Raw genomic sequence first — 144,179 nt, 5'->3', positions numbered from 1 at the left:
CACATAGAACCAGCACTTTTTTTTTGCTGGTCCTGAGTACTAGCACCTCAGCAGCCCCAGCCATAGGATTATGTGGGGTGGAGTGGGGTGAGGAAGCTGGCTGAGTACCAGCTCCTCTTTTTTACACAAAAGGCACTGCATAGAACGATCAGCAGATGGTACCAGGTTTTCAATGGCGACTGACTTCTGGATTCGCACCAGTGTCTTTCACAATTAAAAAATTTATAGTCTACTACCAACCCACGCAACCATGTTTGCTTTTAGGTGGGATTGTACTTTTGTGGTTGGAAACTGCAGACTTAAGGCTGAGCAGAGACAGAGACAGAAGGAATTATGTTCCTCCTGCTGCATTCCCGTGTGTGGCCTGTTGTTAGCTTGGCCAGCTCAGTAGGCAGAGTGCAGTTTCTCTCACAGCCTAATTTAGGTGGGGTCACTTTGGTGCCTACTTCCCAAGCAGGAAAGGAGCCAGGTAGCACTGGCAAGGCTGACACTGCTGGGCAAGATACAGTGCAGGCCAGGCAGGGTTGTCTGTGCCTCCAGGAGAGGAGTGACCTCAGAAGGGCAACATACACATGGAACATTGTGCTTAAGTCCTAGTAGTATGCACCAGCAGCCAGCCACGCCTCTGACTACAGTGCTTTGTCGGCTCCTCCCCATGGTGTCCTTCTCAGGCTACAGATGGAGCCCACTGGACACGCTGTGGATGCAGCCAATGCCTGAAGGCTCATCTACATTACCGCAGAAGATTGACCCACTCAGGGTTGATCTTCCAGGGTCTGATTTCACATGTCTAGTCTGGATGCACGAAATCGAGCTCTCGGGGGTCAGAGTTGACCCCTGTGCTCATGAGATGTGAGGCGTGAGGGAGGTCAAAGCGAAAAACTCTGCCATCGACCTTACCCTGTATAGATAAGTTAGCTGAGTTGAGATACATCAAGTTTTAGCTACATAATTGGCACAGCTAGAATTGCGTATCTGTGGTCGACTTTCTTGATCTAGTATAGACATAGCCTGAGAGTGCTGGTAAGGGCCCATTGAGATTGGGTCGTCCATCAGCTGCTGCCACTATAACAGATCCTCTAGGGATTTCTGTCCCAGTCTGAGACCTATCTGGCTCATGTGGAGCCAGTGTAGCAGAGAAGGGTATTGTTTCTGAAGAGTCCCTTGAGCCCTAGATCAGTACATTTCTTAGGAGACCTAGAAGAGGCTCATGTGGGAAAAGGGAGACAAATGCTCCTCTTTGAGGACAGGCAGATCAGCAGCTACTTGAGAGTCTGTTAAGGATTTGGGATATGAAAGACTTTTTATTTAAAAACAAAACAAAAAAGATAACCTTTGAACTCTCTTGTTTATTTTAAATTAAATAATCATTGGTGCTTGATTTATGTGTACTTTGGATAACCCTATGAAGGCTCTTTGTTCCAAATCCATATTTCAGACTTGAAGTCAGCTACTGTATTTGGCACAGTCAGATTTAATTGTGTTAACAAATGTAAGCCTAGATGTATAAATTACGAATCTGGCACATTCCTGGCATTCAAAAAATATTGACATTTTTATAATCATTTAGGGCCTGATCCTGCAAAGAATTTAGTGCAATTGGAAAGGAGGTAAGGGTATCGAATCCAGTTCAAACCAGCAATCGAGTTGTGCAAAAGTAATATATGTATGCTCTGGGCAGGAGAATTGTAACAGCTCATCATGCTGCTGGATTCATCCATCTGCTTGTGCTCAGGAGGTTGCAACATTTTCTCTCAGTTGGGGTGCTCCTTCATATAATACAGGCCACTGCCAACTCAGAAATGCATTATATGTGTGGCTACCTTTGAACCTATTATGAAGTTGACACTCCTTCAGAAAACAACAGTTTACTCCCTAAGAAAGTGTTTGGGCACAAGCTCATGACATCTGTGATCTGACTACTGATTTGTAGTCGGGGTCATGGAGTTGGTTGTAGCCTACAAAGCTCAAAAACAGTGTCATGCCGTGTGTCAAATCCCAGCCCTTTCGTGTAGGCTATGAATCAATATGAATAGACATCTGGTGAAGGTTGAGATGCGTAAGATTAGGAAATGAGGAGTTGTGGGAACTTTGTAGGGTTGAGAGCTTTTCTGGGATTTGAGAAATAAAAATTTTATATATATTATTGATAATGGGCTATTTTATTAGTGATGGGTTGGCCCCTGGTCTGCTGTTGGTATTCTTGTAGCTCCCCTGGAAGGTGATTTTATTGATCTCTCAGGACACCTAGAGCCTGTAGACATGGACAACTTTTTGTATATGTAGGTGCTCAAGTCAAATAGTAGGAGTGCGCACGTACTTAGCATTACTAATTACTATTATTGATTAACATTTGTGTATATCCCCACACTGGCTCTGTGCCTCTGGAGAATCCCCACTCCAGAGTGAGAAAATATTTTCATTTGTGTAGCATCTTTCATCATAAAAGTTCCCAAAGCACTTTACAAACTATACGATACTCTGACCCTTGCCATAGAAACGTACCCATGGCCACCTTAAGGATAGAAGGAGGCAATGAATCAGTATTCTGGTCACTGGAGAGACATGTCAAAAACATAATATCTGCTATGAGGAGCATACAAGCTAAAGGCCAGATCCTGGTTCCATTACGGTGAATGAGAAAACACTTACTGATTTCAGTGGTGTGGGATTGGACTTTAAATGAGATATAGCATGACAGGACGTAGGAAAAATTACATCCCAATTGTTCTTTTATGTTCTTTTTTTTTTAAAAAGGTGTGGGTAATATCTGGAGTGAAGACTGTCTTGAGAAGGGATCTGACGAAGGAGAGCAAGGTGGTGTCTTCAAGGTCAGGAAAGACATTTTCCTACATGTTCTTTCAATCCTGAGGCAGAATTTTGTCTTTCTGAACTGCATAGCTGAAGGGCATTAGCTAGAAGTCAGTACATCAACACTGGAGTTCCTTCTGTCATCATAATCATGAGTTCAGAGCCTGGCAGCATTAGCTAGACATCCTAGAATTCCAAGCCAGGCCATATAATATGTGTGAGGTCTTTTCGCTGAGATTTCTTTGACAGGCACTAATGATAATGTGGCATTTTAAGTAAAAATACTGTTTTACCCTTTTGTCCTTGGCTAGAGTTTTACTCTTCTGTCTCTGCCCATATTATTGTATGCAGAATACTGATTTGTTGCCTCCTTCTATCCTTAAGGTGGCCACGGGTACATTTCTGTGGCAAGGGTCAGGGTATCCTATAGTTTGTAAAGTGCTTTAAATGTTATGATGAAAGATGCTACACAAATGTAAATATTTTCTCACTCTGGAGTGGAGATTCTCCAGAGGCACAGAGCCAGTGTTTGAATCCTAAAAAATGAAGTATTTGAATGCAGTTTTGTCTCTTCAAAAATGTGCCAAAAAGGTGTATACTTCTTAATTGCTTACATGTAGCCACAACTGCAGCAAAGGAGACCATAATGAGGCCAAGGAGAAGATTAACAGACTGGCCAGGCTTTTGGCTCAGAACAGCAGCTTCTGTGGGCACTGGCACAGCAGGGGCAGTGAGGCGAAACACTATATCGCCAGAACACACGTGCTCAGACAGCTCTTGCAGCAGGAGCAGAGCCAGGTTCTGGCCTCGAACAGCTGGCACGACAGCAGCTCCAAAAGCTACAGCTTGATCTACTCTAGCAGGTCCTGAGCAGGAGTCCACCAGCTCTACATGTATGTGCCAAGATGTACCTGGCCAGCTCTCCCCATCCCACCACTCTGCTATCTTAAGACAACCAATGGGTGAAGTCCTGCCTGGCCCCCAGGGAAGTCACTTGATGGCCCTGGAGATGCGCTGGAGTGCCATATCGTACAAATAACCATACTGTCAATCCAACCCAGTATCCTGTCTTTTGACAGTGGCCGATGCCATGTGTCTCAAAGGAATGAACAGAATAGATAATCATCAAGTGATCATCCCATCACCCATTTCCAACTTCTGACAAACAGAGGCTAGGGACACCATTTCTACCCATCCTGGCTAATAGCCATTGATGGACCTATCCTTCATGAATTTATCCAACTCTTTTTTGAATCCAGTTAAAAGTTTTCATCTTCACAACATTGTCTGGCAAGGCGCTCCACATGTATGAAGAAATACTTTCTTTTCTTGTTTTGCACTTGCTACCTATGAATTTCATTTGTTGACCCTAGTTCTTATATTATTGGAACAAGTAAACAACTTTACCTTATTTACTTTCTCAACACCAGTCACAATTTTATAGACCTCTGTCATATCCACTGTAGCGAGGTGCTATGGCCTCCCCTGGACTCAGAGGCGGAGGAGGCCGCTCAGAGACCCTGGTGGGCAGGCCCAGAGCTGGAATATCTGGGCCCCGCCCCACAGAGGGCGGTGCCTAGAGCCAGAAGGACCGGGGCGGGGCTCAAGGCCCATTACAGGCCGGGCCTCCAAGCAGGGTGGAGCACCCTGTCCAGGCTCCTGGGCCCCAGGAGCGGGGGACCTGCTGCTGACCAGCCTGCTGGCAAGAGTCGACCTCCAGCTACCCAGACCAACCTGGGCAGCCGCAGATACGCCTGACGTTGGGCTACTACCCTGACTTCTCTGACCTACCGGGACCCTCATGTTGGTGGAGGGCCCCCTCCCCTGAGGCCCTGCCAGGACCAGAGAGGCTGCCCGAGGCTAGTTACCCTGGGGCTCCAGAAGAATCAGGTCCTGGAGTCCCGCCTGACCCCCCAGTGCTGAGGCCTCTGACTCTCTCAAGCCTGCGGTCCTGCCACCGGTGGACTATCCCAATGACATAGAGATGTCCGACTGGCTGGAGCCACCGAGGGTGGACTACCCAGACAAAACCTACCAGCCGGGACCGGCAGACCAAGCCAGCTGGGACCCAGCACCAATGCAGGTGGAGGTAGGAAGTGGCCAGGGGAATGCTCCCCCTGAGCCTATGGTGTTGTGTTGCAGTCTGGATCCCCACTGCCAAGCTCAGGTATGAGCAACCAGTAGGGCCCCGGGCTGGGTCACAGTGGAGTGGGAGGGCCTGCGACCCCCTCCCCCGGTCCCTGTCGAGGTCACCCCTCACCTCTCCAAAGCCACTCCTGTTTAGGGGATAGTAATGTGACTGCTGCCCTGCACTGAACAGAGGGCTGGGCTCCCCAAACTCTGTATTTGACTGCTGGCCTGCCCAGAACTGAGGGCTGGGCTCCTCAACCTGTTCACTCACCTGCAGCCCCTCCCTGAAGCAAGGGCTGGGCTTCCAAACAGCTTGTGTGACTGCTGCCCTGCCCTGAATTGAGGGCAGGGCTTCCTGACTGTCTGTTTGACCTCTTCCCTGCCTGCTCCCAAATTGCTTGCTTGCCTCCAGCTGGCCCTTGAAGGGGACAAGGCCCCAGGGTCAGCCAGACACAGAGGGCGAGACATATTGGCCCGCAGTGCCTAGAGGGGGCACCGCCACGGGCCAAAGTCATTATATCCACCCTTAGTCTCCTCTTCTCTAAGCTGAAAAGTCCCATTCATTTTAATCTCTCCGCATATGACAGTAGTTTGTTTCCCCTTTCTGAATTATTTCCAGTGCCAATATATCTTTTTTGAGATGAGGACACCACATCTGCACACAGTATTCAAGATGTGGGTGTCCTATGGATTTATCAAAAGTCACTAAGATATTCTCTGTCTTATTCTTTATCCCTCTTTTAATGATTCCTAACATTGTTTGCTTTTTTACAGCTGCTGCACAGTGAGTGGATATTTTCAGAGAACTATCCACAGGGGCTCCAAGATTTCTCTCTTGAGTGGTAATAGTTTAGTTAGTCTCTATATCTTGCCGTTCTAACCAAGGAGCATGCTCTGCTGGGCTGGGACTGAGTGGTCACTCCCTGGTTCCTAAAGCTTCTAGGCAGGGGCAACTGCTTGCTCATTGCCAGACATGGCCTGGTTCCCTTGGAAGAGGAGAGATGGAGGCTGAGGGAAGGGATGGCCATGCTTCATTACCACTGCCACTGAGCGGAGGCTGGCAGTGGTTCAGTCCTTCCCACAAAGGCAATACTGGAAAGGTATTCTGGCTCTCTGCAGAAGTGCTGGAATGGCCTGTCAGCAAACCTGAGCATGGCACACAATGTGCTGCACAGGTGTGAGATGACTTTGTAGGACCTTTTCTCAGGTTACACAGACACTAGGCATTTGGGAGAGAAGACTGACAAATACTAAAAGGTGTGTACACTGTACTAGATTGTGCTAGTGAGCATGTTCAAGTAGGAGGGAGATTCCTAGAATTCTGTTTTCAATGCATCTTTAAATCAAGATCTTTATCAGCGAAACATTGTTTCCACATGTGAATATAATCATTTTATTAATTTTAATCTTGTCTTCATTTTAAAAACCCATACTTGCCATAGTTATAATTACCCTTTTGTAACTTTTTTCTGAACTTGCTTTAGAGGTGGATGGATGGAATTATGTTTGATATACGGATTCATGAAGATTTTTTAAAGTCAGTGTTAATGTTAAAATTTCATTTTTAGCCTGAAGTAACCAAATTTTGCTTTGTTTATATATGATGTGTTTTACAAGTGCAATCATGTGCATTCATTATATGAATGATATAATGATTGAATATAATGATGAATTTGAAATATATCACATCACCAGAACATTTGAATCACATTATTTCTTGTAACTTGCCACACTTTTATATTACACTGTACACAAAAAATGTGTTTAAATGAAATTATTTTCCTTGGTACTATATGACGAAAGTTTGGAAAACTTAATTTCTGTTATGTAATAATTGCCTTTATACTTAAATGGCAAAATATAGTAGCAGAACTTTTGAAAAAAACAACACCACGTCAGACCTAAGTTACACAGGTGTTAATCTGGAGTAATGCCAGATGTCAGAGCTACGCTGGTATATATGACACAAGAATTATCTCTTTAGAAGTTGAGGAAGGTACCAGAAGGATGGAAAGCGAAGTTTCCTTTTCCAAAGTTTCTGTCATACTGATCTCCCCTTTCTATTTCCAGTGTGCCTTGAGCCTTTTCTAATAATGAAAGGGTAGTTCATTCTCCATGTCTGTTTAGTTCTTGGTTTCTCTACTGAGACTTCCAAGGGGCCGATAACGTCAGTTGTGGTGATAGGTGAATTGCATTCCTAGAACAGCTCAGAAGACTTTGCTTTTCACTAGCTCAGAAGAATGAAGTGGAATTTGTGTATGTGAATTCAATATATTCTATGAATATTTAGGTGCTCCTTCTTCATTTCAACCACAATATAAATCAACATAGAAAACAATGTAGGTTTTGGCATTCATGTCATGTTAGTTTTGAGTGGTGAATGCATACCGGGTTAGGGAATTACAAAAGCTGCTTGTGTGGTATAGTGGAGTTTTTTCCAGTGTATCTACAAGAATGTTTGAGCTGTCTATGTCCTAAATTCTGTATCATGCTCCTTGGCATAGACGAATGGGATTTCCCACTGAGCACTAGGATTAAACTATTAATTTAATACTGAGTAAGGCTAAAAACAACAGCAAAGAGATGCACGGCCTCACTCTTAAAATGGTGCTTCCATGGAATCCATCTTGTTCATAATTCAAACTACTGTAATATTTTCTAATGCTTGCAGGATACAATATACACAATCTAGTTAAATGTATTTCCAGAATTGAAGTAAATCAAAATATTTTTTTTTTCTTCATTCATTGACACTCTTTACGTGAGTAAAATTTTCACTTCAGTGATTTTACTCTGGATGAAATTCAGGGACTTTTGTAAAAGTTCCAGCAAGTTTTTGTGACCAGAATTCAAACCTTTGTAATTATTAAGGAATACTGAATAGCGGTCTCAAAAGATAGGAAACTGGAACATTGAAATTGCCCTACTGTAACACATCAATAATCCTTTTAATCTACTATCCTGCCTGTGATTATGGTCACTATAAGAGCTGCAGAAGAATTTATGAGGAAATTCTGGAGTTTAAACTACATCATAATTTACTTGAACCACTTTAATTCGGTAACCTTGGGAAATAGGCTATGATGGATTATGGAATTTTCTGGACTATGGGTGTTCACGATAATAAAAGGTAAACAAAAATCTAAAGCTTCTTTATGTATGAACCATTATGGAGTACTGTGCATATATAACATGTCATAAGATAAATCCTTAATGTACTGTCTTTAAACTGTTATTTTGTTTATGGTATCATGCATAGTTAATTAAGCAGAAAGGTACAGAGCTCTGTTGTTTCTGATGTTTGCAAGTTAAATTTGTGCTAGATGATAGCGTGTATGTATATATACTTTTGATTTGTTGCACTGTATTTAAACTTATCTTGTTTTTATTATCATTATGGTGCTCCAGCCATGTGGGTGTCTGAAGCACTGGAGTTCCCAGATTAAAGAGGTTCAAGTGTATGCTCACAAAGGAAATTTCTTCCTAATCCTATTAGTTAGTGGCTGGTTTAAACACAGAGGAATGAGGTCCTTATTTTTTTAACCCATCTCATTTAGCCTAACTCTTTTTTGAATATAAGCAAGTCGCTCAGGTTAGATGTATACTTAACATTAGATATGTGTTCTTGTGCTGTGAGAGAGGGTGAGCGGGAGACTTATGTTTACCTTCTCTATATCATTTATATATACACCTCCCTTTCCATACAGAAATCTTTTCCAATCATGTCTGTTAGTCATTCTTGGGCCCCTTCTATTTCTACTGCTCTGAAACAAAGGGTATATCTAAACCAGATTTTCCCTGAGAGACTCAGTGAGATTGCTCTGATTGTTATGTATAGCCCCGACCTGCAATCTCATTTCAGAGTGCTTATAATTACCTAGGAGAGGATGCACTTCTGACAATGATGTAACAAATGCAGTAAGGGACATGCAATCACTGCAGAGATGTTGCACAGGAGTGGTGAGGAAGGAATACTCCTCTTGCCACAGATCAGTAGGGACCTCCAGTACGGACAGGTTCTTGATTCCTTCTGTGAATATTTGTGATACTGTTTCTCAAACCAGTGAGAAAAACATGAAACATCCCACAAGGCCAAGCATCACAGCTGACATCCTTTAGTGCCCCACAAATTCTATTGAAAATGAACATAAATTGCTGTTTTATAGAGTTATTTAGTTTTGACCCTTTTGATATAAATTTGTTACATTTGAGGCAGTGGTTTTGCCCCTGTTTTTCTCATTTGTGCAGGGTGTTGCTTTATAGGATGCAAAGTGAAAACCCAGATGTTGAGAGCTTGAAGACAGCAAAATGTTGGTTTGGCTCAGATGGTGGTGGCCACATGAAAGCACTGAATTTTTCCCTGTTTCATGTGGGTTTTTACTAGCTGGGCATAAATGTAACCGGATGAGGCTAAGTGACAGATCCAAACTTACAATAGTGGGTAAAAAAAGAGTGAACTATGCAGATGAATTGAGTTGAGCATATTTTCTGATCTGTGGTGACCTCCAAGCACAAATGGGCATGTAGAGGATCTCAGTGGGTGCAGTATTTTGACAGCCAGCATCAATGCCAGTGATCATTGCCAGCATTATGGACATTATTCCAGGAAGTGCTTCCCCAGCATAATTTCCAGAGATGAAACCACATTGCTGGCTAATATTAATTGGCAGACGTTATAACATTAGTCCCACAGATATGCTCTTTTAAAGGAGGTACTTCCTAGCTTACCATCTAGTAAGCCAGTCTATCAAAAACTGGTGGTAGGGAGTAGGTGACCTAGGAGAAGATAAATATGTGAATTGGGATACGTTTTATAGCCAATTGTTTGTGATAAATATATCAGTGACAAGCACAGTTCTACAGCTTCTCAAGATTTCTTTTCACTTGCCAATGAGACTTTGGGAAAGAAATGTGAAAGCTTCATAGTAAAGAGATGAATGAATTTCTGCTACATAATGAGTGTTAATAAACCTGAGTTTACTTTAAATCATCAGGGATTTGGAAATATACTTTTCTGTAATTTTAGTAATTTGTATGCAAGACTAAAGCCGCGTCTACACGTGCACGCTACTTCGAAGTAGCGGCGCCAACTTTGAAATAGCGCCCGTCACGGCTACACGTGTTGGGTGCTATTTCAAAGTTAACTTCGACATTAGGCGGCGAGACGTCGAAGTCTCTAACCTCATGAGGGGATGGGAATAGCGCCCTACTTCGACGTTTAACGTCGAAGTAGGGAATGTGTAGACGATCCGCGTCCCGCAACGTCGAAATAGCGGGGTCCTCCATGGCGGCCATCAGCTGAGGGGTTGAGAGACGCTCTCTCTCTCCAGCCCCTGCGGGGCTCTATGGTCACCGTGTGCAGCAGCCCTTAGCCCAGGGCTTCTGGCTGCTGCTGCTGCAGCTGGGGATCCATGCTGCATGCACAGGGTCTGCAACTAGTTGTCGGCTCTGTGTATCTTGTGCTGTTTAGTGCAAGTGTGTCTGGGAGGGGCCCTTTAAGGGAGCAGCTTGCTGTTGAGTCCGCCCTGTGACCCTGTCTGCAGCTGTTCCTGGCACCCTTATTTCGATGTGTGCTACTTTGGCGTGTAGATGTTCCCTCGCAGCGCCTATTTCGATGCGGTGCTGCCCAACGTCGACGTTCAACGTCGACGTTGCCAGCCCTGGAGGACGTGTCGACACTATTCATCAAAATAACTTATTTCGATGTCGCTATAAGCTATTTCGATGTAGCGTGCACGTGTAGACGTAGCCTAAGAGACAAAATTATTGGAAACTTTCCTGGAAAGAGATCTGACAAGCACCTTAGAAATCCTCAAATAATAATTACATAAGGCTTTGTATTTCTACATTGCAACATGTGGCTGTCATTGTCCTTATTGCGAATGGGTGGAGGAACATTGCACGCTAAGAACTTCATCTATGTAAGCTGTGCTTCTGCATTATAGATGGGTGAGGCTATAGTCAGCCTCACTGTGGTAGAGTCTGAATATCTCTGTTTCCAAATACAAATGCCACAGCCATATTGACACTGAGTTTCAGTGACAGCTTTGGGTGTTTGGCTCAACAACACTACACTGCAACACAGAACTGTTTGGCTTTGGTTCTGTAAAAGGACAGCTTTGGTAAGAGTTTAAGGCTACATATAATTGTGAGTTGTTTGTCTCTTAAGAGTGTAGAGTTCTCACACTGTGGTTTTTGGATGGATCACTGCTGGTCTGCAGAGCATTTATTTATTGTATTTGCTACAGAATTAGAGACTTTCCAGGTGGAGATGGTTTGGTCTGAGCCTGCTGCTGTTGCTACGGAGTAGCTCTCCAGATTCCAGAGGCTGGTCCCTGAGGGATGACAGAAGTCTCAGCTTCTAAGTGATTGGTGGTAGGGCCAGATTGGCAGAACATTGAACTCTGGGGTTTATGAGAAGGAATGCTGAACTGAAATATGAAATGAGATTTTTGGAGGGTCTTGAAAAAGAAAGTGGGCACAGGTAGATGATCGGGATCAGAATTTGTTCACAGATTTTAATTTTAAGAAATAAAAACTATAGATTTTTTCATTCAGTCTGGAGTAGAACTATAGTAAATTGGGATTTCTTCAGTGGCCTTCAAAAACACCTACCATCCTTATCAGGCTATTCATTGTCCTGGGGACTGGGTCCTTGTAACAAAGGAGCAGAAGGATGGGTGCTCCAGATAAAATTTGCAGGTCAGAGACTTTTTGGTGGCAGTAGGTATCCAATACTGGATCTTAGAAGACCTGGGTTTGTGATATAAGGAAATGAATTAGTGAAGAAAACTGGACTGAAGAGCTCAACAATTTAAATAAAAAGGAGGCTTGGAATTTGTCAGTCTAGGATTTGCCACCCAAGCAAGTGGGGAAACTTGTAGGGAATGTTTTCAGACCTGATTGGATGATTAACCAAAAATGATTATAGGAGTAAGCAGAAAGACTACAAGGAATGGAAGAAGGGACAGAGCAACAAAGAAATCTGTGTCATGGAGATAAAAAGTGTAGGGATAAAGTGAGAATTGTGAGAAGTCAAGCTGAGTAACACTTTGCAAAGGAAATTAAAAACAAACAATAAAAGGATCATTAGCCATAAAAATAAAGGAAACAAGAAGAGAAATTGGACTACTATGCAGCAAGGATGGGGTAGAGATTAAGGATAATCTAGGTTGGGCCCCAAAATTAAATTAAACATGAGAGAAAACAAGACAGCTAATGGGAATGAGTATGCAGAAATTACTACCTTTGAGGTGGCACATCAAATAGCAGGTCCAAAGATTGTTAATAATCAATAAATAAACTTTGGTCAAAAATCCAACTTTTCTCCTCAAATTTTCTTTTAAAACCCACAAATGAGTTGATGGAATAGTCACTCTCTTCATTATTTTGTCCAATAATTAGAACTAATATCTGACATGCCAATTTTGGTTCACTGATTTCTGGGTCCACCCTTACATTGTTTACAAAGCATGACCTTAACAGAGTCCTTGAGTTATGTCAGTAGGCCTTTTGGTTTGGATTAACTCAGTCTTTCAGCACTGTTTTTCATCAGCATTGGTTCTTACAGGTTACTGTGACGTCTTCTGAAATTTCATTCACTTTGTCACAGGTTAACTCAGAGTTAGGGTAAATTTGTAGCTCCAATTATAGATGCAGATTTTAAGGCCAGAAGGGACTATCATGATCATCTAGTCTCACCTTCTGCACCACAGACCTCAACCTCAGTCATGTAATAGACCCAAAACCCTTCCCAGACCACATAACCCTCTTCTAGACACAGTCCTCCAGCTGTACCACACCCCGTGTTCCTCTCTTTTCAGGGCAAGTGTTACAGTCCTTTAGTCCAGCCACTTCCTTGGTGGCAAGTGGAGGGTGGAGAGGCCCCAGGCATGCCTACTATTCAGGGTCCCTATCATTTGGTGAATCACTTCTGACTCCTCTGTATCTTCCTGGGCCACTTCCCCACAGCCCCAACACCCTCTGTGCCTTGTCTCAGGAGCTGCCAGGGGATCCCTGCAGCCTGATAGCAGCTGCCTTTAGCTCCCTAGTTCTCAGCCTGTAGCACTAATTTGTCCAGGGTGCTTGCAGCTCTCAGTCTGTGAGGCAGCAAATCCTCCTCAAGCTGCAGGGAGTAACTGCAATTGTTCTGCTCTGCAGTCCTTATATGGGCCAATCTGACCCTGATTGTTTGCTTATCACAGCCTTTTCTTATTGACTACCTCCTGTGCAGCCTCCCTCTGGCTCTATTAACCCTTTCAAGCCCAGTGTGGGGGCGGTATCCCATCACACTTACATATAATTCAGGTCAAACTAACAGGCCTAAAGTCTCGTGGGTCAATTTTGTCTAATTTCTTATAAGTACTACAAAGCAGTTCTTTATTCCTTCATCCCCAAAGATTATAGATTCATTAAAAATCTTTGCTGATGGGTTTGCAATTTCATGTGCTACTTTCTTTAATATTCTTGGATGAAGTTATCCAGGACTCCTGGGTTTGTCCCATTAAGTAGTTTTGAGTTTGACTTCTACCATGAGTGTAGTAGTTTCTACTTCCATGTTCTCATTTCCATTAGCCACCCTGCTACTACCACTAAGCTTCTCATTATCCTTGTTAAAAACTGAGGCAAACTATTTGTTTAGGTGTTAGGCCATGCCTACATTGTCTCTAATCTCCAATACCATCCTCATTTTTAGCAGGCCCGCTTCTTCTCTCCTTGTTTTCTTTTTATTGATATGACTGTAGAACCATTTTACCATTGGTTTTAATTTCTCCCGCAAAGTCCAATTCCACTTGGATTTTTTCAGTTCACGCTTCCCTCTACACTTTCTGGCCAGTAAGAAGTAGTTACAGTAAGCATTGTTTCAGGCTGGGGACTGACCGGCTCAGCAGCAGTACGATGGGAAGGGACTGAGCGATTATGGTGGATGAAAGGCTGGATATGAGTAAACAGTGTGCCCTTGTAGCCAAGAAGGCTAACGGCATACTAGGGTGCATTAGGAGGAGCATTTCGAGCAGATCTAGAGAAGTAGTTATTCCTTTTTATTTGGCACTGGTGAGGCCACATCTGGAATATTGTGTCCAGTTTTGGGCCCCCCAGTATAAAAAGGATGTGGATTTGCTGGAGCAGGTTTGGCGAAGGGCAACAAAAATGATTAAGGGTCTGGAACACAAGACCTATGAGGATAGGCTGAGGGATTTGGGCTTGTTTAGTTTACAGAAGAGAAGACTTAGAGGTGAGTTAATAGCAGCCTTCAGCTTCCTGAAGGGGAGCTCTAAAAAGGAGGGTGAGAAACTGTTCTCAGTGGTGTCAGATGGCAGAACAAGGAGTAATGGTCTGAAGTTGAAGAGGGAGAGGTGTAGGTTAGATATTAGGAAAAACTACTTCACCAGGTGGGTGGTGAAACATTGGAATGTGTTGCCTAGAGAGGTGGTGGATTCTCCATCCCCTGAGGTTTTTAAGTCCTGGCTGGACAAGGTCCTGGCTGGGATGACTTAGTGGGGGTTGATCCTGCTTGAAGCAGGGGGCTGGACTAGATGACCTCCTGAGGTCCCTTCCAGCACTGTGATTCTGTGATTCTGTGTTCTTTGCTGACCCATCTCATCTTCCATTCCTGGTAGCTTTGCAGCTTTGTCTTACTAACCTGTTTAGGATGCTTGCTCAGCCAACCGTGTCTACAACACTTCCCTACTAATTTGCCGCCTTGCTTGGGATGCAGGCTTCAGATAGTTTCTGCAACACTGACTTAAATTAATTCTAACCCTCCTCTACATTCAGATCTCCGAGCTCTTCAGTCTAGTCCGCTTCCCTAATTTCCTTTATTTTTCAAAGTTTGCACTTTAAAAATCAATAACCCTAGCTGCAAATCTGTTTGGTCATGGTTCCCAAAACCAAAGGGGAAGAAGGGGCTTTCAAAGTCCAGGGGTCCTTTCAAAAGACCCCTGTCTACACAAGCAGCGTGTGTTTTGAAAGTGGCAATTTGAAACGTGTGCAGCCACCATTATACTAATGAGGAACTGCATATTCATGCCAGTACCACATTAGCATCTGCTGAAGTGTCTCATTAGCATCCCCCTTTCAAAAAGTGGGGGCTAGTGTAGCCGTGGCCTTTTTTTTGTCCTTCCATTTAGTTTAATTGAATTAGTTCATCACTCAGACCAAGGCTGTCCCATACACACAGCTCTTCTATGAAGTCCTTGCTGTTCACCAATACCAAACTGTCAAGTGCACTTTCATCATAATACTGTTTAATTATCACAACAGGTCTCCAGGTACAGAAAAAAAATATACAATCTGGTACTTGGATGTGGATCCTCACTGAGTCCTTGACCAATTTTTTAGTTAGTGTTTTTCTCATTCAGCTCCCATTGAAGTCAGTGGGATTTTGCTGAAGTGAAGTTAGGAAGGAAGGCCCTTGGATTTGGCCACATATGTGCTGTAGTATTTAAGCATAATGGAGTAAGTTAAGATCATGCTTAGAACTCCTCATGGATACAAACATTATCCAAACCACATCTGTGATAATTAACTTGTATCTGACCCACGATCCACACTCCACCTTTCTTGTGTTTTGCATTTGCATTCGCATCCTAGCTCACTGTTGGAGCCTGGACAGGCAGACGAATTTGGACTCACATCTGGTCTGTACAGAGAAGGTAAGCAATACAATCACATGCGTGGATATCAGCAGATTTGCTGGGCTCTATTCATGTTGTTTGCGCAACATAGTAATGTCCTTTGATCTGAGGTTTTAACGGAGCAATTGATATAGACTATCTGGCATATAAAGTAACACTGTAGGTACATCTTGTCCCACATACTGGGGAAGTTGGGACTACTCAGGGTCAGGTTTAACTTTTCAATAGCCTTGTTTGTTTTCCATCAGATTACTACATAAATGTGAAATATGTTAGCAACTGCTGCCCAGGGCACAGTCCATAGCAAATCAGTGCCAATATAATGCTGCACATTGCCTAGCAGAAGGTTGGGCAAGGTGTCTCTAGTCTCTTCCCCTCTTAAGATTCTGTGCATCACATCTGGCCCCAGCAAGTAGTGCAATCTGCTTTCACCATACTACTGCTTAAACTAACAGTTATCTTTGGCAGAGATTATAACTGTTCAGACTCTTTTATATGTCTGGGGTTCTTATTGTGGTTAGAGCTTCGAGTATACCCCCGTCTGAATGATCTCAGAAGAAGACATTTAGATGAAATTATTTTTTCCAGTATTAAACAGATGGTCTTGGTAGTTATTAACATTTTTTTACAAGCATTTAGGTCTTTTGTAATGTCCCTGAAGCAGAGCTGCTATTGTTAATATTGTTGATGTCTCCGTTGTAAAAATAGCATATAAAAAGTGTAATACCTTGGCTCTTTGAAATGGTATCAAGCCCAAGCTTGGTTCATTTCACTTTTTGTTTCTCCATTAGATGGTTCTAGGTTTTTTAAATGCAATTTGGGATTAATTTCAGAGTCATTTGTTGCTGCTACATTTGCCGCTTAACAAAACCGATTCAGTTTTTAAAATTAATTTTATTTTTAAAGGGAATTGAGATTTTTTAAAATAAAAATCATTCTGAAATTACCAACTTATTTATGCTCAAAGTACATCCTTACTGTATGGCAGTTAGGGCAATGCAATATCACCATTAACTGTAATAGGACTTCATGTATTCAGAATGTCTAAAGATGATGCCAATAAGGTATATGGATATGATTTACTAGTAATGATACCACAGTGACTTGGCATCCAGGGGAGCACAGCTCTTATTTTCTCCAGGGAAGATCTTGGTTCAATGTGATACATAGATTTTAGAGTGAGTTGGGATGTGGGCAATTATGAAGTCTGTAAAACAAGCAAGCAAATTAAAAGCAACAAATGGCAACTCAAAAAAATTTTAAAAATGCATTCATGCAGATAAGTCACCTTGTTGTCTGCATCAGTTGTCCCAATATACTTTGCATTGCTACAAAGCTCAGACTAAACAAATTTTCTCTGCAACATTTCAGAAAAGAAACAAAGAAGGTAGAACAGAAAAAAAAAATAGAGACTGTCATTTTAGTACTATTGCTTGCTGAATAGTTGATTATTTGCTATTTGATCCTCTACTAAAAGGAGAGGTAAATTGACTCCTGGCCAAAAACTACTCATATTCAAGAATGTGTCATCTAATTATAGTTATACAGCTCAGACAGTCCATTGTCATAGTAATACAATATGCACATAATTTAAATCAAGCCAAATAAATAAAGGGCTCAATCTGACTCCCACTGAAGTATGTGGGAATCTTATTTTAATAGGAGTCAGATCAGGTCATAAAAGAAAAGAGCTAGTCTTATTAAAGCCTCTGAACTGAAGGCTGTAAGTGAGAGTAGATGTAGTGTTCTGTGGGTAGCTGAGGCCCTAAGTCTCTGTCCTGGTAATATGTAGTTGTGAAAAGTGACCAGATAGGTGCAGTCAATTTGGTTGAAGTACAATCATTATCATTATTAATTAGCATTAATATTAGATATATAACAAAAAGATGATTTTGATCCCCGAGAGGTTCTGATCCTAATAATGAAGATGTACGGCTGTGATTCACCAATGTTATTAATAGATATTGATGAACTTTTGTGGATCAGGCTGATATTCCAGCTCTGTTCGTGGAGTGATATTTAGCTGAATATTTTTACTATTTATGTGATTTAGTCAACTATAAAATGTTATGGAGAATCTATCAAATTAGACACAAAAGGCATGAAGTTAATTTCTATGATGTATAGAAGACTTACAAATAGAAATATTTTGCATAATAATGTTTTTTCTGTTCTACTTTTGAAGTTTCAGAAAACCAGCTTATAAAAGCTAAAGGAATCAGTTCAGATTTTTAAAAGGCCAATTTGTCAGAAACCGTGACATGGATGCTCAAACCTTGTGGTTGGAGACATGGCAGTCATCCATTATGATCAGAGCAAGGGGCTCAGAACCAAACTCTGGAGTCCAGGCAAAAGCAGGTTTGTAACACAGCCAGAATAAGGCCAAGGCTGCAGCCAGACTAGGAAAGGGGCAGGAGAAAGGGGGAGGCTGGAGCAGAGCAAGAACAAGCTCAGGCTTGTGGAATCTGTTACTATTAACTGGGCAAGGGACAGTTCCAAACAATGAAATGATAGTGAGCTAAATGAGCTCTGCTTCTCCTGTGGGACTTACATACCTGCCCTGAGACTCCGAGACTAGCTCCTGGCTTGTGGACACTGAATCCTAGCACAGAAATGAGTCTTCAAAGTCCATGGCTTAATCTGGCTCTAATACAGGAGGTTTTATCACTTGAACACTGCATGGATACAGAATTTGTATCCACATCTGCTCCTCAATTCACAAACATGGGCCACAGATATCCACCAATAGAAAGTAGACATCCACAGATTTTCAGGGTGCCACTCCTCACAAGTTCAAATACAGCTGAACCTCAGAATTATGAACATCCAAGTTATGAACTGACTGGTCAACCACACACCTTATTTGGAATGAGAAATGCTCAATCAGGCAGCAGCAAAGGCAAAAAAATATAGCACTGTACAGTGCTGTGTTTAAATGTAAAGTACTACAAATAACAGGAGAGGTTTAAACATTTTTGACAAAATAAAGAAGCTGTTTCTGGTCTTGTTTAAATTAAATTAAGATGGTTAACCACACTTTTGTCTGCATAGTAAAGTTTCAAAGCTGTAAACTTTCAAAAGAATATCCATAATATTTTTTGTTCAGAATTACAAATATTTCAGAGTTATGAAGAATTTCTATTCCCAAGGTGTCCCTAATTCTGGGGTTCTTCTAAGGTCAATGTTCAGCTGTAAACTTTGAAAAAGTATTTATAATTTTTTTTTGGTTCAGAATTACAAACATTTCAGAGTTATGAGAACCTCCATTCCCAAGGTGTCCCTGATTCTGAAGTTCTACAGTATGCTTATTCATATTTGTGTTGCTCAATGTTATGCCAGGGGTCAAAGTTTTCTCAGCAGTGAGCTAAAAAAAATAAGGATAATTCATGCATATCTTAATTTGCTCACACTTGTTTGTGCTATTGCCTGATTAAACATGTTGCTAACTACTGATCTTTATGAGCATTTGAACAATTAAGTGCAATGGTGTGACAGAGTTCAGGGTGCGCTGTGGGGTTCTTAGTGAACAAAGGATAAATTGTAGCTAGCTCAGCTCCTCCTTCCCCTTGCACAGGTGTTCATATGTAGAACTGTAAGGAAGACTGCTTGGGAAACGTGGAAGAATACCTCTGGGATAGTTGGCTGTGAGGCCCATGGTTATGTGACTCTTTTGAATTCCAGGTTGTGGAGTTCAAGTTATTTGTCAGGTTATTATGACTAATTTAACTTCTATTATAGGCATCACCCTGGAAGAAAACGCCTTGCTGAGTGTAACTGAATTGCTGATGAGTAATTAAAGTATTTAAACAAAATTCTTGTTGAGATTAAAAGGTAATCCCAGTGTTAAAGAAATGAGACTCAAATGGTGCAACAGCTCTGTGACGGCCTTCTGGCCAGAGCAACCATCCTAAAAGAGCAAAAAATATGGGTGGGTGTTCAGTTAATGAAGGCATGTGTGGGACGTACACTTGTTTGTAGTATGTGTTAAAAACCAAACCAAAGAGTTCACTTTTTTTTTCTGGAAAGAAATACTTTATTAAACAAAAGGTTCCTTGTTGTACTGATTATTTAATGGATATTTTAAAATACCCTTGCAGATTACTTTGTGTGGGAGAAACAGACAGCCAATTGAAGGTTAGAATTTCCAAGTGTAAAAATTCTTCTCTGGTCCAAATATTTTGATAAGAAAAGGCATTTTATTTCACATTACACTGTAGCAGGGAATGCTATTTTATGCTTGAAAATGTTGAAGGGAATACTAGAGGAAAGCTTTGTGGGTATGTTAATTAAAAACATGGCCTCCTTGTTGGTACATCAGCTACTGCAATAATGACATAACATGACGACTGTAATGTAGACGTGCTCTAAGAATATCTCCCTCTCCCCGCCCACCCCCCAATACTTGTTTCATTTTATTGTTTCTTGTGACGTCATGATGTTATGAGTTCAGTCTATCATACTCCACCATTTCTCTCTAGGAAAAATAGGGCATTGAAAGCTTAGTTTTTATTTAATTGAAAGAAACACCCCCTTTTCATGTCTCTTACATGCTTTATCGTGGTGGAAAATTGTGTACAAATCTATTTATTTTATTTTCAGATAAACTTTAAGTTATAGGAAAGGAACAAAGCCCATTGTGACAGTTGAAATTAGGTCAATATGATAAGCAAACACAAGGGAGAATATGCTTGAGGGATAATGCATCAGGAACAGGCTCTACACATCCTATTCCAGGGCCTGCAGGAGAAGAATTGACTCCTTTTCCACTGGTAGGACAACAATTGTTTATCATCCCTGCAGGGATACTTAAGAACATAAGAATAGACATACAGGGTCAGACCATAGGTCCATCAACCCCAGTATCCTGTCTTCTGACAGTGGCCAATGAAAGGTGCCCAAGAGGGAATGAATAGAACAGGCAATCATCAAGTGATCAATTCCCTGTCACCCATTTCCAGCCTCTTGCAAACTGAGGCTAGGGACACCATCCTTGCCCATCCTGGCTAATAGCCATTGATGGACCTATTCCCCATGAATTTATCTAGTTCTTTTTTAAACCCTACTACAGTCTTGGTCTTCACAACATTCTCCAGCAAGGTTAACTGTTCATCGTGTGAAAACATATTTCTTGTTGTTTGTTTTAAACCTGCTGCCTATTTATTTCATTTGGTGACCCCTAGTTCTTGTCTTGTGAGAAGGAGTAAATAATAATTCCTTATTTATTTTCTCCACACCAGTCATGATTTTACATACCTCTATCATATCTCTCTCCCTTAATCATCTTTTTTCCAAGCTAAAAATTCCCAGTCTTATTAATCTCTCCTCATATGGCAGACATTCCATACCCTTAATCATTTTTGTTGCCCTTTTCTGAACCTTTTCCAATTCCAATATATCTTTTTTGAGATGGGGCGACCACATCTGTACACACTATTCCAGACGTGGACATACCACAGATTTATATAAAGGTAATATGACATTTTCTGTCTTATTATCTATTCCTTTCTTAATGATTCTCAACATTTTGTTAGCTTTTTTGACTGCTGCTTCACACTGAGTGGATGTCTTCAGAGAACTGACTCCAAGATCTCTTTCTTGAGAGGTGAAAAGTAAGTCAGACCCCATCAAAGACAAAGACAGCTGTGGAAAAGAGAAGGCTCTTTGTGCTCTCCATGTAAGGGGTCAGATGTGTAGGGAAAGAAAACAGTGTGTAAACTTGGTGAATCATGGAATCATAGAATCATGGAAAACGCAAAGGCTGGAAAAGACCCTAGTGGGTCACCTGGTCCATGCCCTTGCACTGAGACACATTTAAAGAAATTTAGACCATCTCCAACAGGTGTTTGTCTAACCTCCAATAAATGTGATTCCACAGTCTCCTTAGATAATTATTCCAGTGCTTAACTATTCTTATAGTTGATTCCTTAGAAAACCAGGAACATATGGTCTCTTTGAAATTAATATCAGGTGGGAACACAGCTGGCTGAAAAGGTGTATTCAGAGTAGTTATCAATGGTTCACTTCCAAGATTTGAGGTTGTATCAAATGGAATGTCACAAGAGTCTGTCTTGGGTACTTTTCAAGATTTTCATTAACAACTTGAATGATGGGGGTAATCATGCTTATAAGCATTTTAGATAGCACCAAGTTGTGAGGGATTACTGCTAGTGCTTTTGATGATAGGATTAAAATTCAAAATTACCTCAATAAAAGGAAGTAGTGCTCTGACATCAATAAGATGAGATTCAGTAAAGACAAGTGCAAAGTTCTACATATTGGAAGGGAAGTTCAGATGTATGGAGAGAACCTAAGGAAAAACTGGTCAGCAGTAGTACAGCAAAAGATTTGGGAATTATACAAACTGAGTATGAATAAACAATATGACTTACAGCAAAATAGGCAAATGTCATTCTGGGATGTATTAGCAGCAGGGTTCTTTGTAAGCCATGGGAGGTAATTGTCCTCTTCTGCTGGGCACTGGTGAGGCCTCAGCTGGCATATTGTGTCCAGTTTTGTATACCACACTTAAAGAAAGATGCAGAGAAATTGGATTGATTCCAAAAGAGAGCAATAAAAAAGCTAAAAGGTTTAGCAAGCCTGACTCATGTAGAACAGCTGAAAAATGGGCATGGGTAGTCTTGAGAAAAGAAGACAGAGGAGGGACCAGGTAACAGTCTTCAAATATTTTGAAGGCTGTTATAAATTTGACAAAGATCATTTGTTCTCCATGTTCCCCATGTCCACTGAAGGTTGGAAAATAAATAATTGGCTTAATCTGCAAGAAGGGAGATTTTGGGTGGACATCAGGAAAAAGCTTTCTAACTATAAAGATAGGCAAGTGCTGGAAAAGGCTTGCAAGGAAGCTTGTGAAATTACCATCACTAGAGGTTTTTGAGAAAGTCAACAAACACTTGTCAGGAATCATCTAGACCATGGGTCAGCAACCAAAATTGCAAGAAGAGCCATTGTTTTCAATTCGGTAGAAAACTCAATACTCCAAGAGCTGCAGTGCATGTGAATATGAGGCAGTCCTTAATAAATAATATCAAACCATACATTTTGTAACCCTTATTTTAAGAACAGTGCACACACAATGATACTGTAATGCAATACTTACTTACTGCAGGACATTCACCCACGTTTTACAAATTCTATTTCCTCACACTTTACATGTGTGCTTGTGCCACTTCTTCCCTGACTTTCAGTCCTGAACCTTCTCTTTCTGCAGGATGCCAGGAGAAATTATCCAACATTTTGAGATCACATATCATTTGCTGTTTAGGTGACTTGTTCACCTTGGGGCTTTTCGGTGTCCACCATTTATCGAAAATCAAGAGGGGTTTTTGTCTATTTGTTTGCTGTGTTTTGATTTTTTTATTACAATTATAGTGTTGGAAGCCACAATGAAGTTCTCAAAGAGCTGCATGTGGCTCCAAAGTCACAGGTTGCAGGCCTCTGTTATAGACATAGGGAGTCATGCTCAGCATAGGGTGTTGGACTAAATTACCTCTTGAGATCCTTCCAGACCTACATTTCTATTATTCTATCATCATTCTGATGATTCTATCAGCCACTAGTGATTTATCAGTGGCCAAATATATCTGAGCATATAAATTACATGAAGTTCTTCTACTGAGTCTGTAATCAAATTTCTATGGCTAAGCTGGCCTAAGAAAATAAAACTCATTGACAGTGAGATGTATATTTGAGAAGCACGAGGCAAAGGACATACTCAAAAGAAGAAGAGAGGCACATTCCAGGGCATGAGGCATAAATGGTGCTGCCATGTGTTACAAAAAAGTGAAAAACTAGAAATGAAAATAGAGACAGGATAATGTTTCTGCAGTGTCTTTCTTTTCTATTATGTATGGTGTGAGGTAGAATGAATACTCAAGGAAATGGGACAATATTTGAAATGCTATGTAATTGAAAATACACACATTTTCCTTTTAGGAACAGATTCTGGTACTCTTAATCTTGTTGACCAGCACCCCATTTAGTAATCTGTCCCATCTAAATCAATGAGACTATTTGAAGAGTAAGATGCTGTTCTGTATGAGTAGAGTATGGGAATGTGGCCCATAATGAGCACAACTGTAGAAGCAATTCAGTGGGACTTGGCTCAAATAATGGCTGTGTGGTGGATTTAGCACAATCTCCATATGAGGTATTTTACCTGTGCTTGGAACTATGAATGTTAGATTTATTTATTATAAAATGTCACTTCCTTAGGCAGGATGTGAATGTTTGGGTGGGGAAGTCAATGGCTTTCTCCTGTTTATGTTATCACTTTTTTCTTTTAGTAACACAGTTGGTTGCAAGCCTAATTCTATTAAGTCACCTGGCTATGGGCCTGTTGAAAGCATAGCTGTTTGGTGCACTCCCATTAAATCATCATACAGTATTTTCATTTACTGTGCTAATTATGTGGCACTGGGATAGATAGAAACTCTCCAGCATTAAACAATTTCGAACATATAACTAAAATATTCTTTAGTATCCTGACACAAGTACTATGTATGTTATGGTAGCACCTCAAGACCCCTTTCAGGACTGGGATCCTGTTATTTTTGAGGCTGTACAAGTTTCTCTGAAGTTTACAGTCTAAGAATATTTACAATCAAATCATGAGGAGGTTCTTGCTTTGTCCCTTATTAACTGAAAAATGCTGGAAAGATGGCTCTGGGAAGTGAAATACCCTGTTACTTGCAGAACAGTGCATTCTTCAACTACGCCTGAAGGGCTGCAGATAGTACACATGCCAGGGTTATTCTGAGATTGTCACCCTTGTTGGCAAGCAGTGCATTGCTACACAAGACTGAGTGATCATGCTGGAGAGGTGCAGCATGGAATTTACATGAACAGGAAAGGAAATAGGATCCGAGTGCTACAACTGTGGATGAGAAAGAGCTTATGCTTCAGAGGTGTGAGGATACTTGAAACAGTTTTTCCCAATAATGCATGAACATCCAAAGTATATATGGCACAAAGGTACAGTTTTGGACAGGAGATCTCAGATCTTAATTTCTTTGAAAATACAGAATAGATATTGAATTATCTAAAATTCTCGGGCTAGATGGAAGTGAGAGTGGAATAGGAGCAGTTGGACTTGCCAGATTCCATTCACAGTTATCTGTCTGCAGATCCTGAAGCAAATCCAGTGATTCCACCTGAGTTACAAAGGATTCAGCCTGAGTACAGAGATCAGATTTTGAAATGTTTAGACATTTGATTTTTTTTTAAGAAGCTATTCGAGCAAGATAGATACAGACGTTAATGGCAAAAGATGAAAACAGCATTAACACACCTGATCTTATGGTCAGTTCTGACATGGTGCCATGCTAGCCCCAGGTAATAGAGGGAATGCCTAGCATTGCACTGCAATGACTCCTCCAGATTATGACAGAAACATTGATGAAGCCAGAGAAGCTGATAGCCTTGCTGGGCACCCCTGGCCAAGGTGAGGGGTAGCCTGGCTCTGTGCTCCAGGAAGGGGTGGGACCTCAGCTGGACGGGTTAGGGTTGGAAGCGGCCAGCCCTCAGTGTTGCCCAGAGCACGCTATGCTGGCCCGTCACCCACTCAGTCCTGAGATCTGCCTGGAGTGCATCAAGTGTTGATCTGGTGGTGATTGAAAAGACCTGGGGGACTGGTTACTGCCGCTGTGTCAGTAGCCCTTTTAAGTCACTGAGCCTTGGGACACCTGTTCCTTTTGCCTCCAGCTGTCCAGAGACTTAGATAGAGCCCTGTCAATGAGACTTTGGGGTTCAAAGACCTGGGCCATGTTTTCATTGTTGCAAAAAGTGTTCAAAAAGTAAGGAAAAAGGCAAAAATTTTTAAATGAACCCCTCCAACTCTTGGATATCTTAAATAATTTGCATTGAGCTGTGATGCTTGGAGTTCCCAGATATGAAAAAAAGCTCTGTGTGACTTAAAAACTTGTCTCTCTCACCAACAAAAGTTGGTTCAATAACAAATATTACCTCACTCACCTTGTTTCTCTAATATTCTGGGATGAACCTGGCTACAACTGCATTGCATATGTCAAACTTGACAGATGCCAGCCCTAATTTGAAAGCTTCCTACAACTGAAATATGTTGTATGAAACAGCATGCAGAACAATGCTGATGTTGTCCTAAAATATGTTACTTGCAGCTAAAGAAAGAACATTGCTTTCATCTGGCTTGTGGACATACATGGCAGTAACAGCAAAAATGATGAAAAGTTTAAAAGTTACACCAAAGAATCATTTTTGTGACAGTCAGAACTAATTGGCACTTTCATACAATTAGTACCAGGTGTTGTGAGTTTTTTTTTTTTTTTGGGGGGAGGCAAATTTTACAGTGTTAGGGCATTGGGGTTTGTCTGTGCATTTGTTTGGCTTTGTAGTATGACATTTTCTAGTAACTACATGGGATGAATTCCTGAAATTAAGTCATCTCCAGCACGTTCTGGTCACCCAAGTATCTCTAATATGGTTGCTCTTGTTTTCTTTTTTTTTTTTTTAAAAAACATTGTAAAACTTGAAAATCTCTAAAGCTTGGGTGTTGAAAAGCAAAACAAAACAAGTAAGCTATTCTGCAGACTTGTCTGGTGTTAGCTTGTCAGTGTTTGTAGCCTTATGGGAAATTTGCCTCATTCTACTCTTTAAATATTTATCCTTAGAAAACGTAGGCGGAGGAGAACCTCTCTACTTGTAACTATTCCCACAGTCTGCCAGTCTGCAGTTCCACAGCTGGAATGGATGGAATTTTGATAACACTGTGTTGTTCAAAAATGCAAAAATCACTCAGACTGTGCAGAGACGGCTTTAGCAGAACATTGCATGGTGCTTCATATTACCGGAGAGTGAATGATAAAATAATTAAAAACACCATCGCTCCAGACAAGTCAGATTACTATGAAAATAGCACATTCCATTTATCAGGACAGCGCAGAATGCTTTTGAAAGAGATCTGGTTAAGATGAGTTTGTGTCTGGCTTTTTCATTTCTCTTTTTTTAAAATGTCTGCACTAACCACAAGATTCTAAAATTTCCCAGTGTAGGTTTTAATCGACTTCACGGACTTGATGTGTGGGAGGGGATACTTTGTGCGCCACTCCATAAAGCACCTTTGGGTTCCAGGTGAGTACTCTGATTCAAGTGCTGTCTGTTTCTTTTCCATCTCTCATGCAAATAGCAGCAGATTTGCAATCTGCAAACCAACTAGTAGACTACAGGAACTAGGTGCTAACCTAACCCATGAAGCCATTATGAATAGTTATGTGCAGGGAGAAAATATATTCACTGAGGGCAAGATTCTGTCGCCCTATCTTCACTAGTATTTACTCAATCAGTAATTTCATTGGTTTACTGGAGCTAGATTCTGCCATCCTTACCATTACGGGTGCATTTCTCCACCACTAGTCTGTGGAAGCTTTCTGTAGTTAAAAAGGAAAATAAATCTAGTTGCTGAGTATTACAGGTACAACCTCTGGTGCGGGAGATCCAGAAGTAAACGTAACTTAAAATTTCTTCCAGGTACTGTTGTATTACATCCCCCTGGGAAGAGGTTCGGGGATAGGGGTATGATAACACAGTACTTGTAGGACATTTAAGTGTGGGGTGGAGTGCAGGGGGCCCATGACAGGAGCTGTGGAGAGCGGGGTTCAGGAGTCAGGGTTTGAGGGTGAGGACATGCTCAGGGCAGGACATTGGGATGTGCATGTGGGGTGCAGGAGTCTCCTTCTGCTTGGGAAGTGGAGAGGGCTGGGATGTGGATGACCCACACTGTGTATTTCTCTCACTCCTTCATAGTGACAAAGGAGCAGTATGAATCTCAGGGACAGGGGACATCATGCTTCTGTGAGATTTAAGCTAAAGAATGGCATTCTCTTTGACAGCTACATTGGTCAGACACTGAATTGGTCAGTTTTGAGGCTTACCCTCCAATATACAACTAGAAGCTGTCTCTATACTATAGAGTTCTGTTGACAGATGTCACTGTCGACAGACATTTCCTGACAGAACTTCTGTCTACAGAAAACATCAACACATAATACAAACTCCCTCTGTCAACGCCCTCTGTCCATAAAGCAGCCAGACTGCCCAGCCCTCTGGCGACAGAACAGACAACTGGAAGCTCTGCAAACAGGGCAGCCCGGTGAACTGGAAGCCCTCTCCGTTGACAGAGGGATCCCTGGAGCATCTCCAGTACTTTTTGTTGACAGAATCTGTTGACAGAGGTGCTGTGCCTCATATGGTCAAGACAGAACTCTGCTGTGAAAACTGCTGTGTTCTGTTGACAGATTCTCAACAGAATGCATTTGTAGTGCGGACAATCCCTAATTGTTGTCAACAGAAGGCCTCTTTTGTCTGTAGTGTAGACCCAGCTAGAGTACATTGCCATACCAACCAATTTTCCAGCCACCATCCAACCTTCTATTTCTGGGCACAGCAATGGACACAGATAAGATCATCTTGGACAGTAGTAAGACTTCTGTGCCCATAGTGCTGGACCTCTCTAAAGCCTTTCACATGCCCTAGTATTAGTATGGCTCCAGCCATTCCTCTCCAGAAGAGCTCAGAGGATGGTAATGAGTAACCATTCCTCCTCTCTCAAAGCCCCCAGTAACAGGGATCTGTACTATCTTTGCTTCTTTTCAATATCTCCATGACATATATTGGGAGAGGTAATAAGATGCAATGGATTTAGTAGCCAACGATATGCTGATAACACCCAGCTATTTATTGCATTCTCAACTGATACAACCATTGCTGCTACATAAGGAAAGAAAACTGTCTGCATGATTGACAGCTGGCTTCAGCTGAACCCAGCCAAGACTGAAGTGATACTGGTCAGAAAGGGGAAGTGCTTCGAAGAGCTGGCCACGATGTTGTCTCTACCTTTCATGGAAGGCATACAGCACTCATTCATTAAAATGGTGTGAGGTCTTTGAGTCCTTGCTAAGATGGATAGACAGGTAACATCTCTGTCTAAAATTGGCTTGGTAGGAAATGTCATCCCTTCCTCCAAGCTGAGGAACTGACTATAGCAATCCATGCATTTTTCACCTCCAGACAGTATTACTGCAACTCACTGTCGCTGAAGTTGTTCAGGAAGATCATGCACAGGCTACAGGTAGAATATAATGGAGCTGTCCATCTTTTCTATAGCTCAGGCTGCAACAAGCACATCATATCTGCACTCAGGCCCCAGTCACCTTCCACCTTTTTATGCCCTTGGTCCTAATTTTCCAAATGGTGGTTGGATCAAACCCAAGCTGCACCAAACACTGTAGCTATGTCTACCCGTGTACAAAAAATTGAAATAAGTGGTCCTTTTTTGAAAGAGCATGAGGAGCATCTACACGTGTAAACCCGTCTTTCGAAAGAAAATCGAAAGAACAGGGTGCAGACTTTGACATCTGAACCCCGATCCTGTATCAGGAAGATCACTTCCTTTTCAAATACTAAATCAAAAGAGTACATGTGTAGACGCTCCACAGTCCGCTTTTTCGAAATACAGGTCCGCCATGGTGCTGGTCAGCTGAAGCACGGGGCCGCTCCAGCCGGCAGCAGCAGGGCTCTATGGTCCCTGCGTTCGGCTGCCTTAAAGTCGCACGCATGCAGGAAACCCGTGGCAGGAAGCTGAGACCGTGCTAGAAGCAGCCTCCCCACGTGCTCCAGCCACACGCTCCAGCGCCTCAGCATGGCCAGCATCGAGCCCCCTGTGAGCCCCATGCCCCTGCCCCCAAGCCCCTGTAGGGCTCCCAGGGGGAGGAAAAAAAATGGCCCCCTCCTGGATGGAGTGGGAGCTGCGGGACCTCCTTGGCCTCTGGAAGGTTGAGGAAGTCCTGCACCACATGGGGGTTAAGTGGCGCAATGCCACTGCCTTCACCCACCTGGTGCAGGGCCTCCAGACCAGGGGCCACCCAGAGCATACCTCAGAGCAGGTACACTCCAAGGTCAAGGAGCTGTGGTAGAGCTATGCCGGGACCAGGCCGGCCGCTCCGGGGCAGCTCCACTAACATGCCCCTACTACTGGGGCCTCTGGGGCATCCTGGGGCCCCAGGAGAGCTCCCCATCCCTGGCATTCCTGGACACATCTGGCGAGCAGCTGGAGGAGGAGGAGGAGGAGGAGGAGGAGCAGCCCGGACCAGGGACCCAGGAGGGTGAGGGGACCACTGAGTGGTCGAGTGGTGAGGGGGACCTCACCATCATCATCCCCTCCTGCTCCTCCAGCTGGGTGACTGGAAGCCGGACATCCCCGGATGTCGCTGAGGGACCCTCTGGTATGTACAGGGATGGGCGCACACCTGCTGCACAGGGTGGGGGCAACGCAATGGCTAGTCGCCCGCACACAGGACCGGTGGTCCTGGGCTGCACACAGGCAACCCCCCACATGGGATGCAGCACCCCGCGGTGGCCCACAGAAGATGCCCAGCACCCGCTTTTGGTGGACAGTGCTGCAAGCAGCACAGGGGCGGCAGCAGGTCAGTGCTGGACAGCACCTGGGACCTGCACACTGCAGGCCAGGAAGGGCCACCTGCATGAGAGACCCCTGGACGCACCCCCCGGGTGGGGAGCCCAGCCTGTGGGGGGGCAGGTTGGTGCCCCTTGGGGGGGTTAGTGTCCTTTGGAGGGGCGGGGGCCCCATGGGGTGGGCTCATGCGGGTGGCCCACAACCTGGTCCCCTCTCTTCAGGGCACATTACTGACGTGCTCTCCTCTCTGCACAGCTGCACCATCCGTGGGCCGAGAGAGCCCTAAGCCACCCCTCGTCCCCGAGAGCACCCCCGCAGCTCTCGGAGGTGCCGGAAGCTACCCCAGGCACGTACCATCGGGGCCGTGGCCAGAGGGCCTCCCCACTGGGCCAAGGAAGACCCAGCCAGCCAGCGCCAGACCGATGTGGCCGAGCAGCACCTGAGGCTCACCCAGGCTGACATGGAGTGGCAGAGGGCAGCCTGGGACAGGCTGCTGACCACCCTAGAGGATATTGGCCACACCCTCTGGGACCATATGGCCACCTTTGCCCACCTCCTTGCCCCCCCACCCCCCTCCGCCCCCACTGAGCCCACCCCCTCCGCCTCCACCAGGCCCACTTGCCAGCAATATCTGCCAGTGCTACCTGCACCATCTCCTCCCTGCTGGGGATCCCGCACCTGGGGAGGCAGGGGCACCAGGGGCTGATGGGGCTTGCAGCCCACCACCCCTGTCCTGGAATGAGCGCCCCACCCGCCTCCAAGTTAGGTTTCCCCCCACCGTCCCCCTCCAGATTAGGTTTCCTCTGCCATCCTCAAGGTTAGGTTCCCACCCCCTGTACATAGTTAACAATGAAAATAGTATAGATAAATGTTTCTTTTATTGTTCATCACTCTGTGCTGTGCTCCTCAGGGGGATAGTGGTGGTGTATGTGCCAGTACGGGTGCGGTGCTGGTGGGGGTGGGGCTGGTGGGGACAGTGGCAGGGGTGGATGTGCGTGGGATGTGGGTGTGCATGTGGGTCAGAGGTGGCTATCGGCAAAGGCCTGCCTGAGGGCCTCCCAGATGTGGTGGCTGTCCTGGCGGATGGGGGCGGTGCCCAGCTGCTCATAGCCGGTGCTGGCCAGAGGGCCCCCCCCCGCCCAGGGACATAGGCATCTTCCCTTTCCCTCCACAACATTGTGGAGGACACAACAGGCACCCACCACCTGGGGCACATTGAGGGCTCTGACCTCCAGCTGCGTGTGGAGGCACCTCCACTGTCTCTTAGGCACTGGAAGGCCCACTCCACGATGTTGTGGGCATGGTTGAGGCACTCATTGAATGCCTCCCAGGTGGGGTCGAGGTGTCCTGTGTATGGCCTCATGAGCCTCGGCTGCAGGGGGTAAGCTGCATCTGCCACTATGCAGAGCGGAATGGTGACATCCTCCACCACGGGATCTCCCTCTGGGGCTTGAAGGTGTTGGCCCCCATGTGCCAGCAGAGGCCAGAGTTCCGGAAGACCCAGGTATCGGGGGTGCAGCCGACCCAGACCACATAGATGGTCGTGAACTGGTCCCTCGCATCCACCAGGGCCTGGAGCACCACTGAATGGTGGCCCTTCCTGTTCACGTACTGGCTGGCGCTGTGTGGCGGGGTGCGGATGGGGAGGTGTGTGCCATCCACAGCGCTCATGCAGCTTGGAAGGCCCAGGTCTTAGAAGCTGGTGATGGTGTTGTCCAGAGCCCCCAGGCGGGCGACCCTATGGAGCAGCATCGCATTGATGGCTCTGACGACCTGTAAGGGGGTAGGGGGACACGTGCTCTAGTGGGGGTGTGGCGGCCATCTCCTCCCGCCTCAGGCCCATTCTGCCCCCCTCCCATCCAGCCCCTGCCCCATCTGGCTCCTTGCAGCGGAGGGTTCCCCTTGTCCCCCCCAGTCCCACCTTACCTCCATAAGTACAGCCCCAACGGTGGCCTTGCCCACTCCGAACTGTTGTCCCATGGAGCGGTAGGAGTCCGGGGTGGCCAGCTTCCAGATGGCGATTGCGACCCGTTTCTCCAGGGTGAGGGCTGGCCGCAAGCAGGTGTCCCAGTGCCGGCGTGCAGGGACGAGCCAGTGGCAGATCTCCTCGAAGGTCTGCCTTGATATGCGGAAGTTCTGCAGCCACCTTTCCTCGCCCCAATCCCCTTGCACCACGTGCTCCCACCAGTCGTTGCTGCAGGGGTGAGTCCAGAGGCATCAGGACACATGGGAGGGGCACCTGGCGGTGCCCTGGGTGGAGGAGCCCCCACGGCCCAGGGGGATCACCCAGCCACCCAATGAGATCGGGCGCAGCTGCGGTGATGGTGTGCAGCACTGTCAGCAGGGTGTCGATAATGAGGGCGTCCTCCTGCAGGAGCTGTCGCTGGGCCTCCATCGTGGGCATGAGTGGACTCTGCTGGGCTGGGAGAGGCTGGGCAGCACTTGGCTCATGCGGAGGGGAAGGTGGAGGGAGGGGCGATTTAAAGGAGGCATCTGGCTGCAGCCCTGGAAGGGCTTGTCGGCCGTGGGACCCCATCCGCGGCGTTTCCTGCCTCCCTCCTTTTGAAAGAGGGCTTGGAGCCGTGTGGACGCTCTCTTCCGAAAGACCTGCGGCGGCACTTCGAAAGAGTGGATCAAAATGCCAATCCAAAAGATGGGGGCGGGTGCTCTCTTTCGACGGCCGCTATTTCAACTGCCAAACTTCGATTTTCGCCCTTTTGAAACAGCGCTCACGTGTAGACCCAGCTTGTGTGTTGCTCTTTGAAACACCACAAAAGGTGCACTTCTTTGGGACAATACAGATGACAAAGCCCTTGCCTATGTATTCTTTGTTGAAGGGTTTTGGTATGGGACAGTCTTCCGGAGCTGATCAGCTGAACTGAGTGTCTTTAAGATGTGTTATAAAGCCTTTCCACGATAGTAAATACTTACAATTCAAATAATCTTTTTATTTCCAGCCGCTCCCTGTGCCTCTCCTAAAGCACCCAAACAACAAATCAAACCTACTTTAAGTAGAATTCTGACCCTACAAAGGGACAAATAGTTGTAACTCCACTAAGGAGTTTGCTAGTGATTTTACATGGAAGGCACTCTGATGGGAGACAGTATAAAACTGTAAGATAAATGGACAAAATGCCTTGACTTAGAAAGTCTTCAAGATTTTCATTTCTTGTATGCATTTTTCTTTCAATAGTTTGTGTTTTCAAATGTCTTAATGAAAATTGTCGTGGGTGTTTTTTGTCAGAAATATATGGAATTATACCTGCTTAGCTCTAAATGTTTTAAAACTTTACCTTGCACAAAATTATTAACTGTTAACTGGGTTTTGGGTTGTAATCTAAAGCTATCCCTGAATCAAAACGCCAGATCAAAATACCCACAAAGTTTTGGAGGTTCAAAATCCCCAGCCTGAAAAACGTCATGATAGGGCCATGTGCGGTCTAGAATATAGCTAGAATGTGAACTGATTGAGCAAAAAATTTCTGCAAGAGAAAAACACTACATGCTTTATATTTATATGAGTATCTTTTCCTCCAAGAGTGTCATCTGAAGAGAAATTATTTATAATTACAAGAATTTTACCCTGAAGAATCCCAGTTAAGATAAAGGGGTTTCATAGGTATAATTTTGAAGGTCAAATTCTACATTTTAGTGGATTTGCACAGGTGAATCTGAGGTGTCTGGAGTGGCTTAAGAGTAAAGACAGAGTTTGGCCTGCAGAATTTTATTACGTTTTATGAGTCACAAGTCAGAAAGTCTGTGGCTTGACTTTTAGATGCTGATCTGTATTTGAAGGGCTAGCTGATAAACCAGAAAAAAAAAGGCCCACCTTTTTGCATGAGCCATACATTTTGTTCTAAGCTAAACACACACATGTAAAGCATATGTTAAAACTGACCAGAATCAGAGTAACAGATTTTCTGGAGAGATGAAATGTGAGATCACTGTGCACGGGGGAAAAAATGACTCCTTTCAAGAAAGACGAATTTGTTTAATCTCCAGTACAAATTCTCCCTCAGACTGTTCGGTTCCATGCTCTTATTTATTTCATTGCCTTAAATGCAAAGATCCCAAACCTGACTTAATTCATTCCATGTTATTCTGCTCATGTGTAGAAACATTTTGTATAATGTAATTCAGTTTAATAACAATTCGCTTTTCCCCAAATGTACTAATGTCTGTAGTAAAATGTATAAAAGGAGACTTGGCTCAATGTATAGGTTTGCCCAACACCACAAGAACATTATACAAATCAATGTGTGTGCCATAGCGAGGAAATGTATAATGATGCACTGGATTTCCTGCAAACCTCCCACAAAGAACTTGTGGCTAGTTGACTCTAAGTATTCTAGAATATGAAAACCAGGATTCCCGATCTAGGGGTAAAGAAGGTCAGCTTCCTCCCTGGCATATCTTCATGGAAGTTAATGAAGTTACACCAGGACAGATGTGACTGAAGAAGTTCTTTGCAAGTTGGTGCTTTTATACAAACAGAAAGAAAGCTGTCTGCAGAGTTCATTCTAAAAATAAACAGGACTCACTGAAACAGATTGGTCTTCTCAGTGCCCTATACACTGGAGGGGCATGCTAGAGTGTAGGGCTGTGGACCCATCTCCTTCCAGGAGATTTGTTTCCAAGCAGGAGTAAGAGCCAAGTGGACCCTTGCGCACTAAAACTTGTATTGTGATGATCTCAGGTGAATGGTACATAGGGAAATTTCTCATGCAGCTCCCCTGCACCTTGTGCACTTATGCAAGTGTCCATCGGATTTACAAAACTAGGCTTATGATGTACATGTAGGGTGACTGTCCAGCCCATTTTTCCCAAGACAGTCCCTTATTTAAACTGTCTCACAAGCATCCTGACATTTTTAAGAAAATGGGCAAACTGTCCTGTATTTTGTGGGGCTCCTGTTCCCTGGCACCTGGTGTCTCATTGGGCGGCTGCCCCATTCTCGGGCACCCCACAGAGGCCAGTCCCCACTGCTAGTGAGCTCTGCCACAGGGAGAACTCTTCATTCCCTAGTACCGCTTGCCGCACCACCGCCCGCTGGAAGGTTGTGGAGCCCCCATCTTCCACTCCCCGTCATCAGGAGGCTGCAGAACCCCCATCCCTGGTGCCTCACTGCGGAACAGCTGCCCCCATCACTGAGGAGCCCTGACATGGAACTGCAGCCCCCGATCCCTGGAGGCCAGTGTCTTGTATTTGCCATAGCACAATGTGGTCACCCCATGTAAATGTCATACCTCAGGTATGCTTTATGCAAGGTGACTCATGTAGCATATCAGTGGGAAGGTTATGACTTACAAAATACGATTATCCCATGTGTTTGCCTGTATGATTTTTAGATGAAGTTAGGCGTATTGACCTATGCTTCCATAATTTTCATATTTGCTGCTTTTGGGCTACACCCTTTGCGACACTTCCATTACAATAATGAAAGAGGCCACAGTGCTGACAGCTCATTGTCAAGAGACCATGAACTGTCAAAGAGCTTAACCTTCCTGAGGATGTGTGGGTCAACCTACAAAGAATGGCTACAGAGACACGTGACCAGGTCACTTGATACTAGAATCCATCTCCATTTCTGTAATTTTCCATGACAAGGTGGGAGGGGGTCAAACTTGAAACAAAGGACTCCTGTCTTAAGGGTGGGGAGTGAGGTAATCCTGGTCATCAGTTCTCCCTGGCAACCTCACCCAAGATGACGGCTGGAAACAACTAAGACTGAACTGGCGGAAGGAACTGAGCCCAGGCTGGAAGGCTGTCTGGCCTGTGAAGATTTTTAGATCCATATTTAGGGCGAGAGCTTACAGGTCACTAGTTCTTTGTGTATTAAGCTTAGCTTGCATATTTATTTTGCTCAGTTACTTACTTTGTTCTTCTACGTTTTACATCCTATTTTTTACACTTACTAAATCTCTCTTGTTTAGTATAATAAACCCTGTGTTAGTAATCACTACCTGGGAGAGTAAGGAACCAGTGCATATCTCTCTTCACATTGAGAAAGAGGTTAAATTTCATGAGCTTATACCTCTGTATAACATAAGATGGTTTGATCTGGGGGTTCAGCTTCCAGAGGTTCTGTGTACCTGAGTGCTGGGGAAGGTCCCACATTATGCTGATTTCAGTCTTTGTCTCCTGTCTTGGGGATGTGTGCCCCTGTCCCTGCTTCTGAGCTGAAGGAGGCTGGAAAGCTAAGCCCAACAAGACAGCATTAGAGAGTACCCAGGCTATTGGGGGAAGTGGGCTCAGCAGTGTCTCAGCACACTAGGGGACTGTCCAAGGTGGTGACCTATCATAGTGGTATAGTTAGAGGTGGATCAAACTCTGGTCCATAGTGGAACCAGGACTTGCTGCTATTTTTAATATTTTTGTTCTTACAGCTATATTTTAGAAGTTTGTAAATACTTCCCTGAGATCAGAAATCTTGTGTTTCCAAGATATGGTCAAAGGTTAAATATTCAAAAGCACCCAAGTCCCAATACAGAAATGATTTAGACTTAAGTGCTCCAGTTTGTAAGCACTTTGACAATAATACGTAGGCTCCTAAGTCACTTACGCATTTTTGCAAACATTTTCCCTTCTTTGCATTTTCCTGTGGACTCTTTCCACAACAGAGTGCTCATGTTATAACCACAGCCCAGTTTTAGAAAGCTCAGTCTGTTTCACTGAAATCAGGTCTCTTGTTGCCTCAGATTCTAGTCCTTCTGGTTCTGGCCAACATAGAGAAATGGACCTAGATCCTTTGAACCCATATCTCACTTGTGTGTTCTGAAATTAGAATAATTTACTGCAAGGGAGTGGGGCAGGGTTTCTCTGTGACAATCTCTTTTTCTTTTTGAATTCAGCATTCTATAAACAACAACTAAACTACCTGTTTTACAATACTTTGAAGCTCTGATTTGGGTTAGATCACTAGCTCTGAGGTTCATTTCTGTTTCTAGACTTCCAAGTTTGAGGTCCAGCTAGACCCACAACTTTAAAGCTCTGTCAGTACAGTAAACCCTTGATTTACATGGAGGTTGTGTCCTGGGCAACCTCTGCATCCATCAAATTTTGTGTAAATTGGGGTGGGGGGGGAGGAGGAGATCCCTGGAATTTCCCTAGCTGGGTGAAGCCAGCTCCAGCTGCAGGCAAGTGGGAGTTGGGTTAGGGACAGGACAGGGTGCCTCCTGCTTCAGCCGCTGGCCATGAGGCGCAGCCATGGCGCCCTTGCCACCCCCGAGTTGCAGCATGGCTTGGCCCCAGGGCTGCTGTGGTGGTGGCAGCTCCATCTGTGGTGCAGCTTAGCCCTGGGCAGCTCCAGCCATGCCTGCCTCTCTCCACCCCTGGTGTTGCAGTGCCGGGCAGCCACAAGGCAGGAACTGCCTCCTAAGGAGCCCCTGAGCTGGCCAGCAGCTGACAGAATGGCAGACTGGAAACTCTGCAAACAGGGCTGCCCAGAGAACCAGAAGCCCTGTCTGTTGACAGAGGGGCCCCAGAGCATATACATGGCTTTTTTGTCAACAGAAAACTGTTGAGAAAGGTGTTATACCTGAATGTGGAGAGGTATAACAGACCGTTGACAAAGCACATTTTGCATGTAGATGCTCCATGGTTTTTTCCCAAAGAACACCCAGTTTTGCTGGAAAAAACCTCTCTTGGGGTGCGTGTACACTAGCCGGCTACTTCGAAGTAGCTGGCACAACGTCAAAATAGTACGCGTCGTGTCTACACGTTGTGAGCTATTTCAAGGTTGAAATCGACGTTGGGCGGCGAGACATCGAAATTGCTATTCCTATCCAAAAATGGGAATAGTGCCCTACTTCGATGTTCAACGTTGAAGTAGGGCATGTGTAGGTGATCCGCGTCCCACTATGTCGAAATAGCATCAGCTGAGGGGTTGAGAGATGCTCTGTCCAGCCCCTGTGGGGCTCTGTGGTCAGTGCATGCAGCAGCCCTTAGCCCAGGGCTTCTGGCTGCTGCTGCTGCTGCAGCTGGGGGTCCATGCTGCATGCTCGGGGTCTGCAGCCGGTTTTCAGCTCTGTGGTTCTCGTGCTGTGCCGGCCGAGTGTGTCTGGGAGGGGCCCTTTAAGGGAGCAGCTTGGGGCTTTGCTGGCCCCTTATTTCGATGGGGAGTGCTTGTGTGTGTGGATGCTCCGCATTTCCTCCTGGGGCAGCTCCTTTTGACATTCTCCATAGCTACTTCGATGTTGAACATCGATGGCACCAGCCCTGGAGGATGTGTAGACGATATGCATCGAAGTAGCCTATTTTGATGTTCTTATGTCGAAATAGGCTACTTTGACGTAGTGTGCTAGTGTAGACATAGCCTTGTAGACGTAGTGAGAGTGTTAGCATGAGCCTCACTAACCCAAGTCAGTCAAGCCAAGCTAAGAAGCTGCTTCCATAGGCGTATAGACCACAGCCTGATCTGCTTTGAGGATTAGATGTAGATTAGCTATGTTCATGTGTGCTTAGCTATATGGACTACTTACAAGTTAAAAATAAGCGCAGCGTCTGGAGAACAGGGTCTCTTGCGAGACTTCAAGGGAATGAATTTTCTGGCAGCATTCTGTCACTTTTATTTCAGCTGACAGCAGTCATGACAATGAAAAATTAAAGAAAATTGTTGACAACACTTTCAAGCATAAAATGAAAAAAATGGTCAGGTTTTGAGAAAATTTCAAGGCCCATGCAGATGCCTCATTCAGCCCTTGAAGAATATTTAAAAATAAATAATTTAGGGCCCTTATTACTGAGTTTAAATCAACTCAGAACATATCCATATTCAGAGCAGCTGGTAAAAGCCTAAACATTCCTTTCTATGGTGCTATCATGCTTAATTCTTTAAGCATGTTATAGATAAACTATGATTTCTTAGCAAATATGAATATAACTGTGGGTGGTAAATGGTTGATATGTTTTCAGTTTATTTGAAATATTTGACAATTTTTGTTTGTATTGGGCCTTACCTCCTTCATAAGTGGGTGAAATGAATGAACTTTGGTTCTTTGACTCATATATCCTGTCTTCATGATAGTAAAATATACTGAGAGAAAATAAAGAGAAATTAAGACTCAGCTTGGGGCAAATAAAACTCTGAGGGGCCTTCAAGCAAAACAGTCCTGTTCAAAAACCAATATGAATATTTCAGTTTGTGTTCTGACTAGACCCAAAGATGAGGCAGAAGTTAGAACAGTTTCAATTAATTAAAAAAAAGGGAGAAGTCCTGTGGTACCTTATAGACTAACAGATTTATGGGAGTATAAGCTTTTGTGGCCAAGGACTCACTTCCTCAGACAACATGTATCAGATGAATCATGGAATCATAGAACACTAGCACTGGAAGGGACCTGGAGAGGTCATTGAGTCCAGTCCTCTGCCCTTACGGCAGGACCAAGCACCATATAAGCCATCCCGGATAGATGTCTGTCTAACCTGCTCTTAAATATCTCCAGTGATGGAGATTCCACAACCTCCCCAGGTAGTTTATTCCAGTGTTTAATCACCCTCACAGTTAGGAAGACTTTTCTAATGCCCAACCTAAATCTCCCTTGCTGCAGTTTAATCCCATTTTTCCTTGTCCTATCCTCAGAGCCCAAGGACAACAATATTTCTCTCTCCTCTTTCTCACCCTCTTTGAGGTACTTGAAAACTGCTGTCAAGTCCCCCTCTAAGTGTTCTCTTTTCTAAACTAAACAAGCCCAGTTATTTGTCTTCCCTCATAGCTTATGTTCTCTAGACCTTTAATCATTCTTGTTGCTCTTTTCTGGATCATCTCCAATTTCTCCACTTCTTTGTTGAAATTTGGTGCCCAGAACTGGACACAATACTCCAAGTGAGGCCTAATGAGCGCTGAGTAGGGCGGAAGAATGACTTCCTGTGTCTTGCTGTCAACATTCATGTTAATGTATCCCAGAATCATGTTCACTTTTTTTTTGTAACAGCATCGCACTGTTGACTCATATTTAGCTTGTGGTCCACTGTGACCCCTAAATCCCTTTCTGCAGTACTCCTTCCTAGACAGTCGCTTCCCATTCTGTATGTATGAAGCTGATTGTTCCTTCCTAAGTGGAGTACTTTGCATTTGTCCTTATTAAACTTCATCCTGTTTACGTCAGCCCATTTCTCCAGTTTATCCAGATCATTTTGAATTCTGACCCTATCCTGCAAAGCAGTTGCAACCACTTCTTGCTTGGTATCAGCTGCAAAACTGAACTGGGTCCTTGCCCATGAAATCTTATGTTCCAATAAATCTGTTAGTCTATAAGGTACCACAGGACTTCTTGTTGTTTTTGCAGATAGAGACTAACACGGCTACCCCTCTGATACATTTCAATTAATTGAAAGGTTTTAGGAGGAAGTGTCTGGCATATGACTAGGAAGGAAGGGTGAGGGAAAGTAGGGGAGATGAAATTGCTCAGGGGATTATTAATTAGCTGAGTTTGTGAAGGTCTTAGGCTCAATTTAATGTCATTTCTTTGCTTGTCTAGCCATGTCTGTGTAAGCAGGATCAGAAGGAATGCTGGCTAGCTGGGATGGGATAGAATCCCTGGGTGGTAGGTGTATCCATGTAAATATAGTTTGTTCCCACTTTGATAAATGTGTTCAATATTCATCTGTTGGAGTGGTGGTTTGCTCTTTGTAATCAATATGGTTGTTATAGGATCAGAAATTACGTTACTACTAAACACAGGAATTATGAAATATGATCTCCAATTCTTGCAAGTTTTGTGGGAAATATAGAAAAGACAGGCTATTTAAACCATTTTGAAAGGAGAGAGAAACTGTCAGTTAAAGAACCTTGCATGGACAACGGTTCCCCTGCCAAACCACTGTGGAAATGAATGGGAGAGTAGGGTTTTTATTCATCAGACTATATGCCTGCTAGGTGTGAGTAATAAGATTGGCTTAAGATTGTGTCTCCCTATTATTTCTGTGATAGAGCTAAATTAGGTCTCCTGAGGAGTCTCTCTGTTATTATTTTAAATTTATGCAAATGCCTGCTGATTTTTTTTGTGGCTGGATTGCAGTTTGGGCTGATATCTGAAATCACTGGGTTTTGTCTAAAGCCAAGACCCACAAGCTGGTGGAAGCAGTGAGCAGTTAGCCAGTGGGAACAGCAGCAGCATGTAGCTGTGGGCAGCAGCAGAGCAGCGGTTTTGTGATGAGCAGCCGGCAGGGTGGCAGTGGAAAGCAGTGAGCAGACAGATGGTGAGTGACCAGCAGAGTAAGTAAGATGCTTCTTTACCTCCCCTACTCAGGTTGGGAGGTGAACTGTATAGACGCACCTCTGAACTCTGGGTCTGCCCTGGCCAAGGGCAGCAACTGTGAAAGGGGTGCAGAGAAAGGTTGAACATGTGAAGGGCATATTTAGGTTGCTGGACTTAAGAACCTGAGAGGTAAAAGAGATTGCCCAGCCCTCTTGGGGTGGGACTTCTACTCATGGTTTTGTTTATGAACACTGTTTGTGGTGTTTCCCCAGATTAATACCAAATTACTTCTCTTCCTTTTTTTTAAAAGTTTTTTTCTACATGCAGACTCTGTGCTTGCAAAGAGGAGTCATTGCCTCTTAGAGGCCCCCAGGGGTGGTGTGTGAATTTGGCAGGTTATTGGGGAGGGGGCTCAAGCCAGCTCTGTGTTGGATGGATGGAGAGGACCCCTTAAATATTGAACCTGTCCATGGCTATTGCTGGCTGTCCTGGGCAGAAGGATTATATTTGGGTGTTACTTGCTAGTTTTGAACACTGCACCTGATCAGCTCTGCACTGTTGGGAATGTTCTAGGCACTAGTGAGCAGAACCCTGTTGATTTTGGGAAGAATCATCAGAAAGATGAAAAGGAGCAAATTGGAGACAAGTGAGACCGCTTTCCTTCCTTTCGCAGAACCACAGTTTCCAGCACTTCCCTAGTTGTCTGTAGATCAAAGGACTAGTTGATGTCACCCATTAGTGTCTTCCAAATTTCTGATATCATCTCTCCCTTTCCTTCTAGTTCAGTTTAATGTGTTAAGACACTGAATAATGGTGGGGGAACAGTGGAGATTTGGGGGTAGGAGGAAGGGATAATGAGGCAATGAACACAGCTCCTGGGATGACAAGGAGACCAGGGGACTCTGAAATTTGGAGAAGGGTAAATCAGGGCACACAACACCCTGTCAGAGGAAATATCAGGGCAATATGGGGTGGTGGAAGGGGCACATCTAGAGACCAGCATGAGAAAAGAAGCAATAGGGTGTACACAGAGCCCTTGGCATGGGGTTGGGGATTACAGGTTGGGCCAGAGAGTCAGAAAAACTCTGTAGCCCAGTGGTTAAGATGCTTATGTTGGTGGGGAGAGACCCATGTTCCAGGCCTTGCTATAATGACTCAGTACTCTATACAAACTGGAACAACTTAAACAGAAGAGATTCCCACACCAAATTACTCTATAGCCTAGTGGTAGAGGCACTCATCTGGGAGACCCAAAATCAAAACCTTTCTCCAAATCTGGCAGGAGACTTGAACCCAGGTGTTCCATGTCACAGGGGCTGTATGGGTGGCAACACCTCCTTCGATTTTGTGACTGGCAAGTAAGACCTCTTGTACATTAAGGCCTGCTACCCCAGTACCCACAAGTAATAGTATCTTGCAGTGCTTCACTGTACATACAAACAAAAAAACAAACAAACCCAAAACGTAATGAGAATCTTTGAAACTGAGCTAACTATGGAGACAATGAAATCACAAGACCAAAACGACACTTTCCCAACTTGGTTTTAAAGCATATTTTCCAGTTTTAATGGGAGAGAATTCCACAAGCATCAAGAGAAGCAGACAGGCTCCTTCATGCCAAAGTGAAGGCCCTGTGTTTTCAGGATCTCCGCGTTCATCCGGGGGGATTTGGAATAAGTCTTCTGGAGATGTCAGCAAGACCACAAATAGCTTGAGAAGTATTAAACAAAATTTTAAAATAATAGACTACAGGCAGCCTGTGGGAGGACCCCCAGTGCAAGAGGAATATGTGTTTGGCTCATGCCAGAAGTCTTGCAGCTGCATTTTTAGTATAAGCTGAGGCCTGGGATGTGATTTGATTTTAGTTGGAGGGCTTGTAAAATGGAGTGATAGCAGTGGTAGTATTTCATTAAATGATGGCTAAGTTTGGCTGAATCTGTATCAGAAACCATTTCTTTTCAGTGTTTTAATGGTCTATGCCTAACATATATTTAAGTGGAATATAATAAATAAGCTCAGATTTTTTGTAACTTCCTCAGAGAACTGATCTGAAACTGAGGCAAACTCATATATGGAAATGAATCTAAATAACAGAACAGTACAATCTGCAATACTAGGGACCATTTAAAAGTTAAAGTATGAAACAGACAATTTAGATATTAAATTGCATTTAAAATATCAAATTAGATTAATATATTTAACACAAACTGTCATACACAATTCCTGCTTCTAGCAACAACTCATAGTTGCAATTTCAAGTCTGTCAGTTCAGTGCCCCTGTATTCATAGCCCTATGTCCCAAAAGAATAATTCTTAAATCTACAAATTGTTTTGTGTAGCCGTTTTTCCCCCTTAAAGAATATCCAGTTACTGGATGCTGTGCTAAGACTACCTGGGGAAATAGTAAAAGGAAACACAGCTGAGAGCCACTGTGGTTTGACTCCTCTCCAGATACTTTGAAAATATTTTGGCAAAAACAAGATTTTAAGTAAAACTGTTTCCTTTGGTAATATACCCAGAATTGCAGGTTTTACATTTTTGTACTCTCTAGGTTGGGCCAAAAAAACTCAAAACAAAACAAAAACAAACATAAATGCATCTTGTGTGAAAATGCCGTTCATTGGGGGATGGGGTGTTGAGAAGTGTGAGTGGGTGGCGGGAGGGGGTAAGAAACAGAGGACATAGAAAAATTATTTGAAAAAGGAGAAACATATTAACAATTTTATTTTCTTCTCAGAGGAAAAATATCATCTACTCTCTCCTGCTTATAAAAAAAATCTCTGATGTGGTAGAGTAGTTGGAGTTGAGTGGCAGGAAGCAAAATGGTTATTTGCTCATCAAGAGATGACTCTGATAAAAGGAGGGAAATGAATTGTCGTGATTCATTTTCTGCCATCCTGTGCTAAGTAGTGCCAGTGGCAAATAACTTAAGTTGTTAGTGTTCATTAGACCTTACTTTTAAACTACGTAACAGTCCCTATTACTCCCCCTCCTCCACCCCTTAAGTGTTTTCTGGGAGAACTAGGAGTTATGATAAAATACTTTGTAAAAATTGGTTCATTTGGACTTTCCAAGGCATGTAAGGAAATTAGGGCACAGATTAAGTTAAATTTAGTCTAAAATTAGTATGTAATTAGTATGTAAAATTAGTAATTTCTTTGCTTTTCAGGAGACTAGCCATGTCTTCATGAATTGGCTGTTTGTTGTCATTGCTGGGAACCAGTTCTGCTACATGGACAAAATTCATCTTTTTCATCATCCTTTTTTCCATGTTGTTATAGCCATTCTGGTCCCTGGATATTAAAGAGACAAGGTGGGGAAAGTAATATATTTTACTGGACCAACATCTGTTGAAGCTCTTCTGAAGCAGACCTCTGAAAGCTTGTCTTTCTCAACAGCAGAAGTTGGTCCAATGAGTGCTGTTGCCTCACCCACCATGTCTCTCTGCATCCTTTATATTATTGCTGCCATATTCTCTTCCTCTCCTTATCTCACTACAAACACACATATTTAGTTCTGTAGTAGTGGCTTCCAAAGGTTTGGACATGGAATCAAAACACCACTTGATCCTATTGGGCATGCAAAGTTGGGATGGACACCTTGCAATGAGAATTTTGGTGCCTCATGTTTAAAAGTGAAGCTGGAAATATAACAAAAAGGTTATTTTATGAGGTTTTGGCACCCCAGAGTCTGCAAGTATACTAAACAAAAGCCAGAAGAGAAAACTTGTCAACACTACATTTCAGAACCCCACAGAAGTGAGTCTGTGCTCATGAAAGCTCATGCTCACAACTTTTTTGTTAGTCTATAAGGTGCCACAGGACTCTTCGTTGCTGTTACAGATCCAGACTAACACGGCTACCCCTCTGATGCTTGACAGAATTCCTGTGGCTTTAGCTGTACAAAGGCACAAAATATGCCAGTAGTGACTCTAGAGCTGTGTCTACACGTGCACGCTACTTCGAAGTAGCGGCACTAACTTCAAAATTGCTCCCATCGCGGCTACACGCGTCGGGCGCTATTTCGAAGTTAATTTTGACGTTAGGCAGCGAGACGTCGAAGTCGCTAACCTCATGAGGGGATCGGAATAGCGCCCTACTTCGACGTTCAACGTCAAAGTAGGGACCGTGTAGACGATCCGCATCCCGCAACGTCGAAATTGCCGGGTCCTCCATGGCGGCCATCAGCTGGGGGGTTGAGAGACGTTCTCTCCAGCCCCTCAGCTCACTGGTGGCTGCGTGGAGCGGCCCCTTAAAGGTCCCCTCCCCCTCCCTTCCTCAGCAGTAAGCTGAGGGAACGTGCAGGCTGCAGCCTGCACACGCAGCCAGCCTGCACCACCCTCAGCCCCACACAGCTGCGATGGCTGGCCGGCAGCCCCCCCAGCGCCCCCAGGGGACCCCCCCAAGGGGAGCCAGGGCAGCCAGGCTGGCAAGCGGCAGCGGGGCCCCTCCGGGACGGAGGCCGAGCTGCGGGACCTGCTGGGGCTCTGGAGTGAGGAGAAGGTGCTCCAGGTAATGGGGAGCAAGAGGCTGAACGCGGATGCGTTCGCTTGGCTGGCCGACGGCCTGGCTGCCCGGGGTCACCCTGCCCGCACTCCTGACCACGTCAGGAGTAAGGTCAAGGAGCTGCGGCAGGGTTACTCCCGGGCCCGGGATGCGGCCAGCCGATCTGGGGCCGCCCCCATCACTTGCCCCTTTTACAGGGAGCTCAGGGACATCCTGGGCTCCCGGCACACCTCCTCCCCTCCGGCCACCCTTGACACCTCGGCCAACGAGCCCCAGCAGGCCCTGCAGACGGAGTCCGCCCCAGAGGCAAGCCCCGCACCCCGGGGGCTCCCCCCGGAGGCCACCCCCGGGAGATCGCGGCAGGAGGAGGAGGAGGGGGGCTCCTCCTCCTCAGAATCCGGCCTGCAGATCCTCCTCCTGCCATCCCGGAGCAGCAGCAGGGCCTCCGCCCCCCCGGGGATCTCCGGACCGTGGGAGCGGACCGACAGGTAGGTACCCCCCTCTGGTGGACACCCCTGGGCTTGAGGGGCGGGGGTAAGAGATATGTGTCCAGGGCCCCCCACATGCTCACATGGCCATGGCCCCAAGGACACCAGGGCCATGGCCCTCACAGCACTGCATTCATCAGCCCCTTCCCCCTGCCATCCCGCATGACAGTGCCATGCCCCATCCCCGGGCCAGGGGGGAGCGGAACCTCGAGGGGCCCCTGGGAGGAGGGGGTGGGACACCCCGCAGCAGCAGCATGTGATGGAGTGGGGGGAGTGCCAAAGGGAGACTCAGGCTACATATGAGCAACAAGAGCCGAATAGCTCCCAGGGGCAAAGGAGGATCCTGGGGCTACAGCTGGCAGGTGACACCTCTGCCCTGAACAAACAGGAGGGAGGAGCCGAGCTGGCTTGGACTTGGGGGGCGAGGGCGGGGCCCACAGGTAGAGGCTAGGGGAAGGGAGAGCTGGAAGGCAGCCAGCCTGAGGAGGGGTAAAGCTGTATCCCAGAGGGGCACCCCTTGGGGTCTTCTCCCCAGGATGGGTTGGAAGGACTGTCCCTTCCGACAGCTGGTGCTGTCACTCCTGGCAGAAACTGGGCATCTGTGGCCTAAGAAACCTCTCCTGCTCTCAGACCCTGCAGGGTGAAGTGAGAGTCGCTCCCACCAGGGGACGGGGTGCAGGGCAGGGGGACCCCTGAACCCCATCCATCACAGCAGCATCTCCCGGGGACGGGGATGAGGAACCTGCAGCACAGGGCTGGGGGGACAAAGGCCACAGCTCAGGGCCCACACTAACGCCTGTCTCCATTCTTCTTCCCCCCCTCCTCTCCTGTGTCCCGCACCTGCACCATCAGAAGGACCGGAAGAGAGCGCCAGCGAGGTGACAGTCGTCCCAGAGAGCCCTCCGGGACCATCGCTCCAGGGCAGCCCCTCAGCCGAGGACCGACCAGCCCCACGGCGGGCTAGACGGCGGACCCCTTGCCACCAACCGCCGACGGCGACGGACCCCCAGCTGCTGGCCATCCACCGTCGGCAGCTGGAGGTCGCGGAGCAGCACCTCCAGCTGCAGGAGCGGGCGCTGGCCTGGCGCCAGGAGGCATGGGGGGCCTACATGGACACATTTAACCGCTTAGTGGACTACCTGGCCCCCCCATGCCGCGCCGGCCGCAACATCGCCCGCCCTGCCTGCTCCTGCAGCCCCAACACCAGCTGCTCCGCCCATCGCCGTCCTGTCTGCCGTCGCCCCGCCACCCACCGGCGAGGGCCGGAGCGCCGAGGGACCCCTGGAGCCACCTGACACTCGCCGGCCTCCGTACCTTCCGGTCCAGCCCGCTCCCACCCAGCCATGGACCAGGCTGCGACCGCGGCGGGGCTCCCGGCCGCCAACGCCCGGTGCCGGGCTATAGGGGCGAGGGGCCTGGGACGTGGCCCCCCCCCTTGTATATAGTTGGACCCTGTGGTTTTCGGCCCCCAGTTTGCCCCGTCCCCCCCATATAAATAGTTCTCCCCTTTATCCTCCATGGTTTTCTTTTTATTATTGCGGACAGTTGTTTCTTTGTATTGTTTTATTTTTGTACATATCGCTTTTGTTCAACGCTTGTACATAGTTTTTGGTTGGTGGTTCAAATATTTATTTACAGTCATAAAAAAAAAAGGTTCGGAAAGAAAAAAAAAAATTTACGTTCAGCCACAAGTGCGTGCTGTCATTTGTCCAGGACAGGTGGGAGGCGGGTGCGGTGGGGTGCTCCATGGTGTAGGCATTGGGGCAGGAATGTGGGGGAGGAAGAGGCGGGCAGTAGGGGGCCTGGGCAGAGTTCACCCCGCGGCCTGTTCATCAAAGTGGGCCCACAGGGCCTCCCGGACCCGGGTCCCCTCAGGGTCCACCTGCCAACTGGGGGCAGCAGGTGGCTGGACGTGTGCCCTGGCGGCCTCCGCAGCCCAGCCCTGGAAAAAGGTCTCCCCCTTGCTCTCGACCAAATTGTGCAGGGCGCAGCAGGCACCCACAATCTGGGGGACGTTGTTGAGGCCTGCATCCAGGCGGGTCAGGAGACATCTCCAGCGTCCCTTCAGGCGGCCAAATGAGCGCTCCACCACCTGGCGCGCGTGGTTCAGGCGCTCGTTGAAGCTCTCCTGGCTAGCGGAGAGATGGCCCGTGTAGGGGTGCATGAGCCACGGCCGGAGGGGGTAGGCCGCATCTGCGATGATGCAGAAGGGCATGGTGGTGTCCTCCAGAGGGATCTCCTGCTGGGGGATGTAGGTCCCCGCCTCCAGCCGGCCGCACAGGCCCGAGTTCCGGAAAACCCGGGCGTTGTGGGTGCTGCCAGGCCAGCCCACATAAATGTCCTGGAAACATCCCCGGCTGTCCACCAAGGCCTGGAGGACGACAGAATGGTAGCCCTTTCGATTCAGGTATCGTCCTCCACTGTGATGTGGGGCGCGGATGGGGATGTGAGTCCCATCCAGAGCCCCGAAGCAGTTGGGGAAGCCCAGGGTGGCAAAGGCGGCGATGGTGGCATCTGGGTCCCCCAGCCTCACGAGCCTGTACAGGAGCATGGCGTTGATGGCACGCACAACCTGCAGAGAAAGCACATGGGACAGCACCAATGAGGGGTGAGCAGGGTGTGCGTGGCCCTGCCCTGCCCTGCCGTGGCCCCCCTGCCCTGCCCTGCCCTCCCCCTGTGGGTTCGCTTACCTCCATGAAGACAGCCCCGACGGTGGCCTTGCCGACACCAAACTGCTGGCTCACGGATTGATAGCTGTCTGGAGTGGCCAGCTTCCAGACAGCGATGCCGACCTGTTTCTGCACTGTGAGGGCACGCCGCATGGTGGTGTCCTGGTGCCTGAGTGCGGGGGTGAGCCACTGGCACAGCTCCAGAAATGTCTGCCGGCTCATCCTGAAGTTCCTGAGCCAGCGGTCGTCGTCCCACTCCCCAAGCACCAGCCGCTCCCACCAGTCGGTGCTGGTGGGGTAGCTCCACAGCCGCCAGCGTGTGAGGCGGGGGGGGCGGGGTGCTGCAGGGGTAGGGGTTGAGCCCTGCTGCCCTGGGGGCATCTCCTCCTCTGGGGCAAGGAGATGCTCAGCTGCCTCCCGCATGGCACGGAGCAGGGCAAGCCCTGCTCCTGCCGGGAGGGCTGGGTGGACCTCTAGCTGCTGCTGCTGCTGCTGCTGCTGCTGCTGCTGCTGGGGGTCCATGCCTGCGTCGCCCGGGGTCTGTGTGCCTATGGCTCCTCAGACCGTGTGCTGTGCAGGCTGCGTGTGTCTGGGAGGGGCCCTTTAAGGGAGCGGCTAGCTGTTGCCCCGGAAGCGCTAGTCCGCCCTGTGACCCTGTCTGCAGCTGTGCCTGGCATCCCTATTTCGATGTGTGCTACTTGGGCATGTAGACGTTCCCTCGCTGCACCTATTTCGATGTTGGGCTGCGCAACGTCGAAGTTGAACATCGACATTGCTGGCCCTGGAGGACGTGTAGACGCTATTCATCGAAATAGCCTATTTCGATGTCGCCACATCGAAATAGGCTACTTCAATGTAGGCTTCCTGTGTAGACGTAGCCTAGGGGTGCTTTGTAGCAAGGGCTCTTTATTTTTTCAAACTGGTTTGATCTTCACTGACAGCCAGAAAGTTGCTATCAAAAAGCAACATTTATGGCAGCCCATTGGGATGCTCTAGAAACCAACCAGGTGAGTTTAAAGCAAAAAGTCTCCTGAATGTGTGTTCATTAAATCCTAATGCAGGAGTCAGCAACCTTCCTGAGGTGGAATGACGAAATTTGTTGTTTTGACCTCTATGTACAGTCTGAGTGCTGGTGATACTTTTTAATGTTATTAATAGTCCTACTTACAAGAGCTTCATTAGTAAATTAAGATGCAGCACTTTACTGCTTAGATGGTGGTTGGTAGCATTAGCTAATCATTTCTTAATCCACAGGCAGCATGGCTTTGAGTAAGCTCACGGCACCATGGGGGCAGAGAGGCTCCTGCCTCATGTGCCGATGAAAATTGGCTTGTGTGTTGAGGGGTTGCTGAGTCCTGTGCTAATGTCTTCATGAGAGCTCTCAAGACCAGAACTGGATGCTAGTAGAAATGTTTGTGTTTATTATGTATGCAGATTCATGAATATGCATGTTCAATCTGACTTACAGTCCTCAGCCCCCACCCCATTGGTGTTCACTTTCCTGAAGCACTGATGGTGGCTGTGAATCAGGATACTATCACTGCATGTTCTCACTCGGCCATTGTTTCCAATCAAAAGTCTCTCCCTGTTCACTGAAAGGTTTGCAGAGGCTATGTCTCCACTTGCCCCAACTTCGAAGGGAGCAAGGTAATCAGGGCCACGGGAGATTACTAAAGACGTGCTGAGGTGAATACACAGCACTTCATTGGGCTAATTTTCCACTGCGGCAACTTAGAAGTGGCAAACTTCGAAGTGCAGGCATGTGTGCAGCAGCTGGTGCCTGTGCTACTTCAAAGTCACTTTATTCCTAAAGATTTTGATGGGCTGGGATGGGATTTTGAGGAGTAAAGGGACTTTGAAGTAGCACAGGCACTTCAAAGTGCCAGCGTCTACACACATGCCGGCACTTTGAAGTTGCTGCGGGGGAAAATTAGTTGAATGAAGTGCTGTGTATTCACCGCAGCACTTCAGTAGTAATCTCCAGTGGCCCTGATTACTGTGCCCCCTTCAAATTTGGGGGCAAGTGTGGACACAGCCAGAATGTTATGAAGCTTTTGGTGAAGGAGTCAGAAGTATTGGACTTTTAAAGAGTCAAGAGCCTAGGTGAAATCCCCTCCTGATTTTTCTTTGTGTTATTTTGTGTGGCTCCCTTGAGAGTATAGCCGCATGACTTTGTGCTGTTGCTCACAACAGAGGGGATGGTGGCTTTTTGAATAGTTATAGGAGGAAATCAGATAGTAACCATTTTCAGAGGGGATGCTGTGGTACAGTATTACAGCTGCAGGTGGGTGGGAGAAGGGACCCATGGCACCCACAAAAATCAACAAGAAATCTAGGTTTGAGGTGGAGTTATGAAAAAAGTGCCCATAAAAACACTGTGGTTCACTCACGTGGACAGTAAATAGCTCAACATCCTCTTCATCTGGATAATGCTTTGATTGAAATGTGATACCTTTTGTCCCTGTTCCATCAGCGGTTCTCCTTCAGGTAGAGCACTAACAGCCTACTCTCCCATCCCCGAAGCAGCTTGCTACTGGGACAGAATTTAGAGAAGCTGTGAGGACTTCTTCAAAGGCAGGTGGTGGAGTGGGGGATGTGGAGTGTCAGCACCCCAGTTACTCTCTATACAATCCCAGTGCTGTTCAGATAAAATTTTGACAGCTGCGGGTTTCTATAGTAAATTGTATTGGGAGGAATTATAGAACATGTGAGATTTTAACTGAGCAGTGGTCAGAGCTTGAGACAGTTTTTTAGGATTCTTGAGAGGAAAGCCTTTCGGAAGGCTGAATTAAGGGCCTGGCCCAGTTGAGCTTACTGATTGGAAGCTCTAAGGGATAGTGTTGGGAATAAATAATACCAGACTGGGATGTCCACAGAAAGGAGAATTGGAAGGATTCCTTCAGTGATCCTACACATTTGAGTTTCATTTGAGGAATGAGTAAGGAGTTTGGGCTTCTTCTTAATTTAACTTAACAAGATAGAACTGTAGAGTTTGAGAGGCTTGGAAATGGGAAACTACCACCACAAAATAAGATAAAATGGCCAATTATTGTCTCCTTCTCTCAGGTATGCTGAATCTGTTTTATCAGAGGCTAAGCCCCTTTTAGTGTTCTTTGTGCCTTGCTAAACTCACAAGTTATTGCACATTGACTTGTAGTCCATTTAACCACGTTTGTGTAATCTATGTGTAACAATTTTAAAATGCCCGATACTTATAACCTATACTTTATGTTCTGCGACTGTTTGTAATTTTCCTTCTTTTATTTACAGTCCTCAAAAATTGTATCTAGTTGGTCCAGCATGTTAGAAAGAATAGTCAATTGATAGAGAAAACAATTTTACATTCTTTCCCATCTTGTCACCGATATATTTAGGGTTCGTTGCCCCAGGAATTGACAGAACCAGACTGCAACTCAAAGTCACTGTGTTGGTTTTGGATTCGCCACTTCCTCCGACTGAGATGGAGCAATTTGTCTTAGTGTGGTTCATCTGTTGTGGCTGGTGTGTTGAGGGGCGCAAGAGAATAGTGACCCTGCTTTTTTTGTCCTCCACCCTTCCAGGAATATGGATAGCCAACACAGAAGAGTAAAGGGATCATTTATCATTCTCCTTAATCCCCTGAATGGATATCTAGAGGGTGATAGTATTTGAAATTCTTTAGCAAGAAAGGCAGATGTGTAGGGCAACATCTTTTGTGCTATTGGCACCTTAAGACACAATGAAAAAGGATATGTCCCATTACAGAAAGGGTTTTGGTTTTCTTTTTTTAGCAGCAGGCACACTGAAGTGGGGGACTGAGGTGGTAGTGGAAAGAGAACCCTTGCATCTAATACATGGACAATTAGTTCAAAGTAAGAAGAATGAATTTGAGAAAGTGTTTGATCTGCCCATGTCCAGTATAATGAAACTTGGGGTCATTTTTCCCCTAAGTGATGGGTATATTTTACAAAAATGGTATGCCAGGAAGCTTTAATTTGTACACATAATTTCCCCAAGATTTCAACAACTCTTCTGGCCTAATTTTAGAATGTTGAATGTTCTGGCCTCAGAGACAAAATCTCTTCTGGAGAAAGTGCTCAGAATATTTTAATAATATTTTATTTGGTTCACCCAGTACCAGGGAAGATTGCATGATCCTGTGAGTGTGGATTCCTGATGATTAGGTTTTTAGTTTTTTAGCATCTTTACCTATAGAAAATGAATACAGAATTGAAGCTAGTATGGTACTAATTTCATTGTGTTTTTGGAGGCTTCCTGAAGATATTTTTTCTGTCTGTAGAATATGCTAAACTCTATCATAAAATTCTTTTAGCAAAATTTACACTTGGGAGGAATGGAATCTGAATGCTAATGACATTTCTGCCTTTCCTCCTTCAACTGACCTAAACTGCACAAAGTTCATGGCATTAACTTTCACTTTTTTTGTTTTTGTTTTTTGATCAAAACTCAGCATTCCTTGTTTTTGCTTGTTTGAATATCCTAATTTAATAAATGAGCCACTTCTACTGAATTAACACTACCTGCCATGAAGGCTTTTAGAGAAGGTCACCATCTTGTTGAACATATGACTGATGCAACATTTGCTATCTTAAGGCAGAATACATTCTGAATATCTTCTTTAACAAATTCAAACATTTTTGTGCTACTTATAGTCATGGTTTGGAGATGATGCAGCAAGCACAATGAAAAACATTAGCCAGCCTTTTGAAGTTCACTGCTTCAGATACAAGTCGGCTAAGCGAGAGGCTGGGAGAAACTGGAATAGAGACATCTACTGGCTGAGCTGAAGAGTAATATTAATTAGAATGTTCAGCTTTTCTAGGAGATTTCCAGCACTAACTGGATGTTTCTCAGCTTGTTTATTTTATTTATTTGATTTTCAAAATATTCACATCTGTTTGTTCTAGAAGTACAATTATAGATGTTATGAAAACGGGCCCCAGAAGATGTGAGGCTTGGCCTTAACCAATTAACCCACAAACGTTTCACTTTTAGTCTACTTTCATTGGCCCCCCTAAGCGGAAAGCATACAGATTTACAGACAGCCTCCACGGTCAAGTAGTAGCACGATGCCAGATCACAGTGAGCAGCAATTTCCAGAGTCAAGGGAGCTTGTCAGCAGCTGCATCTCTGACTCAGAAGAGTTGTCTGCTCAAGTGAAGTTGCACAAGGAGAGAGGCAGTCTCCCAAATGGCCAGGACCAAACCAACACTACAACGTACACCAAGAAGCAAATTGGCAGGTGTTTCAGATCTTGCTGCACAGGTTCAGTGTGGTCCATATGTGAAGTACTGTTTGATTGGTAAGATACAGGAGATGCTAATGGCTATGGGAAACACAGAACAGTGTTAAGGCAGTGTTCATGGAATCGCAGGTCAGTGCTTAGGACTTAGCTAATTGAACTGGATGGACAAGAAGATGTATCCACACCAGTGTTCTCTGTGAGCTGCGCACCTGGGTGGCCACCAAGGAGAAATTCAGATAGCACCCAGCTGATTAGCAGCACTTCCACAGCTAGGTTTATGTTTCTATTGATGGTGCACCTTCATGCAGGTCTTTAACTCAAGCTGTAGAGGCACCTGCACTGAGCTCCCAGGTTCAAGCCTCCCTGTGGGCAGCTGCACACACTTACTGAAAAATCAGAGCTTGTATGAGCATGTGCTCATCCACTGAAACCTATGGAGTGGTATCCTCAAGTTTGGGGGAGGGATAGCTCAGTGGTTTGAGCACTGGCCTGCTTAAACCCAGGATTGTGAGCTCAATCCCTGAGGAGGCCATTGAAGGATTGGGGCAAATAGATATCAGGGATAGTGCTTGGTCCTGCAAAGAGGGCAGGGGACTGGACTAGATAACCTCCTGAGGTCCCTTTCAGCTCTAGGAGATGTGCATCTCCAATTCACCTTCATATAGGTCTCAGTGCACATAAAAATGTTATTCTGCACATGGATGGGAAAAAATCCACACATGGATGGATAAGATTAAAGGGAACATTGCTCTACACCTTTGCAAGTTGGACCAAACACACACATAGCTACTAACATTATTTGTGAAAATCTCTGTTGAATGGTGATTAATGGCAGAAAATGGAGGACACATAAACTCAATACATTTTATAAATATAATAAAAATTAACAGTAATATTGTCTGGGTTTGAAACATTCGCTTATTCAACAGAGGCGAGTAAGAAGACCTGCTGTGCAAATACAAAATTTGTTTGAAGGGGTGCACAGCTTGGTTAATCTGAGTTGCCTTCCACTGGTGGCTGATTGGAGGCTTTTCTGTTGTGAGGAAATTTGATTATTCTGTGTCTAAAACTGCACAAATGTGGGTCACAGTATTGGCTCCAGGGCTGCAGAGAGGAATCCTATGGAAGCAAATATGAAGTCTTCTGTGAGTTTAAATTGTTAGTGCTTTTTGAAGTTCTAGAGGTGTTGTGGTAGATTAGTCTATAACTTGTTCTAGAGACTCATGTTCTTTCTGTCAGGTGAAGGGCAGCAAAGAAATACCAAGTCCAATGCTGGTGGAGGTAGTCAGTGCATTCCTTAGAGAGGACAGGCTGACAGCCTTTCTTAATGAAGTTATTTTACAGCCTTTATACAAGAAACCAACACTTAAAGATGATGGTCTGGCTCACTATTGTCCAGAATCTAATCATCCACTCAGAGCTAGATTATAAGGAGAAACTATGGCAAGACAACTCAGTGTACATAGATACCTCACATCACCTTGATTCTTGTCAGGTTGGGTACAGTGCTGAGCCTGCTCTGGTGGCTTTGGAAGGCTGGGCACCTGTGTTGATATTGGGATATCTACAAGTTGTCATTGGTAACTCCCGACTTGGGGAGGTGCTGACTGGAGCAGGGGTGAACGAACTTTTTACATCAGGCCCCACTTTTCGTCCCTGCAACTGGCAGGGCCTCCCCATCCTGTCTAACCATGGGAACAATTTACCTAGGGATCTAGTAGATTCTTCATCCTGTGCAGTCTTTAAATAATGACTGGATATCTTTCTCAAAGAGAGGCTATAGCACCAACAGAAAATATGGGTTATGCAGTGAGGTTTTATGTGTGGTATGTGGTGCAGGAGTTCATACCAGAATAGATCCAGGATGAGCACGATGAAGCATTGAGGTGGCTCCAGGTATTACTTTGGGGAAATTCTGTGCCCTGTGTCATATTCCATGCAGTCAGTAGATGATCACAATGATCTCTTCTGACCTTGGATTCTATAGACTATATTGGTCCCTTTTAGCCTTAAAATCTATGAATAACAAAGGAGGGATTTGGGAAGCAAACCTCTACTCTGAGAAATGTATAATTTATTTGTTTTGTGTTATGGAATTAGAGCCCCATTATAGTAGACACTATATACAGCAGTAACTTGCCTGAAAATCTTTATTTTGAAAGGAGACTTATCATAGGTTGTGCCTGTCCAGTAATGCCTCTTGCTGAGCTAGTGTGTGCACTGACATGTTATATGTGTCAATTTATGGGTGTCAGGCTGTTCAGGAAGCCAGGAACTTCACATTGGGCATTCTTTCGCTTGTCTCAACAATACCCTCCTTGAGGCTTGTATATCACAGAACTGCACACAAGCAGGCCCAGAAGATAAATTTCAAAATAAACGCAAATCATTTTTGGCTTTCAGATTCCTTTTGAAGCTCACTTTCTGAATACTTTTCCCATTATTTCCCACCCAGTTGTCTCTCAGCCTTTCCTTATGGCAGGAATCTCTGCCCTCCTCATGCAGGTGGAGTAATTCATGATGTGAGCTCTAGCTTAAGCGATAGAGAGATCCTGAAGTTCAAAGGAAAGGTTCTTGGCTCAGTTCTCAGGTATACTGTTTATAAGGTAATTGTATCTGCTGTCTTCATTACATGGATTTATTACAAGAGAAGGATGAGCAAGCTGAACTTGGGGAGAGGGTCAGAGGTAGTTCAGACAGAGACTTGAAGGGGATAGTGATGTGCTAGCAGTGAGTGAAGACAATGCTTTGGCAGCAGCATTTTGGGTGAACCAAGATTCCTATCCAAGACGGGGTACAATTCAAAGACTTGGTGCTAATTTTTTTAAAAGACTCATTGGATTGTGCCTCAGTTACTGTTTCTCCCTGTAACCCACCTTGAGATAAGTGAGGATGACCTGCTTCACACAGAGACTGTATGTAACTGGTGGAAGGCCCTTCAGTATGGGACTTCCAACCTGGAGTTGAAAATGAGGGAAGTTTTGCGGCTTGTAGAGTACAATGCAAGACACCTTTTTTCACAACCTTTCCCATAACAACCACGGACCCAAACTGATCAGAAATGTAACAGAGAGATAGCTGTGCTAGTCTATATACTATCAAAACAAAAAAACAGTCTAGTAGCACTTTAAAGACTAACAAAATAATTTATTATTTTCGTGGGACAGACCCACTTCTTCAGAGCATAGTTATACCAGAACAGACTCAATATTTAAGGCACAGAGAACCAAAAATTGTAATCAAGGTTGACAAATTAGAAAAATATTATCAAGGTGAGCAAATCAGAGAGCAGAGGGGCAGAAGCAGGTGGGGGGGGAGTCAAGAATTAGATAAAGCCAAGTATGCAAAAGAGCCCCTATAATGAGCTAGAAAACTCCCATCCTGGTTCAAACCACGTTAATGTGTCGAATTTGAATATAAAAGAAAGTTCAGCAGTCTCTCTTTCCAAACTGTTGTGAAAATTCCTCTTCAGTAAAACTCAGACTTTCAGGTCATTAACAGACTGGCCCACTCCATTAAGGTGCTGACTGACAGGTTTGTGAATCAGGAGTGTTTTTATGTCTGTTTTATGTCCATTAATTCTTTGTCTAAGAGAGTTTGAGGTCTGTCCAATATACAAAGCATCTGGGCATTGTTGGAACATGATAGCATATATGATGTTAGTTGAGGAACATGAGAATGTGCCCGTGATTCTGTGAATAACCTGGTTGGGTCCAGTGATGGTATCTCCAGAATAGATACGTGGACAAAGTTGTCAACAGGCTTTGTTGCAAGGAAAAGTTCCAGGACTGGTGTCTCTGCAGTATAGGCTGTAGTTGTTGGTGAGAATCCTCATAAGGTTGGGAGGTTGTCTGTAGGAGAGAACAGGCCTGTCACCTAGGGCCTTCTGGAGTGTGGCATCCTGATTAAGGATAGTTTGTAGGTATTTGATAATGCATTGCAGTGGTTTGAGTTGGGGGCTATAGGTAATGACCAGTGGTGTTCTGTTATTGGCTTTTTGGGCCTATCTTGGAGTAGGTGGTCTCTGGGTATTCGTCTAGCCCTGTCGATTTTTTTTGTTATTTCTTGTGGTGGATAATTCAGGTTTATGAATATTTGGTAGAGATCTTGTAGTTTTTGGTCTCTGTCAGTAGGATCAGAGCAAATGAGATTGTACCTAAGGGCTTGAATGTAAACAATCTATCTAGTTGTGTATGAAGGATGGAAGATAGAAGCGCGTAGGTAAGTACAGCAATCAGAGGGTTTCCAGAAGAGTGTAGTACTGATCAGGCCATCCTTGATTTGTACTGTAGTGTCCAGGTAATGTATCTCTTGCATGGAGTAGTCGAGGCATAAATTGATTATGAGGTGCAGATTGTTTAAGTCTCTGTGGAATTCTTCTAGAGTCTCCATACCATGGGTCCAAATCATAAAGATGTCGTTGATGTATCGTAATTAGAGGAGGGATAGTAGGGGACTGAGCTGAGAAATTGTTGTTCCAGGTCAGCCATAAATATATGAGCATATTGTGGGGCCACGCGGGTGCCCATAGCAGTTCCACTAATCTGGAGGTATAAATTGTCCCCAAATCGGAAATAATTGTGGGGGAGAACAAAGTTACAGAGGTCAGATACCCGATTGGCTGTGGTGACATCAGGGATGGTATTCCTGATCGCTTGTAATCTGTCTTTGTGTGGATATTAATATACAGAGCCTCTACATCCATGGTGGCAAGGATGGTGTTGTCAGGAACTTTTCTGATGTTTTGTAATTTCCTAAGGAAGTCAGTGGTATCTTGGAGATAGCTGGGAGTGTTGGTGGAGTAGGGTTTGAGGAGGGAGTCTGCATAACTGGATAATCCGGTGGTAAGGGTGCCAATACCCAAAATGATAGGGTGTCCGGGGTTTCCAGGTTTGTGGATTTTGGGAAGTAAATAGAATAATCCAGATTGGGGCTCAGATGGGCCGCGTCTACACGTGCACGCTACTTCGAAGTAGCGGCGCCAACTTCGAAATAGTGCCCGTCACAGCTACACGTGTTGGGTGCTACTTCAAAGTTGAAATCGACATTAGGCGGCGAGACGTCGAAGTCGCTAACTCCATGAAGGGATGGGAATAGCGCCCTACTTCGAAGTTGAATGTCGAAGTAGGGCACGTGTAGACGATCCGTGTCCCGCAACATCGAAATTGCGGGGTCCGCCATGGCAGCCATCAGCTGAGGGGTTGACAGAGGCTCTCTCTCCAGCCCCTGCGGGGCTCTATGGTCATCGTGTGCAGCAGCCCTTAGCCCAGGGCTTCTGGCTGCTGCTGCCGCAGATGGGGATCCATGCTGCATGCACAGGGTCTGCAACCAGTTGTCGGCTCTGTGGATCTTGCGTTGTTTAGTGCAAGTGTGTCTGGGAGGGGCCCTTTAAGGGAGCGGCTTGCTGTTGAGTCCGCCCTGTGACCCTGTCTGCAGCTGTTCCTGGCACCCTTATTTCGATGTGTGCTACATTGGCGTGTAGACATTCCCTCGCACCGCCTATTTCGATGTGGTGCTGCCCAACGTCGAAGTTGAACGTTGACGTTGCCAGCCCTGGAGGGCGTGTAGACGTTATTCATCGAAATAAGCTATTTCGATGTAGCGTGCACGTGTAGACGTAGCCATGGTGTGTCTGAGTGAACAAGGTCCCACGTAGCAGCAGGTTGTTCCTTAAGTAGTTGCTGTAATTTCTTTTGGAATTCCAAAGTGGTATCAGTGGAGAGAGGTCTGTAAAATTTGGTGTTGGAGAGTTGTCTGGCTGCCTCCTGTTCATAGTCTGACTTATTTGTGATGACAACAGCACCCCCTTTGTCAGCTGGTTTGATTATAATGTCTGGGTTATTTCTGAGACTCTGAACAGCATAGCGTTCAGCATAGTTGAGATTGTGTCTCATTTGGTATTGTTTGCGTATGATGTCAGTCTGAGCACGGTTGTGGAAGCATTGTACATAGAAATCCAGACCTGGAAATGCTTCTCCCAAAACCAGAAAAGGTAGGAGTAAGTTGCAGAAGTCACAGTAAGTGCCTCAGTGTGGACATGGGTTTTCTAGTGGGACCCTGGGACGGTTTGGAGAAATGTTAATCCTTAGAAAGGTTTTGTTGAAAAGTGCAGGTGTGCTTGTGAGGCTTGGGGAAGGGGTGCCTTTTTAAAAGAATCATTGCACTGTAAGTCAAATTCTCCGTTCGGATGTACTGAGGTTGTGTAAAAACAGCCTGAACAGTTTTAATTGAGAAACTGCACGATCCTATTACTGCAACCCTGGTCTTTCCTCCACATCTTCCACCTATTGTTTTACTCTGCTTCACTGCAGCATGCCTGATACTAGACTCCAACCCTGCAAGTATTTGTGCACATACATAGTTCCACTGAGCTGCTGATACATACATATGAACATACATGCTTATGTGTTTGCAGGATTAGGGTATCACACTGAGACACAGTGAATTGCAAGATTAGGGCTTTAGACTGTGTAAACCCTCTGGAGTACAAACCATGTCTTTATTATCTGTATTAAATAATAACCCCATTTTGAGGTGCTAGAAGAGAATCAAACTATTAAATTCCTGCTGTGAAAATATACTCCTGTTTTAGTCTCTATATTAGATTGGTTAGAGATGTTTTGAAGAAACACCTAATAAAACACATTTTTAAAAGTCATTAGAGGCAGGTTTAACAAATGGATTAAAATGTAGTTTTTAAACCAAGATGTTGTTTTAAAGTAAAAATATTGGAAAGGTCATTTAAACTGGAAGAAATTGCCTTTCAGTACTGGTTTGTGTGCCTGTCTGATTCAGAGAAACAAGATAATGTTGAGTTAAAGCTTCACTTTGAAATGGATTTATCCTCATCTCATTGTGTTTCACTGTGTGGAGGGATTATCTGTCAGGGAGTGAGCTTGTGGGGGGTGGTGGTGTCCTGTGATAACTAGAAACAGCAAAAGATCAAGCATAAAGCTGTATTTTCTACCTTCACTCTGAATTTTCCTGCTTTTTGTGGGTTTGACTCACCCTCTTAACATTACTTTTGTACAGTTTTATTTGGTTTCATAATATTTATACATTATTTTCCATTAGTCCTATAATTGTTGGTAACCTTTTTCAATGTGCAGTCGTAACATGGTGCTGAACTGACTTCTCCATGTTTCATATAAGAGTAGACCATGAGCTACTTTTTTGCAGTGTGGTCAACTGTTGGGTTGATGGCAGGTTTTCTGAATGTTTTTGATGAGGTCTGTAAGCACATGTAATTCTGAAAACACATTCCCATTCAGCAGTACTCATATAAGACTTCAGGCCCAACATGGTGAATTGCTTCTAAAAAAACTCCATAAATATTAAGCATATTTATGTCATAGCATTAAACTGGCTTAATTTGAACCTTACTGTATTGTAGTATAAGAGGCATCTTGTTTGCTTTTATTTACTTTCTCAGTAGTAAATGCATTCTGGTTAACCACAATGGCAAACTTAGGCAAGACATTTATGTCAACAAATTCTTCTTCTCAACAAAGTAACATTCTTAGTTTCTAGGGCAGCAGCTTGGATTCTAAGTAATAAGGTGTTTATAAGTCATGTTGTAAATCTGGGACTATAAACATGTCTGCTTTTCTATTAAACCTGCTGCTGTGTTTGAGGCACAATAAGCTCTCTTTTAAATTTTATGGTGGCAAGCATGTTGGTTTTCCAGTTTTGATTGCTGTTGATTTAGCAGTTGCCAGAACCTCCCGCCAAGCTCTTGACCTAAGTCACGCTCCCAGTGATGTCATAATACTGCTGAGAATCTAATAATTGATGGTACCTGCTGGGAGCCAGTAAAAGATTTTGCACATTTTGTTGTAGACGCTTTCGAGAACATTGAGAAACAGATATATTTTTTTCTGTCTGACTTCCAATGAGTCCCTTTGATAATGGATGTAAGAAAAGCAAATATAAACTGCACAACAAACATTCAGAACTGGTCAGGGGTAATGTGAGCATTTCTTTGCACTTTCTAATATGCTTCGTTCTTGCCACTGCCCTCACAAAACAGGACCGATAGAATAGGTCCTGGAACTTTACTCCTAGTACTCCGATTGAGTAATCCTCTCTCTCTCACACAATATTCCTTCTGCTGAAGCCCCTGGAATGACTCCTGTGAGTAAGCACGGAAGCTCTTAATTTATAAAATTGTTCTTATACATGCTAGCACTGGTAGGTTGAACTCTCCGCAGTTCAGATAGCTATAGCTCAGTTATCTTTGTTCTTCTTTTGATACAAGATTATGCCCCCATTTCATGAGCTGTTTGGTCTGATGGACTCCTATTGACTTCAGTGAGACTCTGTAATAGGGTGTCCTCACCTCTCACAAATGCCCCCTAGCCAAGTGCATGGGCCTGCTCCATCTCGCTCTCTCTGGTGTGTCATTGGTGAGTTCATCCTCCAGTTGTTGTACATGAGGACTCTGCAACTGAAATCGCAAGAAGAACCATTTTTTTCAAATTCAGTTACAAAATGAATGCTTCAGGAGCCACAATGCAATGACTACAAAACAGTCCTTAATAAATAACGTCAAACCGTGCTTTTATCTCCCTATCTTAAAAACAGCACTGGCACACACACAATTATTTGTACCAGTTAGAAAGTTAAATTACCCCCATCTCCAGGCTTTACCTGACTCAGCCCCCAAATCCACCCCCAATCCCCAGGCTTTACCCTCCCATTGCACAAACCCCCAACCCAGGCTTAGCCACTCCGAGACCCAACCTTCTCCCCAGCCCCCAGTCTTAACTACTCTGAGCCCCAACTCCCACCCCCAGGATTAACTCCTCTGAGCCCCAACCTCCCTTTCCCCCACCCCCAGGATTAACTCACCTCAGCACATAGCTCTGCTGTGGCTGTGGCCTCCGCCCACTGCTCCCTGCCATCACCACCACTGCCGCCTTTTGTGGAAAAGCAGCATTGCTTACCCCATAAACTCAGCCGTGCAGAACGCAACAACATCAACAGCCTCAGAAACAACTCTGACATTGTCATCCAAGAGGCTGACAAAGGAGGTGCTGTTGTCATCATGAATAGGACAGACTACAAATAGGAGGCTGCCAGGCAACTCTCCAATACCACATTGTACAAGCCACTATCCCAGGATCCCACTGAGGAGTACACAATGAAACTACAGCATCTGCTCAAGACCCTCCCCATAAAAATACAGGAACAAATCTATACAGACACACCCCTAGAACCCAACCAGGTTTATTCTATCTACTACCCAAGATCCATAAACCTGAGAATCCCAGCTGCCCCATCATCTCAGCCATTGGCACCCTCACCACAGGATTGTCTGGATATGCGGACTCTCTACTCAGACCCTACACTCCCAGTGCTCCCAGCTTTCTCTGAGATACCACCGACTTCCTAAGGAAACTACAATTCATTGGTGACCTTCCTGAAAACACCATCCTGGCCACCATGGATGCAGAGGCCCTTTACAGCAATATCCCACATGAAGATGGACTTCAAGCTGTTAGGAACATTATCCCTGATGAGACCGAGGCACAAATGCTGGCAGAGCTTTGTGACTTTGTCCTCACCCATGACTATTTCAGATCCAAGGACAATTTGTACCTTCAAATAAGTGGCACTGCTATGGGCACCTGCATGGCCCCACAGTACACCAACATTTTTATGGCTGACCTGGAACAACACTTCCTCAGCTTTCATTCCCTAGCGTTGCTCCTCTGCTTGCACTGCATTGATGACATCTTCATCATCTGGACCCATGGGAAGGAGGCTCTTGAAGAGTTCCACCATGATTTCAACAGTTTCCACCCCACCATCAACCTCAGCCTGGACCAGTCCACGCAAGAGATCCACTTCCTAGACACTACTTTGCAAATAAGTGATGATCACATAAATACCACCCTATACCGGAAACCCACGGACCGCCATGCTTATCTATACACCTCCAGCTTCCATCCGGGGTACACTGCATGATCCATTATATACAGCCAGGCACTAAGGTACAACTGCATTTGCTCCAATCCCTCTCTGTCCAATCCCTGCAACAAACCTCACTGCCAACTCTGCTCACATATCTACACCAGCAATATCATCACAGGACCTAACATCATAGGGGCTCTTTCACCTGCACATCTACTAATACAATATATGCCCTCATGTGCCAGCAATGCCCCACTGCATTTTACATTGGCCAAACTGGACAGTCTCTACGTAAAAGAATAAATGGATATAAATCAGACATCAGGAATGGTAACATACAAAAGCCTGTAGGAGAACACGTCAATCTCCCTGGACACTAAGTAACAGATTTAAAAATCGTAGTCCTACAACAACAACAACAAAAAATCAAAAACAAAACGCAAAGAGAAATTTCAGAGCTGCAATTAATTGGCAAATTTGTTGCCATCAACCAAGGGTTGAACAGAGACTGGGAGTGGTTGGCCCATTACAAAAGCAGTTTCTCTGCTGTTGCTGTTCACACCTCCACATTAGCTACTGATAATGGGCCACATCCCCCCTGACTGAAATGACTTGATTTCTCCTCTCTTGATGTTCACAACTCCACATTAACTGCCTATAATGGGCCACATCCACCCTGACTGAATATTTGTGCAGTGCAGTGGGTGACACTTAACCATATTGTTAGTGTGGATTACACATGCATATGTTTTGCTGTGTTTTCTTTCTGAAAGACTGTGTGGCAAAGTATTAGTCTATTGATTTTATTATATTAAAAACCTGTGTTCTATTCACTTTGGCCATTATTGACCTTGCACAAGCTCTTAGCTGTGTGACACTGGTAAATGAGATTCTCTCTGAAATATGTGAATTTGGCTCACAGTTAATATGTCTGTCCTTCACAGTCCTAATGGCAGAAATCTAAGGCTCTATGACTGCAAATCAACCTCTAGGTGTGCAGATTATTGTGCCTTCCCGTGTGTGGCAAAGGATCATTTTATGAGCCTCCTTGCTGATTTACTTGACAAAAATTGCCTGAAGACTGCAGCAATTCACATCAGAAGGCTACCCATTGCAGGGACGAAACAGTGGTATTTGCATTAGAATTTGTAAGCACTGGCGACACTGAGAATATTTGTAGAAAATGAACACAAATAGGATTCAAATGCAGTTAAAAACAAGCTAACAAAATTCAATGAACTTTCATAGACATGTCAGCTAGAGGTAGAGGATTCTGTGCCTTGTTTACCAAATCTTCGGAAACTTCTAATCTTTGGCTGTGTCTACACTAGCCCCCACCTTTTGAAAGGGAGATGCTAATGAGACACTTCAGCAGATGCTAATGAGGCACTGCTATTAATATGCAGTGCCTTATTAGCATAATGCTGACCACGGCAATTTGAAAGTGCTGCTTTCGAGTCGTGTGCCACTCGTGTAGATGGGGGCCTTTTGAAAGGACACCACCCCCCTGGACTTGGAAAGCTCCTTATTCCTATTTGGCTTTAGGAATGAGGGGCTTTTGAAGACTGGGGGAATCCTTTCAAAAGGCCCCCATCAACATGGGGGGCGCGCACTAGAAAGTGGCACTTTTGAATCACTGCAGCTGCCATTATGCTAATGAGGCACTGCATATTCATGGCAGTGCCTCATTAGCATCTGCCGAAGTGTCCCATTAGCATCACCCTTTCGAAAGGTGGCGGCTACTGTAGATTTAGCTTTCCAACAGCTGTTGAACATACATGTATATGAGCAGCACTGTACTATAAAATTATAATTTATTTTGTACAGCATGTATTACTGATGTTTGAATGTACTTGCTTGAAAATAGTCCCCTGGCAGGTCTTTAAAAAAATGACATTTTAAGACATGTCAAGGTAGCATAGAATATATTATGTTCCCATGTATAGTCTTCTCTGTATTAGATGTTGCAACACTGAACACAGCAACACCTAAATGCCTTTAATAATCTGGATCTTAGGCACCTAAAGTTAGCAACTTTAAATCCATTTTTGGATACTTAAATAAATGGGCCATAATTCTTATTAGCCTTGCCCATTTAGGTGTCTCAGATTAGATGAAAGTAATTAACTTTAGCTGTGTATGTCTGAAAATGTTGGCCTTAAACACTATGTGCCTCCATTTCTGCATCTGTAAAATGGGGATGAGCATTGGCTCCTTGCAAGCATGATATAAGATTAATTCCTGAATGCTTTGTGAGCCATAAGAACGTCTATAAATGTCAACTAATTAGATAAATATGAGACTGCAACTGTGCAATAATTCAGGGAAGCTTCCATATTATGAGTGCAGCAATGTACTCCTGTGTGTGTGCTTTTAACATTTTTACATGCTTATAAGATGATTGTATCTGTCAGCACCTCTTTCCAAAAATACTTCACTGGCACAGTGGTATTAAATATCCATTTGCTTAGAAATTAAATTGGCAACTGTCAGATAACAAGAGATTTACCTGTTTGAACTAATCCCAGTTTTGACACATGGTATTGGGTGTGTCTGCATTTTGAAAGATCACAAATCGTATGTCTCACTGTTGACAAAACATAATATGCGTATAGTGACTAGACTCTGGCATAATAGCCTGTCTCTTGGATTGCTTTTATCATTAATGCTTTGCATAAACACTTCATAACTTATGATCATAAAATGGCAAGCAAAATTAATTTGTAGGCATGAAAGGACCTGGAAAGTTTCAGCTTGAACACACTTTTCCATCTGGTTATTAAATCCTAGTAATGCTTTTTGATGATGCACATACATGTATTTAAAATAGTAAAAAAGCGATCCTCAGTTCCACCAAAACATAAATAAGCCTGTAGGTTTGTCATTCATGTCATGCTTGATTGAGGGGAAAATGCTGTCTTAGTTAGTGGTCCTTTGAAATAAACAAATTGAAACAAAACATTTCTACAGCACTTTCTTACCTCTCAGTTATATCATAGAAGTTGAGGATTGGAAGAAACCTCAGGGGTCATCTAGTCCAACCCTCTGCTCAAAGCAGGACCAATCTCAACTAAATTATTCCAGCCACTTCAGGCTTAGGATATGTCTATACTTACTGGGACATCAACCAGATCAGGGTTGGTCGTCTGGGGTTTGATTCTGCACACCTAGTGGGGACACACAGAATTGAACTATCAGGACTCGACAGTCGATCCCTGTACTCGTTGCAAGGAGGAAGGGAGATTGATGGGAGAATTTCTTCCACTGACCTTCCTCACTGAGGATGGCCAGATAAGTCTATCCTAGATATGTTGAGTCCAGCTACACAATTGTCATAGCTGGAATTACATATTTAGGACTGACTTTCAGGTCTAGTGTAGACCTTGCCTTATTCTGCCCAATAGTTTTTTCTAGAATTGTACTCAGATAAGCATGGGGGAGGTGGCTGACTTTAGGGGAGAGAAATAACCATCTGAATTCAAGACAGGAGCTGTTTAGCAACAGAAGAGCCTGAGTACGGAAAGAGAGTAAGAAGCAATGTCTTATTGGGGCGTGCAGCAGTGGAAATCATGGGGGCCCACTGTTGAACCTGGAGGACTGAGATTTACAGGAGTCAGGGGTGAAGAACGGAGAGCCACACAGGAAACACAAATCCCTGGGGATTGCTAGGTCTTGAGGTAGGTCCTGTGCTTTGTATTTTGTTTGTTTGGTGTAGGAGGGGAGCGAGTAGCATCAGGTTGTACCACTGGAAGGAATATCTGTCCCATGTGCACCTGGTTTGTGGTTATGCAGAATATTCCCATGTGTGGATTGCTCCCTGGGAATACAGGCTGGTAATAAAAATTCTGAAGCCAGAGGACTCAGTTGTGAAAATCCCTATAATTTTATTTCACTTATAGATCGTCTACTGAAATCAATAGGCAAGTGAGACATTCCCTAGCCTATCTTCCCCCAGTTCATGCATCATTCAGAGACTTAGGCCTCTGGATGCCTGGTATGGGGCTGCTGTGCATGTATCAGAAATAGAAGCACCTAGGGAACTTTTACTACAAAAACTCAGACACTGAGCAAGTTTAAACTCTTGCAAAGTTGGAGGGCAACTAGCTTTTTGAATCCCAGTGGGGCCTGTTTCTGGGCCTATGTCTACACTAGGGGAAAACTTTGAAATGGCCATGCTAATGGCCAAATCAAAGAATACTAATGAGGTGCTGAAATGAATATTCAGCACCTCATTAGCATTCTGCCAGCTGTGGCACTTGGAAAGTGCCGTATTTCGCTAGTGCATGGCTCATCTATATGGGGGTCCTTTTCGAAAGAGCCCTGCAAATGTTGAAATCACCTTATTCCTATTAGCTGAGAAAGGACCCCCATGTAGACGAGCTGTGTGCAAGCAAAATACGGCACTTTCGAAGTGCCATGGCCAGCAGCATGCTAATGAGGCGCTGAATATTCATTTCAGCGCCTCATTAGTATTCTGGCCATTTCCTGGCCATTTCGAAGTTTTCCCCTAGCGTAGACATAGCCTGGGATTTAGGTACTTAAGTTCTTTTATGACTCTAGGTCCCAGTCCTTTAGTTTAGCTACGGGAAGGAGCGGGGGTTAGGCAGACCCATTCTGACATCTGTCTCTAGGAGCTTTTTATGCATAGTGTAAAAATGGTCTGTGGTGCACAGACTAAATACATTATAAGCAGAAACAGTGGGAAGAAAAAAGACTGCTCATCCCCTCCCCACACTGCAGGTTACACAGCCCAAGAGCTGGTTGAACAGATTAAAACATTACCTGTTTTCTTCATGACTATACAATCCAGTTTCAGTATGCTGTGATTAGTGGGTAAGTTATATTGCCAGTTACCAATAGGTATTTGATTGGCTACCAGATATTCTTGCCACTACTGACAGATTCTGAAAGTGTTATGACCTTTAAGGCAAAGGTTTATTGCTACCAAGAATGCTTGTGTTTGTCATTCAGTCAAGGAACAGAAAGATATCATACATAAATTATCACTTGTTCTATGTGTCCTCTAACTTGTGCCATTAATCAGAGAACAAGGACCTGTGTGGGGAAGTTTCATAGGGCCAGTACTCCATCTGCTGCACAGGAGGATGGGGAGTGGGCAAGGACTGGATTTTGCTTCCTCCTAGACCTGCTAATTATGGGAGCTGATCCAGTTCAGAAGGGGAACAGGCACAAAGCAGATTACTTCCTTCCTTGTCTGAAGCAAAGAGAGAGCAAGAATCACAATTCCTTCCTGAGCTTTATCTGATGTGGTGCAGCTATGCACTTCGCCTGGCTGTGGACTAGAGGTGTTCACAGTTTCTCCTGTTTGGATTCAGGTGACCAAGCACACAACCCTTTGGAAATATCTGAAGTGAACAATTCAAGCTCTTGAGGTATTTCACCAAACGCATTGCAGTCACTTACAAATAATGGATAATCCAAAGGAATCTAGGACTTTTCGGCTACGTCTGCTCAGGCAGCCTCTCCCAACAGAAGTCGCTGTTGACAGAGAAACCTTGGCAGTACCTCTGTCTATAGATCACGTCTACACATAAAAGCAAATCAAAGAGCAATCTGCTCTGCTGACAGAGAGCAGCCACGCTGCCCTGTCCTCTCTCGGCAGAATGGCTGAATGGAAGCTCTGCAAACAGGGCTGCCTGGGGAACCAGAAGCCCCATCTGTTGACAGAACTGTCTACATGGGCATTCCTGATTGGGACCAGGGATAATGCCGTCGACTGAACATCTGAGTTTTGTCAACAAATTCTCAACAGAGCGCTTTAGCTGTGTTGATGCTCAGCGAGTTTTGTCAACGAAAGGGCTGTTCTGTTGACAGAAGCTGCCCGTGTGCGTGCGTCCGATACCAGATCAGGCATTAACAGCAGAACCATCCCTCCATGATGTTAGACTTATATCCACTCACTACTGTTTTCCTCCTCAACACCTTTCCTGTCCTTTACGGTCAAGACCAACATCTCTTTTAGGAGTAAAATGAGTCATACATGTTAACAAGCACACTGTCCTGCAGCAAGAAGCACCAGTCTGGAGTGTTATCTTCTAGCCTGCATTCACCCCTCCCTTTTGAACTCCTGTGGAAGCTGGAACAACCATTCCTCTCAGCATTTCTCACATAATTAATCTTTTGATATAGGCGTGAATGCTTGAATAAAGGCAAAGATAATTTAATTATCTCTGAAGCACCAAGTTCCACCCTTATCCCAAGTGTTATTACTCAGCTCCAGGACACTTCAGTTCTTACTTGTAAAGCAATCAGAAAAGCTGAAATTTATTCCAAGCAGAGATTTGATTTAACTACATAACTCAGACAGTAATGGCTAATATCAGAAGGAAGCAGATGAGATAAAGCTCTTAGCCATATCTCATGCTTGAATGCAATTAGGGATAGGCATGTTAACAGTTAACTGGTATCAGAGGGCTAGCCATGTTAGCCAGTATCTGCAAGAACAAGGAGAAACATGCTTCCAACAAAGTGGGTATTTGCCCTTGAAAGCAGAGGCTCCAATATATCCATTAGTCTATAGGGTGCCACAGGACTTCTCATTGTTTTAACAGTTAATTGGTAACCAGTAATCCTCACAATAATGGACAGGGCTTACTGGTTACAGTTAACCTGTTGGGGCTGGAGCAGCTGCCCACCCACAATGGGCACAGGCTGCTGGAGGCCCACACTCCATCACCCTGGAGCTGCCCTTGTTCACGGTGAGCCCAGGAGCACTTTCCAGCCCCTCTGGAGCAGCCCAGATCTGCAGCAGCCGTGGGAGTGCTACATGAGGGGGGCGCTCCTGTCCACCTAGAGCAGCCCCTGTCTGTGCTGGGGGATGGGACATTGCAGCCTAGCTGGCCTGGAACTCCAGCAACCCTCCCACCCATTTAATTCGTTAACAGGTTAAACTTAATGCTTAACTAGTTAACAAATTAAATGGGATGTTGCATCCCTAGTAGGGATGATTGAGTATGCTTGGTCCTACCTCAGAGCAGGGAGCTGGACCAGATGCCTCCTCAAGGGCCCTTCAAGTCTTGCATTTCCATGGTGCTTTGCTTTTTGTTGCAACATTTGTGCTATGAAAGAGTGTGTCAGCAGTCTTGAAATCAGTGGCCAATGCACCATCTAAATGAGTCTTGAGCAGCATCAAAACAGTTCTGAGGGGGACAGATTTGTCTGGGGGAAATAAAGCTACTTGAGTTAACTGAGGGTTGCTCTTGCTTTCTTCTCTACCCAGTGAGAAGATTCTCTCATCTGGCTAGATGGATATGGTCCGTCTACCATGGGCCTAGAAACCACCAGGCTGGAATGTTCATGTTCTAACACGTACTGAGTCACACAGTGTATCTGCACACTGAATCTCCCTGGAATCCCAATGCAGGCTTTCTTGGACATGGAAATTTCCAATGGCTAGAGATCCAAACTGTTCTTAGAGTTATATGTCAGGATGGGTTAGGCAATGGACTATATGTTCAGCTCTAGATTGCTAGTCCAGATTTGTGTGCGTAAAAGGTCACCATGTGATGGTTGTTCAGTGGTCTGAGTGAAATGGATATGCCAATCTTTCTGCATTTCCCAGAGGACAAGCATCTACTTCACCAAAAAAGACCACAACAACTGGCATTACGTGCCACCCATCTTGGTAATCTCAACTAAAAGGTCAATGATTAAGGACCACATTGGGTCAGATTTTAATTGCCGTTACAACCGTGTAAATCCAGATGTGCTAGTAATTACTCAATATTTATGGTAAAAGCTGAAAGTGAAGTATCTGAATTTGATAATCTACCTTGCTTCTAGGTCACAATACCAGCTAGTCATGGTAGATTGTGAGGAACACTGACATGGGAAAACTTGCACTGTTGCTGTAACCATTATGAAGATAGATAATATGGGTTGAGTAATAAAATGTACACAGTAGAAAAACAATTATCCGTAGGGTTAGCCAAGAAAAACTTGGCAAAATCTTGAATTGCCATAGAGCTAGAAAGTTTATGATGTACCTCTCTCATATATCATCTCATCAGCCAGAGATGCATGTGAGTGCTTTAATTAGATGTGGGTGACTAGCTACAAAAACTATTCTATTTGTTCCAAGTTTGGAAATGAATTGTTGTACTTTGTTTATATATTTTTATGTTTACTTTCTGCAAATAGTCTTTCACGCAAGCATGCTGTCAGGGATATTCTCCAAAACTGCACATTTCAGACAAATTTTATAGAATATTTATGGAAAACCAATTGAATTCAGTAAGCAGAAACTGGATCCAAAATTTTACTCTTAATCAACCTCATTCTGTCAGGGAACAAGCACACACCATGTTATCTATCTATTTATTTATCTAATCACAGTGGCTGGGTCTACACATGCCCCTTCCTTTCGAAAGGGGCACGTTAATGAGCGGGTTTGAAATATGCTAATGAGGTGCTGCAATGACTATGTGGCACCTCTTTAGCATAATGGTGGCTGCGGCAATTCGAAAGTGCAGCTTTTCGAATGGCACGCCGCCCATGGAGACAGAACCTTCCGAAAGGACCTCCTCCCCCAGTTTTCGAAAGCCCTTCTTCCTATCTGGTGATCGGAAGAAGGGCTTTCGAAAACTGGGGGGGGGGGGTCCTTTCGGAAGGTACCATCTCCACGGGTGGCACGTGATTTGAAAAGCCACAATTTCGAATTGCCATGGCCGCCATTATGCTAATGAGGTGCTGCATATTCATTGCAGTGCCTCATTAGCATATTTCAAACCTGCTTATTAACATGCCCCTTTCGAAAGGAAGGGGCACATGTAGACCCAGCCAGCATGTTTGAATATCCGGTTGGGAACATCAAATAGTTGAAGTACTTGCCCCCATAAATACACTCTCAATTCCACAGACTGAAACGTTTACATAAAACATTTGTTAAATTATTTTGAATGCACAAGATCCTGGATATTGAAATCCAATCAAAGACAGTTTGGCGGGGGTGGAAAGCTAATATATTGTTCACTACAGGTTGAACCTCTCTAATCTGGAACACTCTTGTCTGGTAAACTCCATAATCTGGCATGATTTTAGCTAGCTGGATGACTACTTATGGGTGTGGCCAAATTTCCTGTGGTCTCATAAAGTTTGTTTATTGCCACCAGTCCTGGCTGTCAGTTTTCTGTGCTGTTATTTAGCTATAATTTACCCCTAAATATCTTTTAAGAGCCCGGTAAGCAGTAGAAATGTTGGTAATGTGCTAGACAATATTGACCTCCCATGGTCCGGCAAATTCTCTTGTCCGGCACCGGTCAGCTCCCAAGGGTGCTGGATGAGAGTGGTTCAACCATTACAGATTGTTCTTTCAGTTCTTGTTTTAATAAACAGCAATGTTGCAGTATCTGAAATGTTACTATTTGACTATTTCTGGTTAACAAACAGCAGACAACAGTGCAACTTTTCATATTGTGACATATGACATATACAATTATTATTAGAAATGTTAATAGTAAGCTCTCAACATGAAAATAATGTAACATTTACAATAAAATGTGGATGGGATTTTAAAGAGAATCAAACATTTCATTGAGTTATTTGTAAACTTTCTTGTTTTTGTTTTGTATTTTTAGTTCCAGAAAGGTTAAATAAGGGAAATCTTCCAAGCATCATTAAATATACTAAATGTGTTCTGTACTTTGTATGGAAGACAGGAGTTATTTTGCTTTCATTCAAAGCAAAATGGCTTGAGTTTGTTGTCAAAGTACATTGGGTGTTTGCTTTCATATGATCTTAAAATTTGCAATCTTATAAATGAACAAATAGGAACTTTCACCTGATGAAGAACTGCAGAAAACATTGCTTTTGCCACAACATTGTTTTTGCTGGCTGTTCATATCTAGCCAGTCCTGTCAGCTGGACATGGATGAGACCTATATATGCCTGACCCACCACAGTTAACAAGAAGCAGGTATTGACTCTTCATTGTTTCACTTGTCTGTGAAGAGGTAATGGCACAACAGACAAGAGTAGATTTTCATTCGCTTTTAGGATTAGCTCGTAGGAGGGACATGTGCGACAGTTTGCTTATGTACTTTGAACTGTCCCTTAAGAGACAGATCAATTAAATTTTCAGGGAGATACTCAGGAATCCTCTCCTGAATGTTTCTTGGGCTGGCTGTCTTATTGTCACAACAAGGACGTGGGCAGTCTGACCTCATGGTTAGAGCAGGCATCAGGCCAGGTCAGATGGCAGGAACTCAAAGGGCAAACTGAGAGTAAGGTGGCAGACAGGCTCCGATTGCCAAAAGATCAGAATCTGAGACCAGCTTGAGTGCAAACCAGGAGTTCTTAAATTACCAGGAGACCAACAGCAAGTAGCAGGAGCAAGAAAATGCAGCAAATCCAGGAGATCCCAGTTGTATTGAAAACTTGCTACTCCTATGTTGGATTTATATAGCGGCTGTGACCCAGTCAGCCCCTCCACCCCTCTGCCAATCAGAGTCCTAGACTGGGGTGCTCTTTCAGGGCTTAGCTTCTATGCTGGCAGAAACTAGCAGGTTATTGGGTGGCAGGTTGGAACTTATTTGTGCTAAGCGCACAGTAGACAAAGGGTTTGAGACCTGTGACGCAGGGCATGAGCTTCTGTCAGTTTCGCATACCGCTTCATGATGATTCTGACTGGTACCGTTGTAGTAAACAAGCCAGTGGCAGCAGATGTGCTCTGGGTGCCTTTGTTGCCCTCCAGAGTGAGAGATCAGCTAAAATAGCCACCGTATATATAACCATGCCAGTATTCAATGTGCCATTGCCCTACCTGTCCACATAGGAACCGACATGCAACCAAAAATCGAAATGATCTCCTCTGATGAAAGTTACTGTGAAAGAATTTGAACTTTCATGAGCTCCCTGTTTTGTTACAGAGAAATGTTCCCCCCCACTGCACCACTGATCATCAGCTGAGCTGATTACACATACATCTGTCATTTGACATGGTATGTGTGTGGTTAGGGAAGAGTCATTCCTCTGGATTGTTTTCATGGGGCTGCATCTCCAGCTTTGAAAATAAATGTGTTGGTTTTGTTTTGACATCTAGTTTTGATAGTGTTTTGGATATACTCCAGCATTTGTGTAGCTGCAGGAAATATCTACCCCAGCGTGGTTTATTCAATTGATATGATCTCTGAGTTATTTTTCCAGAAGGACCCTGCTATTAAACGTAACAGAATTCTTGTTAGGCTCATTTGCCACCTCCTGGTCTTTTCTTTGAGCACAAACAGCCCTAAATGATCTGCCATTCTGCAAAATCTCATGTGCCGCAGCAAATGCAAACACTTTACGCTTACTGAAGGGCTCAGTTACAATAATATTTTCTTTTTACATTTTGTCCTATCTATAAATCGTTTTTATGGCTGTTTTAAAAAAATAAGTAAACCTCACACAACACTTTTATCACTTATTTATTTAATGTCTCAAATTAATTGTCCTGGTGCAGCAATTTGGAGGTTATGCAAACTTAAAAAACCATACCATGCTAGCACTGTGGATGGTATAGAAACACTGGAATATCACTGCCTTTTAGAGACAGCATGGTCCCCGCTTTATTCCTGTCCAGCTCCATGAACTGATACTCAGATGATTAGAGTCATAGACCTGCCTGCTCCTTCGCATGTCTGAGAAGGTCACTGGCTTGAGGCTCAGTCTTCCTCTGAATAACTCTAGAAGGAGGAATGAGGTAACTTAGGGTACATCTATACTTACCAGAAGATCAACTGGGTTAAGGTCAATCTTCTGGGGTTCAATTTATTGCGTCTAACGGGGCTGCACTAAATCTAACCATCAGGGCTTGACAGTTGACCCTGGTACCCCCCCCATGCTCATGAGGTGTAAGGGAGGTCAATGGGTGAGCTTCTGCTGTTGAACTCCCTCTGTGTGGACGGCCTGATAAATTGATCATAGATATGTCCGTTCCAGCTGTGCAATTGTCATAGGTGGAATTGTGCACCTAAGATCGACTCTCAGGTCTCGTGTAGACCTGCCCTTAGTTTCACATGGCGGTAATTAAGTCCCTTTGTAATCAGAATGGCTGTAGCATATTGGTCCCAGCATAAGAGAAAGACAAGATGGCTGAGGTAACATCTTTTGGTGAAAGAGACAAGCTTTTGAGCTCCATGGAAGAAATGTTGTTTTGAGTAGCTTGAAAGGTAGTATTTCACTAAACAGGAGTTGCTCCAGTAAAAGATATCACCTCCCTTACCTTGTTACTCTGAGTAAATGGGAGGCAGTTCCTTAGGCAGGAAAGCACCCAGGCATGATGAAAACCTACTCCCAGTGGGGAAGGTGGGCTGGCTGGGGCAGGAGTGGCCAGTCAGTTAGAGACAAAGAGCCAAATAGCAATGGATAGATTGCAAAGAGCCACATATTATATATTTATATTTTGTATATCTATATATGGATATATAAAAATATTGATATATAGCTATAGAAAAATATGTGGTTCAATGTCCTTCCCCTCCCACAAAGCTAGGCAGCCCCAGCCTTTCCTCCTGCTCTGATTCCATGCCAGCCACCATTTGCTTCCACCAAGCGGGGGGGCATGTGCGTGGAGCGGGTGGACGGCCCTCCCAGCATGCAGCTCTGAGGAGGAGCCTCATTTAGAGGCTCAAAAAGCTGCGGCTTGGCTACCCCTGGGCAAGGGGAACCGAGGCTCCTCGGGAGAATAGTTCCCAGAATGTAGAACGAGAGCTTCTACAGCAAAGGGAAGGGTGAAGGGTGAGGAGGTGAATGCGGGGCAAGTTTCCAAAAGGAAGGGACAATGAATGCTGATTCTCAGAGAAAACTTGTCTCATGCAAGAGTGTAAGCCCTCCAATAAGAGAAATTATGTGCTGTCCTGAGAAAGGGTGGTTGTGGTTTGGCTGTGTGACCTACAGCCACCTGGAGCAGCTAGTGATGAGAGGTCCCTGATGTGCGGGCCAAATGTAGTTGGTTAGAATTACTCCCTGGCAGGCCACCAAATGCTGTGTCTACCTGAGCTTCCACAGATACACTTCTGCTTGCTGCTCCTGTTGGCTGCAGTTCGCCATTCCCAGCCAATGCGAGCTGTGAAAAGTTGATCTCTGAGCAAGCCTGTTGGATTGGACTCCACAGGTCACATAGACAAGATAACAACTTGTCTGTGAATCCTGCTGGGCCTTAGGTGCAAGCTAGGTACAGCTGTCTGGGAACTTATTGTCAGAAACTTAGGGAGCTTAGGCCTTTGCAGGGCTAGGCAGCAGCCAAGCATCTACATTTTTGGACTATGTGCCTAAAGTGGCAGTTTTTTTCCCTAAAACCTTCTGTGGATCTAGCACACAGTCACTATGAGGATGCTAAGAGGGACCAAGGACTTGATCCCAACAGAATTCTGGCTAAACATGGTACAAGAGCTGGGAGAAGCTGCTTGGTCTATTTCTTCCCTATGCACAAGAGGAGCTTGAGGGACAGCTGAAATCTGTAAAGGTGATACAAGCATGAGATGCTCATGACTAACTATCAGCCCTGGAAGTAACAAATTTGTCTGTGTACTTATGCACATTACATTGTACATTTATGTATGTGTAAATATGGGGTTGAAGGAGCAGGCGACTAATGTATGTTTAAAAAATGAATCCGTTACACACATGACTGAAGACTTGCCCTTTTGTTTTGATTAACAGTCTCGTGTCTGACTTAATATAGTAAGTGTGGCCATAAGATGTTATAAGACTCATGTTAAAGATGGACGTGTTGGCCACTGCACTTCCAGAGACAGCGAGTGAGGTGCAAACCTCAGAATGGTTTTGCATATTGGGTTTATTTTGCATTAACACTGAGATCTTGTCCAAACCCCTTCAAAACTCTTGAGTCTCCAAAACTAGCAGAGAGAACAGTCCTCCTTGTGGTATTTTGACACTTCTAACTACAGCCAGAAATCAGAAGTGAAAAAGGCTAAGTCAAACATTTAAAAATCTTAAAGGAGTAATTTGGGTTTGGCTGTAGAAATGGGTGAAGGGCCAGAGGGGAGTGGGAGAAGCGTAGAGGGTGCTTATTTTTCTAAAAGAGCTTGCCAGTCACTAAACATAAAATTCACCCTGTGCAGCAAGGCCCATGTCCCATTTACGCTTAAAGGAGTGAACTTGAGTCAGGTCAAATAACCAAGCAGCTGATATAGCAAACTTTATTCATTTTGCCCATTTCAAATACCAGTGATATTTTTGGTATAAAGATTAATTGAAATCCCCCCACCCCATTTTTTACCAGTTCAGTGCAAACTTCTAGATTTCTTCTGCAACAGTGGATAACTTTGTTTATACCTAATTATATACCGTAAGCACTACATCTCCCTGCTCTGCTTCAGTTAGCTTTTGATGCAACAAAAATCCAGATCCATGCAGTTAGGTCCTGGCATTTAAAGGAAGGAGGCACTGCTTTGCAGCCATTTGATTTTAAAACATATTTATTAGAACCAGTGCTTTTTTGTGTGGGTACTTGCTGGTACTGAGTATTGGCACCTGAGTACAGCAGCCCCAGCTGCAGGATTGGCTGGGCGTGGAGGGTGGGTTGCTGGCTGAGTACTGGCTCCTCTTTTTTAACAAAAGAAAAAAAATCCAAAAAACAAAACAAAATAGACCCCACTGATTACAGCCAAATCCAAACAGCCTGAATTTTGCAGGAGGTACCTATCTCTGTAATGGACTATACCAAAACCCCAGCCCCGAATGCCTTAGTGTGTGAGAAAACTTTGTTATGGCTCAGATTTCTGCAGCCTGAGCTTGTCCCCCAAAGTTTATGTGTAGTGTTTGAGCCTCTGCTTACAGAACTGAATCTGATCTCTTGCTGGAGTGAATCAGAACTAATTCTACTGCTCTCCGTGGACCCGCCTCTGTTCTCTCATCACTTTTACACCAGTGTAATTCCTTTCACTTCAGTGGAGCTACTTGTGATTTATTCTGGTTGTGTGAGGTCAGAATCAAACCCAATCTCTTCCGAATGTTAATTTTCCTTTTTAATTTAATAAAATCTTGGCACAGCAATAAAGAAACATTGTGAGATATACCGTTAAAGTTCTAGCAAAAATTTACCAGAACAAATGAAAAAATCCTCTAATGTCTCTAAGTAGAATTGCATGCTGCGAGCTGAGAAAGAAAAGACACTTTCTTCAGCACTAAATCATATTTTACAGTTTAATCATCTGGAAGATCTCCATGTCATATTTATGTTCACTTCCTATTTAATGTAATACAGATTTTTCAAGTGCATCAACCTTGAAAGAAAATGGAGTAGCCTTCATAGTTATTTTGTTTGATGAAATGGTATGTTTTTGCTTTACAGAGGAATTTTGATGGGGGGAGGTGTAAAGCCAGTGAAACAAAACTGTTTTCTTCTATCAACTCTTTTCAGTTTTCATTGCCCAGCTCCAGAACTGAAATGGTATCAGAAAATATGCAGGCTCCTTGTATTCTGTCCAAGTCAATGATATAGAACATTCAGGAATGATAATGAATATGTGATTTCACCTGAATGATAATGGAGTCTGAGGTTCCAACAGTGCCTTCTCATGATCTCTATGCTGTTTAAAAAATCCAACTACTTACAATTTTTTTTGTTTGTTTCTAAATGCTACCCCATAATCAGATATGTCACAGTTGCTGTTGCAATCCAAGTTGACACGTACAGCTTTGCTTTTATGAGGACGGTTCAGTCACTTCTGGGATTAACATGTACAGTAACACTTCTTAATACTAAAAGAATGACGAACATTTTAAGGACTGTAGAGGTGACAAGATAATGCCTGAGTCTGTGAGGGTTTTACAGATAGAGTTAGGACCGAATTCTGCCATCAGTTCCACCTACATAGCTCCACTGATGTCATTGTGATGTAACAGAGATCAGAATTTAACTCAGAGTTTGGCATCATTAATCACAGGTGATTTTAAGTAAATGGACGGGACCCATGGAAGGCCACCTGTTTACAAATACAGAATGTGAAGACTGAGACGTTACTTGGATGTATAAAAAGAATTATAGCGGCAGATCACAGAAGCACTTTTATGTAATTAGAGTGTATATTCAAGTCCAATGTCAGTAGTGGAATTCTTCAGGGAAGGAGACATGGGCATGGCAGTGCCCTTTACCCAGCCGATTCTGTTTTAACAGGAATTTTGCCTGAGTGGGGACTAAAATCACATGATTTGGCCCCTCAGTGGCTTGACTCCCTGACTTTTAATGGAGTTACTCTGGATTTATACCAGTGTTCAGAGCAGAATTTGGCCCTTTAATTTTATTTCACATCACAAAGAGAATTTATCAAACTAATGATAATTTTCTGTGTTGAGCATCCACAAGTTTCATTTAAATTAACTACCCAACACCTTTTAGGAAGAGTTAATTGATGTTTTGGTAATGAGCTCTGGCACTAGAGCTATAATTGTACCTACACACTTCACAATTGAACACGTTTTTAATAAAGGAATTAATTGCAGGTTGAATCTCTCTGATCTAGCACCCTTGGGACCTGATCTGTGCCAGATGAGAGAATTTGCTAGACCACAGGAGGTCAATATTGTCCAGCATGATTACCAACACTTCCACTTCTTACTGTGCTCTTAGAAACCATTTAGGTGTAAATTTAATTTTCATAACAAGACAGGATGTTGAAAATTACGATTGGTGGCCATAAATAATTTTTTGGGGGCCATGGAAAACTTGGCCATACCCATAATCAGTGGTCGTCTGGCTTACTAAAATTGTGCTGGATTAAGGATGTTGCTGGACGAGTGAGTTCTGGATGACAGAGTTTCAACCTGTAGGCACTTTTTTATATTTGAGCTACACCATTGTGTGAGTGGAGTATGATCTGCTTTTTAAGCTGTACAATCCAGCCCTATGTGTATATGCATGTAGGGGGTAATCATCACAGCAGCATGAAATGTAGGAAGAGGCCAGCTCCACTAATATGTGGATCTGAGGATTAGATTTGCTATCTTCAATATGGAGCAGACTAATGAAGACGTAAATGAACTCAAAACATAAAGAAAAATAATAATTCCACTTTTCTTAAATAACAAGAGAGGGCAAGGCAAGTTAGACAGTTTCCCTGGCCCTGTGCTTTCGGGGCCCTGTGTGCCAGTTGTCAATGGCATCCGCCACCCACAGGCCAGGCCTCACTGATAGCCTGTTGCCCTGGGCTCTGCCAACTGGTCAAGCCCCACTGGGCTGGATCTGCAAGAGAAATTTCCTGAAACTGCATACCCAGGCCCATTCTTTTAAATTTTTATTTGTAAACTTTCAGTGCAATACATGGGGAAGTTTTTCAGAGACCATGTAATGTACTTCATGCCTTTCCACCAGTTCTGACTGGAACTATTCTGAAACTCTGCAGTATCTGTTATCAGTATGTGCATGTGAATATATTTTTCTTCTTCCATTTTGAAATGGCCACAAATCTGACATTTTTCTCTGAGTTTTTGTTTCAAACAAAATAGTCAACGTGTTCCATGTCTAAACAATTTTGACATGAAACCAAAAATCAGTTCAATTTCACTGGAAATGGCTAGTGGAACAGTCTGTAAACTTTAGCAAAAGTGGCCCAAGTTGTAAACTTGGCCAGTGTTAATTTTTTAACATGGAAAGTTTTGCACACTTCTAAGATTGTATACCCATCTTTTTGCCACCTAAATCATGCGACATACATTGTATCATAGACAAATTAAAAACAAATGAGGCTTCCCCCCCACCCCGCAAACACTGTTGCCTCCCTTTCATTAATATCACCGTTGGAGACGATAACCATTCAGTTGGTACAGCCTGCTACTGGTGATATAATGTGATCTTTACTCCCTTCCCTCTGTTCAGCAGACAAGGAGCTAATCACTCAGGCCATGCACTGAGTGAGCTGACAACGGCAAAAACCAGATGGTAAGTGCTAGAATTTATTTTTCCAGTAGGGTCATCTAGGTCTTTGATTTCTTTCCTAGCTATCCTCTTCTAAAGCATTTTATCTGGCTTCTTGGACAATTTCCACCTAAGCAAATAAAGGATTTGTATGTCTAAGTTTCCCTATAATCACCGCCTTCAACTGCAATTCCAAGAAGTCCACTGTGTAAAGATGTGAAGGTTTTGTTTCTGTTGCAGAAGCTGCCAGTGAGGTACAGATTTTGTTACCTCAGATACAATATTCATATCTTGTTTATAACTGCTGTCAGAAAAGAACATACTGTCAAGTTTCGTTCACAGATTTGATGCTTCATATTTATCAGAATAGGATTTGCACTCCAATGGTTGTACAATTGCAAAGTTATCTCAAGGGGTGGAGTTAAAATGTTGATTTTGAGAAACTCCATCCAAATCTCAATGGGCAGCAAAAAAGAACATGAAAAACTGGGATTGCCTTTGCAATCACACACAGATAGTAGAGAGTCACCATGATAGCAGGCAAAACAAACTAAAATCCCCAACATACTGCAGAGGAAGATAGTGGTTTCCACCCCTCCCCCAGTCTCATCTAGAGTTTAATTTTAAGTTGAAGTGAACTCACTAAAATTTGCAGCAGATATGCACACATTTTCCTCACACATTTTCCACACACGTATCTCGCAAGCCCCAAATCTATTGTTGTTGCATCAAGATTTGCATCGTCACAAAAAATACTGACTAATATATTATTTATTTATCAATTTCTAGTGTCTGGTTCTGTCCTGATCTTTCCAGTCTTTAAGGAGCCTTAATACTGCATGAGTTGTCAGGCCTTCAAAATGCTCTACTCTTCAATCTGAAATTCTCTTTTCTGTAATGCAGGTTCGTTAGTGGGGTCTAGATTTTGAATTGGAATTAGGATGGAGTGTCAAAGCTTTGGTTTTTCCCCCCTTATGCTTGTCAATTCTTGAAAAGATATAGCTCAAGATTGATTACAAATGTGGAAAACAACATGGCTACATCTACACTAGCGAGTTTTTTCAAAAAAGCGGGGTCTCTTTCGAAAAATCCCACAGAGTGCCTGCACACAAAATGTGCTCTTTCGATGTTAAATCAGGAGACTGCATGACTTTTCCCAACAGCCGTTTTCCCCTTCCAGATGAGGAAGAGCACCTTTTTCCAAAAGGTTCTTTCAGGAAAAAAAAAAATGGGTGTAGACACCCTGGGGGCCCTTTTTTCGTAAGAGCTGTCCTCATGGTGCCAGATTTTTCAACCCCTGGCCTGTTCTTTCAAAAGATTGGGGGGCTGTATGGATGCTCTCTATCGAAAAAGAGGATCAATTTTTATAATCCACTTTGTGTGTGGAGAGGTTTGTCAGAAGAGGTTTGTCAGAAGATCTCTTCCAGAACTTCTTTTGAAGGATTGCTGTAGTGTAGACAAAGCGTGTGAGAAAATGTGTGGATAGAGGCTGACCATGTAGCTTTTGCTGGGCATAGCTCCTCATTTTGCCATGTGATGATAATATTGTATTCTGAATTTATACAGTGAATGATTATACAGTGAATGTCTTTTGTCATGTAGAATTTCATAGTACCGTACCAGGGTAGCAGATGGATGGTCTACATACACAAAAACGAATCTTCATCTTCCTTCTACAAACACAGCTTAATTTAGACTTTGGCAAAAAATTTTAACACTTTTTTTGGCAAAAAAATGAAGATTCAATGGCACAGAAATGTATCACAAATTCATAGTCGCAAAGAGGTAGCCGTGTTAGTCTGTATCATCACAAAACAAAGAAAACAGTTCTGTAGTACCTTAAAGACTAACAAATAATAAATAATATTGTTAGTCTTTAAGGTACTACATGACTGCTTTCTTTGTTTCACAAATTCATGTTGGTTTTGTGCAATTGTTCATTTAGGGAAAGAAACTAAATCAGAAAAAACCCTGAGATGTTGTCTTTTGACAATTTTTAAATTAAACGTTTGATTTTTTTCATTCAAATTGCTTTGCTACCACCATAATGCTGAAAACAAAGTCCGTCCTGGGATATTTGAGAGACAAGAGGGGAGTGGGGGTGAGGTGATATCTTTTATTGGACTAACTTTTAGTAGTGAGAAAGATGAGCTTTTGAGTGGCACATAGTTCGTCTTCTTCAGGTCTGGAAACGGTACTCTGAGCATTATAGCTAAATGCAGGAGGGAACAGATTGTTTAGCATATGTAATTACTGCATAGTATATGGGACCATTCAAGTCTTGTATTTCTGTTGCCAAGTTAGTTTTGTTTAGTTTTCATTTGCTCTGTGTTGTCTTCTGGCTCATTCTGTATATTCCCATGAGGTTATTAGTTTTTTCCTCATTGGATGAGTGTTGTCTGAACCAGTCAACTGGAAGAATTAACTAAATCCATTGGCTATTAATTCCAGTAGGGATATACAGTTATAGAATTCTGGAAAACCTTGGAAAAACAAGAGAGTCTCTGTGCCAAAGGAAGAATTCCAACATCAGGAACTGGCATACACATAAACCAGTAGGGGAACAATTTAACTTCCCAGGACATCCAATAATGGATTTAAAAGTAGCCATTCTTCTACAAAAGAATTTTATCACAAGATTGCAAAGGGAGACATCTGAATTGGAATTCATTTCCAATTTCTTCTCATTTAAGTTAGGCCTTATCAGATATCTCAACTATCTTATGCATCACAAGGACGATTTCCCCACCTTTAATATTTACAGGAACAGCACACATCCTACTTAACTGGTCCTCCTAGTGCCAGGTAAACCCTTTTTCCCCTCCTTCTTCCCTGCTCTGTTCCCCTGCCAACCCAGTTTATATACCCTGAATTCCAATTGTCTACTCCAGTCACCTGAAGACATGGGTCTTACCCATAAAAGCTCATCACCTAATAAATTTGTTAGTCTTTAAGGTGCTGCAGGATTGTTTTATATACAACTATCTGGGCTGCACTACTGTTTCTTCATATTCTGGGCTGTTTAATTGGATCATGACCCTTTGCAATCTGACATGAAAAGCTTGCTTGAAACTATAGGGACTCTGGTTCTAGTGGTTCTGTCAGTTCATGGCTGTGCACTCATGAGCTATTCCATTACCTGGCTTCATTGGAGTTGTACTGGTTAGGGCAGATTAGGTGAAATAAATTCAGACAGACTGGCACTCCAAGAAGAAATTGAGAACAACTGACAGGGGAGACATCACAAAAATCAGGGTTCAGGTTTAGTGCTGGAGAGCATTAGAAATTTCAGGTGCTTTTCTGAACAACCTGAATAATGCAAACCTCTTCAGTCTGTAAAGTTAGGCAGCAAATCTTGTAAGAATAGATTCTCTGACCATAAGATACCCAGTAATTTTGCTTCCCGTTTGTTTTCCTGTTCACATATAACAACTATATGCCTGTAATTAGTCTCTTGCCATTTTAGATCAGGACAATACAAGTAAAGTCTCCTAGGCAGAGCACACTCTGTCCACAATGATCTAAACAGCAAAGCGGCTTCCTGTCTCATTTCTTTACATAAATAAAAAATTAATCTGCACATTTCAGAACCTTTATTTATTTGGTTCAAGATTGTTTCTAAAATGGAAGAAAGTTCAGCTCAAAAGTGTTTTTTCTTTTCTTTTTTCTGCTTATCCACCCAGATGACAGAAGTCACTCTGCAATTTTGCAGATCCTCTTATGAAATAAAGAAAGATGGGACAGTGTTTTTACTCTTCACAAAGATATGGCAGACTTGCTTATTTTCTGATTGTGAGGGAGTGTAGCAAATTTTGAAAATAGTGCTCTTGATGTTTTCAAATGTTATGGTATTGGCAGGAACGGAAATCGTCTCCAGTGCTTAAGGGGGGATGATTAAAAGTATTCCTGAAATGTTTCTACTTTGTATGCTACTTCCAGATGTGTGTGTGTGTGTGTATGTGTGTGTGTAAGAGCAAGAAAGTGGCATTGTACAAGCCGTAATTTTATGCACTCATTACAATGCTTTACCTTGTGGCTTTCAGAACTCCCTGGATTAAAGAAAGGATTAAAAACAGCTTACTAAAGTATCCCTGCTAGACAATAAATAACTACAGAGGCCAATTTTGAGGGAAAACAGCATTTCCTTACAGTTCTACAGCAGTTTAAGATGAGCTACTCAATTACCATTTAAAATGCCTATTAAAATATGAGAGCTATCTAGCTATTTAAGATGCATTATCATTTAAAATGCTTCATAAAACACCAGAGCTACCTAGCCCCATTAAGCCCTTCTTTCAGAGTTAAAATGTATGATCCATTCTGCAACAGGACACAATATTATCTGTTTGTGAGCAGTGGGATTGGGTTGTCGAAACCAATTGGCTAGTTTAGTAGCCAACTTTTCCATCAGAAACAAAACAAGTGCATAAAAATAGTCAAGTTACTTCTTTAGGGAATAGAAGGAAGGAATAGAAGTTATCAAAAATGTATGTTCTTTCTCAGAAGTGTCTTGCCCTACCTATGCATCATTCAGAGGCTCTTGCTCTGTTGTTTGAGCTTTTATCTGATACAGAATGACAGTATTTGTTAAAACTCAGACAAAAAAAACAACCAGCCCCCTCCCTATAACTGCTTAATTAGAAGATGATGAAGACGACTATGACCACTACTACTACTACTGTGGTTTAGTGATTCCTATAATACCCCAGAAATAAAAGGGCAAGATCAGGAAGAATTAAGCTCTTGAAACACAGACATGCTTGTATTCTCTACTGTTGGAATTACTATTATGTACTACAAGCTATAACCCCAACACTAATTTAACTATAAATTCCTTCATTAAAATCGAAAGCCAAATGTTCTTCATACAATTGCTCTAAGTATGTCTGAGAATCAATTAACTACATCCAAATAGTAACAAAATATTTATAAGCATTTGATCAAGATACATACAAATGGACTCGAATGTTGGTTGGCTCCAGTGTGGTCAGGCAGATATTAAAAAAGAACCATTGAAGACTTTACTTTTTATGCCCTTTAACAAACAAGTGATGTGCTTGCCAAGTACTGACTTCAGCTAAAAGTCAATCTGAGACAGTTCACCTGTAGTTCCAGTCTTATTTCAGACAGGATTTACATTTTTTTCTTGCAAGGCCTTTCCTTTCTATCTCTTCTCTTCTTCTTGCTGACCAACAGTGTTTCCTTTGCACTTGGATTCACATAGGCCCTGACTCTTAGATGTAACACTGGTATGTGAGGTGGGAATGATCGTGTTCACCATCATCATCATCATCAATAACCGTGGGCCCAGCACCTGTTGGTGCCTGATGCCTCTCTCACTATTTCCTTCCATCTTTGCCTGTCTAGTGCAGAGTGGCTTCGTTTCTGTAGACTAGCTCTGCACAAATCTGCTGTATCATCTACCCCTTCTCTGTGGGGTCTGCCTCTCCTATTTGAACTGTCCATTATGCCGAATACCAGGGTCTTGATTTTTTTATTCGTCGTTCATTCTGCAAATATGCCCAAATAGTTGTAGCTTCCGTTTATAACCTTCGGCAGCAGGTTCTCTTCCAATTGTATCTTTCTATATGATTCCTCATTGGTGACCTTCTGCATCCATCCTATGCTCAGAATCGTTCTATAACAACTCCTTTCGAATGCCAATATTCTTCTCTTCAAATATTTTGTTATCACCCATGTCTCACATCCATACAACATGCTGCTGAATGCAGGTTTTCAAGATGCCCAGCTTCGTTCTTCAGCTAATTGCTTTGCTTTTCCAGATCTCATCCATCGCCTTCAAACTTGCTCTTGCTTTTGCTATTCTAGTCACTATTTCCTTCTTACAGTCTAGATCATACGTTATGTTGCTCCCTAGATATGTGAACTTCTCTACATTTTCTAGTTCAACACCATCAACGCTGATCTTCCTTCCTATTTCCTTATCTCCAAATACCATTGTTTTTGTTTTATTGATGTTCATAATCAGTCCATACCACTTCCTTCCTTCGTTTAACACCTGCACCATTTTCACTAGCTTCTTCTCATGATCATGTTGGCTCATCTTAAGTCATATTCTCTTTGTCTTATTTAAAACAACCTGCAATCACTCTTTTTGGCCAGAAGCCTTCTTTTTAGAACATAAGAATGGCCATTCGGGGTCAAACCAAAAGTCCATATATCCCAGTATCCTGCCTGCTGACAATGGCCAAGGCCAAGTGCCCCCGAGGGAATAAACAGACCGAGCGATCCATCCTTTGTCAGCTATTCCTGGCCAACAGAGGCTAGGAACACCACCCCTGCCCATTTTGTTTAATAGAGTTTTTATTTTTAATATTTTGGTATCATCCCTCTTTTTTTTTTCGTTTTGTCAAATAGCCATTCATGGACCTATGCTCTATGAACTTTCCCTTGTTTCATTAGAGCACATGCAGGGCAGCGGGTGTTGGGAGGGGCCCTTTACGGGAGTGGCTGGCTGCAAGCCCAGAAGGACTTGTTGGCCATACGACCCCTGTCTGAGTCGTTTCCTGGCCTCTTATTTTGAAATAGGGGCTATTGGTGTGTAGATGTTTCCTTTCCAAGTACTGGGAAGCTATTTCGAAGTAAGGGATGTGAGCGTTGTGTGTTTAGACACACAACTTCGAAGTCTGTTATTTCACAGCTGGACTTTGAAATAAGCAACTTTGAAGTTACTGTGTAGTATAGACACAGCCAAGCTGTATAAAGCAAATGTTAACCTATGCATATGGTCAGCGCAGGTACCAGTGCTTCGCCATCCCCAAGCAGGAATATTTTGAGCCCCACAACATGTTAATAATTCATGGGAGGGGGAGAGGGGCCTTCAACTGCTTGGATCCCTAAGCAACTGCCTAGTCTGCTTATGGCTAGGACTGGTTCTTCATGTGTGTTCTTGTTCTGAGCAAAAAGGCTTTTTTGTAACCACAGAAAAATCCCTGTGTGAGGTTTGAAGGACTCCTACTTACCAGAGCCCTTTAGGAGCAGGCGGGGCAGGAGCGGGGGATGATCTCTGGTAAGCTTATTCTGTTGTTTTTAATGTTTTCGCTGCAAGGTTTTTCTCCTTAAGAGCAAATATGCTTGCTTAAAATTTAACTGTGGGAAATCGTGCTGTTTATTGCATTTGGAGAGAAAGCAAAGTGTAGGCGCTGGCTGTCTAGGCAGTGTGTCTTACCAGGGAGCTCACCGTGGAAGCAGTTGCTAAGACTGGAAATATCCAGTCAGGAGGGAAAGAGACATGGATCTCTGCCCAAGACAGGTGATGCTGTGGAGCCAGGAGGCCTAGAGTGGACCGGGAGGAGGAAATAGCAGGTACAATTGACCTGAACAGTGACAGATACAATCCCATTCAGCTCAACCAATATTCAGTTTAGTTTGTTTGCTTGCTAATTTTTTTATCAGCTAACTCTCTGAGATTTAAGACTCCTCATGTAGTTTAAAACACACACAAATTGCTACAGACTTTTAAATCTACACTACAGAAATGTTTTTATCCACTTTTTCAATTATCTGATATGTCTTGAAGAACGATAAGACAGACACACCAGACTTAGAGATTCTAGGTTGGCTATCTTAGTGTCCACGAGGAACAGACTGATTTTCAATTTTTTTTTCAGTACATTGCTGATTACATTTTAAACAACCACAAAGAACAAACACACTATACAAATGGGCTATGTCTACACTACAGAGATACTTTGAAAGAAGCTTTTCCAGAAGATCTCTTCTGAAAGAACTTTTGAAAGAGTGTGTCCACACACAAAAGAATGGATCACAGGAGTGAGCCGCTCTTTTGAGAGAGAGCGTCCACACAGTTCCAACTCTTTCAAAAGAAGGGGCCAGGGATCGAAAAATCAGGCCCCCTGAGGACTGTTCTTTCAAAACAAAGGCCTGTAGAGCAGTGGTTCCCAAACTTTTCAGCATCACGCCCTCCTTTTGATTTCTGAGAAACCCTCACACCCCCACCTCTTCTTTATCTCCCCTTTTAACCAAAACTTCAATTCCTAATTTCAAATAAACATAAAAACTTTATATAAAACTGGTACTTAAAATGAAAAAAAACTACAAATTGTTTTTCGTGGCTCCACGTGGGTGCCTAGTGCAGCCCCAGCTGGACAGCCGCCTGAGCCCTGTGCCAGCTGCCAGAGCTGTCCATGCCAGCTGCCTGCCTGCCTAAGCCCTGTGCTGCCAGAGCCACCTGACTGAGCCCTATGCTGCTGGGAGCAGCTGCTCATCCACCCACCCGCCAGTCACTCACCCACCAGCTGCCGGTGCCCTGCACTGCTGGGGCCAGCTTCTCACCTGAGCCCCATGCTGCCAGGGCCAACTGCCCACCTTCTAGCCCAAGCTGGCTGAGACCCAAGATGCTGGGGCCAGCCGCCCACCCACCAGCTGCCCAAACCCTGCACTGCCCAGCCACCCATCAGCCCAAGTCTCCTGATCCCCACAATGTCGGGGTCAGCCACCAAAGCCCTGCAAGCTCCCTCGCCCTGGCCTCTCCCCTCTCCCAAAGCCAGGCACCACAAGCCCCCCACTCTAACCCCATCCCCCTCTCCCTGAGCCAGGCACCCCTAACCCCCCTTCTAACCCCATCCTCCTCCCCCTCCCCACCCCAAAGCACACTCATCCCCCTTTGCAGCAGGCAGCTAGCTCCATGTGGGTCTTCACTGGCTGCCGGCTTTTTATAGAGGCTCTACAGGGTCGCCCACGTAAAATGGCAGGGGCTGAGAGCCGGAAGCAAAGGCCAGCTTTTCCTTTGGGTGGGTGGAATGACGGGGGGCTGGATTGCCTCGCGCCCGTCCGGAATTTCTTCATGCCCCCCAGTTTGGGAAACCACGCTGTAGAACGTCTACGCATGTTGTCTTTCTAAAGAAGCTTTCGAAAGGAGGCGCTCTTCCTGAAACTGGAAGGAAGAGTGATTTTGAAAGGAGCGCCGCCTTTTTGTGCGTTGATGCTCTGCAGGGTCTTGTGAAAGATCTTCCCAAAAATCTTTCGAAAGAACTTGCTAGCGTAGACACAACCATGGAGCGGCATTTCTTCAGACAACTCGGGCAGCTCTTCATGCAAGTAAACGAATGAAGAGTCAGCTGGTTTTTCTTCACGTTACTACAGAAACAAGTGCAGTGTTCCCCACATGCTGAGTGCTTAGGCAGCCACCCAGGAGAGATTCAAATGTGTCACAGCTGATCCGCAGATTGCCCGCAGCATCCACAGCTGGCATCGTGTTCCAACTGGTGGTGCACATCGGCACGAGTCTTGGTACACGCGTCAAAATTTATTTGGCACTTGGAAAAAATTAGTGGGGACCTGGAAACAAGTGGGGACAAATTCTGCTAATTCAAGAATGTGCTCTCGTAACTGTGAGGAAAGATGTTCTCGAGGTTTAAGGCACTGGCTACGCTTCAGGAGATCGAGGTTAATTTTGTGTAAACGTCTTACGTGAATGTAGGAAAGTCACAGAATCTTGGTGCCTCAGGTTTCCCTTTCCAAAGCAGAAATTATCTCTCACAGCAGCAATGTGATTGAAAATACCTGGAAAGCACTTAGATACTATAGTCATGGGGCCCGTATAAGTACATATGCGGAGGAGAGCTGCTTTTGTGACTCACAGATCTCCCCAAAGACATAATAGCAGACTTGGAGCCTAATCCAGCTTTCTTTGGCGTCAGTGGCCAAGTTTTTCCATTGATGTAATTGGAAATTGGATGACACCTTTCATCAAAATGCCTGTGACTCTTTGGTATGTAGCCTTTAGTAAGTGTGGCTATAAATAATGGTTGAAAAGTATAAAATGGTTTAAAAGGGATAAAGTTCTAAAAACAAGAAAGTAGGTGCACAATGGCAAAGAGTTGCCTGCATAGCTCTTCTGTACATCACTGGTATTGACTGCAATGAGCACAAACTGCCCTAGTGCCCTGCTCACACATAGACCATACAGTAAATATCCTGCTTCCACAAAAAGAAAATGAAAGTTAACAAATAAGTAATTTAATTAACCTGATCTTTGGCTTCTGACGATGAAAGCTTAGTGGGGAACAAAGTCCTGGGTTTGTATTTTAATTAGGTTAAAGGTGCTCGGATCAGGATTTTTCCTGCCAGTGTTAAGGTACACTGGATGATCTGCAGATGGTGATATGTAGTTTATGTGGTTTCTCACTTTTATGAGCACCAACCTCACTAGCAATCAGAGTGACGCGCTGTCAGTGGGAATCATGCAGTTTCAATCTTCTTTTCACAAGAAACACTGATAAAATAAAATAAAATAAAATAAAATGGCTCATGGCCATTGCCCACTTGAGTCTTATACCTCCTAAGGGCTGTGTTCGGTAAAGTGTGCTAACCCATGATGCAAAATGCAAATCTTTAAAGGAGGCTGTTTTGCCTGTAAGAGCAGGGAAATGTGTTTTGCATAATAAGAGAAAACAAGCCTCAGTGGAGATTGTATGAGAAATACACTTAGTGCAGCAAATAGCTGCTTTTCTACTATAAATGGGAGACGGTTGGAATATTAATAAGGAAGAGAACTTGGCTGTTTCACTGACTGGGATTTCAGTGTGGCTGTCCTGGTAAGTATCACCATCTAACTTGGGAACCTACGTTCTGGATTATAGGGGCTTATGGGGCACTAGGTCCAGCAATGCTCTGGTAAGTGGGCCAGCCTCACCGATGTTTGAGCCAGAGAAACTAGCAGAGCCCGTTCACCTGTCTGGAAATCTGAAATTTGTGTGGCATTGTGACCTGGTTCACGGGGCCGCCAGTTAGAAGCATTTGGGCCAAATTTGAGTGACATTAGAACCTGGCGCTTGAGGTCACAATGTCACTCAAACATGGCTCTGCTCCAATCTCTCTGGCAACTCCATGCACCAGGTCATAAAACAATTCAGATGTAGCCCAGCCATCCACTGTCATGCCATGCCTTCCTGCGGAGCTTTGCTCCTCAGATCATCATATATTGTAAAGGGGTCTTCTCCTTGTACCTCCACTAGTGACTTTACCCCCCTGCAACCTGCCACACCCAGCACCTGTGAGTTGCAGATCATTTATGTCCATGAGTGATGACAAGAACAACAGCCCTATCACTTCAATTCCCAGTGTGACTACCTGGCCCAGTCCCCTTCTCTGCAGGGACACCAGTCTCTTTTAAGGGGACTTAACCACTGGATCCCACCTGCTTCTATGCATTCAGGGTCTGGCTAGTGACTGCTCACTGTTCTGAACTCTGGGTGGGTCCTGCACATTCCCCGGCACAGGCCACATGTTGGATACCTTTCTTGGGCAGCAAGCCCTTGCAAGCTGTCTGTCCTAGCTCTCCTTAGCCCCCAGTTGCTTTGACTTCCTCTCTCAGCATTCCACCATGCCAAGAGGATCTCACCTGACCTCTTCAGGGACCACATGACAGGTGAGCAACGAGCGCAGGCCTAGCAAAGGAATTGCATAACCACTGGCACTTAAATCGTAAACAGCCCTAGAGAATTACAGAACTTTGGAAAAATAACTAACAATCTTGAATATACCCCCTTGAATCTCATGTAACCCTGCCCATGAGTTTGGCCGCTATTCATTCGCTAGGCAGCTTTTTTTTGCCTTCTCTCTACTGCACACAGTCTTCTGCTAGGAAACATTGGGCAGCCTCTCTTCACAAAGAGCAGCTCTTCCTTAGGTATAGCCTCTGAAACTTTGGCCATGTGCCCAGACTGGGAGCAGAGCGGGAGTTCCTCATTCAGGCTTCTGGGTAGAGTGTTCATTGTAGAACCTGCGGGGTAGAGGGGAAGAAACCTGTGAGGATCCTCATATAAGCTTTCTTACCAGTAGTTCTGGTTTTTGGGCAGGGGGATGTGGCTTGTCACCTCACTCTGCCCAGATCTTGCAGGTACCCTGGAATCTGCAGGAGACAAAGGTCATCTCTGCATCGGGCCTCTGGCTCTATAACATGTCTAGCCTTCCATAGCTCCCATCTGCTTCATAGCAACCCCGATCCAGAGTTGGATTCAAATCTAGGTTTGATCATTAGTGGTCAACCTTTTTGCCCACCCAAATATTCCTATGGTGGTTTTCAGTGATGGGCCCCAGTGAACAGCCAGTATGAGCAAAATCATTGCACAATCCCTCATAATTAGCAGTGTCTGCTCTGGGAATGTCAGTACTAGAATATTGTGGATTGTGCATCTCAAGATAAATATCCAACTGGCCAAATCATTCAGGAATGCTGGGTTCCAGTGTCTGTGTGTCCAGGCTCAGTAGTGCAATTGCCTTTGTCTCATGAGCATTGAAGACAAAATCTCTCCCCCTCTCCCTCTTTCTCTAAACCCAGGCTGTGTTCACACACACACACACACACACACACGTAATGGATATCAGAAACTAAAAGACATGTTTTAACCCAACCTGGGAGACAGCCCCAGATTTTTTTCTTGTCCTTCCTCAGCTCCTAGTATGATTGCCACATCTCCTCTGTACTGGCTCAGCATTGCTTCTTGTCCCTTTTGTCATCCTGCTCTTGCACCGCCTCTGCAATATCTGCCTAGATGTATTTATTCCCATCGTAACTTGGCAGGTAGACTTGTGCTGCTCCTTTTCCCCACAAGTGGGGAAGGTCTAGAACATCTTTGCTGGGCCAGCCAGCAGCAGGAGAATCAAAGTTGTGACCAGAATGGTCACTGTTCCAGAGACTAAGGCGTTATAGGACTCCACACAGGCATTTTGCTAGGAAAACAAAGATGACGGAGAACTTCTCTGGTGTCCAGGGAGTTGGTTTTATATTAGCAAAAGACAGTCTGGGTTTCACCAGCAGGAATTAAATTTGGGGTGCATTCACAGGGGCACCAAAAGGCTCCTCCTGCAAACAAAACATTGTAGTGTAGATCAGGCATCTATGAAAAATATATGAAGAAAGACACAGTTTGCACTATAGACCCATTATTTTCATGAGCGTGCATATGTGGCACCAAGACACCTCCTCCCCTCCCCTCTCCCCCACACCCCACCTCCCGCTCCAAACAAAATGACTGTGCTACAGTATTGAGAGACAAGTGGGCGAGGTAATATGTTTTATTCGACCAGCTTCTGTGAGAGCTTTCAAGCTACAGAGGACTTTTCTCCGGGACACTGTTGTATGTTTATTAGCCCAGTTTAGTTGTCATTACAGAACTGAATTTCTATTCAATGTGATAATAAGCTGGTGAGTTATGAATGGTATTGTTGCTGTGTTGGAGTGGGTATATGAAGTAGTTTACAAACCTGATTTTTTTTGCTTAATACTTGGAAGTGTCCCATATGAGCAATCGTTTCTAGTTCTCAGTCGATGACCCTAGGTTTTGAGAATCAAGTCTTCAGGTATGTCTACACTAGAAAAGAAATTTGACCTAAGATACGCAACTCCAGTTATGAGAATTGCATACTGGAGTTGATGTTCCTTAGGTTGAACTTCCAATGCAGCTCCACCAAGGGAGGACATCAGCAGAAACTCTCTGTTACTCAAGTGAGGAGTACCACATTTGGTACTCTGTTACTCAAGTGAGGAGTACCACATTTGGCAGTGGTGCCCTCAGAGTTCGATTTATCACATTCTGACTAGGTGCTCTAAATTGAACCCTGGAAGATAAACCACTCCAGCGTCGATCTTCCCCTTAGTGTAGGCAAGCCCTTAGTTGGGGATGGGGGATAAACTATCCTGGTGAAAGACTTTTTTTTTTTTTTGGTTAAAAAGCAGTAGGCCCACTCCACAAGTTTCCATGCATTTCTACTCTTGAGGCCCAGAACAACATCAACTATAGCTACTCAATTTAACTGAAATGCTTCGCCAAGTCCTTAGTGCCATATCCAAAAACCACCTTGAACAATATTAGTAGAGCCCTGTAAATCCACTGATATCCACAGCTCATTTTTGTGGATATGGATATGGATATCTATTTTCTGTACAGAACCCTGCAAATGGATGTGACTTCAGATATCCATGGATCATTTTTACTGATGCGGGGGTTGATGCCAATTTTGTACCCACACAGGGCTCTAAATATTAGTGTACAGCTCAGACAGGGAAAGTGATGATGCCACATCACCATATAAATCTTTGGGCTCCTGGGTAAGGGCCTAAAACCAAGGAAATCCTGATTCTTTTTGTGGGTGAGACATTGCTGTACTGTAGGACCTTGAGAAACTTATTTGAGGTTATGTGAAAGTCTGAGTCCTGATGGGATTTGGCTAAAAGCAGGACCTCACTGAAAACTGTGTGCTTCATTCCCCTCCGCTCCCTGGCAAAAAAGAAATCTATTTTGTACCATGCTGAATAATAAATAAAAGCAGCTCTGCTAATCATGGAATGCTGCTTAGTCTTCTGTGACAATGACATGCTGTTGACACATCTTTTTCTTGTCCCCACTGAGGTATATTTCAGACTTGCAAATATAAAGCCTTATTGGCATCGTGGAAGATAAATGGAATCCACTGGCAACAAGAATTCAATGAGAGTATTTAAAATAACATGGCTGCACATTTCAATAGAAATGTAGGTATAATAATAAAGTAAATATTACTAAGCTAGATATTCAGAAAACTGATACCGCAGTCACAAGAGGGCTCTGGAGACAATGATGAGTTTTCTAAAGTGCCTTGAATGGGCAAACATTGGCAGGAATTGAAAGGGATTTGCATTATTTTACCTTCTGTGATCTTTTATTTTTCATCACATTTACGAACATGTGCTTACTTCAGGCTGTCTCCCTTTGGCTTCAGATCAAATATGAATTAAGCTCTGAAGACCTTTTGTTCTGCAATAGATGTAAGTGACAGCTCATGAAATTCTATTCTTTTTTCTTTGTCATGAAAGTGCCAAGATAAATTACTCTTTGAAAACATCAAAAGAACAAAAAGACTAAGTAAAGTGAATTTCAGATCAGAGCTATTATCTCTAACTAAAATATTCTCTTTTATATTGCAACTGCTTTATTCAAATGAAAAGCCTGATTTGAACAGATTTTTCTGTTAAATGGTGATTAAAACTGAATATATTTCATGTTAAATTACAAAAAAATTATAGCAGGCATGTTCTGCCCAAGTTACATTGTATAATTGTTTATGTGCTGAGAGGCATCATACACTGAGAACATCATATGGATTTTGTGCTGCAAATGCATGCGATAGACATGCTATCTATTGTACCATCTATTTTATGAGAATTTTCTAAGGACTCCTGTATGTGTATGGGGTATAAAATCCATTTAAAACAGTAGTTCTCAAACGTTTGTTGGTCCCTTTCAAATAGCAAGCTTCTGAATGCGACTCCCCCCCCCGCACTAAATTTAGAAAACACTTTTTTATATATTTAATACTATTATAAATGCTGGGGGTGAAACAGTGTTTGGAGGTGGAGGCTGACAGCCTATGACTCCCACATAATAACCTCATGATTCCCGGAGGGTATCAACCCCAGAATGAGAGGTTTAAAACCTCTGATGGTTCTGAAGTAAGCATAAAAGTCATTGGCACTAAAGCAAGCATTAACATCACTGTTTGGTACCTAATTTCGGTGACAATCAGCCTGTGTATCAGTCAATTGCCGTGATACAAATATAGTTGCAGACTGAGCTACTCACTTAAGAAAGGAGGTTTCTTTCATTTTTGTTAACATCAAAGAGGCTATGTCTACACTTACAAAAAACTTCGAAATGGCCATGCTAATGGCCAAATTGAAGAATAGTAACGAGGCACTGAAATGAATATTCAGCACTTCATTAGCATGCCACCGGCTGCGGCACTTTGAAAATGCCGCATTTCGCTCACCCGCAGCTCGTCTACATGGGGGTCCTTTCAATAGGAATAAGGAGATTTCGATGTTTGCAGGGGCCTGTTGAAAAGGACCTCTGTATAGATGAGCTGCAGGTGAGCGAAACACAGCACTTTCAAAGTGCTGTTGGCAGCGCCATGCTAATGAGCCTCTGAATATTCATTTCAGATCCTCATTAGTATTCTTTGATTTGGCCATTAGCAAGGCAATTTCGAAGGTTTCCATAAGCATAGACATGGCCAGAGAGAAAGTACTCTGGGCATATACTCTGAGTAAATAATACTTCAAAACGTAGTAAGGGTGTGATTCTTTTCTCATTTACATTGGTTTTGTTTAGTCTCTAGAGTCAGTGGGACAACTCATGTGAGCAAAGATATTTATGTGCCACAGCATTTGCAGCACCGAGTCCTTCAGTAGAGATTGCTGCTGTACTGTATAGTGCCTCCCCCCATTGCCCAAGCTGACTGACTCGTAGGACCTGCTGCGTTTTGATGGGGTTGCTGGGAAAGGGTGAAGGCAGAGCGCGGTGGTGGAGATGACATGTATGAACATTTAGCAAGGCTAAAATAGTGGGGTTAGAAAAGTACAGCACACTCTCTCTAGAGGGTTATCATGGTTGTTTATTCAGCTTTCATAACCTCTCCTCAGAAGGACGTGCAGATGTCAAGCTGAGCAGGTGCCACTTGAGGAACTTACGAGCTGCACAGGAGAAGCTCGCAAACAATGAGCGATTTCAGTTCAAGGAATTTCAAAACTCTGCCTTGCAAGTGAACTGGATGCGCGACAAAGGAGAGGCGAGCCAGGAGGGTGTCAGGCTGTTAAAAACAAGTGATGCACAGTCACCATGAGAAGGTTTGTAAGGAATGCAGCTCGCACCCAGGAGCCTCCAACGTTTAGTGCTCCAGTGCGGAAGGCACGTAGAGGATGAGGGAAGCCCCTCTGCGGCTCTTGAGTGTTCCAGTGAAAAGCCTGGGGTGCTTAGTTCTCTCCACTGATGCCTGCTGGCAGGGCAGAGTTAGGAAAGGAGCTTTAGGGGCTGTAACCACTATAGCCCCTGTGTTCTGGGCTATCTTGTCCTAGTGGGAGACCAGGGAGAGGCAGCACTGTATGCTGTGACCTTCCTCCTTCCCAGCCCTGGCTGGAACAACCTAGCTGCAAGCACCAGGAGACTGTCTCCACTCTGCCACCACCTGGAGGCTCCACCACACAGCTCCCATTGGGAACTGTGGCCAATGGGAGCTCCAGAGAAGTGCCTGCAGGGAAACATGGGACAGCGTGGGTGATGTGGAGCCACCTTTTCCCACCTACTATCAAATGGGAGGTGCCCCAGGTAAGCACCCCATACTCCACCTCCCTGCCTCAGGGGTCTTGAACCCTCCTCCCACATCCTACGTCCCTAACTCCCTCCCAGATACTGCACACTAGTCTCCAACCCTGAGCCACAGCCCACACCCTAACTGTCTCCCAGACCCCAAACCACAACCCTGAGTTCCTTCCTAACACCTGACCAGATCCTGCTCCCCTGCAATGTCCTGTCCTGAGCCCGCTCCTCTTGGCCCCAACCTTGAGTCCCCTTCTGCATTCTATGTGTCTAAGTCCCTCCCAGACCCTGTACCCCAACCCTGAGCCCCCTTCTGTACACTAACTCCTACCCTGACCCCACACTCCCACTTGCTCCTCCTCCTGCACCCACCTTCTGACCTCTACCTGCAGCCTCCTCCTGCACACTGAGCCCCTCATTTTGGCCTCACCCAGGAGCCTAGGAAGTCCCACAAAATCTAATATCCCTGGGCCCCCAGAAGAGTTAATCTGGCCCTGCCTGCTAGAGATGCTGCTGCTATTGATGGTGTTTCGAAAGGAGCTGAAGGCATCTAAATATTGCTTCAGGAAGAGCCTTGGGTCTGGAGGTGATGAGGGCTGATGTAACTGCAGTGCAACAACATTCAGGTGGTTTGACAAGAAGATCTGAGTGAAACTAGAAGACTTTCTTGACTGTACTTGATTACTCAGGCTGCCCTAATCTGGAAATGTGCAGAATGACGTGCTGGCAATATTATGGCCCAATTTCTGAGCCTCCTTTGAAACTCCAAGAGGTCTTCTTTATTCTCCCTACAGTACTTCAGATTCTGACCCAAATTCAGAGCTGGCAGAAGTGGGAGCAACTGCCCTGACTTAAGTCAAGCTACACTTCCTTACAGCTGCTCTGAATTTGGCCCTTTGTGTCCAAATCACTTCTCTTAACCAGCCAAACGGGTGGGCTGAGGAAGGTGAACCGTCATATGTTGTCATTGTTCCTATGGAAACCATTTCCCTCATGCCCGTGTGCGTAGCTCATCTGTCTCATTTGCCATGCATTCAGATGAGAACAATACAGGTTACAGTGTGAGACTACTCTGTGAAATAACATTTGACATTACTGCCTGGCCTGTGGAATCGTGGTTTGCTTCTTTCCTGAAGAAGTCTGTCTGGGAGTTTTGTGTTGCGTCTGTGAGTTGCAAACAGTTACGTCTAAAGGGCGTGTGTATCTTTCTCCCAGGCTCTTTGTGCCCTGTTTAGAGATATAGTGATCACACTCAAAAATAAGTACAGCCTGTACTCTTCTCTGTGCTATCTCTTTCACTTGAGCTGCTTTCATACTCTTCAACAAATCTAACTTGGCCACTAACCCATCTCCTGAACACTCACTGCCCTTCAAATGGGAAAATCTTTCAGTTTCTACATTCTGCAATTGTTACTAATTTTCCTGTTCACGTTGAACCACTAGAAAATTGGTAGATGCCTTACATTTTCTCCATGTTTGTTTTGGCTGAGCCAGCTCCGCAGCATCTCTCTCCTCTGGAGTACAGCTGCTTTGGTTATACTATAATTCTTTGTTTCCAACCGTTGAGGGTTGCACGCTAACTCCCATTGCCCATCAGAGGACAAGATTTGGCATATTATTATTTTTAAAACATCTTTCAGTGTCTGACACATCCTGCCCTAAAACCTGTGGTGTAGTGTTGGTTACACATTTTGTCTACTTTGTCTGTGCCCTGTAAAGCTGATGGAATTGCAAAGTTGGGCCTTTTCTTGTGATCAGGAATTATGCATATACCTGTCTGTGTTTCTCTGGAATGTATTACGGTTTTTTTTTAAACATTCACCAAATAATAGTATGAATGAACAATATTCAGCGTATGAGTTATTTGTGAATGGTTCGCTTTTTGAGTTCACTGTTTGTTCCTTGTGGTAGGTGACTCATTACATAGCATAATTTCTGGTCCCTGACTGGATGACCGAGACTCTAAATTAAGCGCATAGAAATAGTGAATAACTAATGAAGCACATCTGGTATAAATTTGGGGATGAATAATGGTGTGTGCTAACTAAAGTTGGTTGAAAAATGGGGAGACTTGCATGAAAATGTTTGATAAAAGTTTGCTCCTCTTTCTTGCTGAAAAATTCCTAACTTTTTCCATAAGCTCTCCTGTTAACAATTGTGAAACACTGAGGAGTCAAACATCTGTACAAATACCTGATGGTTGGCCAAAACTTTCAAATTATAAATAATATGATCTGACAAAAACTATTAAACCAATCATGACTTCTGTTCCCTAAGACAGGGTTCCCAAAACCTTATATAGTTGGGACCCAGTTTTTTTCAGTATCTTTTTTTGCAGCTCAAAAATATAAACGCATATAAAAAACCAAGAAATGGATAAATTTTCACTGTTTATTATTTATTCACAATAGTAATAGTACATAGCGATAATATGTATATTTTCTCAGGGCCAGTATTTTTTTTCCAAGGACCAGTGCTGGGACACAGACCACCCTTTGGGAAATGCTGCCCGAAGATATTTGCAAGCCAGATTTTAAAAATATTTGTCTACCTCTCCTACGGTGTACTACTTTATATTTTGATTGTAAGCTTTTAAGGGGAGAGACTGCATGCACGGTGCCTAGTACACGGAGGTACTGTTCCTATTATGGCTCCTTTTGGATGAAAAGTTATATATTAATGTAAAATTGCTGTCTTCTAAGATCTATTGCATTCAAAATAACTGGCTTCCCTCTAACCTTCACAACAAGCTTCCCTGACTTTTTATTTACTCTTGTGATGTTTTTTAATATGTTCCCTAAAAAAGTTATTTCCAAAGCAATAATGACAATTAAATCAAGTTAGAAGCTAGCAGAGGTGACAATCTTCTGTAGCATACGTGGAGTAAGACAAGATGCTAATTTTTTCTTGTAATCATTTCTATGAGGAAACTCCTGAACTTGCAGAAAGATGAAGTGTAGTGAATCTGCCTGTATTTAATTTAAATATGTTTTCTCTGTTACGTGTGTTCACCTTGCATTTGTATTGTAACCTGTAAGTAAATCTTACGTTCATTCCGATATAAGCAACTGGGGTAACTGGCATTTTCTCTAGTTTTGTCAACGGAAGTGGTGTTATCTAAAGCAAACTACCTCATGAAGAAAGAGGATATAGAGTGGGGGAAGGGATGAGGGAAAGGGCTGGCAGTAGCTGCTTTTGTTAGAACAGTGAGAGTCGGGAGATCTCCCATTGCAGCTAAGACAAGTGCAGCTGAGCTATAGAGAAGGCTAAGGTGAAAAGGCGTTTGTGCCGACAGTAAAATGGTGCTTGGTACCCTGTGAGTTGAGAGGTGGGTGTTTCTCTCACATGCTTTCTCTACTCTCTTTAGATACAGGGTGACCACACATGCTGTACCGTGTGTGCACTATCTTTTTCCTATGTCAGACTGTGGCAGGGTGGGGCCAGGAGAGGGGAGGCAGGAGTGAAAAGAGCTGAGATGGAGCTAGCAACCGAAGTGGGGACAGCTGAGGAGTAGGCTGCCCTAAATCAGTCAGGGCCAGCTGATCCTACTCAGGGGCGAAGGAGAGTTTGGGAGACTAGTGAGGAGAAGGAAGGAGACGGAGAGAAACAGTCAGGCCAGTGAAAGAGGAGAGGAGCCTCCGCAGCTCAGGGGGCTGTGCTGCCCCAACCCAGGGAGGGCCTGGAGCCTCACTGGAGACTGGAGGAACTGGTCAGCTGAAGGAGCCAAACTAAGGAGGAGACCAGCTGCCACGACTACCCCTTGAGGAAGGGAACACCAGGGAGAAGTGTCTGGGGGAAGTGACCCAGGGAGAGAAGCTGCAGGGGCCGGGGCGAAATAAGCCAGCCCTCCCAGGTAGCGGCTGTCCGGGGTCCCTGGGTCGGAACCTGGAGCGAGTGGGTGGGGACTGGGTTGCCCCCCCAGACTGCCCCCTGCCCCAACAAGGGTAACATGGTGCAGGCGGTGGGGCCAGTGGACTAACCAGAGGGCCTGGGGCCCAGGAATGAGACCAACCACACCACACAGACATTCATGTTCTCCTCAAAAGACCCTCTTCTCGTCACCAATCATATTCTCTTTCATAACATTTAACCCTTGGTCCATACACAAAATGTAAATTTTCCATTGACGCAGCTGTCTACTGAAACTATAATAGTTATCATTTGTCTAGCTCCTTTCACAAAAGCAGCTCAGCAGGGTTCTGAGGTTAGTTAGCTGTCACTGTGCCCGTAAAGAAGACAAAACATTATTTCCATTTTACAGATGGGGAAACTGGGACACAGAGGGAATGCCCACAGGTAAGAGGCAGCACCCGCTTCTGCGGACAGCCCTGCGAGCTGCAGGTTTGTGTGGGGGCCCCGGGGAGGATGAGGCTGTGCCTGGCTCACCCGCCACCCAGGAGAGGACCCCTCTGTAGCTGGACACCCCACCCCCCAGCCACTAATCTGTTGGGCATGGGGGGAATGTGACGTGGTCAACATGGTCCCAGGGGCACCGTGGAGCCCCCATGCAGCAGGGCCTGCTGTGCAGGCCACACATGGCTCTGCTGTCAGGACATTGCCATCCCTTGGCCAGGGGGGTCTTATTTGGTGCTCATGGTGGGGGGCATGGCCTGAAGGGCTGCATTGGAGGAATGACTCACCATCGCCCCCCTTGTCTTCCTTAGAGCTGGACCTACACTGACCGAGGGCTGAGCCAGTCCCACCTCACCACCGGGCTGAGGCTGCAGCCAGAGGGGCCACTGGCACATCCATGAGGACCTCCAGTGGGACCACAATGCCACCCTCTTGACCAGACATGCATCATGGAGCAGCGGCTGTGAGCTGACACAGAGTAGCAGTGGTGGACTGGGGATTAACTCACATCCTCCTTTGATGCTGTCATCCAATGCCTGGTGGAACATGATGAACTAGCTGCCATGGCCACCTTTTCACCCTACTCCTGCTGGACTTCCCGCAAGACATCCTGGACCTGCTTCAGTGGGTGATAGCCAGGGCTGCCGCCTCTGTCTCCCAGGATCTCCTGCCCCCGAGTCCTCCCTTGCTCCCTCTACCCACCCAGACCCCACCGCAGCCCCTGCCCACTCTGACCCCACCGCAGCCCCTCCCCACCCATACCTCCCCCAGTCCCAGCCCCATCCCAGCACTGATGTGGGTCCTGAACTCACAGCAGGAGGGGATCCCAAGGATGACAACACTCAGTGTCCCACTTCTCCATGTTCTGAGGCTTCCACCCTCTTTCCCAAGCTCCTCTCAATGTAAGTAATTGCTTGTACAGCACTGTTTGTAAATAGCTTTTTTATTACAACATCTCTTTTCAACACTTTTTTCCTTGTTTCACACCACCTGCATCCCTCTTTATTGAGCAGGTGTGGGGGAGGGCTGAGGGGGTGAAGGGAGGGGTCATGGTGGGGACGAAGTAGGGTTGTGGGTCTGAGGCCCCCACTGGGGGTGCCCTAGGGAGAGTCACAGAGGCCTTGGGGGAGGCTGTCCCTCAGGGCATCCCAGATCTGCACCCCATCCTGATGGGCCTAGCAGATGGCAACTGTGTGTGGCTGATCATATGCATGGTCCTTGTGGCTGACATCCACCTGTCACCCAAGGTGGAAGCCTTCCCCCTTGCCCTACACAATGCTGTTAAGGGTATAACATGCCGCCACAACCTGGTGTACGGGGTGCTCCCTGACAGCCAGGTGGGTGAGCTGGCACCTAAAGTGCGCCTTGAGGCAGCTGAAGGCACACTCGGCCTGCATCCTGGCCTGGTTGAGGCGGGCACTGAATATTTTCCAGCTGGGGTCCAGAAGGCTGGTATATGGTTTCATCAGCCAGGGAATGAGGGGGGGTTGGCTGTGTCCCTCCATGATGCAGAATGGCACCTGAATGTCGTGGCGTGGGATGAGTGTTCCTGCCTCCAGCCTCTGGCACAGGCCAGAGTTGCAGAACACACGGGTGTAGTGTGCCCGGCCTGACCACCCAGCGTAAATGTCTGTGAACTGGGCATGGTGTTTGACTAGGGCCAGCAGCACTATCAAAAAGTAGCCATTGCGGTTGATGTACTTGGCCGTGCTATGCCCTGGGGCACAGATTATGCAGTTTGGGAACTCCAGGGTGGTGAATCCAGCCATGGTATCATCCATATCTCCGATATGGATGACCCTCTGCAGCAGGATGGTGTTGATGCACAGGGAAGGGACTGAACACACACATCAGTGACTGAGGGAAGGAGTCCCTGGGTCCTGGGGCTGATATCTGTTCCCCTCCTGTCCCCTGCCAAGCTCTCCAGGGCCCCCATTGTGAGCCCCCTCCCCAGCAGCAGGGCTGTGTGAGAGTGGGATGGCATGGTCCCCCAGGGATGGGGCTTTCCCCACCACCATCTCAACCCCGTGCCTCACACCCCCAATCCCACTTTCTGAGGGTCCCTCTTGGGCAGGACACCTCCCCCCCATGCAGGGATGGCAGCCAGAGAGTACCTTACCTGCGTGTGGAGGGCCCCAACTGTGGATTTCCCCATGCTGTACTGGGTGTCCACTGAGTGGTAGCTGTTGGGGGTGGTGAGCTTCCAGAGGGCATCTGCAACCTGCTTCTCCATGGGGATGGCGGGTTGCAGCCAGGTGTCCCGTCTCTGGAGAGCAGGGGCAAGCCAGGCACAGAGCTCCAGGTTGGTGGCCTTCCATATTCATTGCTGGTTGTCCCTCTGCCTCATAACCAGCCAGTCCCACCAGTTGGAACTGATATGGTGCTTCCAGATTCACCTGTGCACCTGGGGAGGTGGGCGGAGGTGTGACTGTCCTAAAGCCAAGGCGAGGTCCTCACAGGTGGTCTCGGGCTCGTCCTCTGTGAGGAAGAGGAAGATGGCTGTTGGAAGGCGCAGCAGCTGCTGCAGAATCTCTGTGTGAGGCCAGCGCAAGCTCAGGGGCTGCTCTGGTAGCGTGGCTCCCTGGTATGAGCTGTGTCTCCTAGAAAGATGTGAAGCCCTGCTCAAATTGTGCTGTTCCTCAGGGAAGTAGGCACACCTGCAGCACAGGCATGGACCAGGTGTCTGGGGTGGGGTCTCTTTAGGGGAGCATCTTGCTGGGGCTCCTGGAAGGCATTGGTGACCTGCGACCCAGTTTGTTGTGATTCTGGGTGGCCGTTTTGCCAGTAGAGTGGCCGGGCAGTCCGGCTGCTCTCTGTCAACAGAGCAGATTGCTCTTTCAAGGCGTATTGCGGTCTGGACTCACTTTGTTGACAGAAGTTTTGTCACACAAGGTATCTTCCGACACAAACTTCTGTTGACAAATCACTGTAGTTTAGACATAGCTGAGGGCAGGTACCCAGCAAGATGTGTGGTACAGGACTAGGTAATGATTTCTTCAATCTACGTTCAACCAGGGCAGTATAAAATTAATCAGGTCACCTCTTGATGTAAGGGTCACCATGGCCCAGACTGTCATCCCCTGCAGCACCACTGTTGCCTACAAGAGCTGGCTGATTGAAGGCTCGCCATAGGTCTTCCTTTGGCACGCTGAAGCTGCCTTTTCTTGCCAGACAGGAGGCCCTGAAGGAGGATGGCAGACTCAGACTCTACCCTCCCAACCAGAGAGGGACAGCGTTGCATAAAAACTCTGGCGTGTGCATGCGTGTGTGTGTGTGTGTGTGTGTGTGTGTGTGTGTGCGCGCGCGCACGTGCTGGTGACATGGATGTTGGATCAGCATCCCCACTTCAGGCACTACAGCTGCTCGTGGCAGGGAGGGGCTGGTCCCATCCCAGAGGTAGACAGGGAGGTGGTATGCTGGCCCTATAGTTGCAGGGGATCATATCCAGGCTTGCCAACAGAGGGTAAAGGGGGCAGTTGCCTTGGGCCTCTTTAGAGTGATGCTGCTCTGTGTGGCTGTGAGGGAGGGGGTGCCCAGAGCTGCGGGTGCAGAGCCAGGGGTGCAGAGCCAGGCCCCTCCCACCTTGTCCCAGGGCCTGTGGTGACTGTCGGCCCCACTTTGTGTCTCACTGACAGCTGGACTGGGGCAGAGATGGGGACCCAGCTCACCCACTGCTCAGCTTTGTTGCAGGCTCCTGCTTCCTGTCTGGCCAGTAGGGTAAGGGGTTAGTGCTGACTGTATGTCAATTAGGAGATCCAGATTGGTTGGCTCCAGGGGCCTGGGGCTGCTACTGCTGGTGATGCTGAAAAGTTGAGGGGACAAGCAGAAAACCTGAAGGGGAGACCATTGTCTTTGCTGCCCCACAACAAATGACACTCCCAACCTGTAAGTGTGTGGAGATTCCCACGGCCATCACCCCAGCAAAGACTGGAATGGTGCTGGTTGCCATGGCTTGCAATGGCGGAAGTTACTGCAGGGCTCCTCCTGCCTAGCACAGGTGGGCTTGTTGCTCCAGAGCTACAGCAGTCACAGGGTGGCCACTCAGAGCACCAAAAAGGGGTCCTGCCAGAGGAAAGGACTTCTTTCATGTCAGCGCCAGACAGTTTCTTTCTGGCTGTAACGGCTCCTTTTCTCTCTTCTCTGAGAGGCTCTCATCTCCGTATCAGCTACCCTCTGTTCACAATTTCTAGCTTTTGCTTGCAGCCAAGTGGGCTAGAAATGTAAGTTTTAAAATAATATAGTTTAGATTCTTCCATCATCATAGACCTCCAGGAACTAGGTCCCTAGACATGTCTGTGCCCTAAACTGGATCTGCATTAAACCAGAATTGTGAATCTGGTTTACCCAAATAAAGGGGGGTTTCATTTTATTTGAATGTTAGCTAGTCCCACTTGATACTTATTAGTACCATTAGCTGATCTGAAAGACTGGGAATCTTTCTCTACGCCATACTAACTGAGTTGTTAAATCTGTCCTGAACACAGAAATTCTTAAGAAAAAAAAAAACCTCACTAAGTACAAAGCCAACTCCAACCTGGAAGAAACAGGCCAGAGCTGAAAATTCAGCATCACTTTCTAAATCACTACTATTATGTGGAGATTATGGCACAGAAAAATGGAAACATGTCACAGCAAAACGATTCCAAGAGCTCTTTGCTTAACGTATGTACCACTGGGAAGCAGGGCCTCTGCCCTCAACCACTGTGATCTTTTAGTTAATGATTCTTTTTTCTTAGAAAAAAAAAGTACCTTTCTGTTTTCTTTTAGCTGTCAAGAATCATCAGATAAAAAACACTAGCAGCACCTCTCCCTCAAGCTAAGGAGGAATAGTACCTGCCACGACAGGAAACAGGTATGTTATAAAGCATCTCTTGTGCTTTCCTGTAGAAGTGCTAAGATCTCGAAGTTCAGGTCAATGATTTGCAGCTGCCGGTGCTGTAACAAGAGAAAGGAGAAGTGTGGAAAGATGACTATACATCAGCAGTCCACCTGAATAAACCCTCTCATGGTTTCCGTGCTGGTCTTTGTCCTGATCCAGTCATTTCCCAAGCACAAACTCGGTTCCCATTGAACACACCTCTTATGGGGAGAGCCGCTGTCATTGGCTTCTGAGTAAAAAGAATGTATGAGACATCTGCCCTATAATGCTGAGTTCTCCCTTTCTTATATTGAGTAAACTCAGGGGCAATTGAGCTAAATAAGGTGATGGCTGATCTCCCATCCATTACTGTGCAGCTGTCATGGCTCAGAGCACCTGGCACACAGGAAAGTACTGGGGTCAATATATTTTAAGAATCTGGTGATTTTGTTATACAGATAAACTACATAGGATCTTTTCAGGAGACAAGGCAGTATGCCACATATATTATAAGAATGTAACCAATATCTGACCACACACACACACACACAAAAGTGTTCTGCAGCTGCTATATAGTTTCTAGTCCTGATGGTGGCTGGAGTCTGTAGTTTGAGTTCGCAGCCTGTGCTGGCTAACTGGCCAGGAAAGCCGGACACAAGGAAGAGCTGGGTCTCTGTCAGGCACGCACAGATGCTCTTTGGTGTTGCAAGCAGAACATTACCCAGAAGTCTTCCCTTCTCACTCCTTCTTTTATAGGCTTCAAGTTAGATGTCAGCCTGTGGGTCCTGCTGTGTCATGCTGCCTCAGTGTTCAGACATGACTTTCATCTTGTCCTTAATGGGACTTCGTTCTCTTGTCTTTGGGGGTGGATCTTTTTCTCACCTTTAGGGAGTTTACCACACTCTTCAGCCACTGGTGTTTGATCATCAGGTCAGGCTGGTGCTGAGGATCAATCACACACAATCACACATTCCCCATTCACACATCTAATACAATTCATGCCCTATTCACACAATTTAGGTAGAGTTTTGGTTTCAACAGAGCTTTACAAAATGGAGTATGGTATGGTATCCCTGGTTACAGTATGGAGTCTGGTTTTTGTCCTTAATGGTACATGTTACAACATAACTTGAATTATAAATATAAATTACAAATATAAATTGATAACATTAGACTAATCCTGTGTTCATAGTTAACCTTATTACTTATCATACAAAGAATTAATACATTACAAACAGTTTTGTTTTTCCTAAATACAATATTACAGTGTCCCTTTTTTTTTTTCTGCTAATCAACCCTACAATTTTTAGGTAGATGAACCAACAGAAAATACAGTTAGGACCTTCAGTAGCAGTTGTCTCTTGTAACCAAGACCAGAATACTGCCCCGAATATTTGGTCTGCCTTAGTTACTCAGTTGGTTCCTTTCTGGTAGGCTACCTTTGCAATTTATGGCAGGCCAACAAGAACTACTGCTGTAATTGTTCAGTGCTTTTTGGTTTGGAATGCCCCTCATTAGTGTGAAGGAGATATCTGCTTACATGGGTAAGGTGAGGATCAAGTCTTTTGTTTTGGTTTTTGTTAGCCTGCTACTCATTAATAATACTAGCTGTCGCCGCACTGGCCCCTTCTTTCGGACGGGCATGGTAATGAAGGATTTTGGCAGATGCTAATGATGCACCACCATGAATATGCAGCACCTCATTAGCATAATGGTGGCCACGTGCAATTTGAAAGTGCCGCTTTTGAAAAGTACGCTGCCTGTGTAGCTGGGGCCCTTTTGAAATGACCCCCTGATTTTGAAAGCCACTTCTTCTCAAAACCAAATGGGGAGAAGGGGCTTTTGAAATCAGGGGGGTTGTTTCAAAAGGCCCCTGGCTACACAGGCGGCGTTTGTTTTGAAAGCAGCACTTTCAAAGTGCATGTGGCCACCAGTATGCTAATGAGGTGCTGCATATTCACGGTAGCGCCTCATTAGCATCTGCTGAAATCCTTCATTACTGTGCCCCCTCCAAAAGGAGGGGCTAGTGTGGCCACATCCACTGTGCACTGGGCATAAGGAAAAATACTTTTTACATGTAAGCTACTGTGATTAGTCATCATACAGCTGATAGTAAAGTCGGTTTTTACTGAGTAAAAGCTAATACTAATGCAGCAATGAGGACAGTATTACGCTGACAGAAGTCAAAGCCAAAATTCCACAGCACAGAAAAACTGTAAGCCACACAGAACAATAGGGTAGAATGCATTAGAAGAATAAGCAGTAATCCTGGGAACCACAAATAATTGACAAGCCTGTCACTCCTTACTGATCCCCTCTTGTTTCTTTGGCCTGCTGCCTCCTAACAGTGCTCATCCAAGGATTCCAGCTCTTACCATCCTTTTGTCTGGTTCTCCTACCACTGTCCCCATGCATTCTTTCATGCTGACCTTTGCCCATAGAACGCCCCGCCATGACCTGATTTCTCATGGTCACAAGTCATTTAGAGGGAGAGAGTTATTTCTAGGGTCCCAGTAATTATAGAATATGGGTACCATACTCATTTTAAATAGGCTACATTTGGACCATAACAAATTAAATGCCAACAGTAAGTGTCAAATTCAAACAAATTAAGGGGACAGATGCAGTTACTGCGTATGTACAATCAAACAGGAAAACAAAGGAAGTATAAACTATTAGACAGCCAAATGTCTTGTGAGGACTTATTTTAGGGTTTTATAATACTGCTTTTAATGCAGCCTGTGAATGCCTTCCATGGAGAGTTGACAGCCACTGAAAAGTTATGGGTGGTCTGAGTTTTATTTTGGGAGTATTGTTGCTCTGTTAATTAACAGAGGTTTTCAACAGCAAATCACAGATTAATAAAGAGACCATCTTAGGGATATATCCTGTACTTAACCACAGAAGCCACATACCCTCCCATTCACAACTGCATGGATGACCTCACTTTCATTCATCATCACAGATCTTGCAACAACTACTACAATTGCTTGCATGAAAACAACACTGCCAGGAAAGTGGGCATTTTAGATTTTCTAATGAAATTTGCCAGTTGGAAGCAAGCAGGAGAACTGGCATGGGAACTCCTGGACCACCAGCAAGTGCTGTATGGACCATAGGTTCGGGAACCTGTGATTATAGAAAATTTCTGCATTGGAGTTACCACTTGTGGTTTTTGTAATGAGTGTGAGTGGCATTTATAATGACATGTAGGATGATACAGCAATTATGAATTTTCCAGGCACATTGCTGTGTGGTTGGCATCAGGTCACTGTACAGTACATACACTGCCTGGAGCTGAATTACTTTGTGTAATTTCAACACTTGTAAAGTAGCAGTAGAAGAGATTAAGCTTTTTTTTCTTTCAGTTTTTAATGAGTATAAAGCTTTATCTTAACCAAACAAGGGCCACGTCTACCCATGCACGCTACTTCGAAGTAGCAGCGTCAACTTCGAAATAGCGCCCGTCACGGCTACATGTGTTGGGCGCTATTTCGAAGTTGAAATCGACGTTAGGTGGCGAGATGTCGAAGTCGCTAACCCCATGAGGGGATGGGAATAGCGCCCTACTTCGAAGTTGAACACCGAAGTAGGGCATGTGTAGACGATCTGCGTCCCGCACCATCAAAATAGCGGGGTCCGCCATGGTGGCCATCAGCTGAGGGATTGAGAGACGCTCTCTCTCCAGCCCCTGCGGGGCTCTATTGTAATTGTGTGCAGCAGCCCTTAGCCCAGGGCTTCTGGCTGCTGCTGCCACATCTGGGGATCCATGCACAGGGTCTGCAACCAGTTGTCGGCTCTGTGGATCTTGTGTTGTTTAGTGCAAGTGTGTCTGGGAGGGGCCCTTTAAGGGAGCGGCTTGCTGTTGAGTCCGCCCTGTGACCCTGTCTGGCACCCTTATTTCGATGTGTGCTACTTTGGCGTGTAGACGTTCCCTCACAGCGCCTATTTCGATGTGGTGCTGCCCAACGTTGAAGTTGAACATCGACGTTGCCAGCCCTGGAGGACGTGTAGACGTTATTCATCGAAATAGACTATTTCGATGTCGCTACATCGAAATAAGCTATTTCGATGTAGCGTGCATGTGTAGACGTAGCCATGGAGAGTTATAGGCATGCTCAGGGCATGGAAGGACAAGGTGCAATCACCTAAAAATAAGGATAGAAAAGTTTAAGCAAGACCATAGAAAAGAGTTTTCAACTCTAATGGCAATAGCATCCCAGGGAAGACGACCGGGACAATATCACTCCATATCTTCATAAACAACTTAGATAAGGCAGGTTGCACCTTTCTAATCTGGTGCCTTTGGGACCTAACCAGTGCCAAATGAGAAATTTGCCAGACCATAGGAGGCCAGTATTGTCTAGCACATTACCAACACTTCCACAGCTCACTGGGCTCTTCGAAGACATTTAGGGGTAAAATACAGGAAAATAACAGCACAGAACACTGAGACCCGGGGCTGGTGGCTGCAAACAAACTTTATAGGACCACAAGAAACTTGGCCACACCCATGGTAAGAGGTTGTCCACCTAACTAAAAATTATGCTGGATTATAGATGTTGCTGGACAAGAGAATGCCAGATTAGAGAGGTTCAACCTGTAGTGAGAATGAGCTGCAGTAGGAGCTGGCCTGCAATACATAGAAGTCACACTAGGCAACCCAAATGCTTTTTTCCCCATGTTTCTTCCTATACTCTTGTACAGCACATTTCAAAAATTGTAGCACCTTGTTTTGGAAGATGAAAGGGCAATTAAAACAGAAGAAAATGCATAGCCAAAGGGATATGCATAGGCCAGATTTCTGAAACTGTTCCACATTCAGCAGCTCCAACTGGAACAATACCTCAGTTATGGGTGCTAAGTACTTCTGAAAATCTGGGACTGACTTATGGGCCTAAATGGGAGCAGTTGGGTGCTGGACTAAATTCTGGCCCAACTAATTTTGTCCTTCACGTGTTTCTAACAACATTTTACGTGTTGGATTTAACAGCACACCAGAGAAAATTATAACAAGTGGGGTGAGGAAGTGGGCATGAGACAGAGATTAAATAACTTATTTAAAAAGACATGAGTGGTCAGTACCAAAGCCACAATTTGATTTCATTGGTTCCTGAACTGCACGCTTGTGCTCATTTCTCTGCTGGCTATAAAGCACATTAATAATGAAATGGCAATGCCCCCCACCTGCACAAATTACCATATTTAGAGAAGCAGCGGAAGGTTTTTCAGCACATCTCCAGAAAGTTTCTTACACAAGCCAGAACTCAGATATTTTGTGTTCTACAGAGCAACCTAGCGTTCCCAAAAAGGATAAAAGGGGCCAGAATGAGATGTCACTTATACTGGTGGCAGGTCTGCCGATGTGTGGGGCGCATGGGGAGGGGATGGGGGTAATTGGCCAGGCTCTAGAGTTTCAAAGGTACTGGTAGTCCATCCATTGCTGCTGCTACTTTGGCAGTGGTGGGTGCTGGAGCTCAAGGTCCCTTTGAAGTTCTGCTGCAGTGTCCTACTCTGACTGGGCACAACTGTGAGAGAGTGTGGGGAGGGGGCCAAACACCATGGTCCAGGCAGTGCTGAGGGCTGACTGCCCCTGGCCCCACCTCTTCCTGCACGCAGAGCCCCACTTTGCTCTTGGCCTTGCTGACTCCACTGTTGAACTCCACTGACTTTGGTGGAGCTGCTGCTGATTTACACTGATGTAAGTGAGATCAGAATCCACCTCTTTGAATGATGCCTGAGACATCAAGTTCCATTTCAAGGTGATTTATTTCTTACCTGTTTCCAAATTCATATTTAATAAAAGTAACTTGGTGTGTAACGTATCAGAGGGGTAGCCATATTAGTCTGGATCTGTAACAGCAACGAAGGGTCCTGTGGCACCTTATAGACTTACAGAAAAGTTTTGAGCATGAGCTTTCGTGAGCACAGGCTCACTTCATCAGATTCATTCGTGTGTAATAAACATCCCTCTGGCTTACAGAGGAAAAACCTTATAATGAGACTAGTTAATCCCAAGTTTGCTGTATTAACTTTATAAGAGTTACAGCAAGGGGTGGATTGGGTCTGCTAACTGCAGGTTCTACTGATATCAAGACAGAAAGGACTCACTTTCTGATGGAGCACAATCTTTAGTGGTTGTGGTATGTGTCCACCACTGGGGAGAGAGTAAAACTAGTCCCCCCTAGTGTATTGTTGCTGTCAGAGGTGTAAGTTGATCTAGTCTGCTATAACTATGTTGGTTTCCCTAGCTCTTCTTTCGTTTTTGCTCTGCTTTTCCTAGTTGCTGCTGAGAGGGAAATTATTCATTTTTATTGCTCTTGAGAGAATTGTTATATGGAACTGACCAAATAATAATCCAACTGATAATATAGAATGTTTTAAAGTTTGATGGAACTAGATAACATTTCACTCCCATTTAGTAAAAGGAGGTTGTTAAATTTTACCTTTATTGTTATAAAGTAAAATATACCTTTGTTTGGAGACTTTTGATAATGAAGTTTTAAAAATTTGAATCCACCACATCTTCTCAGCTTTTGTGTTATTATGAATATTATTTCCATCACCCTGGAATAAATACTTCATAGCTAATACAAGATTAGATCACATATGGAACATAGAATGCACTGGCGCACAATATTTCCTGTAATGTTTTCCGTACGTGAGCAGAATAAATTTTGTTATATGCACTGAGGCATGTGTGGTGGTACACCACCAGTAGAAACATATTCTGCTGGCTGTGGGCACTCTGCTAATTAGCTGGGCACCATTTGAATCTCTCCTGGGTGCCCCCTCCCCAAGCACTCAGTTTACAGATGCTATATTCAGCTATAGTGACATAAATCTGAACCTCCTCCATAGAAGTCCATAGTCAGTTCAGATTTAAATGGCTGCTTCTGTTTGTATATAAAATGGCCCCAAGCTCTGTGCATGGACCCTGATTTACAGTGGGGAACGGAGCATGAGTTTTGCAACAGGGGTAAGAGAGCAGCATTTATATTTCAAAGAAGAATATAAATAGGTGGCCTAAGCCAGGGTGTCTTGAGGGGAGGGTAATCCAGAGGCTGGAGAAAAGGAATCTGTCCTGAGAAGGAAGAGAGTGGGGTGGGTGCAAGTCTGGAGGGGGAAACTCTGCACCAGGGAGGAGGGTCAGTGGGGATGCAAAGTGGGGTGATCTGTCTTTTGGAGGTGGGTGTTACGGGATCGGTACAAAAGCCTGCACTACAGCTGAAGGAAGTTTGTGGATCTGAAGAGAAGGGACTCTGGCCTGGGAGAGAATTAGTTTGGGTGAGTGGGGAGGTGGCTGGTTAGAGGCCAGAGAATCTGCCCTAGCCCGAAAGCATCTCTACTGTAATGTGTTGCTTATAGTGTAGCATCCTGTAGTGACTTTAATTTCTTACGGTAGTGTCCTATTGCAACCCAGAGGTGCCCACAGCGGTACGCTCATTTACTTGCGCCTCTGTACAATGCTAGTCCACCCCTGCTGTCAAACATATCGTATGCTATATAATGCTGGGGTAAAAGCCATCTCAGTATGAATACAAAAATAACTGTAAATGTTTAAATAATGAAGGAAACAAACATCTAGTATTTTAATGCGGCTTTTCTACAGTTTGTTATGTGCAAGGAACATCAGAGCCCTTTATGAAGTGTCTTCAATGAGGAAATGATCAATGCTGCCCACAAGGGAAAAGGAGGTACAGAACAGCGTATTCATTAACTAGGAGGTGCAACAGACTGGGAAGGCTACAGTTTGATAATGACATTAATGTTTCTAATGAAAATGTTGGTGAAGAAGCTTCTTTTGTTAACTTTCCTGGAGTGTGTCTTTGGAGAGGATTTTTTTGTTACCCAAACTAGTCATTGTCAGTGTAAGGGACAGAAAGAAGAGAAATCCTTTCAGACAAGGAGCAACCAGCATGGCACTATAACATAATGGAACAATTAGAGCTGGTTGAAATGTTTTAGTCAAAAAGTTTCAACAAAAAGTGGTTTGTATCAAAAATGACAATAGGGTGGGGGAACACTGGTGGAAATCTTGGTCAATTTTTTAATTTGGAAGGGAATTAACAATTTTGATAATATATTTTGGTTTTCAGTTTAAAATACTTTGTTTTGGCTTAGAGAAAAAAACTGATAAAAAATGAAAAAAAAAAAAAGAATTAAGACATCCCTGGAAGATTAACTGGCATTTTTTACTAGCTCTGAGTATGATGCTGGAGGTTCTTGCCTGACATAGTCGAAAGACAACTTTCATAACAGAGAAAGCTGTCTTGTCAAGAGCCAGATCAGATCATAGTCTTTCAGGAAGGCAAGACCAGGCTGTACTGGACTGTAATGAGAGAAACCAGACTTGTCTCCCAGGGAGAGGAAGCGGGATCAGACTGCAGTGTCTTTGGAAAAGTTGAATCAGAGTGAAGTGGCTGTGGATGTTTTTAGAGAGTGAAAAAGGACAGCCCCAGGGAAATTTGCCTGGACATCTCTCTGGTAACTAATATGCTATCAGGAAGTATGTATTTAACAACTCACAAAAAATTTTATCAGAGAGGTAGCCGTGTTAGTCTGTATCCTCAAAAACAACAAGCAGTCCTGTGGCACCTTATATGTTAGTCTACAAGGTGCCACAGGACTTCTTGTTGTTTTTAAAGAAATTTATATTTGCATGACACTGACTCAACTGACAGCTCCGGAGGGGAACTAATAAATTGGGAAGTATTAATTTTTAGGGTCTGCTTTTTTTTATGGAAATGTATCAGGTAAAATGTTTGCTCTGTTAGCAATACTACATGATTTCAGTGGCTTCATTTGTGTGAAGGGCAAGTATAGTTACTGAGGTGACATTTCCCCTTATGAATGTGATATATGTGGAGTGTCAAAGTGGTACTGTTTGTAACTCACTGAAGGCCTGATTCTACTCTTACTACACCATTAAAATCTGTGCATTTACAACAGCTATATACCAGTGTAAGCGAGAAGAGATCCAGATGACAGAGTTCAAGAGACAGCCCCTTGAGACAGAAGACTTAGTGCTGGCATGGAGTGGGAGAAGGTAGAGCTTGGATGTTCAGGGATGTTCAGGTACATTTTGTAGATTTTTTCACATTACTTCTCAGGCTACCTTATGGCAGCCACATTCAATAGCTGTGTGACAGACTCTGCAGATGTCAGAAATCTTTCAGGCCAAACTTTTGAATGACCTGAAGAATCTGTCCACTTCCTGAGTGTTTCAAATTCACTTTATGTATCTATAAGTGAAAAGCTCTGTATGCAACACCTAACACAACCGAAGATTAGAATATTTTTCCTTATAAAGCAGTTATGTAAAAATAAAAAAAACTGGAAAGATGCTAAAGTGATTTATATTTGTTCTCTTACGATATTCTGTTCTCTGAATTGGAGGAAGGACAGAGGAGCTTTGGGGGCCAGCAGAAGTGACATAAGGGCAGGCTGAAGGCACACATGAAAAAGTGAAGCATTGGTGTTGACACTTGGGAGGACCTTGCCCAAGACCATCCCCAGGGGAGAGTGGTGATCTGCAAGGGGGTGGTGCAATTTGAGAGGTCCTGCTGCTGTGCTGATGAGAAGAGGCAGAGAAGAAGAAAAGATCATCAAAAACTGTTCTGCACCTCTCCAACAGCTACCAACACCTGCCCCTAATGTGATAAGATCTGTGGCTCCAGAATTGGGCTGATCAGCCATCAACGGACTCTCAAATAGGAGGTTGACATGAAGACATCCTACACATTACCAAGTGACTGCCAAGTGTTTCAGCAGGTTAAGTGTGTGATTTATTCCTGTTTGTTAGGAATTTGCTCCATATTACACCAGACAGAAAAGAAGCTCTTCATGTACATTGCCAAGCTTCTTCTTTGCTTTTCTTTTCTTATCTTGTTATAATATAAATGCAAATTCCAACTACCACAACTTATTGTTAGGAGGATATTTTGGCTTTAAATTCTTTCAAGAGCATTTCTGGGAACACACCAGTTCTACAAGCAACAGGCTTGGCCTAAGCCAGGAGTATGCAAAGTGGCAGGTGGACTCCCTTGGAGGCGGTGACGTTTTATAAGGGGAGTGCAGCATGATCAGTTGCTGGGTCTCAGGCTCGCCCTCGCATGACAAATGTTGAAATATATTAGTTTTTAATGTATGTGTATTCACATTTATATGCTGTTTAATGAAGTTTTTACATTCTACATACTTATTTTCTAACACACGCTAAAAGTTGGGTTTGTTTCCTCCATATGAACATAACTGAATTTTCCATCAGTTTGAACAACATTAGATGGGTTGAGGAGGCCCTGCTAATTGCAGAGTTGAAAAGTGGGGCTCAATGTAAAAATTTAGTTCCCCCTGCCCTTAGCCACTTATAAATTGCTGTCCTCAACCGTGACTAATAGTACCTGGAGGTTTTGTCATAGCTCTATGCAAGTGCAAGCCATCTGTGAACACTTACCCTCTAAATTCTCTACATAGCAGCTCAAACAATCATATGGCTTGTATGTTCATACTCTCTGAGCCCTATCTTAGACATATCTCAGAGAAACTGCTATCAGTTCCAAAGAATTTTTCTGGTCCAAGACTTTACTGTGTAGAATCATACGTTCTGTTGCAGTGCGTAAAGGGTAGATGTTGGAAAATGTAGGCTCTGTTTCAGTAAACTTATTTGCTGTCCTGGACTGTGGAAGGCTTCATTCTTACAATTGTTTCTTAGATCAGGTATCTGGTTTGTTTAATTTAGAAGAGCTATTACATGATGAGACTTAGCTTGAAATCTGAAGTTTCTTAAATTTCTTAAGTAGTGTGTTGCATTATAATCTTCTGGACTGGATTGCACAGTGCTGTCTATTCTGATAACCTAGGAGAGATGCTCAGCTTGTGTAAATCAAAATAGCTCTGTTACTTTTCATCAGCTGAAGTTTTTTCTGTTGACTTTTACTTTACTCTTTTTTAAAGTTACAAACATAATTGCAACATGTACTGGTAAGATCCTCATGTATTAGAAACAAAGCTGACAAACCTCCCCTGTCAGAGCAACAAGTCCACTAGTAGTGAAGGGAAGAATAGTGTGCATTATCCAGGTTTAAAAGATTCAGTAAAGGGCACATGCTTTGCATGCTCTACACATGGCGGTCACATGTCATGAATAGATGGACTGCAGCTTGTTTATGCTTCTCAGGGACAAGCAGGGTAAGACTAAGCAAACGTTCAGCCTGTGCATGGTAGATTATGTTAGCAAAACATAAGCAATAGATTCTGGGGAGATCTTTCCTCCTTCACTGGTAATTGTGGGTTAGTCTACAAAGAAACAATTGAAAGAGAGAGTGCAAGACTAGTTTTAGGGGGAAGAAAAGCATGTGAAACACACTTTGCATGCAGCTCTGGGGAAAGGATAAAGGCTGCATTTGAGTCTCATTTACTCCTATGCAAACCCGTTGAACTTGGTGGGGTTGCATGGGTGTAAGTAAGTAAGTGAATTCTGGAAGAGGCATTACCCATCCAATTTTGTTTTACAAAGCCCTGCATACATTCGCAGTGCTGTACAAATCATTAATAATCATAAACTTACTAACCTAAATCAATGGCTTCAGCTTAAACGCTCCCCTTCTTGTGCCTTTTTCTCAAAACTAATTTTGGTTTTAGCCATTTTCTTGTTACTGCAGCTTTTGCTGGGAAATCTAGAGGTTAATTGGTTAGTAAACTTCACCACAGTTAGCATCAAACATACAGACCGATTTTTTAATGAAGCTGGGAAGCCGTCCATGTTTAGAAAACACAGAGGGTCTCTCAGAACTCAGGCTAAACCAGTAATGCTGGAGTCAGGTTAATACCAGTCTCTTCATCATGGATTTAGTGTATTAGTGTTTCATTTACATTAGTCATACACACAAGTGCTATGGAACTTCCATGGTAGCGTACTCGTCCCAACTAGGATGAATAACTGGGGGCTTGTCTCATCAAACTAAGAGGGAGAATTTGTTTTGGCCATCATGTCACAGCAGAAACTTTCCAAATGATACGACCAGAAACAACAATACTCAAGAAATCTCCAAATTTGTTTCCATTGTTTTGTTTCTGTCTCTTGTTTTGTAACCTGTTAGATTTGGGTGTAAGTTAATTTTAGTGCTGGTGAGAGGTGTTGCACGGTCGGCCTCCAAGTTGGAGGTGATGTATTCAAAGAATGAGCATAGTATAGATAGTCACAATGCAATCTTCTTCCCATTGTCTTGCAATGGGTCTGCGCTCAGGCCTAGGGGGAGAAGCTGTGTTCGCATTTACCAGTCCTTGACTGCTGTGTCTGCAAGAGTGGCAGGGACGATTGTGCTGATGTGATCAGGTGTGCTCTTGTCTGCCAATACGGAGGACCAGATTCCTCAGCTGGTGTAAATCAGTGTAATTCCATTGCAGTTGATTTACGCCTGTGAGGAATTAGCTCCCTAGTTTGAGGCCTTCAGCTCATTTCACATGGGATATAAAACAGTTGTCACTGAAGGAAGTGGCTGTCGATCACTAACCTGGACCACATGCAGATTTGTGACCTAGAGGTGAGAGGTTCTGTGATCCATTGCCAAACCCAGAGGCACCATCCAGTTCCCATTCTCTTTCATTCTTAATCTGAAGGGAAAAAATAGTCTGTGTCTCAGCCTGATTATTGGTTTTCTCTGTTGATCCACTCCAGCCGAGTTACCTTTTAATCTTTGCTTTTTCCGTATTTCCTCCACTAACTGATATATACAGATGTTTCTTCTCAAATTAATTCCTAGCCTGCACCGGTTTTTTTTAATGGACTTTTTTTGAAGAATCAGAGAAAGGACTGTATGGAAGGCAGCTGACTGCTATCAATTAGCACACAACATGTAGTTTTTGCTTAGCATGTTCTAGTTGCAGGTCAATCATTTACTTAAATTTAAATGCTACAGAAGCCGTAACACTACATGAATGACAGATTTGGTTGGTAAATGCTGGAAATTGACAATTGCTGTAGTGTCAGATTGGCGAAGGACAATTGGCTTTTTATCTCTGCTTTTCACTGAGCTGTTTGCAAAATTGACTGATCGTACAACAAAGTCTTATACTGTTAATGTTAAAAAACATGGGCCAAATTCTGCTGACTTTCACCAGTTCAAATCCAGTATTACTTCAGTGATTTGAATGGACTGAAGCCAGATTTGTGGTAGTGCAAGAGATATTAAAACTGGGGCCAGTATCATGCCCTGCATTATGCTATGTGTGGCAATAGCAGATGACACAGAATTAAGCAATATTTTCGTGACATATTGTACAGACATTTCCCCTGGATATGCTTGGTGTTCTTGCCTATGGGAGGTTGTTTATTAAAGTCTCATAAACATACTTGACTACTTAGTAGTAACAAACCAAATAGCTGTTTCATGAGAGATTGTTAAAGAGTAAGTATCTAGGGAGGTCTTCATATTGAAGACAGGTTAATCTTTTGCTTTCATGTTATTCAAGGTAACATTTTTCTTCAGTGCAGGAACATGCTTTAAAACCTCCTTCTGTGCTTCCAAAAAGCACAACTAGTAGGAAGAAGAGCAACAATTGTCATGCTATCAACTGCTTTCCAAAGTTCAGTTATTACTGTTTTTAACAAATCCTCTTTGATCTGACTCTCCCTGCGGTGGACTCTCCACCTGTAAACAAAAATATGGAATCCAAATACACACTTCCAGGCTTGTCTTTCACTATGACAAAAGCAAGCCATGCTGGTGGGTAGCAGTGTTTAGCTCTATTCTGATTATCTCAGCTGGACACTTGGTTTCTATTTGCACTACTAAAGTGGTCACATTAATTGAACATTGTCTGTTCTAATTTTTAAATATCCCCACTCTAAATGACCCATGCTTTTTGGCACATTAGTGTTATTCAAGGACAACTTTGTAATTTATTGAATTTAAAACTCACACTGATTTCCGTGTTGCACAATTATGCCTTTGGCACTGCACTGCACTTGCGGTTTCACTACAGCTCAGAGACGGCCCCATACGAACTGTAATCTAACTAAAATAGAAGTGAAATTGTGGCAGTAGAGAGTCCAGCACAGGCTAGCAATTCGCATACGTACCAGGGAGCCCTTGCTGAAGACGGAGCCATTGGGACTTCGCTGCTGTGAATCTGTGCATGCTAAATTAAAGCTAGCATGGGGGTGTCTATCTGAGCTGCAATCACACCAACAAACGCATTGTAGCTGTACTGTCAGGTAGCAGCCGAGTCAGTATGTAGAAACAAAGGACATATATGAGAACAAATACCTGAATTTAAAGGGAACTTTCAGATTATTCTGATGATCTTGTTAACTAGGTTTAGGGAGTAGCCTTCAGAAAAAGTAGGTAAGAATGTGTGGGTTTTGGGTCTAACACAGTAATTGCAATCTTTGCTGCAGATTATTAATTATTATTATTATTATTATTTCCCTCTAGCACTTTGGCTACATCAGTGTTTGGAACTAGGACTGTGCTTCCCAGCTCATGTCGACGTACTCCATGCTAGTGCTCGTAGACCTCGTGTGTTAAGAATAGTGGCACAGCATGGGGAGTGGCAGCACATGTGAGTTGCTCGGATAACAATCCCACCTGGGCCTTGTGGGCATGTTCTAGAGGCAGCTAGCCCATGCAGCTGCTCACATCAATTACTCATGCGCTGCTGGTTCTAGTTTGGTGGGAATTAGCTTGAATACTTCTATACAAGTTGGGACTCACACCCCTCCACAAGTGTAGACATAGCCATAGATGCCCGAGCCAATCATGGGGCTGCATTGTGCTAAGGTGCCACATGTATACATTATAAGAGATGATCCTTGCTCCAAAGAGCTTTTAATCTGAACAGTCAAAGCTTGTATTCTTAACCCCGTTTATACTGAAAGAGAATTGAGTCGTAGTGATTAAATGACTTGCCTAAGGTAACACAGGAAGTCTCCAAGAGCAAGAAATTAAACTCTGGTTTTCTGAGTCCAGCTCAGTACTTTCACTACAAGACCTTCCTTCTTTGCTAGAATTTTCCTTACCGCAATTTCTGAGGGCAAATGTCTAATGCCTTAAAATTATCAAGTCAGATTATGAAGCCCTACTTTGGAATAACTGCCCTAGATTTCAAAGGGCCATGTACTACAGTGCTTGTTCCACCCTACTGAGGCAAAACTTTTGTCAGCTTCATTGGGAATTTTGACTGAATCAAGCTGCAGGACTGACTGTATTATGATCTTATAGGTTGTGTCTAGACTGCAGGGAAGCGTCAGCAAACGATGTGCAAATTGCACAACACAATTTTTTTATTTTTTGCCAACAGTTCTGTCAGGAGAGGATTTTTTGACATTTGGCCCATTCACATGTGGCCAAATGTCGAAAAAGAGACCCCTCTGTCGAGACATCCCTTCTGCCTCATGGCATGAGATTTACAAGGATGTCGACAGAATGGTCCCAACATGATAGACCTTTTCTAAGAGAGGTTTTGTTGACAGAAGCCTGCAGTCTCGACATAGCCATAAAGAACAAGAGCAATAGTCATTTCTGTATCTGAAATGTCATGCTTAATTTTACAGTTTTGCTTTCATGCTTGTAAACACAGCTAGTTCAGAAATACTGACAAAAGGAACACTGATAGTAAATGGCAATGTTCCTTTTTTTTCATTTTCCATCTAACTCTAGTAAATATACATGATTACTATAGTTTTCCATTTATTTTAAGCCAATGTGCATTATTACTGTGTATTTCCCTAACCAGCTATATATTTTAGAGAGTTTGCCTTTTTGATCAAGAACTCCTCCTAAATGGTAGGAGCTAGGACCACCAAATTCTGTCTACAGATTCCTCCTCTCATAACTTAAGGAGAAGTAAGAGTTTGTTTGTTCTAGGAAAATGGGCTGTGCCTGGAATGGGATTGCTTCTCATAAACCAGAAAAGAGACAGAATCGCCAGATCAAGTACAGCTCTTAAAACTGACATAACTGAACGCATGTTGAAAGAGATGGAACCAAGATGAGTCAGAAAAATAAGACAAACTTGAAATAGGATTGCTTCTCAATAAGCCTTACAGAAAAGAGATAAAATGGAGAAATGTGGAATAGTGCTCTGTGTTAGAATGGCTAAATCAATGCCAAAGGTTTGAAAAATAGAAGAAAATGTTATTGGAAATCAAATTGGATATAGCTTTTTTGTTAAAACATAGTGAATGAAAAAAGTTTATAGGGATGAAGAAAAATATACACGTGGGAATTTCCATTTTAAAAATTACTAAAAAAATTAAATGAACAAATTTTAACAATCCCCCTTTTTTAAGAAATCCAAAATAAAAATTAACTTCATAAAAGTGACACTGGATTTTTGAAAAATAGTCATTTCAATTAAGCGTGTCCATTTTCTTTTTCTTTTCCAAAAATAAGTCCCTCAATTAAGTTAAGGACATGAGCAACACTGAGTGAATCTACTAGTAACAGATAAATTACCTTTCAATATTTTTATAATTTGATTATCAGCATATTCGCTGTTGGATTTGACATAATTGTGTAATATTTCACCAGAACAACCGTTTTGATCTGATTTATCATAGTATACGTGTAGCCAAATCTGTTAGGTTGTGAGTTATGGTGCCTTTTAATCATGATAAAATGCCATACCTGAAACAAGATTATTATATGGCCCTTCTCTTCTAGTTGATGCTAGTGATCCCTACAACAGTATTGACAAGTTCCAACTTCCATTATAACCAATCTGCAATTGTTCATAATTTTCCCAAAGTAATTTTGTTTGACTGGAATTTTCCATGCTGGATCTTAGTCCCTGTTTGATTTTTAAGGGGGTGGTGATGGTGTTGATTTTGAATAAAACTGAGGGGGGAAACCACTTTTGATTTATACAAGCCTGAAAAAATACCTTTTTTCCTGTACACTGTAATAAAAATTGGTTTTGTTTACCTCAAAAATGGCTGATATTATGTGGATTCTTGATTCTGAGGTCTCATGGGAGCCAAATCAGCCCCCCGCACAACTCAGAGCAACTTCAGGGCTACTGTGCGTTACATGAGGCAGTAACAGCTGTCACGGGGGAGGTTCTGACAGTAGGGGTTACTAGAGCACAGCAATGTCCTTGCCGTTCCTCTCTGCCATCATACCCCTTCTGTTGTGAAAGCAGTGGGTAGGATGGAGGCATACTCTCACTATATTCTATTCCTTCTGCTGCTTGTATGTATTACAGGTAGCAACTAAGTTGTCTACTCCTTATGAAATCATGTGGCCTCAGTTTTCTCCTCCAAATTTGCACTGTAACGTGTTGAGAGCACTGTTACCTGTATTGGGAATGCCTGGACTATAAATCAGGCTATGTCTAGATTTCAGGATTCTGTTGGGAGACCTCTACTGTGTTGGGCGTGTTCTGCCGACATCTCGGTCTTCCTCCTTCTGCAAGGAAGAAGGGATGTGTCAGCAGAGGGGGTTTTCCCAACATTGGGCTCTGTGTGGATGGGCCAAATGTCAGGGAAAGCCTCTCCCCGCAGAACTGCCGGCGGAGGTTTGGCAAATGTGTTATGTAATTTGTGTATCTTTTGCCAACAATTCGCGGCAATCTAGACATAGCCGCAGTGTGCAACTGATTCCGTGCTTTAATGGCAAAGAGTGCTAGCAAGTTCAGCAAGGGTTCAGTAATATTTTCATCTGACTTTCCAGTGGAAGCACAGCAATTTCCTAAGTCCCCAGATTTGGAAGGATTTGCTAATTTTTTGGAAGCAACACATGAAATATGTCATGTATAATTTTTAACAGGATGTATTGTAAATCAATCAAACCAAAAATGTCAGTATTGGAGTTATTTCCACATTTCTGTACATAAAATAGACTAACTTCCAAAACAAAGATGTCAGGAAAGATGGGTTTAGTTTGTTTGGAAGAATAATTTTAATAGACACTAAAGTCTCCTAAAATCTGAAACTGCCATGTTTTGGGCAAGGATATGATATCTGATATTTGTAGCATTTCTTAGAATTTTTCTTTAAACTATTGCTGATGAAAAAAATGATCTAGTAGTAGAATAATAATGCAGAATATTGCATCACATTAATTTCCATGGAAATGGACAGTGATGCCATAATTACACTATGTATTCCCCACAAGATTAAATAGAAGGATAAACAAAATATGTGGAATCAGTGCACACGTGTGCATCCGCACACACACGCTCTGAAGATGGGACCACTGATCTAATTTATGTATAAATCATCTCTTTTGTCAAACTTACTTTAGCGTGGGAGTTTCCTTTTAGCAGAGTTTTAAATCTTGGTGTCTGCATGTACATTTTATTTACTTTGGTGTTTGGAACAGGGAAAGAACAATTTTTGTCTTCTAGTTTCATTTGTAAGGACAATTATGTGATTCTGCTGTACTATTGTTTGTCTCCTCTTTTGTCTGGATTCCCCTACTTCCAAAAGTGAAGTTTGAAGAATATATGCATTGTAACCTTGCCTAAACTTAAATTCTGCTGCATATTTATGTGGATACAACTTCTGGGTTTTGTTAGTGTTTTTCATTCATTTATATTTAAACCTGAAAGGGGCACGTTTTTAATAACAGTCTTCAAATTTTCAGTCATTTGCAAACAGAATCAGCATAAGTAAATGATTTTTGCTTATGCAAGATGGCTATTGACATTTATGAAGGTCCAATGTATACATGCAAATCCTATTCTTGCTTATAAGTTGTATAACTTGCAGATGTGTTTCTCTGTACAAAGCTTTATACAAGTAAATATGCAACCTAGATTAACCACGCTTTGAAAAATTAGCCCCAAGTTTTCACTCCTTCATTCTCTTTGGTTTTGGGAGCTGAAGTGTGATCTAATGAGTAAAGCACAGAAGTATGAATCAGGATTTCTGCAATCCAGTCACCACTCTCTCATAAACCTTCTGTGTGTCCTCAGAGAAGAAGCTTAAATTGCTTTTTTAAAAGAATCTGTATTAAGTGCCCTTGTGCAGTTTTATATTGCTCATTGATTTCCATATCAAATGGCTATATTTGATAGCTGTCCCATGTGATATGAATTAATGAAATCCCTCTTCATACATAAATGTATTCATCTTACCAAACCATCACATGCAACTCTGTCACTTTACCAGGGTTGGCTGCACCTCTATCCCATTTCTCATCTCTGGGTGTGAATGTGCCTTTACCTGACTTGAGGTGGCATTTTGCAATTCTCTCCTAGTCTTAAAACCAGAACCAGGGCTGCAGCACCTGCATATTAACCATTTACTGACCCATATGTCTGACTAGATTAAGGGATCAGCAGTTCTTTATGTGCCAGTGATCAGTGGTATACAGTGACCTGCCAGCTTTCTTAAAACAAAAGTAATCTAGCATTAGCCATTAACCATTAGACAAAAAAAATTTAAGAATGATACATTGTATAGATGCATATTTATTGCATACAGAGTCCTACCACTCCATAACTGTGGCCTAGGCAGACCTAGTAACTCCTGACACTCCCAGAAAGCTCCTGAATCAAAGTCTCATTTTGCCCTTTAGGTTCCCCCTCACCTGAGTGACTCCTTTAAACCACACTAGGATCTTTTGTTCTCCTGATTTTCAGGCCTTGCTTTTTATTTCCTGGTCATAGGCTGGCTGGAGCCCCAGAGGCAAAATCAAAGCAATAGTACTAAGGGTCTCCCTGAACAATTCAAGTGCTTGCTGATAGGTGGCTATCTTGAGCCATTCTCATCTTTCCTGCCTGTATTCAGACAGAACCTTCTTGATATGGTCTCTCCACAAGACAAGGCCTAAACTGATGAAGTAGGCCAATTAACCTTATGGGTTGCACCTGGAAGAGAGTCTGGGTCAAGGGAGGCTTAATGACTGATGAAGCCCAACTGATGGATGAGTGGGGTTAGGTTTATGAAGAGAGGAAGATGAGGCTTGTAGGGAAGAGTTCTGCAGTCATTCTCTAGAAATGCATGATGTTGGTTAAGTATGAGGGGAAGTGAAAGGTTTGGGATTCTGCCTGTGACTACAGACTCTTTCAAGAAGCCAGGAGGGAAGGGGGCCAGAAGAGAGATATGAAAAAGCCCAGGGGAACAGCAGCAATGCTGGAACTTGAGCAGAGAGTGGTTGCTGGATATGGGGCCCTGGCTTGGCGTCCAGAGTAGTAGATAGGCCTGGATTCCCTCACTGGCCATGGGGCAAAGTCATACAGCATTGGAGGTGGATTAGACAAGGCCCATGAGTCTAATGGAGAGTTTGGCTAAAGAGCCTTGAATCAGAAGGGAGGAACTATACTGATCTGACTGGAGGACTGACTCACAAAGAGGGAACACCCAAATGTAGAGAGAGAGACTATGGGTTGAGCAACTGAAGGAGGGTGTGCCGGGCCAAATGACAGCTGATCCCTAGGCCCAGCCATGAGAAGACACCACAGTGGTGAGTGTGCCTATTACTCAAGCCTGTAGGTGTGGGAGGAGGGCAAAGGGGGCCACTGCCTCAGGGGTTGGTGATTCAGAAGGGCCCAAGACTGGTGGTGGTACTGCTGCAGTGATGGCTGGAGCCTTTGGCCCTTTAAATTGCCACTGGATCCCTGTGCAGCATGACTGAGGTGGCACCGAGGCTGTCTGGAGAAAGCTAGCCCCAGTCCTACCCACTCAGCCTGAGCCCTGGCTGGGAGCTCGTCCTCCTGCCTTGACCAGGGGCCCAGTGAGGCTGTCGGCCGCACTGCCATTACATACATCTTTATTGTGTAAAACCAATGTACTAGTACAGAACCAGGACAACAAGCAATATGAATATGTCCATTACATCCATATTGTCACAACTTTACATTTTATTATTCCATGCAAGATTCTCCATGAACACGAAGGAGAATTCACTGCCCCCAAGAGCTGACCACGTGAACATGAAATGAGCAGCCAAAGGGCAGGAGAGGAGGGATACGGCATACAAAGGAGATGGGAGCACTATCATTCCGGTCATCTCCTCCTGCCCCATACACTGGACACTAAGCTGTGCAGAGACACAGCAGTGGGTACATGCGTACTGTGGCAGGGGGACTAGCTGCTGTGAACTGAGGCATGTTCCTAGCAAAACTCACCCCAACTCCACATTGACTCAGGACCGTTCCTTATTGGGAGCCCTTTGTTGGGAAGGGAAAGGCAAATACACGAGTTATAAAAGCTTGCCCTGACTGCACTGGTGAAGATGCATCTGCATGAGAACTTTGCTTTAGTCTGCTCCCATCCGCTGTAAATATGCTGAGGAACAGTGGGTCTACATTCGAATTTAGTTCACATGTATTCCCACGGTTCTACCCACATTTCCACTTCACCACTGGTAGTAACAATGACAGTTGAATTGTCTGCCAACTCCTACCCCTCAACTTTTTGGTCATCCTTGTTCTTACTTTGCTAAAATCTAGGGCTGCGTCTACACGTGCACGCTACTTCGAAGTAGCGGCAGTAACTTCGAAATAGCGCCCGTCACGTCTACACGTGTTGGGCGCTATTTCGAAGTTGAAATCGACGTTAGGCGGCGAGACGTCGAAGTCGCTAACCCCATGAGCGGATGGGAATAGCGCCCTACTTCGACGTTCAACATCGAAGTAGGGACGTGTAGACGATCCGCGTCCCGCAACATCGAAATAGCGGGGTCCTCCATGGCGGCCATCAGCTGGGGGGTTGAGAGATACTCTCTCTCCAGCCCTTGCGGGGCTCTGTGGTCACCGTGGGCAGCAGCCCTTAGCCCAGGGCTTCTGGCTGCTGCTGCTGCAGCTGGGGGTCCGTGCTGCATATACAGGGTCTGCAACTAGTTGTTGGCTCTGTGTATCTTGCACTGTTTAATGAAAGTGTGTCTGGGAGGGGCCCTTTAAGGGAGCGACTTGCTGTTGAGTCCGCCCCGTGACCCTGTCTGCAGCTGTGCCTGGCTCCCTTATTTCGATGTGTGCTACTTTGCCGTGTAGACGTTCCCTCGCTGTGCCTATTTCGATGTTGGGCTGAGCAACGTCGAAGTTGAACATTGACGTTGCCAGCCCTGGAGGACGTGTAGACGTTATTCATCGAAATAGTCTATTTCGATGTCGCAACATCGAAATAAGCTATTTCGAAGTTGGGTGCACGTGTAGACGTAGCCTAGATGACCTAAATGTGCTCTCCATATATTAACTTTCCCATTTCTGCTCCTACTAATGCCAGGTCAGTAATGGGAGATTTTAAGAAAAATGCCAGTATAGACAAGGCTCGATGGACAGTGGTGGCTCCATCATTAAACTGCAGAAGAACAACATTAAAGGAAGGGCCCCCCCAAACTAGCCAACCTCACAAACAAGCCAAGAAGGCCTTTCACTGAGGGTGTATTGCCCTTAACAACTGCAGTTTTTTCAAAAGCGGGCAAGATTTACTACATTTTGAGAGCTGGAAGAGTAATGTGAAAGCCTATCTTGCAATACATAAGTGCACGGAGGAGGTCATTAGTGGTCAGCAAGTTTCCAAAGCGTTGGTGTTTGTATTCATTTGGATAACTATCAAAAATTCATTTGCTTCTGTTGAGTTTATCTGAGTTAACAAATCCCTGGGGTCTGCAAAATTGCGCTGGAAATCTTGCAAGAAACAGCATCTCTTGGCTAGTTCAGACACCGGGCAAAAAGAGTGTAAGACAGGGTAACGTTTTTAGACTCATTGTTTTTGAAAATGAGTTGGACTTGTCTGTGTGGTGGGGTAACACATCCTGGGGGTGGTGTCGTATCTACAGTGCACTAACATGTTGACACTGATTGGTCTGGGTAGAGGGTGCACACATAGGCAGTGAGTCATATGGGCTGCTGGTGCCCCAGCCCCATGAATATTTATGGCTTGGGACTCAGCACCAGCAATGTTCAGAGACCCAGGTCTCAGTCTGAAAGCTGCTTCATGCAGAGCTGCAAAGGTCCTGCAAAAGGTCAGTGCCTGAGGCAGCAGGCTCCCAGCTGGTGATCTGGCTTCTCTACCTGTGCCGCAGGAGGGAAGTGGGGAGAAGATGTGACATGATTGACAGTCCCCAGGCCCCTAGTGAGGACAGCAAGAGGAGAGGATAGACCATGCACCTGACCAGCTGTCAGAGTAGGCTTCTTGACAGAGTGTATTTCACAGGGCTGGCCTCAGGGAAAATGGCATCCTGGGCAAATTTGCATTTAGGTGCCCCTGGCACCCATGGATGCCCCTCCCTCACAGGCTCCCTATGGTACCCTTCCCCCCCAGCCCCTGCACCTCCCTCCCTGCACTATGCGTCCTTTGCCCCTAATGCCTGCACCGCCCTCCTGTGCCCCAGCCCCCGCACTATGCCCTTTCACTCCTCCCCTTGCATCTCCTGCAACCAGTATGGGGAAACTGACTCACCAGGGTTCACAAAGCAGCTGGCATTGCTGCTCACTCCTACACTGGACTACTGCTGCTTCACCCCAAACAGCCCAGGGCGTGCCCAAGAAAAGGGAGGGGACCACAGCCGCTGATGTGTCAGCAAAGCCCAGGTGGGGAAATGATCTGAGTGTAGGGAACCCTCATATTGTGTGCAGGTGGAAGGGGTGGAGAGACTCTTTCCAGCCCATGTTTGTCATTTTAAAATAGATGTAAACTTACAAAGTAGGTGGGGTAGGGGGCGGGATTTGGAATCACTTTGAAGAGCAGCCTTTAGTTCATACAGATGTTAAAGGCATCAGAATACTGAGGGAAAGGGACGCACATGCTCCTGATTCCACTCATGGCAAAGATTTTGATCTTTTTTTCATGCATGATCCAGGTTCTATACCAGTCGAGCGAGGTGACATCAAACATGCTGACCCTGTGAGCATTTTTCTTTGATCAAAGGGTGCCTTCCATGGAGAAAGATTGGAAGTGCCGGGAACTCCCAGTGTTCTGTTCCCTTTTTCCTACCTAGCTCTTCTCCTTCTATCTGATACACAGTCCTGGTTTCCCTATCTGCCTCCAAAAGCTAAGAAATCTAGAAGCCAAATTAAAGCAGAAATAGCCTGTTTCCAGTAGAAACATTTGAGGAAGAGCTTAACTCGCGGGTTAAGACCATGCTTAGAAAAAGGACAAAGTCTCAAGCAGCACATGAACAGTGGAGCCCAACTGTATGAATCTCACTTAAGCATGCTTACCCAAGACTTGCTCCAACATCAGTGCCAATCAACGACAGCTTTTCTATCAACGCCAGTGGGCAATGAGTCAGGCATCAAGTGGATGTCTTCGGAGGGCACTGCACAGTGTTGCTGTCCTTTTCCAACCTTCAGACTGTTCTTGAGATAAGTAAGTTTAGAAGAAAATAAAAATCCAGCAGAACTAGAGCTGGCCTCCTCTGCAAGTTATTGGACTTTTTAAATGCATTTGTGATGTCTGCTTCACCTTCCATTTGTTTTCATGTCTGTGAATAGGCTAGTGCAGGAACCTTTGCGGAAAGCTTGAAGCTCACATGAAGATTGAAGAATGTTCACTGAAAGTGAATTTCAAATCAGTAATTGTAATATGCCCTTCTTTAGTCATCAATATTAATCTGCAAGCCTGATGATAAGGCTTCTCTTACAGGAATGGACCCTTTTGGATTGCCACTAACGTCAAGGACACCTGAATCTATGGTCTGCAAATGCAGAATCTTCAGGAAAAGTGTCTAAGATCATAGAAGTGTCTAACATCCCCTTCAGGCAAGTTTCTGGGAGCATAATAGGAATAAGCTGAAGTTCCTTTCAACTGCTGAAAGTTCTCAGCAGCTCTCAGGCCATATGGATCCAACACTAATTATTCCCAGACATTTTGAAAATTAGTGTTTCTGTTGACACCATAGATAAAAATATGAATAAATAGGAAGTTAAGTAGTCTTAAGGTGAGCGTAAAATGTGAAGATGGAAGCCACAGCCACAGAGACCCTTAATATTCCTTAAATAGTAATGTTTGTTCTGAAATGAAAGACTAGCCTCAACTACCGGCATCTTTACAAGAATGTGACAAAGTGCAATCCAAGTATCATTTAAAATAATTTATGGAGTGGAGAAGTATGTGTGAAGAAATAGTTTAGAAATGTACAGCTAGAAGATGTGAAATGATCTGTTAACCTAGGCTCCTGACATCTCTCAGGATACAACTCACTCGTATAGAGTTCAGTCTTAAGCCTTCTCTTTCACACATGAAGCTGCCTATCTCTGATTTCCAATTAGAGTGGGTCCCATGGGAAAGTCAATATTTGCCATATCCTATAATTTGTGTCTCCCACTCATTCCTAGGGTTGGTGAATGATAGTACTGTAGTAAGCATTATACCTCACTGGCACACAGGTTGACTTTTTAAGGGCCTTCACTGTACCTAAATCTCCATTGATTTCAACTCTGTGTGTTATGACAACCAAAATTATGAATAGTAATGAAACTATTTTACATCTATATATCTCCTTCCAGTTCTTAAGACCCAAAGTACTTTGTACCAGTCAAGCAATTCTTCTTATATCACCAACCATTTAAAAATTAAGGCCATGGGCCCCATTCTCATGTGGACTGAGGCCTGTTTACATTTCAGTGGCAGTGCACAGAAGCTTTTGACTGGATGTAAATGTACACTAACTTTACAGTTCTTTTACACAGCTAGCAGGTGCCAGCAGGTAAGCTTGGTTTGCATTTAAAGTCACCTACAGCTGGGTGGAGTGTGAGCCACCTCTCAAGAAAAGGCTGAGTATTAGGTAGGGTAGCAGACTGCCAAAAGACTAGCCTGTTATAATACAAGGACTGTGTAGTAAAGTTATGCATAGTGCTTGCTGTGCAAGTCCCTCAAAACAAACATGAGCATCGGAATTTTTTTCTGTGCTTTTCTGAACTGAACTTTTTGAGCTTTGTCCACTAGATGCATGTAGGTTTAGACTGAGGCCTCTTGGGAGATGCACCATTAAATCTATGCCGGTTATGTTTTTCCTTTGAGTGGGAGCTCTTGGAGCAACCCCTATAATGGCTTCTCCGCCATCCACTTGTAAAGAGCAGCATGGAAGATATGATGAGATTCATCCAGTCTCTCAACCTAGATTATCCAGCAGTTTTGCTTGGACAGCATAGCTGCTCACATGCACTTTTGCTGAGACTAAAATGTCATTTATCTAATAAAAAAAACAAAGCCATCATTACAGCTTTGCATGAAATTCTGTCTAGAGGCCACAACTGAAAGAGCGCAAATGGCTGGCTGGTAGGCATCCTTCAGTCTCACCAGACCATGGGCATGTGCTCGGGACAGGTAAAGAGATGGAGTACTTCTCAAGGTACAAGCCTGGGCAGATAAGATGGTGACCCTCAGTTGCCCATGTATACCCCACTCTCAGCATCACCAGTAAAAATCCAGAGGAGAAGAACCCAATACATCTGATGTCTGATCCACTGTAGGAGTTGCTGGAAAGATACTAACATGTTAGTAACCAGATTTTATTGTCTGATTTTACTCTCATAGCTTTAAATACTCCCAAATTTAGTCAGAAGTCAGTGGGGTTGATTAGCTACAGCTAGTACTGGTTGAACCTCCCTAGCCCAGCACACTTGGGATCTCATTGGTGCTGAACCAGAGAATTTGCTAAACCATGGGAGGCCAATAGTGTCTAGCAGTATTGCCAGCACTTCTACTGCTTACTGGGCTCTTAGAAGAAATTTAGGGTTAAATCACAGCTAAATAACAGCACGGAACACTGAGATCCAGGACTGGTGGCTGAAAAACAAACTTTATGGGATCACAGGAAACTTGGCCACACCCTTGGTGAGTGGACATCTGGCTAACTAACATCATGCAGGACTATGGATGTTCATGGACCAGAGTGCAGGCTTAGAGGTTCAACCTGGGCCACTCGACTCTAACTACCATAGCAGGCATAGCTTGACCTGAGCCTGGCTAGGCACTGTATATGTGCCTAATAAGAGACAGTTCCTGCCCCCAAAAGCAGACTGTGTAAATAAACAAGACAGAAAAAGGATGAGAGGAAGAAAGAGGAATTATTTGCAAATCATGCATAGGAAAACTGAGTCACAGATTCAGTTTCCTGCTGGAGGGACACACATAGCAGAGTCGAGAACTGAACACTGAGTCTGTCTACTGCCTTAGCCGCACAAATATCCTTCATTTCAATTAAAGTGAATGACAAATCCCAGTTTTCCTGAATGGTGTTGTCTAAAACAGTTTACTGTTGGGACTGGGGAAGAGAAAATTACCAATAACCTGACATCATGATTGTGAAATAAAGAAATTACAAGATCCAGATTTACAGGGGGGAAAACCAAAGCACTGAGATTAAATAGCTTGTTCTAATTCATAAGGAGTCACTAAAGATGCTGAGAATGCAACCAAAGCATTCTGAATAGCAATGCCCAGGTCTAATCCATTACGGAACCCACTCAGTGACATGAGAAGTCTGCTGCTCACCCTTCCATCAGTGGGATGGCATTTTTGAAAACTTGTCCTAGATTTCACTCTTCAAGAATGTGGTCTGTCATCTGATAAAGGTGGGCTATTAAAACAGGGATGATGTAAAACTAAACAACTGGATGAAGTATCTACAGTACACGTGGTATAGTGTGTATGTCCTATTGTAAATCCTTTCTGAGCACCTGAAAGGAATTTATTGCTGTTAGAAATAGCTGCTCTGGACATGAAAGAGAACATGCTGTTTTGAACAGTAATGTTTCCGTTTTAAGGCACGCTTGGTAACCACTTAGCTGCCACCCATATATCAGCTTTAATGCTATGCTTCTTTTTTTTTCTCTTGGACCTTTACTGTTGCAACAGTAAAGTCATCATCATCATCCACAACTATGGGCTCAATGCCCGTTGGTGTCTGATGCCTCTCTCACTATTTCCTGCCATCTTTCCCTGTCCAGTGCAGAGTGGCTTAGTTTCTTGTAGACTAGCTCTGCACCAAGCTACTGTATCTTCTAACCGTTCTTTGTGGGGTCTGCCTCTCCTATTCGAGCTGTCCATTATGCTGAATACCAGGGTCTTGACTTTTCATTTGTAGTTCATTCTGCAGATATACCCAAATAGCTGTAATAGCTATTGTATAACCTTCTGCAGTAGGTTCTCTTTCAGCTGTATCTTCCTATATAATTCCTCATTGGTGACCTTCTGCGTCCATCCTAATCTCAGGATCTTTCTATAACAACTCCTCTGAAATGCCCGTATAGTTCTCTTTGAATCTTTTGAATATTTTGTTATCACTCATGTCTCACATCTGTACAACATGCTGCTGAATACACACGTTTTCAAGACACTCTACTTTGTTCCTAAGCTAATCGTTTTGCTTTTCCAGATTTTCCATTGCTTTCAAACTTGCTCTTGCTTTTGGTATTCTAGTCACTATTCCCTTCTTATAGTCATACATCAAACAGCAGTGTAGGAACCCCTTATTGTTTGCTAAGATTCAGGACATGCAGGACAGGTGGAGTTTTACTGCTTTACCATTAGTAGGCTACTTACATTTCTGAGACCCTACTGTAAACTAAATCATCTAACACGTTACTTGTATTAACAGCAGTCTGCTCTAAGTGATGCTGAAAGGGACCAATAAAAGTAGTTTACCTAAGGGAGTCAGGCTTTTAATAAAGGTATGTCAAAATTACATTTATTATGTCCAAATATATCTTGGCGTGATCTTTTTATAAAGCAGGAGGTTCTCTGGTATGGCTAATCTCCCAAATTAGTTTCACAATCTTTGAAACGTTTTGGTTTGTTTGGTTTCTTGCAAGCAAGGGCTTCCTGAGGATTTAAATAGGTAGGAAATGTATTCATTTATGGCAAGCTCTAGAAGTCTGCAGCACTAGAGGGGTGTGTCTACATGTGCACATTATTTCAAAAAGACAGGCCCTTTCTTGAAAGAACAGAGGGAGCATCTACATGCGCCACACGCTCTTTCAATTGGAAATTGAAGTAACCTGGCCCAGACGTTGAAAGACAGACCCTGATCCTATATTGGGAAGAGCACCCTCCCCTACTGACAAACTACGTTGAAAGAAGGCATGTGTAGACGCTCCATGGCCCACTCTTTCAAAAGGGGGGTCCTCCATGGAGGTGCCCAGCTGGAGTTCAGAGATGCCCTACCCTGCAGAGTGAGGCTCTATGACCCGTGCATCTGGCCGCTGGTAAAGCCACATGGACCCAGAAGCCCCATGACGGGAAGCTGAGAGCATGCGAGCTGTGAGCACACGAATTGGCACCAGCACGCTTGCTCAGGTGCCACCAATGACCCCAGAGGCCACATGGCCAGCACCCAGCAGCCTTCCAAGCCCCAGGGCCCTTCCTCAGAGCCTTCACAGGGTTCCCAGAAGTCCTCCCCAGAGAAGAAAAAAGGGGCCCCTCCTGGATGGACCCCAAACTCTGAGACCTCCTAGTTCTATGGAAAGATGAAGAGATCCTCCAGGAGACGAGGGTCAAGTGAAAGAATGTCACAGCCTTTGCCTGCCTGGCCCAGATCAAGTCCAGAGCAAAGTCAAAGAGCTCCAGCAGGGCCACGCCAAGGTCTGGGACAAGGCTGGGTGCTCAGGGGCAGGTCCCACCACTTGCCCCTACTACTAGGAGCCCCATCTTGGGGCTGTGGAACAGCTCCCCGCCCCAGGTGGTCCTGGATACCTCTGCAGGCCAGCCCGATCCAGAGGGCTGGAGGAGCCAGGACCAGCCAGCCCGAGCCAGGGGGTGGACACCACCTGGGACTGGTCCAGCGAGGAGGACGACTTTATCAGCAACGTCCCTTCATGGTCATCTAGCCAGTCCACGGGGAGCCGGGCATCACCAGAGGTCATTGTGGGACCACGCCCCCCTTGTGTGGGCTGACACCCTGGCTGGCAGAGTAGGGCAGCTTGGCCATCAGTGGGCCACGCATGGGCCTGGGGGCCCAGGGTCAGACACTCCGGCCGGCCATGGCCTACCCAGCACCTGGACCTGTGGACAGCTTTGGGCACCCAGAATCCCAGTGGGATGTGCGTGGGCCGGCCTGCACCCAGAGACAGTCCCACCTGGCGGGGGGGAAACCCGTGTATGCACCTGATGCTGCATGCATGCTGTGCCCATCACACCCGGGCCCTGGGGAGGTGGAGTCCCGGGGGGAAAGGGGAGATGGGGTCCCAGCCAGGGACCAACATGCCATTAGTCTCTCCTTCCAGATGCAGCAAGCGAGGGCCCGCACAGCCCATTGGCCTTTTTGGTCCCCAAGAATCCCCCCCGGAGGCAGTGGACAGGAGCCAGGTGCCTTCAGAAGCACCAACATGCCAGGTGCGCAGCTGGAGACTGCATTGGTGTATGGGGGATGATACCGCCAGGCTGAGCTGACTGAGCAGCACCTCTAGCTGGAGCAGGCTGACCTGGCATGGTGGAGGGAGGTATGGGACTGGCTCGTGTCCCGCCTGGAGAGCATCCACAGGACCCTGTAGGAGCACATGGGCAATATAGCCGTGCTCCTGGCCCTCTGCACAGTTCCCCCACCGGTGTCCCCCCACAGAGGCTCCTGCCCCACCCCATTCTGATGCCCCTGCTGAAGTCCCCCAATGCCCCTACATTCTGGTGCTCCCCGCCCTGCTGCGGAGCTTGCACCGCAGGAGGGAAGGGGATCCAGGGGCCAATGGGGCTCTCAGCCTCAACCCCCAACCCTGAGTGACTGTCCTGGTACAGGCTCCTCTCTGCACCCCTCCTAGTTCAGGCCCTTCCCTGTCCCATGACATACATGGCTGGCCCCTCCACCCCCATTGTAAATAGCTAAACATTTGCACAGGCACTGGGTTGTGGTTCAAGTTGCTAAACATTTACTGCACACCACTGCCCGTGTCCCTTGGTCTTGTGGGGGGAGGCACGGGTGTGGTGGTGGTGCATGTGGTGGGGAATGAATGCATGGGGGGACAGTGAGAGGTGGGTATGGGGGTATCAGTGTGGCCTAGGGGAGAGGCTCACCCAGAGGGTTTCCCAGATCTGAACCCCATCATGGTTCTCCTGGCAACTTGTGACAGTGGCCAGCTGCTCAAACCCCATGGCAGCCTCAGCCACCCACCCCAGATGTAGGCACCCCCTTGTCCTCCACAGTGTTGTGGATTGTACAGCAGGTGCCCACACCTGCTGGACGTTGTGCACCCTAACCTCGAGGCAGGTGAGGAGGCACTGCCACCGCCCCTTGAGGTGACCAAAGGCCCTCTTGACCATGTGCTGGGCCTGGCTGAGCTGGGTGTTGAAGGCCTCCTGGCTGGGGTTGAGGTGGCTGGTATAGGGCTGCTTCAGCCACAGCAGGAGGGGGTATGCCCCCTCCTGGCCAGTAGCCCCTGGGGGTCCCCATGCCCCTTCCGGGCCAGCAGACCCCAGGGGTCCCTGTGAGCATGGGGTCCCCTCCCCATGCTGGGGTTGTGCTCTGTGCCTGGCTTACCTCCATGAGCATCGCTCTGATGGTGTTCTTGCTCACCCCAAACTGGTGCCCCACTGAGCGGTAGGAGTCTGGGGTGACCAGTTTCCATAGTGCGATTGCAACCCCCTTCTCAAGGGGGAGGGTGGGCTGCATGGTGGTGTCCTGGTGCCTCAATGCAGGTGCTAGCCAGTGGCATAGCTTGAGGAAGGTGTCCCAGCTCATGTGGAAGTTCTGCAGCCATGTGGCATTGCCCATTGTCCCAGCACCAGTTGCTTCCACCAGTCTGCGCTGCTGGGGTGGCTTCATGGGCACTGGGGTGCCAGGGGATAGGGTGCAGGCTGGGGCAGTCTACATCCTGCAGGGGGGCCACTCTGTCTCCCAATGGAGGAGGGAGGCAGCTGCAGCGACCATGCAGACAAGGTGGTCGACCGTGTCCACAATGTCTGCATCCAGTGCCTGGAGTAGTGCTGCTGTGCTGGGGTCTGCATTGCTGCTGGCAGCTCGGTAGGCCTCAGCTCATGCAGGGCGGGAGAGATGGAGGGGCCCTTTAAGGAGGCAGCTAACTGTGGGCCCCAGAAGCTTTGTGACTCTGTCCGCTGCACCCCTGCCTCCCTTCTTTCAAAAGAATGCTCAGACACGTGTGGATGCTCCCTTTCAAAAAACTGGACGAATCACCAAAAGAGGGGGTTGGACCTGTGATCCATCTATGCCATGTGGTTATACGCTTTTGAATGCAAGGATGTCGATTCCTGGCTTTTGGTTTTGCCCTTTTGATGGTGGGTTCCTGTGTAGACACAGCTGATCAGATTGTGTTTGTAATGGAGCTAACCAAAATGGGTCACATTTCATTATGTCCAAGCTTTCCTCAGGCGATTACTAATTTTGTTTTAAAACTCAAACTGCTGCCCAGCTGGGTGTGTGGAGGGTTTTATTTGTTTTTGGTAAGATTTTTTTACCCACTGTTTCACCTTCTCAAATCTTAACATGTCCCAGGTGCAGGATAACATTGGCATGTTGGACTTTCTAACTTTTAAAAGTGAGAGTGATATTTATCACACAAAATGTCACACCTCTGAAGTATGTTACTACCTCTTTGGTTTCTGGAAAAAGTTCAGTCTGAACACTTGGGAGATGTGGTTGGTTTATTTTCGTGGCAATATGTGACCCAGATTAATTCTGCTGACAAAGAATAGTGAAAGGAGATTGAGCAATCACTGTATTTTTCTGTGCTGTAAAAACAGAAATAGTTCTTTCCTTTATTGTGGGTATTTAAAAGTAGTTAACCTTATAGATCACTGGGTTAAAATCACTGGCCACATAAGCAGACGCAATTGACTTCAAGGAAGTTACTCCCATCTATGCCATGGTGAGGTTGGTTCCCCTAAATCTGCATTCACATCATAAAAAAGTGCAAATGGAAGTACTTAGCCCAGACCACAAAAATGGCAACAAGTGAATGAGAAAGCATGTGGCAAACCAGCGGAGGTGTAGGGCACTTTGGTGAGAGATGAAATACACAAAGGCAAAAACTGACTGTAAAACTAAAAAAGATCCCAGACTAAATTTTGCTTTACTCCATGGCTGTTTTGCTGCCTGGGAGAAGATTCCTCCACCTCACTCTACTCTGAAGTGAGGTGAGGTCCTGTGGAGATAATTAGGCAGATACAGCCACAAGAGAATCTACTGCAGGTTATACAATGCATATTTGGGCATATTTGCAGAACGAACAACGAATGAAAAATCAAGACCCTGGTATCTGGCATAATAGACAGTTGGAATAGGAGAGACAGACCCCCACAGAGAATGGGCAGATGATATATAAGCCGCTCGGCACTGGACAGGGAAAGAGGGAAGGAAATAGTGAGAGAGGCATCAAACACCAATGTGTGCTGAACCCATGGTTGTTGACGATGAATGGCATAAATTGAGCCAAATAACGAAAACTCACAATATGGACCTACGTTACCATTTTGCCCCAGGACTCTAAATAAAGCAAAGGAAACACCTGAAAGGATTTAACAATGAACTTTTAAAATGATTAATTTATTTCCTGAGCTTCTTCTAGATTGTAGATGAAGAAGGGGAAAGGGAACAATCAGGCATTTTCATTTGCATGAAGCTGAGAAAGCATGCAGTGCAGTTTCTCTTCTGGAACTACAGCACATGGAAATCTGGACCGAGCCAGTAGGTGAAATTCATGTTTTTGTATGTTTCTCAAACTATTGTTAATATAGAGTTGAGTCCAGCAATAATAATAATAAAAATAATAATAAAACCCTGCCACCACTTTCTAAAATATCCTGTGGATTGTGAAATCTCACTTGACAAAAGGGTGTAACCCTTTGTCCACATTCAAAAACTGTATATCTTTAACTCCCTGGCCAGTCTCAGTCTGAAGATAGTTCTGCCATTAGAGATGCTCGTGCTGGGCTTTACTGGTATAAGGCACTTAGATCTCAGGATAACTTCATCCACACAATGGCTTGTGCCAATTAAAACTATTTTGGCTGAAAAATCACACTGAAATAGTTAAATTGGTACAAAAACTGTAGACCATCCCAAAGTACCATGCAGAGCTCCACATTCCTTTAAGAAATCTTTAGAACTGCAGGTAAAACTATTTATGGCCTGTCCAATAAACTACAATGGCACTGAGTTAATAATTGACAGTTAGCTGTACCTGTGACTTGACAGTACTTAGAGGTACATTCCATTTTCCACACCTATATCAATATGCGACTATGGAACTTTCTGAAGTAATGTACAACTACTGTGAAATGTGTGCTCATTCAGAAAAAAACTGCATTTATATTAAACCTTGACTAAGATGTATTTGGGACCTTGTCCTGAGGCAAATTAATAGTGAGGACAACTCAGGTGTCTTAGAAGGAAAGGGCATAAGCAATTTCCTGTGTTTTTCCCTGAGTGAGAATTGCAGTGAAATCCTGGCTCTGTTGAAGTCCGAGTTTTGCAGTTGAGCTTTGTAGAGTCAGGAGTTCACCATGAGCAATCTTTTTAAGAGCAGATCTTCTGGACAGTTTCCAAACAGAGTGGCATACTGGGTGATCTTTGAAAATCTGGCCAGAGTAGTCATGATGGAAGTTACTGAGTGTTTAAGTACCTTTGAGCACTTAAATATCTGACATTATTGAGCTCTTTTGCAAACTGCATTTAAAGGTGCTGAGGGGACCATATCTGCACATGGGTGACTTTCAAGTGGAATGTGAAATTGAAATGCAGGTAAAAGTGGACTTCTGATGAATCATTATTTATGCTCTGAGTACACTCAGTGGCAGAAACTTCTTCAGATTTCCCTTGTCAGTTCCAACAAAATGACTTTCCTGTGCCAGGTCTTATGAAGATACGATGCCACAGCACCACCAAGACCAGTCTTTTCCTTTGTTCGTCTTCTTTTTGGTCCTCATTTAAATTAAAAATGGTTTTAGAACTAACAGGATATTCAATTATGTAAATAGGGACCTATTTGCATGCATATCAGATGTGCCTGTTTATTCTGTCAAAGGAAGAGCTAATAATAGCATTTTTACTACACCAGAGTTGAAGCAGAGGAAGCGATTTCAGCTAGTCACAGAGAGGCATTTCGACTAATTAATCATATTGCAGTTCTGCTCAGCACTGTTTATAACATAGAACCTTGGCAGGTTATTTGTATAACTGTTCTTAGGAGTCAGCTTGTGCAGTTAAAATGACCATTGAAAGAAGTATTTAAAATGGAGGTTTACTAGGAGACAAATAACTAAGAATAAGTTACTAACATAATTTACCAATGTGAGGGAGCTTCCTGTATGGGTCAGAGGAGTGTGGGTGGATTGGACAAGCATGTGTGAGATACCGAAAACACTCTGGCTGTTTTGGTAAATGATCTGTATTTAATGACCTGCTGTGGCAGCAGCACTAGTAATCAACCCAATTTTGTCTATTAATTTATAAACCATACAGAAGAGAGCTAATGTATGCCTTGAAAAAAGCCATGAAATTCCACTTTCCAAGCAATGAATGGTATTTCTGTCATCTTGTTTGTACAAGAGATACTAGATATTAAAATAATCCTGAGTTATACTTTTTGGTTTCCCCACTTAATTATGACCTAAGTGATAATGGCCATTATCCAAGGACCAATAAGAGCTAGATTCAATTCTGTTACAAAGGTGTTGATAATGACTCCATGGTGGAGGATGTTGGGTATTTTCATGTAAAGCAGAGGTTACGTTACATTTCTTTGTTTCATAAGAAATGTGTGTCTTTTCCAAATTTACACCTATTCTGTAAATAAACATTGAGCTCTGAAGATTTGAATGCATCTGTTTATTCTGTTTGCATTAAAATAAATTAGACCTTTCTAAAGAATTTTCAAAATCACATTTGAGCTTCGTTTTTATCTGGGTCCTTCTAGCTAACAAATTCTATTTATTAGCTCTGCAAATTTTCTCTACAATTGAAAACTCTCAGGATAGACAAGAGAAGAAATTCAGATTACAATTAAACCAAATCTTTCACAAATGTAGTTCATGACCATTTAAATTACAATCAGTGCCAGTTCAACTAAACAA

General features: G+C 44.4%; 1 long non-coding RNA gene across 4 annotated transcripts; it reads left to right on the top strand.

Annotated features, from left to right (window-relative positions):
• The first annotated feature begins 60,062 nt into the window (after window positions 1-60,062).
• On the top strand, window positions 60,063-126,957 carry LOC142013825 (uncharacterized). Of its 4 annotated transcripts, none has more exons than XR_012645797.1 (6): window positions 60,063-60,139; window positions 103,316-103,350; window positions 103,719-104,309; window positions 108,175-108,259; window positions 117,218-117,343; window positions 117,665-126,957. It is a non-coding gene; the product is annotated as an uncharacterized LOC142013825 (long non-coding RNA). The 4 variants fall into 4 exon arrangements; XR_012645796.1 differs by having other exon boundaries at window positions 103,316-103,395; XR_012645799.1 differs by lacking the exon at window positions 60,063-60,139 and adding an exon at window positions 102,270-102,382.
• Window positions 126,958-144,179: the final 17,222 nt, after the last annotated feature.

Source organism: Carettochelys insculpta, chromosome 5, assembly GCF_033958435.1.
Source record: "Carettochelys insculpta isolate YL-2023 chromosome 5, ASM3395843v1, whole genome shotgun sequence".
NCBI classification, from domain to species: Eukaryota; Metazoa; Chordata; order Testudines; family Carettochelyidae; genus Carettochelys; species Carettochelys insculpta.
The sequence above is the reverse complement of the archived record's forward strand: the minus strand, read 5'-3'. Positions and strand labels throughout refer to the sequence as shown.